This window comes from Peromyscus leucopus, chromosome 20 (assembly GCF_004664715.2).
Source record: "Peromyscus leucopus breed LL Stock chromosome 20, UCI_PerLeu_2.1, whole genome shotgun sequence".
NCBI classification, from domain to species: Eukaryota; Metazoa; Chordata; class Mammalia; order Rodentia; family Cricetidae; genus Peromyscus; species Peromyscus leucopus.
The window spans coordinates 39,828,275-39,968,449 of record NC_051080.1 but is presented as its reverse complement, the minus strand read 5'-3'; the positions used below and the strand labels follow the sequence as shown (position 1 = coordinate 39,968,449).

The 140,175-nt window shown below is 50.1% G+C and overlaps 4 protein-coding genes and 1 non-coding gene across 7 annotated transcripts; 3 read left to right on the top strand and 2 right to left on the bottom strand.

Annotated features, from left to right (window-relative positions):
• The first annotated feature begins 30,630 nt into the window (after positions 1 to 30,630).
• Positions 30,631 to 48,578, top strand: LOC114686391 (NADH-cytochrome b5 reductase 3). Of its 3 annotated transcripts, none has more exons than XM_028861068.2 (9): positions 30,631 to 30,738; positions 36,609 to 36,740; positions 40,149 to 40,221; positions 40,464 to 40,570; positions 41,643 to 41,772; positions 42,160 to 42,243; positions 42,384 to 42,469; positions 43,682 to 43,781; positions 47,452 to 47,624. In XM_028861068.2, exons 1-9 carry the CDS (start codon positions 30,718 to 30,720, stop codon positions 47,622 to 47,624), a joined length of 906 nt encoding a protein of 301 aa, XP_028716901.1. In that variant the 5' UTR covers positions 30,631 to 30,717. The 3 variants fall into 3 exon arrangements, with proteins under 3 accessions (XP_028716901.1, XP_037053607.1, XP_028716900.1); XM_037197712.1 differs by lacking the exon at positions 30,631 to 30,738 and adding an exon at positions 32,257 to 32,347; XM_028861067.2 differs by lacking the exon at positions 30,631 to 30,738 and adding an exon at positions 32,578 to 32,641 and having other exon boundaries at positions 47,452 to 48,578.
• A 2,714-nt stretch (positions 48,579 to 51,292) lies between these two features.
• On the bottom strand, positions 51,293 to 51,443 carry LOC114686398. Its single transcript, XR_003733575.1, has one exon. It is a non-coding gene; the product is annotated as a U12 minor spliceosomal RNA (small nuclear RNA).
• A 290-nt stretch (positions 51,444 to 51,733) lies between these two features.
• Poldip3 (DNA polymerase delta interacting protein 3) lies at positions 51,734 to 78,123 on the top strand. Its single transcript, XM_028861066.2, has 9 exons — positions 51,734 to 51,891; positions 66,097 to 66,490; positions 67,007 to 67,093; positions 68,452 to 68,547; positions 70,529 to 70,708; positions 71,248 to 71,325; positions 71,647 to 71,776; positions 74,977 to 75,043; positions 76,122 to 78,123. The coding sequence occupies exons 1-9, from the start codon at positions 51,833 to 51,835 to the stop codon at positions 76,297 to 76,299; spliced, it is 1,269 nt and encodes a 422-aa protein (XP_028716899.1). The 5' UTR covers positions 51,734 to 51,832; the 3' UTR covers positions 76,300 to 78,123.
• A 4,984-nt stretch (positions 78,124 to 83,107) lies between these two features.
• Positions 83,108 to 89,938, top strand: Rrp7a (ribosomal RNA processing 7 homolog A). The gene is made up of 7 exons (XM_028861076.2): positions 83,108 to 83,247; positions 83,916 to 84,058; positions 85,436 to 85,561; positions 86,119 to 86,236; positions 87,226 to 87,323; positions 87,664 to 87,862; positions 88,732 to 89,938. Exons 1-7 carry the CDS (start codon positions 83,175 to 83,177, stop codon positions 88,815 to 88,817), a joined length of 843 nt encoding a protein of 280 aa, XP_028716909.2. The 5' UTR covers positions 83,108 to 83,174; the 3' UTR covers positions 88,818 to 89,938.
• Serhl2 (serine hydrolase like 2) lies at positions 89,085 to 105,684 on the bottom strand. The gene is made up of 12 exons (XM_028861077.1): positions 105,541 to 105,684; positions 103,790 to 103,939; positions 103,596 to 103,709; positions 103,148 to 103,189; positions 102,760 to 102,779; positions 102,314 to 102,388; positions 100,617 to 100,726; positions 99,761 to 99,840; positions 94,945 to 94,979; positions 91,293 to 91,375; positions 90,081 to 90,177; positions 89,085 to 89,506 (listed from the first exon to the last, which is right to left on the bottom strand). The coding sequence occupies exons 1-12, from the start codon at positions 105,542 to 105,544 to the stop codon at positions 89,387 to 89,389; spliced, it is 930 nt and encodes a 309-aa protein (XP_028716910.1). The 5' UTR covers positions 105,545 to 105,684; the 3' UTR covers positions 89,085 to 89,386.
• Between the last annotated feature and the right edge of the window lie 34,491 nt (positions 105,685 to 140,175).

Here is a 140,175-nt window from a genome sequence, read left to right as displayed (position 1 = left end):
AATAAAACTGAGAGTTGTGAGAGCCCCAGACCACGGAAGGATTAGGGATGATGGATGGCTGAGGCTGCTCTTGCGGTTATTGTCACACCAGCGTCTTCCTCTTTTTCAATTATCCACATGGGGGCGCTGTTGTCCTCAGGATGTTCTTACAGTTTAGGCTGCGATAAAGATGCTTTGCCGAGAAGTCTCTGACCCAGCCAATCTAAATGTCTTCCCTCAGGGTCTCACAAGCCCTTCAGCTTTCCAGAACGAAACGTGCACATAACCCACCTGGCACCCGGCATCTCCCCTCCACTCCCAGGCAGTAGCGGTGCGGATTCCAAGTACCTCTGAAGGTTAGTGTCAGCACCCCGCCCCAGCCATCCCCTCCCCCGCCCCAGCCCTGTGTAATCCAGAGCAGGCTTGAGAGCAGAAACGTAGCCAGGCTTGGGTTAATGGAGGTGAGGCTGCACACCTCTGTGACCCGGAGCAGGGCTGAGCAGTCTGTACCCCAAACTTGCTGGCCTTCAGAGACAGCCAGGCTCTCAGTCCTGTCCCCCTTTGATATCTTGTGTTTTGCCTGCAGTCTGAACTCGGCTTGCGACCTCACAGGGCTGCTCACAGGCTCACCCGGTCCTCAGGCCATCCCTACCCCTAGATGCACCCACAACCCTTGACTTCTCTAACTGCCTCTGTCTGGGCTTGAGTCCAGAAGAACTTCATACTTCTGCAACCTCCCCGCCCCGTGACATCCAGAACAAACGCCAGGAGGGAAGGAGCTATGGTGGGAAGGGGGTGTGGGTGTTTCCGGATAGGACAGGGACTTGGGGCAGGAAGGGAACAGTACCTCATGAGGACAGGGCTGGAGTTGCCACAGAACTGGCTTTCTTCTAACCGGATTGCAAGAAATCAGTCAAAAGCAGAGGATAACAAGGTCCCAGCTTACAGCGCAGATGAACTTGTGAGCTATAGAGATCGGTGGAAACCCAAGGCCGCAACTGGATCACAGAGCAAGCACTTTCCCACACATACGATGTGGGAGTGGCCTCCTGGGGACCATCCTTGGGTGCTTTGGTAATACCGGGGATATGATATTATGTGGAATCCCCCCACAAGAGAGAGTCACAGGTACCCCCCCATTCTAGTCTCTTTCTACCTTCTCATTATTCCAGGGGAAAGACTGAGTTGAGTACCAGGACCCAGGAAGCCTCTGCATGATCCACTGTACACATTTTATAATCTCTAGAGGCATCAGACATTTAGTATATAATCCCACAATTTTCATTTTTTTTAAAGATTCATTTTATTTTGGGCTGAGCACACCTTTAATCCCAGCTCTCAAGAGCCAGAGGCAGGTGGATCTCTGTGAGTTTGAGGCCAGCCTGGCCTACAGAGCAAGTTCCAGGCCAGCCAAGGCTACATAGTGAGACCCTCTCACTGTGTAACTCTGGCTGTCCTAGAATTCACTCTGTAGCCCAGGCTGGCCTCCAACTCACAAAGATCCACCTGCCTCTGCCTCACAAGTGCTGGGACTAAAAGCATGCGTCACTGCCACCACCACCCAGCTCAAGACCCTGTCTCAAAGAAAGAAAAAAAGAGATTTTTTTTTATCCTATGAACATTTACCTATGTGCATATATGTGCATCACATGCATGCCTGGTGCCTTTGGAGGTCAGTAGACAGTCGAGGGTAGCAGATCCCCTGGAAGAGGAGCTTTAGACTTCCTGCCCTGACTTTCTTCAGTGATGGACTGTGGTGTGGAAGTGTAAGCCAAATAAACCCCTTCTCCTGAAGTTGCTTTGGTCATGGAGTTTCATCACAATAATATGGGAACACACATACACAGTTTGTTGTGTGGGTGCTGTGATCCAAACTCCGGCCCCCAGGTTGGCACACTTGTACCCTTAACCACTAAACCATCTCTCCAGCCTCCTTTCTTTTGGGCATATATTCTCACCGCGCTTCTTGTTGGGAGATACAGCCAGCACCATCGAGAGAGCCCACGCTACAAAGTGTCAGCCAGCTGTGGTGGGAACCATGCCCTGATGTGAGGCTCAATTACAGCATGTGGGAAACAAGAGTATTAGCTCTGCCCAGTCAGCCCTGAGCCTGGTCCTGCCCCTTGCTGCCCCTTCCCCTCGCTGACCCTGGCTCTTCTGCAGTATTGGGTACCAGTAGCACCGTGGCCTGTCAGGAAGCAGAGCTCTACCCCGATGGGACCTGCTGGTGTCAGATACTGCAAAAGCTGAATGACAGCTGGAGATATCAATGTGCTATTTTGAGATCGTTTGTCTGGATTGGCCTTGAACTTGAGATACTCCTGCCTCGGCCTCCTTCACAGCTTGGGTTACAACCCTGTACCACCAGGCCTTAACACAGCTTGTTTTAACTTGTGGAAATGAACGACTGCTCTCATGCCTGTTGGGGAGGACCCAGGGTATGATGGATGCGTCTCCCCCTTGGTTACTACATCATGTTGTTGGAAAAGGCAGTCTTCCATGCTGAACTAAGAACACATGAACGAAGTGAAAGTAACTCAACAAAGCGGTTTCTTTTTGTAAAAAGGGTGCGCCACACCCCCAACCAGGACAGTGGAGTAGTAGCACACATGGCCTGGATAACCTCTGTCTTTGGGGTTGTATTGTGTGGTGGTTTGAAAGAAAATGGCCCCCCAAAGAGAGTGTCACTGTTAGGAGGTGTGGCCTTGTTGGAGGACATGTGTCACTGAGGAGGAGGGCTTTGAGGTCTCATACATGCTCAAGTTACGCCCAATGTGATAGATCACTTCCTGTTGCCTGTGGGTCAAGGTGTATGGGCTCAGCTCCTTCTCCGGCACCATGTCTGCCTGCACGCTACCATGTCGCACCATGATGATAATGGACTGAACCTCTGAAAATGTAAGCCACCACCCCAACGAAATATTTTTCCTTTGTAAGAGTTGCCGTGGTCATGGTGTCTCTTCACAGCAATAGAAACCCTAAGACATATTATTTTGTTTTGTTTGAAATATTGTCTCCCTGTGTAGTCCTGACTGGAATGGGACTCATAGAAATCCTCCTGCCTCTGCCTCTGAAGTGCTGGAATTAAAGGTGTGTGCTGCTGTGCCAGTGACCTTTGTTTTTTTTATTCCTAACTCAAGGGGGAGCTTGGCTGTTCCTTAATGAGGCTCAACTTTACAGTCTATTCCCAACTGGCCAATTAGAAATCCAGGAAAGAGAGCAGAGAGGGACACAGGCTTAGCAATCTGGAGTGTTTAAACATTTCAGGAATTCCAGGAGAGTGACCACACCTGGTCAGACAAGCTTCTCGAACAAAGGACTCTGAGGAAAAGGCTCAAGGGAGCCAGACACCCAGACATGAAACCTGTTTATAAGAAGAGAAGTGGAGATGGAAGGCAGGTGGATCTCTGTGAGTTTGAGGCCAGCCTGGTCTACAGAGGGAGTTCCAGGACAGCCAGGGCTACACAGAGAAACCCTGTCTCGGATTAAAAAAAATAATAATAATAAAATAAAAATAAAAAAGAAAAGAAAGAGAAAGAAAGAAAGTGGACCTGGAGGGGCCCCTGGAGATATATCTCAGTGGTTAAGAGCACTTGCTGCTCTTTCAGAGGACCCAGGTTCTAACAATCATTTGTAACTCCAATTCCAGAGGATCCTATGTTCTCTTCTGGCATCCTCAGGTACCAGGCATGCACATCCTGTGTATACATATATACATACATGCAAAACTCTCATACATATATCATACATATAAAATCTCAAATTTTTTTTTTTACATCCAGGTATGGTGGTGCATGCTTTAATCCCAGCATTTGGGAGGCAGAGGCATGCAGCTCTCTGTGAGTTCGAGGCCAGTGTGGTCTACAGAGTGAGTTCCAGGATAGCCAGGGCCACACAAACTACACAGAAAACTTTGTCTCAGAAAAAAAAAGTTAAATAAATAAAAATTTAAAAAAGACTAAATCAGCCGGGCGGTGGTGGCGCACGCCTTTAATCCCAGCGCTCGGGAGGCAGAGCCAGGCGGATCTCTGTGAGTTCAAGGTCAGCCTGGCTACAAGTGACTCCAGGAAAGCGCAAAGCTACACAGAGAAACCTGTCTCAAAAAAAAAAAAAAAAAAAAAAAAAAAAAAGACTAAATCATCTACAGTGTAGGATACAATCTGTAGCTACCAGACTTGGCTCTAAATAGGACCTCGAATCTTTCAGGTCTCCAGTGGTGGCGCATGCCTTTAATCTCAGCACTCAGCAGACAGAGGCAGGAGGATCTCTGTGAGTTGGAGGCCAGCCTGGTCTATAGAGCAAGTTCCAAGACAGCCAGAGCAATAACACAGAAAACCCTCCTGTCTCAAGAAACAAACAAGCAGGCGGATCTCTGTGAGTTCGAGGCCAGCCTGGGCTACCAAGTGAGTTCCAGGAAAGTCGCAAAGCTACACAGAGAAACCCTGTCTCAAAAAAAAAAACAAAAAAAAAAAGAAACAAACAAACAAACAAAAAACCCTCCAAGCACAGAGACTTCTGGGTAGTAACTAATTAACCAGTCATCCTCATCATCTGACCTACAAAATTTTGTTTTGAGATTTATTTTATGTGCGTGAATATTTTGCCTGCATGTGTCTAAGCACCGTGAGCATGCCTGTGCCTGCTGGAGGCCAGAAGATGGTTCTGAGACACATGTAGGTGCTGGGAATTGAACCCAGGCCCTCTTCAAGAGCAGTGTTTTTAAAGCCCCCATCTTGTGGGTGGCTTTTGTTGTTGTTTTGAGACAACATCTCACTATGTAGCCCTGGCAGTCCTGGAACTCACTATGTAGACCAGGATGGCCTCATAAAACCATCTGCCTCTGCCTTCCGAGTGCTGGGATTAAAGGTCTGCACCAACACACCGGCCTTGTGAATGGGTTTTAAACGTATTTACCTCTATCTATGGGCTTGTGTCTGTGGAGACCAGAAGAGGCCAGGTCCCCTAGAGCTGGAGTCATGGTCAGTTGAGAGACATCTGACATGGGAGTTTGGAGCAGGACTCAGGTCCTCTAGAAGAGCAGCAAGTACTCGTAACTGCACAGGCTCGCTCTCTCTAGCCCAACCTTGCCTCCATCAAGGTTCCCACAGGATTCAGAGTGATCCATTCAGCAGCCACACTCTTTCCTTGTGTTCTTCTGTTTCCCCAGCTTATGGATGACAGTTTGAGAGATTTAGGCAGGCACAAACCTGTTTGGGGAGAGAAAAAAACAACTTTGCTACTGTGAAGCAAATTACTCAGGAGAGAAGGGGTGGCCTGGAGAGGACTAGTAAGGTGACAGACCCGAACAGAACTGGTCCAGTGTTGCTCTCTTACAGGGGTGCTGAGAGCACCTTCCCAGCTTCTCCCAGAGCTTACATAAAACCAGGAGTCCCCGGTGACTCCACTCCGAGCAAGCGCCTTGTATGACAGCATGCCCTCTGCCCCCTCTCTTCACACCGGGGGGTACTTCTACCCCAGAATGTTGTAGAATACAGCCCTCTGAGCAGGACAGCTGTCATGTTTACCAGATCACCTGTGCCTGTTTGTAAGAGTCCATCACGATAGGCCTTGTTGACCGCGGGCGTTCTCTCGTAAAGGAGTGGCCGGGGAGGGTCACTGGACCTTCACCTGTGATTTCCAGTCACCTCCACCCAGCCACCTGTGTATAGTTGTGTCCTAATTGCACATGGCTTCAGAGGATTGGGGACTGGGAGTTGGTAGGAATATATACATATAATTATATGTAATTATATATGTGTATTTAATATATATATATATTATATATTTAATTGAAGCAGAACTCCAGCCATCTATGGGGAAGCCATCATCAATGCTTTGGGGTCACCCATGAGCTATAAGTAAGCCTAGTAAATTTGTTTCCACTGGGTGAACCCTAGTAGCATTAAACTTTGGTTTGTCAGTGGGAAGTTCTGAGGAGAGAGTAGGTGAGGTAAGTATGAGGATAACAAGGAGAACGGGGTTGAGTAAGGGGAGGAGCCAGGAGGGGAGGGAGCCAAAAGTTCATACTGAAGAGAGGACTTCCTCTTCAATTTTAGAAGCAGCATTGTTCCTGGAGGAAGGTGTAGACATCTCCAGGAGCCAAAGTCAGAAGGTCCAGACCTCTTGGATTTTGGAGTCCCGCAGCAGCTGAAGAGTCAAGCTGATCTTGAATTGTGTTGATCTGAAATTTCTTTGAGGCTTTCTGATAAATGACTTGATAGGGAAGTAAACTGGTGTCTTAGTTACCGTTTCTATTGCTGTGATGAAACACCATGATCAAAAGCAAGCTGGGGAGGAAAGGGTTTTATTTGGCTTACACTTTCACATCATAGTCCCTCATCAAAGAAAGCCAGGACAGGAACTCAAGCAGGGCAGGGACCCGGAGGCAGGAGCTGATGCAGAAGCCGTGGAGCGATGCAGCTTACTGGCTTGCTCCCCAAGCTTTGAACGCTCAGCAGCTTTTCTCATCCAAAGATCCAAAGTCCTTCCATAATCCTCCCCAAAACATATCATCAGGTCTACCACAGCAATACCCCACTCCTGGTTCAGTTTCTGCCCTAGTTAGAGTCACTATTGCTGTGATAAAACATCATGACCAAAGCAACTTTGTGAGGGAAGGGCTTATTTGGCTTATACTTCCACTTTGCCGTTTATCATGGAAGGAAGACAGGACAGGAACTCAAACAGGCCGGGAACCTAGAGGCAAGAACATTGTGGGGTACTCACCAGAGAAGACTGCTCAGACATGGGTTTAAGCCACTAGAAAGTCTTTATTAGCCAGCAACTGCACCAGGTGTTCGGATCCCAGTTTAGCACTTTCTCAGGGTGAACTTTTAAGCACAAAAACCATATTCTAAGTTAACATACTTCAGTTAACAAGAATAGGTAGCCAGAAGCAGAACTACCAAAGCCAAAAGGCAAGTTTAGTATATTTAGAGACCTCCCCAGAACTATGGAATTTGATGAATTAGGCCTTTGTTTTAGTTTTAGCGGGTGGTGCTGTCTGCTGAGTTTTACAGCCTGAATGCTACTTGCATCATGGAGTCAGTTGTGCTAAGGTCTGGGGACCTCTTACAGAAGCTGATGCAGAGGCCACAGAGGAGTTGCTTACTACCTTGCTCCCCATAGCTTGTTCAGCCTGCTTTCTTTATAGAACCCGGGATCACTTGCCCAGGGGTGGCCCCACCCACAATGGGCTGTGCCTTCCCATATCAATCACTAATTAAGAAAATACCCTACAGGCTTGCCTACAACCTGGTCTTACGCCTCATTTTCTCAGTTCCTCCTCTCCAGTTGACTCTACTTCGGGTCAAGTTGGCATAAAACTAGCCATCACAACTGGTGTAAGAGATGGTTAGCCCTGCAGCCCCTGTTCCAAGTCCAGAGAGAATACATAGGGTTGCTAGGAAGGGATGCCTCGGGTGGTTCTTTCTGAGGTAGAGTCCAGTGTAAGAAGCGGACATCTGAATGGATGAGAGAAATGGGAGGTGAGAATAAGACCAGGGTACAAGTCGCCATCCAGCTGAAGGAGTAGGTTAAGCACACCCCCCCCCCCCCCCCCCCCCCCCCCCGCAAAGCCATGAGAATCTATTCCAAATAGATTTGGATTCCAAATAGATTCTATTCTCAGGAGAAAAGGAAAACATTCTTTAATAGTCCATGTCTGGTTCTGGCTGACACCCAAAGGGAACCCCACCTTGAAAAGAAATCCTTTGCAGCTTGTGTTGACCGTGAGCTCTAACATTCCACACGGACTGTTGTCTGTAACATTCCACACGGACTGTCATCCGTAAACCTCCTTTAGGTCCCAGCCCCAAATTCCACAGTCAACAGTTAAACATGCTCTACAGGGGGCATTTGGAGACAGAGATTACAATGCCCCTTCCTGCCCTTGGACTGATAGTGACGTTAGCCATAGTACTTACTACAGGGCTAGCCAGGACAGCTCGCCAGCACTGGAAAGCTCTGCTGTATGGGATAGGTTTGCTAAGAGGGCTTATCTCATTTCCTTAATGAATTACGCCTGGTTGTGCATATTGTAGATGTCATAAATATGAAATGAAATATTGTCTGCCGGGTGGTGGTGGCACACGCCTTTAATCCCAGCACTCGGGAGGCAGAGGCAGGCGGATCTCTGTGAGGATCTCTGTGAGTTCGAGGCCAGCCTGGGCTACCAAGTGAGTTCCAGGAAAGGCGCAAAGCTACACAGAGAAACCCTGTCTCGAAAAAAAAAAAAAAAAAAAAAAAAAAGAAATGAAATATTGTCTGTAAGAGGTCAAAATCTGCTAACGACTAAAAGGGAGGGTTATGTGCCTTCACGAATAAAGAATCCTGTTATTATGCTAGCAAATCAGAAGTCAGAGAGGAGCTGAAACAGCTCAAAGAGCCGTCAAAAGCGAGGCCCTAGAGAACCCCGGTGTTCTTAGCAGCTGCTGGAAGTGGTCAGCTGGGCTGGTGTCTCCGACGGGGCCTTTTCGTCTGATCATTCCAACACCGTTCTCCGGACCGTGCATTCTGAACCGCTTGACCCGTTTTGTTCCTCTCAGGTAGAGACTGAAATGACAAATGGCTCTGACCTTGGAGCCAGCTTACCAAGCAGCTCAGCTGAGGACTCTGAGTGTTCGGTCCTCTATGACCCAGTTTTAAGTTGGAACCTTATAAAAGATTGTTAATGGTTCCAACAGCAGGGATTGATTTAGGAGGGAATTTGAGTAATAAAGTTACAAAGTATTTACCAGAATGGGATGCGTGCTATTTCTCCTTAGTTCCTCAGAGTTTGAAGTAAATTCTCATTAACCCGATGCTTCCCGATAACTAGATAGATATATGTGGTCATTAGACCCATGGACGTGACAGCCCTTTCCTGTAGAAGAAGGCATGGCGTGAGGTCAAAGCAGGCTATCTGGTGTAGTTCCGGGGTGTCTTGAGCCTTGTTGGCTATTCCATAGAGAGTGTGTTCCAGGGGCATGGTGGTACAAGGTTGCAAGCCGACTAGGAGAGATTGGTTTATTTGGGGGGTTCCCAGGGAAGTTGGGTTTAAATTGGGAGGGACAACTAAATCTTTGAAAGGAAGGTTCCATTTCAATCACTCTGCTGGCCTTGCTGCTTGCAGAGACCCAACACCACATCACCTGAGCATAGTGGTGTAGGCCTGTGACCCCAGCACCCAGAAGGTCACAACAGGAGAGTTAAGTTCAGCATCATCCTCAGCCATATGTTTGAGGCCAACCTGGGCTACCTGAGCTTATCTTCATTAAAAAAAAAAATCAAAATAAAGTTAGAGGCAGAAAATTCTAATAATTATTTCTCCAGAGAAAGTGTAAAAATAGACAATAAGCACATGAAATATATACCGATCACTGGCCACCAAGGAAGGACTGGTTGAAGATCACATCAAGATGCTATGTCTCACCCTGGATAGCAGAGTCTGTCAGTTCAAGGCTGGCCTTGAACTTTGAGAACTGCCTGCCTCCGCCTCCAACTGAGTGCTGGGATTAAAGGCGTGTGTCACTGTTGCCCTTGCCTGATGAAATCAAGTTTTGGATGGGGCATGTGGTTCCAAGAGGACACTTAAACATTACTTCGGACTAAGGAGCTTATTAGAGTAATTAATGCCATAGACATACATACATACATACAGACATACAGACAGACAGACAGACAGACAGAGGATCAACAGCATGGTGGGGTCTCTGAAGAGAATCAGAGCTCAGAGACCAGAGGAGGGGGTCTCCTCTATACCTTTTTTTGTTAGGGGTTCGAGACAGGGTTTCTCTGTGCAGCTCTGGCTGTCCTGGAACTCACTCTGTAGACCAGGCTGGCCTCGAACTCAAAGACCTACCTGCCTCTGCCTCCCAAGTGCTGGGATTAAAGGTGTGCGCCACCGCCAACTGGTAAAATAATATTTAAAAGACCCTGCAGTCAGGCTCTTGGATTCCCAGGCAGGAAGCAGGAAAGCGGGTGGGAAGAAGTGGGTCACTTGCCTCTGCCTCTGGAGTGCACACAGCACCATGTTTGGTTGACCAGGGCTAATATGGAGACAATCATGGCCATTGTAATTTGAGATGGCTGCAGTCATGACAAGCCAAATCCATAAGTGAATATTTGAACAAAGCATGTATGTACAGCATGGAATACTGTCCAGCAGGTCTTGTTTCTAAAATCACTCAGGAAAGATAATCAAGACTTTTAGGACCAGGACTGGAATAACATTAGCCAGGAGCACCTTGCTGGGCCCGGGACTAAGGAAGTGCTTAAACATGCGGAGTATTAAAGGCCACCGGAAGAGCAGCCCTGGCCAAGGCTGGCCCCATCCAAGCAGGAAGCAAACTAAGCCGGTGTTAGATTAAAATCAGAAGGAAAGCACAACTTTAAAGTTACAGCCAAGAATCCGCACAGACAGACAGAAGGAAATGCTGTCAATAAGTCAGTGGGAGAGGAGAGACAAACTTCCCAAGTGGACAAATTCAGAAGAACTGCTGTAATTCCAACGGAAGAGAATTGGACCTCAAGGTCATCCTGAGCCAAGTGTGGAGGTCAAGGCCAAGCTGGGCTACACCAGAAGGTCGCAACCCGGCCCCATGTGTGGGCTGGAGGCGCGGCAGTCGACAGAGTCTGCAATGCACAAAGCCCTAGGTTGGGTTCCCAGCCTGTGATTAAAGCGAGCAGGGTGGTGCACAGCAGCAGAAATCCAGCACTGGGCAGATGGAGGCAGGGGCTCAGAAATCCAAGGTCATCCTCTAACGCATGGCAAGTTTGAGGTCAGCCTGGCCTCAATGAGACCCTGTCTCAGGCCAGTTGGGCGGCTTAGCAGGGGAAGTGCTTGCCTTACAGGTATTATAATCCATGTTTGATCCACGGCGCTGACACCAAGGTGAAAGGAGAGGACCAGACTCACAGTTCCCCTCTGACCTCTGTGGGTGCAGCCTCCACGTGCAAAATAATAGTTATTACTATCATTATTACTATTACTATTATTAGTTGGTTTTTCAAGACAAGGTTTCTCTGTGTAGCCTTGGCTATTCTGGAATTGGCTTTGTAGACCAGGCTGGCCTCGAACTCATAGAGATCCATCAACCTCTGCCTGCTGAGTGCTGGGATTAAAGCCATGAGCCACCACTGCCCATTTCTTGTTCATAGGCGTGGCTGCACAATCTAGCTACTTCCAAAGCACACCAGACTGGAGCCTGTCAAGAACTCATCATAATTATCCCCATTTTACAGATGGGGAAACTGAACCATAGAGAGGCCAGGTACTAGGTCAGATGCTGTAGGTCACACAGTCAGCCCAGGGCACTTTTCAGGGCAGTCCCATTCTGTCGTGTCTGGCCAGCTCCGTGCTGTGTGTTTTAGAATTGTACCAGGCTGGGAGGGGTGTGCCCGGCACTGCTGTAACATGATAGAAATGGTGAAAGAGGCTGGAAAGATGGCCCAGGGGGAAGAGCGCTGCTGCTCTTCCAGAGGACCCGGGTTCAATTCCCAGCACCTACGGGCTCACAATCTTCTATAACTCCAGTTTCAGGGGCCCAATGGCCTCTTCTGGCCCTTGGTGGGCATCAGGCATGCATTCAGGCAGAGCATCCATACGTGTTAAATTAGATTTTAAAAAAGAGTGAATGTCGGCGTTGTGCACGCTTTAATCCAGCATCGGAGGCAGAGCAGCGATCTCTGTGAGTTGAAGCAGCCTGGCTACAAGTAGTCCAGAAAGCACAAACAACAGAGAAACTGTTCGAAAAACCAAAAAAAAAAAAAAAAAAAGTGGAAGCAAAAGATGACAGTGCAACATTGATTAAGAAATGGGGGGGGGGGTGTCAGCTGGTGCCCCTCCACCCCCATGTGACTTGAGCAGACTCCGACATCTCTCTGAGTCCTTTCATCTATGACACAGGGATAAGCTTTCCCACCTCCTAGGGCTGATGTGAGAGTTGCGAGAGGTTTCATGGCTCATGTGTGTGCTGGGTGTGGATTTTACACCAAGAAACAGCTCCTGTTTTCTAAGAGGCAGCTCACGGGTGTCTCGGCCTCAAGTGTCAGGCTGATCCCAACCAGGTTCAGTTCTGTCTGAGGAGTCTCCAGTGGAGGGGCCGGTAGCTCTGGTGACGGTCACTGGTCCTCCAGTTTCTGCTGGGCCACTCATCTTCAAAAACAGTCTCTTCATAGGGCTGGAGAGATGGCTCAGTGCTCAAGAGCACTGACTGCTCTTCCAGAGGACCAGGGTTCACTTCCCAGCACCCACATGGCAGCTCACAACCGTCTGTAACTCCAGTTCCAGGGGACCCGACATCCATGGCAAAACACCAATGCACTTCAAATAAAGATAAATAAATTAGCTGGCAAGCCTCTCTCTGGCAATGTGTCCCAAGCCAAAACCACCTCACCCTGTCACCGAGCCCCTATGCAGTCATCCAGTCCAGGTTAGTGTCCATTCTTGTGGCCTGTTCTCTAGCTATGTTGTACCCAGAGTCCCCCAAAGACCAAATCCGATGTAAAAGCAAAGAGTCTTTACTACAAGTTAACCCGGGACTCTCCATCTGTCTGACGCAGAAGCGAAGCAGGAGAGACCCCGGAGTAGCCATGGGGCAGGGTTTTTAAAGCAAAGGGGGCATGGGGGTCTACAGACCACATAGGAACAGACTCAGGATTGGTTTATGCAAGTGGCAATCATGTTTGTGATTTTTAATTGGCTAGGGTTAGTTGGGGGTTACAGTTATCATTTTGGGGCAGGCCTGGACAGATCCCAGGCTCTGTCCTTGAGCTGCCATGGAGGCTGGCTGGCCTAGCATGTACTGACTATGGGGACTGACTCAGTGGTCCAGGTTCTGTTCTTGACCCATGCACGTACCTCTAAGTTGGTGAGGGTCCCAGACAGTAAACAACTGGCTGAACCTTGAGCAGTCAGAGTACATGCAGAAAGGGAGCTTCTGCAAGGACCATGCCTTTTGTTCATGGCCCTCCCAGAGACTGCTTGCTCAAGTCTCAGGAAACTGAAATTGAGGCCTGATCTCTGAGAGAAGACTGAGCAGCTTGCTATGGCATCTGCTTGGTCCTTTCAGCTGCCCAAAGGCAATTCCATGTGAGAAGAGAGGTCTCCCGGACCTGCAAGCCTTCCAGGGTGGTGATGGTACTGAGAACTAAGAGCCCTTCCGAGGATGCACAAGGAGTCTATCCCCACTCTGCTCTTCCAGATTTTGCCAGTGTGGGCAGAGAGGAAGAGGGAAGGAGGAAACAAGGGAAGCAACAGACCGCAGACCGAAGATTAGCATCTAAGTTCACGCCTGTGCACCTGGGCCAAAGCTGGCCACTGCAGTTCTGGGTCTCCTCTATTCTCAGAAAATCAAAGCTTGTTTTTTGTTTTTCATTTTTTTAAAAAAGCCTCACGGCGTTGTGCGCACGCTTATCAGCACTCGGAGGCAGAGGCGCGGATCTCTGTGGTTCAAGGCAGCCTGGCTACAGAGTGAGTTCAGAAAGCGCAAACACACAGAAAACTGTTCAAAAATAAAAAAATAAAAAAGCCTCCTGAGACCCTGCTCATCTCTCCGTGGCTCCAAGTCACACTGAAAGCCAGGGGCGGACCCTTTTCCAGCTCCAGAACCCAATAGCGATTACCACCCACAGAGGCCAGCACGTACATTTCCCTCCCCGGGTGGCCCTGGGTGTGCGGGCCTTCCGAGGACATTCCAGACCCACAGGCCCAGCTACTTTGGTCCCAGGGAGAGTTTCTAGATCCCCACTTAACTCCACCCCCTACTAGTGTAACTGGACAGAGTTACCACGTGACCCAAGCTGAGCCAGTTAAGGGCTCAGGTCTTCTTGGCACCATTGATGGACACGTGACAGAACAAGCCAATCAGAGATTTTCCTGTGGGTTTTTTTTTTTTTTTCCCCCTTATCAAAAATTTGCTTTCCTGGACCAAGTTATGACAGGGCCCAGGTGGAAAGATGCCCATGTTGGCAGGAGAGCTGGGGCTCCCTACTCAGAGAGGAACCCTGGCCCTCTCCCAAGGATCCTCCTTGGTGAGCCACCCGGGGACCTTCCTATTGCAGCTAGTTTGAATTAGGGTTCTGTCTAGCAGTGAGTGACACACCCTGTTAAGGATGTGGCTAGGAGGTCAGTGTGGTGGCGCCCGCCTTTAGTCCCAGCGCTTGGGAGGCAGAGGCAGGGGATCTCTGTGAATTCCAGGACAGCCTGGCTATATAGGGAGACTCTGTTTGGGGGGCCAGGGGAGAATAAGAGGAGGAGGAGAGTGGTTGGGGTTTTAGTGTCAGCTCTAACAAGCTAGGCTCAGCCATATGTCCCCTGTCCTCAGTGGGCCAGTTAAAGTGGCAAGAAATAGTGTTGTAGAATATTATTGTAAGATGTGTTACATTTGCTTATGCCATGGAACATTTGTTTAATGATGAAAAGATGCATTTGTTTAACCCTGTGTTGCTGATGATCTAATAAAGAGCTGAACAGCCAATAGCTAGGCAGGAGGAAGGATAGGCAGAGATGGCAGGCAGAGAGAATACATAGGACAAATATGGGAAGAGAAGATTGAAGAACAAAAAAAGGAGGAAAGAGGACACTGGGGCCCAGCCACCCAGCCAGATATGGAGTAAGAAGTAAAGAAAAAATATATAGAAATAGAAAAAGATAAAACTAAAGCAAAAGTAACAGGCTAGTTTAAGCTAAGAAAAGCTGGCTAAGCCGGGCGTTGGTGGCGCACGCCTTTAATCCCAGCACTCGGGAGGCAGAGCCAGGCGGATCTTTGTGAGTTCGAGGCCAGCCTGGGCTACCAAGTGAGTTCCAGGAAAGGCGCAAAGCTACACAGAGAAACCCTGTCTCGAAAAACCAAAAAAAAAAAAAAAAAAAAAAAAAAAAATAGAAATAAAAAAGATAAAAAAAAAAGAAAGAGAAAGAAAAGCTGGCTAGAAACAGGCCAAGCTAAGGCTGGGCATTCACAAGTAAGAAAAGGCCTCTTGAGTGTTTATTTGAGAGCTGGGTGGTGGGCCCCCAAAGAGCAAAGAGTGAAATAACCAACTACAGAATAATGGAAAGCAGAGAAAGGCGACTATTTCAGTGTGGTCACTTAAGAAGAGGGACCGATAAAGAGATCCAGCTGCTACAGTAGCTCCCAAAGCTTTGGATCCCACCTCCTGTTCCCCTGGCAACACTAGAAGTGTAAACATCTACTTTACCTTCCCTTGACATTTAGATCGCCTTATATAAAGGTGGAGGTATCTGGGGTTTGTTCTAAGTTCCATCTGGTGGAGACCTGCATTCTAAGCTACCCAAGAGGAGCTGGGAGGAATCAGGAGATAATGCACTCTTCCTGCCCAGAAGCCCCTTCTCCAGGCAGGTGCTTCCAGCTTCCAGGGGGCTGGTGGGATTTCTGCGTTGTGGTGTTCCCACTTTCTAAGTTACTCAGAAAAGCAGACCTTTCCTTTCTTCTTCTTTTCACATACTTCTCTTTTTCCTAGATGGATACTGGCCAGAGCATGTTTTCCAAGGTGCCCTGGGCTTTTCCACTCTTCTCTGAAGCCCCCTTCCCCTTTTGTTATGTGACTACCTGTCAATCTCCATCAAAACTGGCATGGTGTTTTTCTTCATTTCCCTTCTGGTAATCCTGATGAGATTTATGGCTTGCCTGCTCTATTGTTTTTCTCTTAAGATCTAATAAAATTGTCCTTGCACTTCCTTTGGAGTCTGTTGCTAAATTCTTTTCTTGATTAGACTAAGAACCCCTAAAAAGAACCTCGAGGAACTGGAGAGATGGCTCAGCAGTTAAGAGCACTGTCTTCTCTTCCAGAGGACCCAGGTTCAATTCCTAGCACCTGAATGGCAGCTCACAACTGTCTGTCACTCCAGTTCCAAGGATCCACATCTTTACACAGATAAACATGCAGGCAAAACACCAATGCATTTAGACAAAAGCCCCATTTCCTCAGGGGCTTGAAGAAAGTTCCTGCTTGCTAAAAAGGGAGTCATTTTCCTTACCTCTGGCAAGAGGAACTTATGGCCTTTCCATTAACATTTGACTCTAATGCTAACCTCTAGGCTCCCTCAGTCCATGCTCAGAAGCCCTACCCCTGCAAGTCTTAATCTTATGAAAGCTAATAAGTTATTGTAAACTGTTAAGGATAATTAAGAAATAAAGGTTAATGGTCAATCACCTTATACATGATAAAATTCTTTAATATGTTCAGAACTGTACTTATAGTCATGCTAAATATTAATGTGATTTATTATAGAAAAGAGCTTTATTTAGCCTATATGTGTTTTCAAAGTTAAACCTAGGTTTGTTTAGCTCAGATATGCTTAATAGATAATGGTCCTCAAGTTTGTCAGAGAGCTGATGAATATGGCATTTAAAAGGTTTAGTGAAAAAAAGCTTCCGATGTCAGAGACCCTCCCAGCTCCTAGCAGTGACCCCAAGGTCTCCAAAGAAGATGATGGGGCACCATGATGACTCCACTTGGATTGTGGAAACACTAACCACTAGGCAAGAATGCCCCAATGCTGCACCTGCCACCAGGACCTTGCCCAAACTGTGGACAAGGAGGACACTGGAGAGTTGATTGCCCCACTTTACCTAGAGAAAGTAAGGTCGGTCTCCCCCATGCTCCTTCCCCACAGAAAACCTCTTACCTTCTGGGCCTGGTGGCTGAAGACTGAAGCTGTCCTGGCATCTCTGCCCCCAACACCACAGAGAACACAGGAGCCTGGGATGAATGTCTAGGCAATGGATTAGTCGCTGCCATTTTAATTGGTACTTAGGCCACTTGGACTATACTTCATGTTATAATTTATCCTTCTCAGATCTCTGATGGTATTGACAACTAGGCTAACTTTGTCAGCCTAGCAGCAGCAGGCAACCAGGTTCTTCCCCAAGGCTACAGCCACCTTGTTAGCTCATTTTGTATGTAAAAATTGAGGCTTTTCTTTTTTAGGGCTACTAGGTATCCTATTAAGAAAAGATAGACAGGTTTGACTTGCTAGCAGCCTTCATATTAAAAGATAAACAGGTTTCAGATGTAACTTACCACTAAAGGAACAAACATGACTTGCAATTACTGTCCTCAATAATAAATGCTTATGCTTCTAGTAAATGGTGAATGGAAAGATAGAGTGTTAAAGTCTATGCAAGTCTTGAGGATCTAAGAAAATGTTCTAAGGTAATAAAGGTCGGAGGATGTAAAAGCTTAAGTAAGTTCTGAGGGTTTCAGAAAGTGATTTAAGATGTAAATGCAAATTGGAAAGGTATAAATAAGTGATTTAAGGTATATGAAAAATGGGATATGTTTCAGATTTCTTTCTCCTTCTCTGCTGTTGTTACACTAAGATTTCAAAGGTTCAGGAATTGATCAATGGAGTTCTGATAAGCTGGTAGAGTAGTGACCACTTACTGTTTAGTCACAAACTCAAGATTCAAATTTCTATTGGTTGCCTTCTCAATATAGACTTAAAGGTGCTTCTCATCAGGCCAAAGACATCTCTGTTCAATCTATCTCTAGCTCTCTGGACAGAGAAAAAAAATGTTCATGATTTTTAAAACAAATCTATAGCTTCTGTTAGGACTCAAAGATGTGAGTCTATTTTAGCTGTTTTACAGACACCTGTTACCTGAAATTTCTACAGTGTGGATTTCAGGACAGATTACTTTTATGTCTTTTTGTAAAATAAAAAAAAAATCATGTAAGCTTCAGAGAATTGAAGGAGGCATAAGACTTGGATTCATCTCTCACAGATCAAAAGGACTCCAGATAAGTACAGCCTACATTTTCACATTTCCCTACCTATCTATTCCTGAGGATGGGATCTCTCTCTCTCTCTCTCTCTCTCTCTCTCTCTCTCTCTCTCTCTCTCTCTCTCTCTCTCTCTCCTGGCCTTGGGATTCTTCCCTTCCATCAATTACTAGAACTGGGCCTGAAAGTTCCAAATGTAAGATTTTACTTTAAGTTCCTAAATTTTAACTTCTGTCTCTAGTCTATATCTGCTTCAGCAGTTTTCACATGGCTGACAGACACATCCAAGCATCAACTGCTGACTACAACCTGCTCCATACAACTGCAAGCCCTGAACTTGCTGAAAGCTGATGTGGACCAGTCCAGCTGATGTGATTGCTCCCTATCTCTTTAGCTGGGTCAGATAACCAGATGCTTCTGATGAATGCCCTGCTGCCTAAATCCCCTCCTTGCCTTTGACTAGCATTCCAGGCCTCCTGGGCCCTGACAACAACATCCTATTTTCAGCAGGAAGTAGTCACAGAAGACAGTCACCCCCTGTCCCCCAACAGGCTGGAATGTTAGATCAAAAGGAAACTCCCTGGCACAGTTGACAGTGCCTATTGGCATTAACAGAAAAGGTATCTGTTAAAACCAAGTAGACCCAGATCAATCAACAGGAAGATTCATTAGCTGAAATAGTTCTATAGTATAATAGGATACTCAACCTGCTCTATGCAAAACAGAGAGGTTATTGTATAGCTTTAAGAGAAAGTTGTTTTTATGTAAACCATTCAGAAATCATTAGAAATAATCTGGCTATACTTGGAAAAAATTATTGTAATAAAGGGGACCTGAGATAAAGTAAATAATTGGTCCCCATTCTCATATCCAGGTTCCTTCTAGATAGTAACTCTGATGTCATCCATCACAGGGCTTTTAGCCTTTCTACTTCTGCTAATTGCTTTTGGCTCTTGTATCATTGGTGCCTTAACTAAATGATAATGCCTGTCTGGGTACCATTAAGTTGATGGTTATTACATCCCAATATAAATTGGTACCCATCACAGAGTCAAAGATTTGACTCAGAAAACAACTCAAAGGGAGAATGTAAGAGCCAAAGTTACATTTTAAGTTTTAATTACTATGCCTTAGAGATCCATGAAACAAAAATGCCTCTGATCTGCAAGTCCAAAAACAGACAGTTCCTGAAATGCCAGAGCCTATTGTTTATAGGAGGTAACAAGTCACATGCTTTCACTCCCCTAAATAAGTTTGTTTGACCCATCTGCACTGGATGTGCTTGATCACATGTGGGTGGGAGGTTCACAGGCAGAAAATATATCAGAATGTACACTACCCCTGATTGGATGTAGGCTGGAGTAAGTCAGGATGTATGCTTCTCCCTGATTGGACCTGATGGAAATACTTAAGCCACTGTAAACTTATTTGAGGACATCTTCTGGAAACCCAGGGGTGGACCCAGCTAGAGTCCATTCATCTGTCCAGTGTTTGACTAAAGCTTACTTCAAGTTTGACTTTAAACTGTGGTAGTGGTCTCATTCTTGATCGGTGGGATTAACAGAAGCCAGCTTGTCTACATAGTTTCAGGTCAGCAAGGGCTACACAGTAGGACCCTATCTCCAAACAAACAAAACCAAAGGGAAGGAAGAAAAGAAGAAAGAGGAGGCACAGGAGACAGTGGCCAGGTGGAAATGGTATAGGAACAAGTTTTTTGTTTGTTTGTTTTTGTTTTTGAGACAGAGTCTCTCTATGTAGCCCTTGGCTGGTCTGGAACTCACTGTGTAGACCAGGCTGGCCTCAAACTCATAGAGATCCACCTGCCTCTGCCTCCCAAGTGATGGGACTAAAAACTGGCCATCACTGCTTAAGAGAGAGGTGTGGATAATTCTCCAGAGGGAAGCAACCTGGATTTTGGACTTTGGGTCCCTTGTTCTGTCGACCTCAGCCAATTCATGGCTGTTTTTAGGGTGTCTCCTAGCTACTCATGCCAGTACACAAAAATATCCATTGGCAGCTTTCTGTTTGTTTTTTTGTTTTTTGAGACAGGGTTTCTCTGAGTAGCTTTGAGCCTTTCCTGGAACTCACTCTGTAGCCCAGGCTGGCCTCAAACTCACAGAGATCTGCCTGGCACTGCCTCCCAAGTGTTGGGATTAAAGGTGTGCACCACCACCACCTGGCTGGCAGCTTTCTGAAAGATTAGGAAGTTTCATTTTTTCTTTTTTTTTAAGATTTATTACATGTACAGTGTTCTGCATGCATGTATGCCTGCACACCAGAAGAGGGCACCAAATCTCATTATCAATGTTTGTGAGCCACCATGTGGTTGCTGGGAGTTGAACTCAGGACCTTTTGAAGAGCAGCCGGTGCTCTTAACCTCTAAGCCATCTCTCCAGCCTGGAAGTTTAATTTGTTTTTTCAGGAGCTGGTGTGATGTCTAGCAGTGAAGAGTGCTGGCCACTCCAGCAAAGGACTCATTTGGTTTCCAGCTTCCATTCAGGGTGGCTCACAGCCGCTACCTGTAACTCCAGTTCCAGAGGATCCATCTGATGCCTGTTGACTTTAGCAGACCTATGCAGATCTGTCTGCAAGACCTGGGATTTGAAAACCTGAAGGAATAGGGTGGACTACAGTCTAATGCTGTAGACCACTTTCCTTCCGTTTTAGTGAATTTTACACATGAATGTAACAAAGAAAGCAATGATCCCAGGAAGGCTGTTTGAGTTCAGAAAAACATGTAAATAAATGACAGTAGCACATATTAAATATTAATAGAGCGGCCCTTTCCCAGAACTTTCTCAGAACAGACCAATGTAAACACAATTGCTTGGCACATATTATAGATTATATCAGAGAAATTATGAATGTAAGACAGAGGCCATATCCAGATTCAGGGTACACCTTCACCAGATTGGGTTCTATGGCTATGTTCCGACATCCAACAAGAATAAACATGTCTTGTAAGTTGAATGTAATGTTTAACGCAAGAGACACGAAATCACATCCAAGAACAATCCAGGGGACAAAATGCACCTGAGGTAAGAGGCCCTCTGCCTTTTTTCCTGGAGCTTCTCACAGTTCCCCAAGGCATTGTCCACCATGCGTCATTCTTTTGACAGTGTCCCGACAGACACCCTCTTCTGGTCTCGTCAGGTACCCATAATCATGTGCACATACCCACACACAGACATACAGGTATATAACTAAAAAAATGCCATTCTTAAAATTCAAACAGGGGTTGGAGAGATGGCTCAGCACTCGCTGCTCTTTCAAACCTACATTTAGTTCACAACATCCATCTGGCAGCTCATCACTGTGATTCCAGTTCGAGAGGATCCGACTCCCTCTCTGACATCTGTGGGCCGTGGGCACATGCATGGTAAACAGACATACACACAAGCAAAACACTCATACACAGAAAATAAAAGTTAAAACAAAACTCAAACAAACCCAAACATGGGTTCTCTCTTTGCCCAAGCATTTTCATGCCTGACTATCACCTTTGAGGAAGTCAGTCAAACAGCACAGATTTGTTCATCTCAGGGTGTTCCCTGAGTTCTGTTCAAAATGAAAAATCAGGAAAGAGCTTGCTCACATGTGTGGCAGCGTCTCTGCATGCTGGAGCACCAGGTCCCATTATGTGGGCTCCCAAAGAGGTTAAATGCTCACAGAGAGAAAAAGACTAGGTTTTAACCGAGCAGAGGGGTGCACACTGGTAGTTCCAGAGCTTAGACCATGGAGCAGGCAGATCAGGGGACAAGGAGGACAGTCTGGGTAACTTAATGAGACCCCATCATAAAATTAAAAGACGGCTGTGTATGTAGCTCAGTGGTACAGTGGTTGCCTAGCATGCATGAGGCCCTGGGTTCAATACCCAGCAGTACACACACACACACACACACACACACACACACACACACACACACACATTAATTTTCAAATGCAACTGAAATTTAGGCAAGCCTTAATGAAACAAAGGGAGCCTCATCTCTGCTCCAAGGGTACTGGCTAGGGTGGCCCATCAGGCCAAGAGATCTGCTTCCAAGATGGTCTACTGACATTTGGGCAGGCTGGGGCTGCTGGATGGGAGCTCGACAAGATAAGGATCAGAGACCCCAGCCCCTCCCTCTTCCTAGGCTCCTTTACTGGCTGATCACAGGGCATGGTGTCTGGGTTTCCAGGGTAGGTAACCCGAGAGATGGGAAGCCGAAGTTGGGTTCATTCTATTGGCTGAGCAATGATGGAGCTCGGGGGGAGGAAACAGTGCCCGCCTCTCTATGGTAGAACACCAAAGAGTGTACAGACATGTTTTGGGTTTTTTGAGACAAAGTCTCTCTATGTAGGCTTAGCAGTCCTAGGACTTGCTATGTAGACCAGGCTGCCCTTGGATTTACAGAGATCTTCCTGCTTCTGCCTCAGGAGAGCTGGGACTAAAGGCGTGTGCCACCAAGCCTGGCTATAGACAGTTTTTAAAGGGGTGCTGTGGGAATTAGCTCATGTTATGTATGAAGTCTCAAAGGGAACCTTTACTAAAAGACATGGTGGAGCCAAGTGACCACAGTGGCAATCCAGTGACAAACAGACAACTGTCATTGTTGCTGCCTCGGGGACTTTGCATGTGCTCTTCCCACACCTCCCTCAGGCCTCTGTTTCAAATGTCCGCACCTTAGAGAGCCTTCCTGCTTACCCTAGCCCCTAGTCCTGCTCTTCAGTCCCTCCTCCCTCTGACATTATGTGAATACTTCCCCTTCCTTCGTTCCTCTTCTTTCTTTTTTTAAAAGCCGTTTATAAAGATTGAGTGTCAGAGAGCTCAGGGCTAGGCTCAAATTGCTTTTTTTTTGAGATATGTTTTTATCTTATATTGCATGCATGTCTGTGCCCCATGTGTAGGTCATGCTCTCAGAGGTCAGAAGAGGTTGTTTGATCCTCTGGAACTGGAGTTAAAGATGGTTATGAGCATCCATGTGGGTGCTGGGAATTGAACTCAGGACCTCTGGAAGAGCAACCAGTGCTCTTAACCACTGAGCCATCTCTCCAGCCCTCAATCTTGCTATTTGGAACTGCTACACTTGCCTCCACTTCCCAAGTGCATACACCACCAGATCCAGCTAATCCTTGATCTTTCTAGGTTCAAGGTAATCCCTGACTTTATGGCTGAAGAAACTGAGCCTGAGAGAGGAATAACTCATCCAAGGTCACAGAAACAGCCCAGATTTGAAGTTTTCTGGCATTATGGGTGGAATTACAGAATCTGCCCTACCCAGCTCCAGCCACATGTCAGTCCCTGGCCACTCACCCTGAGACATCCCATGTAGACAGTGAAGAGGAAAAACAGGTGCCTCATTCCAGGGGCAGGAGGTGGCACAGAGAACCAGCTCAGAAGCAAGCAGATTGCAGTGGGAATTCTAGCTTCGGCCCTTGTCTGTCTGGGTGACCTTGGGCAAAATTCTGCATCTCTGAGCCTTGGCCTTGCGGCAGACAGATGCTCTAGGTGAAGGGTTACCTGCTGTCCAGGGGACCCGGCCAGGTTCTTCTTGCCCTGTAGGTAATGAATCCTCCTGGCTGGGAGGTATTCTGTAGACTTGGATGACTGGCTGAGAGGATTACCACACCATGCAGGGGCGCCAATGCCTGTTTCAACAGGACCAGCCCTGCTTGCTTAGAGATTGCTCAAGGATGGATCTAGGTCATGTGACTTCAAAAGAGGCTTCAGGGGCAGCTTTGGTGAGATGAGAGCCAAGCTCATCAACCCAGCACCCCTCCCTTCTAAGGGTCCTTCCCATACCCAACAGGAAGTTACCTGTGGTTCCTACTGGCCTATGTTAACCTCTCCTTTCACTGGATCACCCCCAGCCCCTCTTTTCTTTTTTAAAAACTTTAAAACATAATCTCCTTCACACTTTAAGAGCCAGGGATTATGTCCTTAGCGCACAATGGAATATTTCACAGGCCCTTCAGGGATCTAGCTGGAGGAGTTACATGTCGATGTGTCTAGTTCTTTTTTTTTTTCTTTTTTTCCTCTGTGTAGTTTTGCGCCTTTCCTGGAACTCACTTTGTAGACCAGGCTGGCCTCAAACTCACAGAGATCTGCCTAGCTCTGCCTCCCAAGTGCTGGGATTAAAGGCGTGAGCCACCACCCGCCCGGCTTGTATCTAGTTCTTGCTCTCCCTCCCAGGGAGTGGAGACCCTAACCTCTCTCCCCACCTCGATCCCCGGTGTCCCCTGGGGGCTTCCAGAAGCAGAAATGACATTGATGGGCTCCTCTGAGCTGAAGCATCTCTCCTTCCAGAGAGTTCCTTGCAGCTCAGCACCCTAACCCCCTCCAGTGTCTCTCCGGGGCTGGACTTACTGTTCGTCTCCTTGGGCCCACACGGCCCCTTCATTCCACAGCTGGACTCAAGTGTTTCCTGGGCTTTCCATATCATCTCCTACAGGCCCTCTGACCCTGCTTGTCTCCCATGCCAGGCCACTGACTAACACGTTGCTCAATCTAGTGGCCCTCTGCCTGGTCTTCCTAGCCAGTGAATCCCAAGCCTGAGTTTGGAAATGTCTTCATTCTCTGACCGAGGGCCTGAGCCTTGGTACATTACTAGTCACTGCCATTACTCCCTCACTGGTCTCTGGCCCTTTCCCTAGAGCCACATGGGAGCTTATGCTTTGTTGTAGCATGGGTTTTAGAGTATGTGTGTGTGTGTGTGTGTGTGTGTGTGTGTGTGTGTGTGTGTGTGTTGTGCTTGAGACAGGGTCTTATGTATCTCAGGCTGGTCTTGAACTCATTATGTAGCCAAAGATGATCTGGAACTCCTGATCTACTACACTTCCATCTTTTGGGTTCTGAGAGCCCAGATGTGCACCCCAGGCCTGGTTCACAGAGCACTTTTAGAATGGTCTGTCTGTGGCCCTCCAAGTTCAAGTCCCTGCCCAAGACTACAGCTACTTCCAGAACACCTTGGTGTTTAAGCACCCCCTAGCTTCCAGCTTTACTTGTCTGTCTCATTGCCCTGGCAACTGCAGCCCAACTTCCTACATCCAATAGTACCTGCCCCACGTATTTTGTTCAGCACATTTGAGCAGAAAGTTATTCCCTGTTTGCCTGAAATTTGAATTTAATTTTACCTGGTGCCAGGCCAACAATCGAGACATCTGAAATCCTATGGCTTCACTGTAAATATACCCCAGACAGTATTTGGGACATACTTATACCAAAATGTTCATTTTTTATATATATGTGAGCTACACACACACACACACACACACACACACAAAATCTGGCAGCACAACTCCTGGACCTCTCTAAGTAGTATCCAGGGTACCTCCAGGAGCAGGGTAACTCCAACCCAGGCCTCCAAATCTGCCCTTAAAGTCTGCCTGGAAGCCTTTATCCAAACCCTTCCCAATCCACGGAAGGACTGGAGTCCAGAGCCCCTCAGGAAGAGGCTCCTCAGTGCAGACTCAGTCCTCTGATCTTGGCTACCCGGGTGACTCAGCAGGGAAAGTCTTGTCTCCAAGACTGATGACTGAGTTTGCTCCCTGGGTCCTACACAGTGAAAGGAGAGAACCGTTTCCTTTTTTTTCGAGACAGGGTTTCTCTGTGTAGCCCTGACTGTCCTGGAACTCACTTTGTAGACCAGGCTGGCCTCGAACTCACAGAGATTCAAAAAACTGGTTCTTAGTGGGTTGCCCTCTGACCTCCACACGCATTGTAGTACGTAAGCACTCAAATCCATGTAAATAAATAAATAAACAAACAAATAAATAAAATCAATTCTCTCTTCTCTCTGGGCCATGACTCACTCTTATACCAAGTGGAATGAACTTCAACCTTTTTTTGGATCAGGGGTCTGGGCTGGGTTGGGGATTCTCTGCCAATGCCTGAAGGAAACCGAGTGACAGGGAAATTCTGGTCTTAGGTCATAGGAGGGCCTTGAGGGATGGATGAGGTCATGGGTCTTTTCTTTCCCCTAAGTGACAATTGTTCCAGGCAAGGGACACTGAGGACATTGAAACCTGGGATGAAGTTGCTGGGGATTGAGACAGTCACACGAGATTCAAAGTAAAGGATCACCTTACCCTAGGAAGATCTGGTGAGTGCCAGGTGCCACGAACAGTGGTGAAAGCTGACACTGCACATCTCCCGATTTTATCTGTCACCAGGTAAAAGGAGGCGGGAGGACCTGCCCAGTAAGCGCAGGGTGCAGTTCGCAATCCTTGCCATCTGTCAGGAGGCTGAGCCTGGAGGAGGGCTGCACAGGCCAGGCCTACTGGGGCTCTCTAGTGAGACCCTGTCTCAAGAAAAAAAGTAAAAATAGTAAGAAATAAACCAAACCACTAAAGAACTGTAACAGGGATGCTGGTGGCCAGGGGACGAATTGAAAGTCTGGGAAAGACAGAAGACCGATCTGCGGAGAAGATGGGGGGAGGGGCGTATTAGTCCCAGCACTTGGGAAGCGGAAGCAGGGGGATCTCTGAGTAAGAGGCTCCGGGATGGCCTCTTGTCGCTGTCAGCTCCTTGCAGAAGCCTGGGAAGAAATCTATCCCCCTCTCTAAAAAGAAACTGGACCACAGCCTCCCTCAGCTTGTTCTACCTACCATCCCTGGAACAACATCCCTACCTGAGCTGAAGCCTGGATCAGACTGAATGGGGAGAGGTCGGGGCTCAGAGGAAAGGTCACAGGAATAGGAACTTCGTCCCCATGGAAAGCAACAACTTCTGGGCAGAGCTCAACCACTTCACATAGACCTGGGCCCCAGGAAGAGGATTTGTTGAGAGTTGAGACCCAGCTCAATCATCAAACAGAACAAGCCAGGCATGGTGGGACAAGCTTGTGATCCAGGACTCAGGAGACAGAGGCAGGAGGATCACTGGGAGTTGGAAGCCAGCTTGGCCTACATAGTGAGAGAGATGCTGTCTTCAAACAGACACCGAATCGAACAACTTTGACAATGCACTATGCGGGAACTCAGTTCTTACCAGGGCTGGAGGTAGTCAAGTACTGGATTAGTAGGCCTGGGAACCTGGAGAGAGGAGGGGCTTTTTTCTTCCTGGTTTTTGAGACAGATTTCGCTGTGTAGCCCTGGCTGCCCTGGAACTCACTCAGTAATCCAGGCTGGCCTTGAACTCAGAGATTCACTTGCCTCTGCCTCCTGAGTGCTTGAATTAAAGGTGTGTGTCACAACAACCATTTTTTTTTTTTTTTTTTTTTTTTTTCGAGACAGGGTTTCTTTGTGTAGCTTTGCGCCTTTCCTGGAACTCGCTTTGGAGACAGCTGGCTCGAACTCACAGAGATCTGCTGCTTTGCTCCGAGTGCTGGGATTAAAGGCGTGCGCCACCACGCCGCTGTTTTTTTTTTTTTTTTTTTTTTTTTTTATTTATTTATTTTATTTTTCGAGACAGGGTTTCTCTGTGTAGCTTTGCGCTTTCTGAACTCACTTGGTAGCCAGGCTGCCTCGAACTCACAGAGATCCGCCTGCTCTGCTCCGAGTGCTGGATTAAAGCGTGCGCACACGCCGGCTTTTTTTTTTTAATGTCTGTGTTATGTGCACATGTGTGCAAGGTTCTCAAGGTTTTCATGGAGGCCATTTGGTTCCTTTAGAACAATGGTTCTCAACTTCCTAACACTACAACCCTTTAATACGTTCCTCCTGTTGTGGTGACCCCCATCATAAAATTACTGTCATTGCTACTTCCTGACTGCAATTTTGCTCCTGTTATGAATCACAATGTAAATATCTGTATTTTCTTTGGGGTTGAGACGCACAGGTTGAGAAACACCGCCCTAGAGCTAGAGTTAAGGTGGTTGTAGGCGCTGGGAACTGAACTCCAGTCCTCTGGAAGAGTAGCATGTTCTCTTAACCTCTGAGTCGGTTCTTCAACCTGTGACTCTTCCTCACTACCGTCCCGTGGTCACAGTGACTTTCCTGACCACATGCCTCTTCCCTCCCCTAAGCTGACAAGATCCATCCAGATCTTGTCATCAGCTTCCACTATTCTCCACTTTGTTATCAGCTCTGTCACCTCAGGTCATGAGTCAACACAGCCTGGAGGTCACACAGTTAGTCAGGGCACCAAGCTAGTATGACATCTGCTGTGATACCCAGTTCCCTTTCCAGTTCCTGAAATATCAGGAGTGAAGCCGAGTGGTGGTGGCGCAAGCCTTTGATCCCAGCACTTGGGAAGCAGAGGCAGGTGGATCTCTGAGTTCAAGGCCAGCCTGGATTACAGAGTGAGTTCCAGGACAGTCAGGGCTACACAGCAAAAACAGTTCTCGAGGCTAGCCTGGTTTACAAAGTGAATTCCAGAGCTGTTACACAGAGAAATTCTATCTTGAAAAACCAAAAACCAAAACAAACAAACAAACAAAACACTGAAAGAGAGAGAGAGAGAGAGAGAGAGAGAGAGAGAGAGAGAGAGAGAGAAATATTGCCAGAGGGTTGAAGTATATGTGCAGACAGGTTCTGAAACAGCAGAGAGATGCCTCAGTAAGGAAAGGTGACTGTGACCTATGACCCCTGTTACTTTCAGGAAGAGAAACAACTGTGAAGAGGTCCAGCCAGATGGAAGAGACGGACAGTCAATCATGATCCCAAGGGAGGCGATGGTGAGGGCTGGAGAGGAGGCTCGGAGGATTAAAGGGAAGGGCGCCTGCCGTGCAAGCGTGGAGACCTGGAGACCAGGGTTCTAGTCTCCAGGACGCGTTTCCTAGGCTACTTACTTTTAGGGATCAGAAGAGCCTCCACACCCACCCTCGCCCCTTTTGAGACAAGGTCTTACTCTGTAGAACAGACCGGCTTGAGTTTGAGATCCTCCTGCCTCAGCCTCAGAAGTGCTGAAATTCAAACGAGACCATACTTAACTGATGTCAGATCTACCCTCCTATTCCAGGGTAGTAGGGGCCCCTCCTACGGTTGTTTCTTTGAGGCAGGGTCTCATGTAGCATAGGCTAACCTCGAGTCAGTAGGTAGCCAAGGATAGCCTTGAATCCCTTATCCTCCTGCCTCCACGATCCAAGTTCTGGAATTACAGATGTGTCGGCCATTATTCCTTATTAATTTATTCATTTCATTACTTGAGACAGGGTTTCTGTGGTGGTTTGAATAAGAAATGTCCCCCATGGGCTCAGGTATTTGAACATTTGGTTTTAGCTGGAGTTTTCTCCAGTCCTGCCTGGCCCACGGTCAGGACAAATCTCTCTCACCCACCAGTCCTGCAGCTGCTCAGACCCAACCGAGTAAACACACAGAGACTTATATTGCTTAGAAACTGTATGGCCGCAGCAGGCTTCTTGTTATCTAGTTCTTATATCTTAAATTAACCCATATCTATTAGTCTATAAGTTGCCACGTGGCTTGCAGCTTACCGGTACCTTACACCTCGCTTTTCAAGGTGGCAGCTGGCAGCGTCTCTCTGCCTCAGCCTTCCACTTCCCAGAATTCTCCTCTCTCCTTGTCCCGCCTATACTTCCTGCCTGGCTACTGGCCTATCAGTGTTTATTTTTTAACGAATCAGAGCAACACATTTAACATACAGAACCTCCCACAGCTTTTGGTTCCCAGCTTGTGTTGCTGTTTGGGGAGGTTTAGGAGGTGTGGCCTCTCAGGAGGGAGTACTGTCATTGGGGGTGGACTTTGAGAGCTTATAGACGGGCCTTTCTTCCAGTTCTCTCTCTCCGTTCAAGTTTAAGATCCAGATGTTATCTCTCAGCATCTTACTCTTCCACCATGCTTGCCTGCTGCTTGTGGCCATGTCTCCTCGTCATAATGGGCTCTTACCCCTCAGGAACTGTAAGCTAAAATAAACTCCTCCTAAAATTTCCTTTGGTCATGGTGTTTTATCACGGCAACAAAAAAAAAAGTAACTAATACAGCCTCACTGTGTAGCCTGGAACTGCACACACATCCGCCTGTCTCTTCAGTATTGCATCCAGGGGTTGTCGACACAGGCCCTAGTTCCCTATTTTCATGCATCAAGTCCCTTGCTCACTCCCTCACTCAGCCCGCCAAGTTCCCATGCTCGTCGGGTCTCACATCACTGAGGGCAGCAGCCCCATCTGTCTCAGCTTCTCGAGCCTCTCCCATCTCCTGCATCTACCCACTTTGTCCAACCTCCAGCCTCTGCGGGTTCTGCGTGCTCTCAAAGCGCTCTTCTCTTCCCTATCTGGCCAGTACCACGCTGAGGAATATTCCGGAACACCAGGGACGCATTCACTTCCCCAGTAGGCCACACATTCAGCAAGTGTTTAATTGAGTATCTACATGCTCGGCTCTGTTCTGGGTTCCAGGCACACAGGAGGCTGACTGCAGAGCCCTGGCCGGGGGAAGCCCACAGTCCAGCAGGGTGGGTATGAGGACGTAGAGCATCGTGAATGAACAGGTGGGATAACTTAAGCGGTACAAAGACCGCTCTGCACCAGCTGGGTCCCTCCAGGGAGGGGTCAGAGCCGGCATGATTGAAGAGGCAGCATCTGAACTTTAATACGGAGCTGGCCTCAGCACATTTGGGAGATTTGTTCAGGAGGGAACGACCGGTTCAAAGGCTGGAAGGGCAGGGCAGGGCTGTGGCCTGAACTCGGTGGTCAATGGTGTTGGCAACACGCCCTGGGATGCGAGCTGAGCCCTGGCCAGCACAGCCAGTTCCTGCAGGCTTCCAGGACCGAAGGTTCGGGATTTAAGAGCCTATCATGGGGACGCCATCTTGCTCTCTTCACCGGGACAAAACAGGCCCAGGGGCGACAAGCTACCGCCCGAGGCCACACAGCGGCGCCACAGCAGCTGATCCCGCCGAGCCTCTTCCGTGCAGCGCCGTCAGCCACTCAGAACGCGCCCCTACCTTCCCAGGACGGAAGTGGTGGGCGGGGACACTAGGAGCCCCGCCCTCGACCCGCCCACCACAGCGCTCCTGATTGGCTCCGCGGAGCGGCCCCGCCTCCGAGGTGTTGCGGCTGGGGTGGGTCGTTGGGGGAGCGGCGGGCGGAGTAGCGGGTGCAGCAGCACGCAGCTACTGTCTTCTCTGCCACCATGGGGTCCCAGCTGAGCACGGTAGGTGGCAGGGGTCTGGGGTCGCCAGCGCGCACCGTGGGGACACGGTACGATCCGGGACACCCAGCATCCGTTCACGCGCACCGCGCCCCGCGCCCCACCCGGCCCCTTGCAGACCGTGACTCACGCCCTGGCTAGTGGCCGCGCCACGCCGGCCCTGCCGCAGGCCAGAGGGGCCCGGGCGCGGGGCGGACATTGGGCGACCCTTCCTGGGTGTGCACGAACGTGACAGGGGATGAGTGACGTGTGCGCCCGCGTGAGTGGGCGTGACCTGTGAGAGTGAGAAAGTTGGAGCGGCTGAGCCGGTGAGAATGTGGAACGCACGCATCGGTACCGAGTGCACACGTGAGGGTTTTGTAAATGTGAACGTGAAGGTGTGACAGTAGGTGCACAGGTGTGTGTGTGTGTGCGTGTGTGTGAGAATGAGGGCGTGGGCGTGAAGACACGCCTGTGTGAATCGTGGACACGTGTGAGCTGGCATGGCCAGAGTGAGTACTTTGGGGTGCATGTGTGCATGGGCAAAGTGTGTAGTGTATCTCTAGATCAGTGATTTGGTGCATCCTCTTGTCATAATCAAGGCTGGTAGCTGGCCAGGATCTTTTGTGCTGTCTGCCCCTTGGCTGCTGGCACACGCAGGCCCTGGCCATTTCAGTTACACAGCTGTGCCGTCACTGAAGTGTCACTTAGACTTGGCCACCAGCCCAGGACACTGAGGATGCTGGGACCTTCTAATATCTATAAATCTACCCTCTTGCTGTCACTCTGGGTTGACCGAGGCCCCCCTCCGCAACCCTGGAGACCACCTCCTCTCCCTGATTTCTGGAGAGCATCCATGTGAAGTGTGCCCACCCCCAACCACATAAGCACACCCTGGCCTTGAGGTGTCCAGCTCTTTTGGATGTGGGAAAATTAGGCCAGCACCTGTCTTGGAGGGTGCTCTCCTCTCTGCAAGATCCAAGACTTCTGGTGACGACAGGCAACTGGCTTCGTGGCCTGGCATTTGCTATCTGCTCTTGACAAAGTGACCAGTCCAGAATGGTCCATTCAAGGAGCAGCCTGGCCCAAGGCAAACATGTGCCATCACCCCAGAGTGACATCATCCTACAATGACATTCTGACCAGTTTCCCCAGAGACTGCCCTTGGGCCTCCTGCCCTCCCCTGCTTTCCAGGTTCTCCTCACCTTCTGGACCATGTTGGTGGGTTCATCACGGCACCCCAGCACCTGGCTGTTACATCCATTCATGTTACATCAACAGTAGTTCCTTGCAGGCAGCAGAGCTCTATCAGGAGACCCCGCCCCCCACCCTGGCCTCAATTGTCCAAGAGTTGCTTGGTATTGTCCTTGACCTATGGGACTGACTGGGGTCCCACTTGTCCCCAATGCCCACAGTGTACACCATCCAGCCTCCTGTCCGGGAGGCCATGTGCTCTGTGAGTGGCTGCTGGGCATTGGGTGTACCAGATGTCTTATCTGGGCCATGCAGGCCTTGTGGGAGGCCTCCTGCATATATTGGGGTTCCAGCCCAGAGGATGGTACTCGAGTCAGCTGTCCATCTGGGAAACGTTGCGGGCTTGGCCTGCTGTTCTGGACTGCTTCTCTGCCTGTCCGTGAGTTCCAGCAAGCCCTGACAGACCCACTCCTCTTGTAGAGCAGATAAGGTCTTCCCACTGACTCCTGCCAACCCTGGGCTTGGTTGGTAGCTTAGAATCCACAGAGGGTGGCTCAACTATCCACCTGTTCCTCCTCCTGGGCTCCCTTCCCCCATGGTCTGGAGCCCAGCCCAGAGCCCCCCTGCTTCAGGACTTCCTCCATTTCCTCCTGCTTCCTCCCACTTAGAACAAGACCGGGAGGGCTGTGGTCACTTGATCTGGCAGGACAGCAGGCGAGTGGGTGGTGGGCAGGTAAGCAAGTCGATGACTGGTTTGTTTAAGCCCTAGGTCAGGGAGCTGGCACCTAGGGGGAGGCCGGGGCCGGGCTCTCTGCCCAACCTCCCTATCCAGCCTGGGCAGAGTAGATTCCAGGGCCCTAGAGGGAAAAATGCCAGCGTGAGCAGCCAGGCAGGGTGTCCTGCAGGTGGGGAGCAGGCCATGCATCCCTTAGCTATGATGGTAAGTGAGGTCAAGACTCCCTCCTGGGATCCTGGCATCCAGTTTCTTTACCTCTCTTTGCTGTCGGGAGCAAGAAGAAGAAGGGGTGGGTTTCTTGGTACATGGTGCGGCCTGAGGGTCAAGGTCTGGGAGCAGCTGCCCTCAAGGACTTGAAACTGGTTGGGGTAAGATGGTGTGTGTGTGTGTGTGTGTGTGTGTGTGTGTGTGTGTGTGTGTGTGAAACTGAGGCAGTGACTTCTCAGCCGTCTGCCTCCTGTTTACTTGGCCGCTGCTGCTGGGACTAGGGTGGTGCCATGGAGGCATGAGGGACAACTTGTTTACTGTATGCCCGTGAAGACAGAATACACCCAGCCCCGTGGTGAGTGAGTCTGCTTGGGCCTCTAACTGTTGGGGATCAGGCCTTCGCTCTACTGCCCCTGGCCTTGGTGCGGCTCCTCTGTGACTACTCTGTCTCCCCATCCAGTTTGAGCTCCTTGGGCCTGGGCTTTACCTGGACCACACACGTACACACCTACCTTAGGCCCCCGGAGTGCCTGCCGAGGTTGTTGACTGAACGAGTGACAGTTAGGACGGCTTGTCACAGCTGTCATTCCAGATAGGAATTTTTATATTAGGAAAGGTTCCCCTCTCCCTTCTCAGTGTCCAGAAGTGGCCCTGGGCTCAGGCTTGTCACCGGAGCGACTGCTTTCTTACCTGAATTGGGAGTGACATTAGCACCTCCCAGATGCAGCCTGAGGGTTGAGGTAAGAGGGCAGTGCCTATTGGTAGCAACCAGGAGGAAGGTCCTGGCTCATGGAACCTTCTGAGCATGCCCCAGGGCCAGGGGCAGGTGGCATGGCATCCTCCACAGCCCGTGCTAAGCCTAAGGTTTGTAAGGCAAATCGGATACGCTGAATCCTTTTCTCATTAGGGAGCAGTCTTGGCTTTTGCCCTGATTTCTGGAACAAAGAGACATGCTGGGTCAGGAGAGAGGGATGATGTTGTTGTCCTTTTGGTAATTGCACAAATATTTGCTGAGTGCCTCCTGCACCAAATGTTGGGATAGTGGTGACCAGGCAACCCTGTTACCTGGAGACAGGAGAGGTGGGCCATTCTGAACCCAGGGCTTGTTGGGCCAGGGGTGCTGTGTAGGGACCCTAGCTTATATTCTGGGACCCACCCAGAGTCCTGACACAGGGGTGTCTTTGTAGACACGGCCCTCAAAACTGACCAGCACTGGTGGGTTTAGGGTGAGTGAGGATTGTGGGCTGGTCCACACACGGTACGAAATCTGAAGTCCATGTTGGGCCTCTCTGAGCCTCCTTTGTTACATGGGGATGTGTCGAGAGCTGCATTTCTGTATTAGTCACTTCTGCTGCTGCGATCAAGCACCGTGACCAAAGGCTACTTAAGGGAGAGTGGGTTTTGGCTCAGGGTTTCAGAGGGACAGTCCATCACATCTCAGCCACACACAGGAAGCAGAGACAGCTTGTCTGTCCCCTGTGATGTTCTTCCTCTAGCAAGGCTGTACCTCCTAAAGGTTTGAGGACCTCACTAAACAGCACCATGAACTGGGGGCCAAGGGTTCAAATCCATGAGCCTATGGGGGATGTTCCCCATTCAAACCACAACAGGAGGGTCAGGAACGATCCAGATGTGTGGCAGGCCCTGGGAGGCCAGCTGCAGGCAGGCCAAGGGGACTCCAGCTAGTGAACCTGTGTACTCACAACAGCCCTGCTGAGGGAGATAAAACAGGGCACACCAAGCATAGGCCCAGGTGGACAGTCATTGGTGCTCATTCCCAAGGCTCCCAACAGTGGTGGTTTCTGGATGTGGATTTGCTATGTGCCATCGAACCATCCAGCAGGATGGAGAACAATTCTCCAGGATGGTCCCCAACCCCAGAGAGCTTACAGAGAAGTTAAGGCTGTGGAAAGTCACCAAGGGCCTGGTTAGCTACGCATGGCTCCTCAGGAAAGATCGAACATTTGAGTTGGGTTCTGAAAGATTCATAGGAGAAGCTGGTTGGATGTATTTAGGGCGGAAAGAGGCTGTGATGTGGGCACAGTAGGACCTATCCCCAGAGGTGGCTCAGGAACAGCAAGATGGGACTGAAAAGTCTTGAAGTCAAATTGCAGTCTCATTTTTATTTGGTTTTGTCCCCATGGCCAGCCACTTGCTTACCCTGAGAAGGCTGGCAGATGGTGGCGTGAATATGACCCTGAGACTTCGGGGCAGGGCTGGGGCAGGGTGATTCCCTCCAGCCTGTTTCTCAGTAGCTTAGAGTAGCCACTAGACTTGGGAGGCAAGGGCTGAAGTGGGGGGGTCCCAGGGACACATGGCTCATGTTTGCTCTGTGCATGGCCTTTGGAAGTCTCATTCACTTCCAGAGCCCCATACCTTAGGGGACCCTTTCTGAGTTCTGGCTGGGCCTCAAAACTGGGTCTCTTGGAGCTTACACTCCATGGTGCCAACTTGGTCCTTCAGTGAGCCTTGGGACAGGTAAGGTGCTTGCATGATACCGGGCACGGTAGTGCTGTTAAATGGGTGTGGTCCAACAATTGGCCCTTTTTAGACCCTATGGGTCACATACCAGGGGCCCGTGGGGTGCAGCCTTGCCTAGGAGAGAGGCAGTTTGTTCTGGGCCCAACAAAGGGCCCTTGGCTGCTGGGGCTGCTGGAACCTGCAGGGCCGGTTTGTGGGGTGAGGAGTGTATCAGGTTTACTGCCCCTCCATCTCTCAAGTTGCACACCCCTCTGGGAATCAGGGCCCCCCCCCCCAGCTTAGCTCCCTGCTCCTTTGGAGGAACGCCTCGTGGTGAGCCTTACATTCTTTCCGCAGATGGGACAAGAGGCGGAGTGCCCTTCTGAGCTGCTGGAGGGTGGGGCGTCCTGGCAGGGCTTTGACAGAGGGGGACAGTGAGCGAGACTATCCTCCCTTAGGGGGTGCCCACCAAATGGCTCGGTGGGTGGGTGAGGGCACTTTTCCTGTGATCAAGACACCTGGCAGAAATAACCAGAGAGGAAGGACCTTTGGGCTTGGCGGCGAGACCATGGCAGTAGAACTAGGAGCCTGTGGCTGAGACTCTTCACATCCTGCTAACCAGGAAGCCACGGGCCAGGGCCAGATCCAGTGACTCACTTCTTTCAGCTAAGCCCAACTTCCCAAAACAGCTGCCCAGGGCTACTCAACCGGTGAGGAGCGGTGCCCTGCCCATCGCTGAGGGCCGAGCCCAGCACCCAGGGAGAGACTCAGGCTCTTTATTTGTGGGGAGTGACTCAACTCCTCCAACCTCACTGGCTGGTTTCCTTGGCTCTGAGGGGGAAGCGGGGAGGGGAAAGTGAGGAGCCAGTGACCCTTAGGAAACTGGTTCATGGATGCTTGGAGGCCTGTGGGCAGCGTAGGGCTCTAGGGGGCTTCTGAGTGGGGCTGAGAACTGGAACTTGGGCCTGGGATTTGACTCAGTCGGGAGAGTACTTGCCCAGCATGCAGGATACATATGCTTGTAATCTCCACCCTCGGGAGGTAGAAGCAGGTGGAAGGGTCACAACTTCTCTCGTGGCACTGGGCACAGACGACTGAGTGATGTGGCTTGCGTTGTGAGTCTGGTTTTGATGGGTTCTTCTAGTGGTCTGCCAAATGGAGCTCCCTGGACGAGGCTGGCGGAGAAAGGTCACAGGAGGAAAGGCATGGGGATGCTGGTGAAGTTGTCACCTGTAAGGGAGTGGCGGGGCTTCTTCCCGCCCCTGTGTTGACCTTGGGGCCCACTCTGTCCTTACAGTTGAGCCGCGTGGCGCTCTCTCCCGTCTGGTTCCTCTACAGCCTCTTCATGAAGCTGTTTGCGCGCTCTACACCGGCCATCACCCTCGAGAACCCTGACGTCAAGTACCCGCTGCGGCTCATCGACAAGGAGGTGACTGCCCCACCCCGCGCCCCAGCATCCCTGTGGCTTCCCCCTCTCATCTGCCCGTTTTCCAAACGGAGAGAACATGGGGATGTCCCTTCTGAAGGCCCTGGAGAAGTGGCAGAGGGATTCAGACCCTGCTCTCTGTTGTGTGAAGAGGAGGTAGACACAAACACCCGTTCTCTCCAGATAGGGCACAGTGACAAACCAAAGCACCGGCCCACCAAAAGCCACACCGGGGGACCAGTGAATTTATTGGGCTTCCTTCCAAAGCATGGGTGACTGTGGGTGACCCCAAAGCAGCCACACCACTGAAAAACCTCACCCGACATGAATGGTGGATTTTCCCACGTGGCTTAGGTGGAGGGCCCCTTGAGTTAACCCTGTGGACTCCAGCACCTTCGGGAGGCCCCTCGGCCGGGTCAGTTAGGCAGAACCACATAGCTGACTGGGAGGTGCCGAGGGCGGTGGCTGGAATCCCAGGTGAGGGAGCACTGACCCTCCCCAGCCCAGCCTATGAGGGAGAGTCGACCACAGGCCCGGTCTAGGGCTGGGGTGTCTCTTGCACGTAGTCAGAGCTGCACTGATGAAGATGGAAACTGTTATCTTGGGGGGTCACATAACACCCCATGACTGTGGCCCACCATGTTCACCGTCCATGGAGTGTCAGGGTGGGGGGGCCCTTTGGAACTTTGGGTACACATCCCTACTTAGCCTGGGGAGCAGGGTGAGAGGCTGAGCACTCTGCCCCTTGGAGATAAGAGCTCACCCTTCCCCTGCCCGGGTGGTAGATAGAGTCTGGTCTTCGTCAGCCCGGATGGCTTCCTCTCGCTGCCTCTGGAACTGTGTGTCTGGACAGGACCCAGGCTGCGCTTCTCCCCTCCCGCTCAGCCGCCCTCCCCATTTCCTCGGGGCCCTCCCTGCTCTATTCCTGGCTTCCCTAGACGCTTCCAGAGGGGTGTGGCAGGAAAACTGAGTCAGGGAGTACAGAGGCAAAGCCTAGAGGAGTGGAGGAGCCCTGGGCCCAGGTCTCCACTCAGAACGCGTGGCCGTGGGATTGGCCATCTCAGTGGGGACCTGATGGGACTCACGTGTGTAAATCTGCAGTGTGTTCTCAGAGGTGGAGAGGAGGCAGAAGGCAGAAAAATTCAGAATGAAAGCCAAGTCCTCTCCTGCGGAGACCTCTGTGGCCTCTCACAGAGTCTTGCACAAGTGTGGACACACGCATACTTTGCTTCTTACCAAAATGGAGTTCCCATGGTTTTTTTTTGTTTTGTTTGTTTTTGAGACAGGGTCTCACTACAGTGAGTGAGGCTGGCCTGGAACTCGCAGAAATGCCCCTGCCTCTGCCTCCTGAGTGCTAGGACTAAAGACGAGCACTGCTTGAGTACCACCAGACCCCGCATCATGGTGTTTTGTTTTGTTTTGATTCCCTGGTTTTTCAAGACAGGATTTCTCTCTGTATAGCCCCGGCTGTCCTGGAACTCACTGGCTCTCTTTCAACTCAGAGATCTGCCTGCCTCTGCCTCCCAAGTGCCACCACACCTTGTCGGCATCATGTTTTTAATAATGCATTTATTTTATTTTTATTTTATGTGTTTTGCCTACATCTACATCTGTGAGAGTGTTGGATACCCTGGAACTGAAATTACAGACAAGTATGAACTGCCATGTGGGTGCTGGGAATTGAACCCGGGTCCTCTGGAAGAGCAGCCAGTGCTCCCAACCGCTGAGCCATCTCTGCAGCCCCCAGCATCATGTTTTTAAACCTTGTCTGTCAGGTTTTTGGCTTGTCCTGTTACTGAGCATGGAACCCAGGGCCTTAAGCAAGGTGCTCAGGGCTCTGCCCTTTACTTCAGCCCTCTTAACCTGTTTTTGTTTGGGATTTTCGTCTCCCCTCTCTGTGCTGCGTGTTTATTCTTAATGTGTGTGTGTGTGTGTGTGTGTGTGTGTGTGTGTGTGTGTGACATGATTAGCGTGTCCCTGTAAAGTTCTGCTTGTGCGGCGAACTTTCCCTTCCCACCCATGGCTGGCCCGGCAGGCTGTGCGGAAACCTGCAGGTGGCTTCCATTTTTACCCCGTACAGTGCAGATGGCGTTTCAGGAACTCAGGGCCGCCTTGTTTGGTTTGGTTTGTGTGCATCTTTTCTGAGACTGTCTGGTGTCTTTTATGAGGACACGAGGCCACACCGTGGGGACCCTCCTGTCCCCATTGAACGGGCAGGGCACATGGCATTTCTGGAGTTCAGCTGTTCCCCCTCCCCCTCCCCAGCCTGGTGCTGCCTTTCCTGTCAGCAGGTGGACCTGCTTTGTGGTCCTGCCAAGCTGTCTTGTAGTTATCAGTACTTCCTCCCAAAAAAACCCCCAAGGGTAGTGTCTGTCCTTGGCCCTTAGGCCCAGTCGATAGCGTTGAACTCTGCTCCTAGTCAGCTCGAGGCCGCATCTGGCCCAGTCCAAAGGTTCCGGGAGGCAGGGTGGCCCGCAGCTTTGCCCCGAGTGGTGCCTGGTTGGGCTTCATCAGTGTTGCCTCTGCTCAAATGTACAGGGTGGGGTCCCCCCCACACCGGACAGACTCCTTCTGCTGACTTCCTCCTGCGGGCCAAGGCCTTCTTTCTCAATCCGACCTAACGTGGGGAAGCCTGCATGTCACCCCCAGGTGTTAATGCTGTGGCCATCTGTGGACAGTTGCCCATGTGGGTGTGGCCCTGCAGCTGCTGGCCCTTCCTCCAGCCAGCTGGGGTGCCAGGTGAGGGTCCAGAGTCGGCTCTGGCCAGAACTCACCGGCAGACTTCTTGATCCTCCTATGGGGGTCTCAGGGTTGCTTCTCGGTCCTTTCCTTAGGCTCTTCAGCGGCCCCTGGCCATCCCTGCAGGGGAAGTGGCCACCACAGTCCCCTGTTGACTATACCCTAGTGCCCAGCCTGTGGACGGTGGAGGCCTGACTTTGGGCTCTCGACTGTGGCCAACCCCAGGACCTCCCAGGCAGTGGAGGCTGCTGTGGCCCCTGGCCCTACATAGCTCAGCCTCAGCCATGGCCATTCACTCACTTCTTGTGGGCTCTTGGCTGCGGTGGCTTCTAGAACCTTCTACTGCCAAGCTTGACATATGTGACTCTATCACAGCTCTGCTCCTTCTCTAGTCCAGGTGTAAGTGTCTCCCGTTACCTGAGAGTAGAGGTGGCTCCTCCCACCACCACCACGTGGAATTTTCTGGATTGTCTGATGTCCTCCCTTTGGGGCCACATGTTCAATCTTGCTTTGACCACCCTGCTGTGTGGCCCTCTGTGCAAGAGCGGAGACCCCCATGCACATGCGCCTGACCCCCCATATGTGTGTGCTGGTGACGTCACTGTCACTGCTGAGGGATGCGGAGGGTGTGAGTGTGTGCTCTGAGGTCCCAGCAGCTCTGCCTCTTTGCAGATTATCAGTCACGACACTCGGCGTTTCCGCTTCGCCCTGCCTTCGCCCCAGCACATCCTGGGCCTTCCCATTGGTGAGTCTGTCCAGCTCAGCCCATCTCCTCCCTGGAGTCCAGTGGGAGGAGGGGGCAGCGCCTGGCCTTGCAGATAGACGTAGAGACCAGTGCTGAGGGGTCTGGGAATCCCTTGTGAGGGGGGAGGGCACAGTGGGAGCCGAGGCCGGGGTATGAATGTGACACAGGTGTAAGGGCCATGGGAAAACAAGCTCCTGGGGGAGATAGCGCCCGACCCCAAGTGACCCCTCCTTGTCTCACAGGCCAGCACATCTACCTCTCGAGTAGGATCGATGGGAACTTGGTCATTCGGCCCTACACCCCCGTCTCCAGCGATGATGACAAGGGCTTCGTGGACTTGGTGGTCAAGGTGGGGTCCCCAGGGCGTGGCTGCGGGTGGCGGGGTGGCAGAGAAAGGGAGACCCATAGCGGAGTGGGTGATGGCCAGGTGAGGAGAGAAGAGGGAGCCTTTCAGGTGTAAAGGCTCTCTTGAGAGTGGCCAGTCAAAAGTGCAGAGCAGATCTGGGCGGTGGTGGCGCACACCTTTAATCCCAGCTCTCGGGGAGGCAGAGGCAGGTTCATCTCTGTGAGTTCGAGGGCAGCCTGGTCTACAGAGCGAAATCCAGGACAGCAAGGGCTACATAGAGAAATCCTGCTTCTAAAAAAAAACAAAACAAAACCAACCAACCAAACAGTGCGGAGCAGGCCTTGAGGGGTGGTTAGGGGTGGAGACATCGCCGGGCTAGACAGGGTCCTGTATGTCCCAGTCTGGCTTGGGACTTTGTCCAGAAACAAAGGAAATGGTCATGGACCCAGCGCCTGTTTGGGTTGGAATCTCTCTCTGGTCAGATAGGAAGAGCGCAGGGAGGTGAGGAGTCTAGGAGAGGGAGAGAGAGACAGATAGACAGACAGACACGCGGGCCCTAGACAGGCTCCTCCCAGTCTCCGTGGCTCCTGCTGGCCCTGGATGCATCAGAGTCTGTGACAGTGTTCTGCCTACCTCTCCCCTTCCCGGTCAGGCTCCTGCTTACCTTCAAGGTCTCGGCCCCTGGGAAGATGGCCGGGCCCAGACATGGGCACTGCTGTTCCTCTGTGTCCGTCATATTCTTAGGCCCTTTGTACCATAGGCCTCGCCTTTCCCAAGACAGTAATCCCCCAGGGTCCCGGAAGGAAGTCACTTCAAGGGGGATGTTTGTGTGACTGCTGAAGCGTGTCCCAGGAGTGGGGGCTGAGCTGAGCCTCACTGTGCCGGCAGAGGCGGACACAGAACCTCGGCTAGCGCAGCACGGTCCCTCCAGATAGTAACCCTGTGTAGCAGGCGGAAGCCTTGCTTTTGTGAGGTGTGGGGTGGAAGGCTTAAATCTGGGGTGAATGGGGCCTTAGGAGAGGCTGGGGTGCCCCAAGGCTGGCTGGGGACTGAGAGATACCTGTGTGGCTTGCAGGTTTACTTCAAGGACACCCATCCCAAGTTTCCCGCCGGAGGGAAGATGTCTCAGTACCTGGAAAACATGAATATTGGCGACACCATTGAATTCCGGGGCCCCAACGGGCTGCTGGTCTACCAGGGCAAAGGTGATGAGAGCAGACATCCCCGGGAACTGGAGAGCTGGGGGTGCTGTGTCTGGGAAGACTGGGGGGTGGGGACAGGTGGTGTTGCCCCCTACCTTGGTCGGTGGCTGTTTAGAGGGTAAGTGGCCGGCGCAGGGGCTGCCCCTGGCTGTGCTTGGGGGGGGACCAGGTTCATTTACAGACTCAGTGCCCCCCCCCCCAAACTAGCCAGCCAGTGTCTGAGTGGGAATCCTCCGCTCTGCCCACCTTTGCCCTCTCTTTTCCATGGAGATCTCATTTGAGCAGGGGCCTGGCTTCCAATCGTCACTCCCAACTGCCCGGGAGTGTGTGGTGTCCTCCCTGCCCGGACCCCGCAGGGCTTCACTGCCTCAATCACCGTTCTCTTCCTAGGGAAGTTTGCCATCCGTGCAGACAAGAAGTCCAACCCTGTTGTCAGGACGGTGAAGTCTGTAGGCATGATTGCAGGAGGCACAGGTGAGGGGCGGAGCCCTGGCTGAGCTGGGGTGGGTCAGGACGCGGATGGGAAGTGGCAGGTTTGAGGCCAGGCCTGGGTGCCCCATACCTCCCCTTGCTTGGGTGCCTGGTGTCAGTGTGTGAGGACCCTGTTTTTATAGGCATCACCCCAATGCTGCAAGTGATCCGCGCCGTCATGAAGGACCCAAACGACCACACCGTGTGCTACCTGCTCTTTGCCAACCAGGTCAGTGAACAGTCTCTAGAACAGGCGGACTCAGGCCTTGGCCCAGGTCCTGGGCAAGAGTCTGACGGTTCCGCAGAGGTGCCGAGGATGTCTGGAATGAGGGGCAGGGCGAACATTCTGGCGGCAGCAGGTGTGGGTGGCTGCTGCAGGGGGAGCCCTGGGGCATCTCCCCACTCCTTCCTCCACACTTGGTGCTGCCCCAGGCAGAGTGTGGAGCTCTGGTAGAGGGGGAGGACATGGGCCTGGGCAGAGACGGAGGTGAAGGGCCGGGGGCTTGGTGAAGCCTGGCTTTTTTTTTTTTTTTTTTGAGACAGGGTTTCACTGTGTAGCTTTGTGCCTTTCCCTGGAACTCACTTGGTAGCCCAGGCTGGCCTCGAACTCACAGAGATCCGCCTGCCTCTGCCTCCCGAGTGCTGGGATTAAAGGCGTGCACCACCACCGCCTGGCTGAAGCCTGGCTTTTGTGACCTGTGTAGCCTGGCATGAGGAGTTTTCCCTTTCTGCCCTTCTCTCTGGTAGACTAGGCTGGTGAAGCAAGACTGTCGTGCCAGCCTTCTCGGGTCCTGTGTTTGGTGGCTGAATATGAAATTATGTGAGGTCTCTAGGGGGACCAAGCTGAGTCCACCTGTCCCAGCAGTATAGAGGCCAGACCCTGGCACCTTGTTCTTCTCAGATATGATTCAGGTCATCTTGTCCCCAGAGCCTGTCAGGCCCAGCTCTGCACTGCCCATGTATCGGGCACAGTAGCCCAGGGGAAGCATGTTCTGCCCCTGATCTAGTCTCCACCATCCTGAGACTTGGTCCCTGCACAGCTGTAGGAAACACCTTGATGCCCGCACTGGGGCCTTGGCTAGGCCAAGGAGAGAGAGAGCGTAAGCTGGCCATAAACCCACAAAGTGGAGACTGGACCTGAACTCATGATCTTCCTGCCTCTGCCTCTGGCTGCTGGGATTATAAACATGTGCCACCATGCCCAGCTCACAGGCTCCATTTATAAGGACCCGTTGGTCAGCTGCTTTGAGAGGCCCTGCGGGCGAGGTGGCTGGAGAGGGCCACTGGGTCACTAGGACTCTTCGTGAGCTTCAGCATCTGCCTCTGAGCCACTGAGTGTGGCCTACAGGAATCAGACGGTCCACCCCTGGGTCTGTTTGTTGAGGTCCCCAAGGGCAGTCCCTGAGTCACCTTTCCTGACTGGGTGGCCTGTTCCCTGCAGTCTGAGAAAGACATCCTGCTGCGGCCTGAGCTGGAGGAACTAAGGAACGAACATTCCGCTCGCTTCAAGCTCTGGTATACAGTGGACAAAGCCCCGGACGGTGAGCATGGGGAACCCCAGGTGGAGTGGGAGGCTGAACCCTCAGCCCTGGGCCTTCACCAGGCTCATTCAGCACTCATGGCCCGTTCATGGCTGTGGGAGAACCGAATCTCGGAGACGGGAAATACGTGCCCACATCCCACAGCTGGGAAGCGGCAGAGACAGGGCAGGAATCCTGGTCCTTCACAATCTCCACGCTGCCCTACTGCACAGTGGAGCCCACACTATCTCCTTGGGCCTGGCTCACTTTGGGGTTGGGGGTTGGGGCGGTAGCTTCTGTGTGATTTGTAATCTGTAACAGCCTTTGTATGTGTTTTTTCTGGTCACTCACTCTGGAGAGGGGCTGGGGCGTTACGGTTGCCCTGACACTACCACGTGTCTGCATAAGCTGTGGGTCAAGTTCATGGTGCTGTGGAGGAGCCAGGTCCATGCTGGAAGGAGGGAACGAGGCCCCCAAACTCCTGTGAGACTGCTCTCTGGGAACTGAGCTGTCCTTCATATCCTGCTTTGAGTAAAAGGCGAGAGTATACGAGGTCACATCGGTATTGGGCCGGGCTCGCTCTGCAGGCGTGAAGCCCTGGGTCTGACCTATGGCGTACGTAACACAAACTGGACATGACGGTGGCACATGCTTGCAATCTCAGCGCTCAGGAGAAGGTGCAAGGCAAAGAGTGTCAGAAGTTCGTCATTCTCAACCACATAGCAAGTTCCAGGCCAGCCTGGGCCACATGGGACCCTTTCCCCTTAAAACAACAACAGCAGTAACTAACACTGCTTCCTCCATGACTGTTTCTAGTTCCCCCGGCAGAGAGGGCAAAGGTAGACTGTTTCTAGTCCCCCCACCCCTCCACCCCACCACCCCACCCACCCACCCACTCCCCAGGTAGGAGGGCAAAGATAGACTGTTTCTATTATTAACCCCAGGTAGGGAGGGCAAAGATAGACTGTTTCTATTATTAACCCCAGGTAGAGAGGGCAAAAAGATAGACCGTTTCTATTTATCTTGGGTTGAGAGGATTCCACCCAAGTTCACCCTGGTGCCCACTGAGTTTATTGGGGTCTTGCCAGGAGCACAGCTGCAGGGTCCCCTACAGGAACACGGTGACTCTGAAGCAGCTGCGTCACCTAGAAGCCCACCACAGCGTGGGTGCCCACTCATGACCGAGGAGGCTTCCCAGGAGCTCCCTGGGCACATTGCAGGCAGCTCCGCCCAGAGTCTCCTCCTCTTCTTCCTGCAGCCTTTATAATCCCGGGGAGGCCCTGGTGAGTCTCCCACACTTGTGGAGTTTTATGAGCCTTGGCCTCCCTCCTCCCCCGGCAGGAAGGCGTTTCAGTGGGAAGTAACAGCTACCCAGCTCCATGCCGGCCAAGCCCTCTGTGTGTGAGTCAGCGAGGCACTGGGTGTGGGTGTCTGAATGGCTTCTGTTCTTCTAGTAAAGAAATGGGGGGGAGTGGGAGATGGGCTGGCCCGGGAGCGGCTTGCTGGAGACCACCCTCCCGGGATCAGGGCCAGGGCTGCCCCCTCGTGGTGATCTGTGGAAATGCAGGCCATCTAGCAGGGCTGGTTTCCCTAACAAGGCTCGGGCAAGAGTTGGGTCATCAGCTGGCATTTCCCTTTTATTCGATACCACCCTGACCCACAAGGAAGCAGCAACAGGCCCTGAGGGCCCAGACACAGGGACAGCAGCCCATACATGTGGCAAATGCTAGCTTTCCCCAGGGCCACCACCTTTGGGACCCGCATAAGGAAACGCCGTGCGGAGATGCCTGGTGAACCTGTCCTCTGTACCCGTCCGCGCTGTCAGTCGGCTCGTTCCCAGGCAGCTGTCTGGCCGCGCCACGCCTTGTTGCAGAGGAATCCTAGGAAGCCTGCCGTGATTCACACGCTGAGTCAGAGGGGGTACAAATGGAATTTAGAAATGGAAGAAAAACAAGGGCTGGCCTGAAGTCAGGGATGGGGCTCACACAAACATTGGCTGTGATGCACGCCTTCCACAAATGGGCCCTGTATGTCACCCCGACATTCCCAGCAGCCGGGGTGCAAAGGGAAATGTGTTCAGTTACTTAGCTCATGGGATCCCTGCTCGGAGGACATGATGGATCAAACAGTGGATTCTTCCCAGTCCTGGCCCCTCCTGCACCTGGGAACCCATAGAGGAGACATCATAAAGGCAATACTTCCTTGTCAGTGCCTTTAAAGAAATGATTAACGTTTGTGTGTGTGTGTGTGTGTGTGTGTGTGTGTGTGTGTGTGTGTGTGTGTTGCGGGTGCATTCCACGGCGTATGTGTGGTGGTTAGAGGACAAGCTTGGGATTCGAACTCGGGTCACCAGGCTTGCCTGGCACAGCAGGTGCCTTGACCCACGGCACCAGCTCTGTGGCCCCAGCGCCCTTTTTACCCCGAGCTTCGTGGTGTTTCTGTTGCGGTTGCGGCTTTGAGGAAGCCTGTCTGGGTTTCAGAGGGCAGAGACTAGCAGGAGATGACCCCGAGTGATGGGGACTGGCAGGGGGCGGGTGGGGGGTGGGTTGAGGGGTCTCTGCCAGGCCTGTGGAGCCCTGAGTCTCAGAAGCAGCCTCAGTGGCAGGGGTCAGTGGCCGGCCTCCCCCTGCTCGGCCGCCGCCTCCACCTGCCTACCTCTGAAAGCAATCCAGGGATGTGCCCACAGCTCAGGGACTGGCCTGGAGCAGGTACCCTCAGATGGAGCAAGAGGTGTCAGAATTGTTCTGGGCATCTCGAACCAGCCAGCAGGTCCTTAAACGTCAATATTGGACCAGAACCCTCCCCAGCCACCGTGCGCTGGCTTCTCTCTGATGTATTTTCTGTTATGAGGGATGGGAACGGTGGAAATACTGTGCACACAGGCCCAGGAAAGGAGGAGGAGGTGGCAGGACCTGGAGGGAGCAGCTGCCACCCAGGGCCCAGGCCTAGGGTTTGAGTCTGTCCTGGCCTCATTGGTGTCGGATCCCGGACTGCTCTTACATGCTGCCCCTTCGGGGAATTTTTGTTTCATTTATTTATTTTGAGACAGTCTCACTTTATAGTCCCTGAGCTGGCCTCGAACTCACATCCTCATTTCCCTTGTCTCTCTGAGGTGCTGGGATTTCAGTCCTGAGCCTGTCATTTCTCCTGGCCTGCTCATTGTTTACTGAGTGACAGTTTCAGGCCAGGGACCAGAAGCCAGCTGTGAACAAGACCCTACGTCTTGGGGGCCGGCTCTAGGGGGGCAGAAGAGCCAGGCAGTGAGCTTGCCGCTGGGGTTCAGGGTGAAGAGAGTGTCACTCTGACTAGCCTGGGCTGGACACCGCCTCAGGGAGACTCAGGGTGCGACCTTCAACGATTCTGGGTCCTCTGGCATCTGTTTCTATAAAATGAAATCCATGTGCCATACCCTGGGCGGGACACTTGTTTAGCATGCATGGGCCGAACTGCATCCTATCACACTGCAAGACTCAATAATGCTGTGGTAGTTGTGGGGGCCCATGGGGCAGGTTTTCAAACTGTAAGGTGGGTGAGGGGAAACAGGAAGGCCTTGTTTTTCCGGTTGCAGGCTGTCAGGAGGTATTGGGTTTAGGGATGTGTAACATCTGGGAGGGGTCAGGACAGACCGGGGCACTGTGGGTCAGGTGGGCAGTGGACCCCATTCTGACCAAACTGGTCTCTTGTTTTACAGACTGGAACTACAGCCAGGGCTTCGTGAATGAGGAGATGATCAGGGACCACCTTCCACCGCCTGGGGAGGAGCCGCTGATACTGATGTGTGGACCTCCACCCATGATCCAGTTTGCCTGTTTGCCAAACCTGGAGCGAGTGGGCCACCCCAAGGAGCGATGCTTCACCTTCTGATGGCCGGACGCCGGCCACTCCCGTGCCTGCTGCTCATGTATTCACCACAGCCACCTGTCCGCCCTTTCCTTCCCCACTGTCCCTCACCCTAACATCAGCTCACATCCATACTGGGGCCTGGGTTCAGCCTGGCCTGCCCGGCCCTGGTCATCCAGCTGTACTGGCCCCTGAGGGGCCTCTTTGGGATCAGGACTTTGTATCAGGTGACCCCTGTTGACCACTTTCTGCATAAGCTCCTGTTTGGCAGTAACTAGCCATTATCAGAGATGTCCCATGAGCACCCCCTTACACACACACACACACACACACACACACACACAGAGAGAGAGAGAGAGGGGGGGGGGAGAGGAAAGAAGAGAGAGAGAGAGAGCGAGAGAGAGAGAGAAAGGAGAGAGAGAGAGAGAGAAGAGAGCGCGCTAGCTGTCAGTACCACGTCTACCCATTGCCGTGGACCACAGTCTATAGAAAGGAAGATGGAAGGGTAACAGCCCCAGCCCCAGAACCCATGCCTACCATCCAACCACCTGCCTTAGGCCATGACCTGGCCTGTGCCCCTCACACTACATTAGACGGTGATGCCCAGAGGTTCTCTCAGGAGGGTGTCTGGCAGTGACAGGCTACCCCCCACTGCTGGCCAAGCGTTCCTGGGGCAGCACATGGACACTTCCAGAACCTCACGGCCTCCCCTCTGCAGCCTTGGGTGCCCTGAGTCGTCAGCCCAACAGAGTGGGGTGGACCTTGGGATCCACCAGAGCTCTGGCTTGTCTCTCCACCCTAAACCTCCCTCCCGCCTGGTCCCCAGCCTGGGGGAGGGTGTCTGAGCAGTGCCTCTTGCCTCGGGGACACACCCGTTGCCTGGTGCGGCCTCCAGCAGGTGGTATCAGCTCCTGCACACCGGCTTTTTTAGTCATTTATGGGCAAAAAAGAGTTGAAGTAAAACTTTGCTAATACTGACCCTTCTGGAGTCTTCATGGGGATCGCCAGGGAGGGCAGAAGAGACAGACGTGTTTTATTTCAGATATGCATTTGTGTTGCCTGTTCAGAGTTTGGAAAGTGGGGAAAAGTAGATGGGAAGTTCACCCTTGTCCTGTCACCTTACTGATGACTGTCACATCCAGGTCAGGACAGCCCTGAGGAAGATATAGAGTGGGGGGGGGGCGCTCATCGGGCCTCTTTCCTGGTCCACTGTCCATGTTGAGACTTCCCTGTGATGTCTCTGCCATTGCCTTCTCTTTCCTGATTCCTAGCTCTGGGTTCTTCTGGGAAAGATGCTAGGCTGATAACATGTGTAAGGTGGTCACTTGAAGACAGACCAGGAGGGAGTGAGGGCTGTTCTTAAAACCGGCTGGCAGGAAAGCCACTGCTGATGCCATAGCCGGGATGTAGAGACCTGATCCCTCTGGAGCAGATGTTCAGGCAGTGAGAATGAGGTCGAGGGTGTATAGTTGGAACAAGCAGCTTCCCGAAACATCAAGAAAAGCAGGAGGCTGGAGGGGCTGGGAGCTGGCAAGGCAGCGTATGCCTGATTTCCAGCCCTGGGAAGTGGTCAGGATGGTGAGCAGGTTGGCCAGCCGACCTAGCCTATTGATGAACTCCAGGCTCAGTGAAGGACCCTGTCAAAAAAAATAAGGTGGATGAGGAGCAGCTGGAGAGATGGCTTAGAGGTTAAAAGCACTCTTCCAGAGGTCCTGAGTTCAATTTCCAGCAACTACATGGTGGCTCACAACCATCCATAATGAGATCTGGTGCATGAAGGCGTATATGCAGGCAGAACACTATATACATAATAAATAAATCGTTTCATTTATTTATTATGTACATTGGGGTTTTGCCTGCATTTAGGTCTGCGTGAGGATGCCATATCCTCTGGAATTGGAATTACAGTTGTGAGCTACCATGTGGTTTCTGGAAATTGAACCTGGGTCCTTTAGAAGAGCAGCCAGTGCTCTTAACCTCTGAGCCATCTCTCCAGCCCCCATAAATAAATCTTAAAAAGAAATAATAAGGTGTGGAGAGAGGGAAAGACACCTGATATTGATCTCTGGCCTCCACATGTGCACAGCTGGTGGATGCACACACACGTACATAAAAGAATATAGGTGGGCTAGAAGGGACAGGAAATGGTAAAGAAGTGGGTGGGGCTGGACACAAGAAGAAACCACATAAACACAAACACCCGGACCTGCCTTCAGCTAGTAAGGCTGGAGTGGAGCCAGGAAGAGTGGGAGGGGTCACAGGAAAGCCCGTGGACGCTTCAGCAATGGGGCACCCCTCTCTCCTACCCCATCATGTCCCTGGAACTCTGCACACAGGACTCTTGTGTGCTCCATTTAGAATCCCAAGCCCCACAGGCCTTTCATCAGTGTGAGCCATTGGCACAGGTTAGGTCTGTGTTGCCCGAGGATGCAAAATTAGCGTGCGAGGGGTGGGATTTGAAAGGGATCTGGTCTTATTCTCCGAGGAGATGTGCTGGACCTGGCCCACACCCTTTCTGCTTCAGTTTTCCAGTCCACCATTTGGGCTAGTGATTCTCTGCTCTTCCAAGACCTGAGGCTCATTTAGAAAGCCACAGTAGCCCCTTTATTCTCAGAAGTTGATCTTGGGGTGAGAAATCACTCCCTAATACATGTAATTGGGGGAAAGAATCAACACACTCCAAGCACATCAGAACTAGTAACAAGAAAAGGAATTCACAATAGGGTGTCACTTGCTTATGTAGTATGTCCGTGTACAGTTGAAGTCCTCCAGGAGAGGTGCAGTCGTTGGGGAGGCTTGTCCAGAGCAGGACCCTGGGCACGTCCCCACTCCAGTGCGGCTGGACTCTGGGTTTCACAGTCAGGTGTGGTTTCTACAGTTGCCAAGCAAAGTGAATTTCTTTGGCTACCACAAGGCAGTTTCATCGCTGGAAGATGCATTTGTTTGCCCTGGGAGAAAGACCTGATCACAGAGCTCCATTCCATGGGGAAGTCCAGTGGGGCTGCCCCCACCCAAAGCCTCATCCCCAGTCCCCAAACCAAAATTAGATGACTTCCTTATAGTCTCGTGTACTGGAGGGAAACACGGATTTTTTTTTTTTTTTTTTAAACAACTTCACTGTCAAGAGGGCTTTGTTGACAAGACCCCTGTGGCCGGTTCTGTTCCCTGCACGGCTCAAATAGCCCCAGCACTGAGGCTAAACCTGCAGCTATCTGTCCCTTTGTCCACCCTGGGGTCCTGCTCCTCTTGAACAACTAGAGACAGGTGTGCAGCTGGTGGTCTCTATTTGAAGACAAGAGTAGAGAACAAGCCAATCTTAGCTCTACTCCTGGGATCAGGGTGCTTCTCCAGTGTCAGATACAGTCCTGAACCCCAAGGCTTTTTGGCTTCTGCCTAGCTCTTCTTTGAGTCCTGATGCACTTTTTTTAAATAACTGACTGGTAGTGGACGTGGAGTCCAGCCAGCGGAGAAGATGGGTTCCCGAAACCGAGCTTGAATCTTTCACCCTACAGCAGGTGGCTAACATTAGCTCAGAGGCAGTTGCAGGGGGAACTGAGACTGTCTTCGGAATGTATCTACACTCATACCTGGGTAAGACGCCCGGGATAAACTCGGCTTACTGGGAATGCAGTCGCGGGATAACTACACAGACAGCTTGTTCTTTTTCTGACTTTCTTTAGCATAGAGGGGGTCGGGCAGACTACCTCACCCAGGCATCCCGCAAAGTAGGCGGGTCACCTTAGGGGGTAACCTTTACCCGCTCAAAAATTCTTCTCACATTAGCAGTGAGGACTCGGGCGTCACCCCGAATCGTTATTTTCCTTACTCATAAGTTTAAGGCATGAAGAGCAAGCGCCCAGATCATCAGAGGTGAGGAGTTATAGTCTCATCTCAGCTGTGGTGACTTTCCGATCGGTCGTTCAATCGGCAAAATCGTCGACGTGAAAGTTTTCTAGTGGTTTCCAATCATATCCCTTTAACTCTTCTTCTGTACAAGGAGAGGGGGGAAAGGAAAAAAATCCACTACGTTCCGGCCTTCTATATGCAGATTGAGGGCGGGCACCGCAGAGGCTCACGGGGGGCGGCCCCGCCCCTTCCGCTCCGAGCCCCTTTGGAGTTGTCGCGAGAGTTGGTGGTCGGGGCGTCGGGAGCTGCTGGGCGCTCCGTCCGCGGCCGAGGGGCGGGCTCGTTGGTGACGCTCGCTGCGCTCTCCGCTAGCCTAGCGGCGCAAGATGGCCGACATCTCGCTCGACGAGCTCATCCGGAAGCGCGGGACGGCGACCAAGGGACGGTGAGCGGCCTTTGCTCTCTATTCGGGGGCTCGTGGGGCTCGCGGCTTCGTAGGGTTCGGGGCGGGGGGGGGCAGAGAAGGGAGCCGCCCGCGCGGAGCCGCCTGCTCCCGCCCCCCTGCGTCCGCCGCGCTCCTTATTGGCCGGGCCGCGCGGGCCCATCCGCCCGCCAGCCCACTACTTATTACCGGGCCCCGGGAGGCCCAGCTCAGGCGGGCCGAGGGCTGGGCAGCGCCGGCCCTTCCTGCCTGGGTTCTGGGTCCGGGGGGCCCACGGTGGCGCCGTCTCGGCTCGCGCGTTGCGGCCCTCGGAATTAAGAGGGCGGAAGTTGAGCGGACGGGACCGCAGCCCAGACCCAGTCCTGCAGGTTTCTGAGCCACTGTGGTTACCTCTGACCAGCTGAGAGGCCTCGTTCCTATCACTATAGTGTCTGTAATGTGGTGGTGGTGGTCGCCAGTTTTCTCGAGACGGCGTCTCACATAGCGGGAGCAGGCCTCGAACTCGCGGTGTTGCTGAGACTGGCCTTAAAAGCCTAGATCCTCCCGCTTTCGTTTCCCCAAGTGCTGGGATGACAGGCGAGTTTGTTTCTGTTCTGAGAAGCTGGCGCCTTCCATGTTGCCCAGGCTGGTTTCGAACTCCTGAACTCGATCGGTCCCCCTGCCCCTCAGCCTCCTGAGTAGCGGGGACTCCAGGAACTCCCGCGCTGTTTGTTTACCTTATGCCGGTTTCACAAATGGGAAGCTGGAGCCTGAGAGAGGGTAGGGTGGCTTTTCTCAAGGCCACGGAGTGCTCTGAGTTTTAACTGCTGAAAAAGACAGGGTGCATTGGTGTTCGCTGATGGATGTCCTGGACTCTGTGAGACACTCACGACTCAATAGACTCTTCAACATTGGTAGCCATCTCGAGCTTTTATGGCTGTCGGGTGTGGAAATGACCAACCTTAGATGAGCAGAAGCAACTTTATTCCATCACCTTGGGGTACCAGAACTTCTAACTAGTTAGGGCCACGGGCAGGTCGGGATCTGGCTCAGTGACCCTGAGAAGAGGCCATAAGCTGCTGCTGCTTTTTTTTTTTGGTTTGTGGAGACAGGGTTTTTCTGTGTAGCTTTGGTGCCTGTCCTGGAACTCACTCTGTAGTCCACGCTGGCCTCGAACTCACAGAGATCTGCCTGCCTCTGCCTGGAGTGCTGGGACTAAAGCTAGACTAAAGCTGTGCGCCACCACACTTGGTGGTGCTAGAAGGGACTAACTACATCACGAGAGACTAACCTTACCAGTGGATTACTCCACTGACGAGTTCATAGCTGGGATTAAAGGCGTGCACGAAAATCCCCAGGCACGGTGGGGAATCAAAGGAGGGAGTGCGTCCCGGAATTCACAACCTGTGATAATGTAGTGTGCAAGCTTAACGGGGTCTGCTTACACAAGTGTGCGGTTATCTCAGCACAGCTCTCGACACAGATGTCTGCCCCCGGAGCCTGATGCTGTGCGGTCTACAAAACCTAGGTGGGTGGTCTTGGAATGTCAAACAGTGAGGCAGCTTCGGGAGAGGAAGATGTGTGCACTACGGGAGAGCAGGCCGTGAGCCAGGCATGCTGTCCCTGAGCAGCCCTTCTCCGCTGTCCTTGGGATGGTCTTCCTGGCCGCTTGTTCAGAGGACTGCGCTGTGTGACGTTGCTGTGACGTACTTGACATGGCAGTTGACTCTCAGTTTCAGTCCGTGTTTGCCTGGCTCTCGACTTGACTGAACTTTAAAGAAGCAGGGCTGTTCACCTCAGGGCCACTCGGGCAGCCACGGAAGCAGGAGAGGTGAGTGGAGGAGAGGGAAAGGACAGAAGTACACCCTTCGAAGGAGGTGACCTGCTTCCTGCTTCTAGGCCCCACCCCGTAGTAGCCCATTTAGCTATGAACTGAAGGTTGGTCAGTGGAGTAATCCACTGGTAGGTTAGTCTCTCATGATGTAGTTAGTCCCTTCTTAGCACCACCAAGTGTGGTGGCGCACATCTTTAGTCCCAGCACTTCAGGCAGAGGCAGGCAGATCTCTGTGAGTTCGAGGCCAGCCTGATCTACAAAAAGTTCCAGGACAGCCAGGGCTACATAGATGAACCTATCCACCCCACCCCAACCCCAGTAGCTCCTCTAGCTGGAAACCAACCCTTCCACAGTGAGTTCTCTGGAGAACATTCTTGATCCGAACCATACTTTTTTTTCTTTTTTAAGTTCCTACCACGTTAGAGCTGAGGTGATGCAGCAAGCCTGTCATCCCAGCACTAGGAAGGCTGAGGAGGAATGGTACCCAGCCTGCCTCAGAAAACAAAGCATGTACTTTGTAGTGAGTGTTGAAAGGGATGGGAGGTGCCATGGAGCCTCCCTTTACGGAAGAGAAGCAGGGAACCGCATAGGTAGAAAGGCTCTGCACTCAGAGCACCATGGTTCGCTTCTGCTTTCCTTCCACGTCTGGAACAGAGCAGCCTGTCCCCCAGGCCAAGTGCTCACTAGGTGGTGGCTTTCTTTGATGTCACTGTTGAAGGTTTAAAGAGAAAAAAAAGATCTGATTTTCAGTGTGAGGATTTTGCTTTTATGTGAGATTGTATTGGAACAGGAGTATTCTGGAGGACTAGAAGGCAGTGCAAGGGTTAAAACTTCTTGACATTCCATTTCACTTGCATAGTCAACAAACTGATCTGGGGCTCCATATCAAGTTCTGTGATGTCATACAGTAAATACATTGTTTAGTACTTTCTAGAAGGAATCACTGTTCTGGCAACTTTGGTTTTAAGTGTTGTCAAAGTGATCCTGAGAAGAGCCTTGGGTTAAGTAACTGGGAGAGTGTGTGGGCTGCTCCTGGGGCAGCCACTCTCCTGCTAGCTGATGGGCAAAAGCCAGGGTCTGCCTGGGAAAACAGTCTCCTCAACCCACCTGCCTAGTGGCCCTCCTCACTGCTTACCATAAGACTGCAGCCCAAGCGCACCGAGTGCAGCGGGACCTGGGGGAGCAGTCTGAGCAGAGCTCCGGTGAATGGGTGTGTGTAGAGTGGCGAGCGTGGTTTGAATGACCCTTGATCCATCTCTGATGAGACTCTGCTGTCTGTCCCACCTACACTTGGCTCTAGTGTTTTAGCGCCCGAGTGCAGACTGTGCCCTGTTGACTTCTGCCTTAGACTCGAGAGTCTCAGATTAAGTTAGTGAGCTCAGCATCTCTCTGTAGGTTCTTAGTCTGGTTCTTGGGATCACTGCTGGTCCAGTTAGAGTGTGCTGGAGTTGATTGGCTGAGAGCTGCACAGCAGTCTGAGGAGTCCTTGGAGCCACTGTGGGTGGCAGGACAGTGAAGCTGGGCTCAGATCTAGGCTCTGGACCTGCTCCTCACTTGACTCCGTGTGAGATAAGCTGAAGGAAGTGTAGCTCCAAACACAAAAACCAAGGTGGAGGAGTGCTGTTTTCAATAAATGTCTGAAAATACTTCAGTAAGGGAACGTGTCCTGGTATCTTGTTACTAATTTAGGTTAAACTGTTTGTTTTCTCTGTATAAAAATGATCTCGGGGCTGGCTCAGCAGTTAAGAGCACTGGCTGCTCTTCCAGAGGACCTGGGTTCAATTCCCAGCACCCACACAGCAGTGCACAACTCTTTGTAACTCTAGCACCCAGGGATCTGTCACCCTCTTTTGGCCTCCCTGTGTACATGGTACACAGACAAACACATTCAGACAGACAATTATATAAACAAAAAATAAAATCTTCAAAAAACAACAAAAATACCAGCACCCTCCTCCCCCAAATGACCTCAGGGCCAGCAAGATTGCTCAGGAGGTAAAAAAGCCTGCCACCAAGCCTGACAACTGAGTTCCATCTCAAGACCCATTTGGTAGAGGGAGAGAACAGACTCCTGAAAGTTGTCCTCTGATCTCTACATTTGTGCTGTATGCGGGGTCTCTCTCTGTCTCTGTCTCTCTGTCTCTCTCTCTCTGCTCTCTCTGCGGTCTCTCTCTCTCTCACACACACACACACACATACACAAATGTCTTGTTTTTGTTTTTTTTTTTTTTTTTTAATGGTGTCAACACGAATACACTCTTAGCATAACTTCCTTTCCTACATTTAAATCCACTTTCTGTAACCCATGGCTACCTTCATGAGCCTCTTTTGTGTCAGGCATCTGGAGCTGGCCTTGGCTCTGTCTTCTACAGAACGAGGAAGGCCAGGCCTTCCTAGTCCCTGCACACCCTCGTGTCTGCCAGGTTCTAGGTGGAGACAGGAGAGAGAAGTCCTGCGGTGTTCTCCCAGGGTCTCAGGAGTGCCCGGGCCACTTGGAACATTGCAGAGTTGCAGTTATTGCTGTCCACAGACAAATGTGCAGCATGTGTTTAGGAAACTCAGTAGCTCCTACAATGGGATGTGGGGCTGCAGGCTCAAAGATGGGGTGAGACTGGAGACCCCCCATAGGGCAGGGCTTTGTTAGTGAGCCTTCAGCAGTTCTGGGGCAGGTACCATAATTGACTGGTTTAGAGGTCTGCCCCTGGCAGTTGTGTTTATTTGAAGAATCCCTGATGACTAATGCCTTCCTTATAACCAGGGCTGCTGCCTGCTGGGATGAATAGCTGTCTTTTCATGCAGCAGAGGAGATGTGATTATAAAAAGCTGGAACACAGAAGCCTCCAAAGCTGTGAAAGGAGTTGAAAGAATGCCTGTAACCAGGGAATGAATGCATCAAATTGCAAAGTAGCTACTCCCCGCAGGAGCATCGCCTGTATCCCTGACTGCCAGAGCCTCTCTTCCACAAATGCACCTTTGTGTACAGACGAAAGTGGCATATGTGGAGGTGGCCCTAGGGTTATGTGACAGGGCAGTGCTGTGCTGTTTTCATGACTGTCCCTGTCACCAAGTGAGGCCTTGCTGTAGGTGAAAATGCCAGTCCAGATTGTCTTGGTGACTTGTATGTGAGCAGCTGAGCACTTGGTCAGGTGTCATTCATGGGCATCCTCACCCTGATCAGCAGTAGAGTGGGCTCTGTCCCTGAGCAAGACTAGAGCCCTGCGATGGTGCTCCTCCTGAAGACAGCAGTCACCCTTCCTTTTTCCTTTGGAGGTGTTAATGTGGTAGATGAGAACTAAAACACCAACATCAGTAACGGGAAAGACTGTTTAAATTTGATTCCTCAAGTTAATGTCTGTTGACCCATGCTTAATTTGTTGGTGGGCCGTTGATTTTTGTTTTCCAAGACAGGGTTTCTCTGTGTCACAGCCCTGGCTGTCCTGGAACTCGCTAGCCTTGAACTCAGAAATTCACCTGCCTCTGCCTCCTGAGTGCTGGGATGAAAGGCCTGCATCACCACACCAGGCTGTGGGTGGGTTGTTTTGATACTGGGGCATGTTGTTTCTTTGGGTGGAATGGACTGGTCAGGCTGGGGCTAGACCATTCTTTATGGCGAGAGGCTAGTGCCCCATATAGCCTGGCTCACTTCCTCATGACCTGAGGCTATTACCCAACTGTCTTAGAGTTTTTATTACTGTGAAGAGACACCATGACCATGGCAACTCTTACAAAGAAAACATTTAATTGGGGTGACTCGCTTACAGTTTCAGAGGCAGTCCATTATCATCATGGCAGGGAGTATGGCGGCATGCAGGCAGACGTGCTGTTGGAGTATGTGGTAGCTGAGAGTCCACATCTTGCAGGCAGCAGGAAGTCAACTGAGACACTGGGTGGTGTCCTGAGCATAGGAAACCTCAAAGCCCGCCCCCCCCATCCTCCAACAAAGCCACAGCTCTTACTCATGCCACTCCCTGTGAGATTATGGGGGCCAGTTACATTCAAACTACCACACCAACGTATCCCAATTCTGGAAGAGTAAAAGAAGGGGCAGAGGTTGTAGTTTCAGGCAGGCTTCTTCCAGTTGGAGTGGGATGACTGTCAGACTGGTGGAGGGGGGCATGTAGAAGTCCCTTCCGGGTGGGATAGGGGCATGAAGAATTCGGTGACCCTCTGGGCACAGAAAGCTTGTAGTCTTTGCTGGAGGACTTTGGAGAGACAGCTGAAAGGGCAGGGACCAAAGAGGAAAGTTAGCAGGAACATAATGATTGGGCCTGCCAAGGGGCGATCTGTGGTCCCCAAGCAGTCAGGTGGGCTTCCAGAAAGTATTGTGTGCCCTTTGTCTGTGTTGATTCCTTCAATAATTGTTAGCCTTTTCCCGTACTAGGCCAGGTTGATTCCCAGGAAAACAGCATTCTTCCCCTAGGAAGGCGCAGATGCCTCCCTGTTGGCAGTCATTAAGTCTAGTCCTCTGCGGTTTTGAGGACCACCACAGTCAGGGAACCTATTTAATTTTGTAAGGTGCCTGTGCTGTGTTGTTCCAAGGTCAGGTCTTCCTTAATCTGATTGGTCAGTTGGCGATGTTGTAACTGTTGGCACCCCATCACTTGTAGGGTGAGAGCCATTGGGAGGGCTTATGGGGGAAGTTCAGAGGGTAAAACACTTAAAAGACAGGGTAAAAAATGTGACTGTGAGGATAATAAGGATGAAAGAAGTGATCAGGGGAGGAGCCAGAGAGGGAGGGAACTAAAAGCCCATACATACACAGAAGCTTGTGGTTGAATTTTTGTTTGGTCCCTATGTCTTTGGGCCACATCTCAAACCAGTTAGGATCTGTTGGTGTGGAAGCAACATCGTTTTCAGAGGAGGACACAAATCCCATCCCAAGCTGGAGTCAGATCTAGTCACGGACGGAGTACTGCAGCAGCAAAGAATCAGGTTGGGTGTTAGGCTAATCTGAAATTTTTCTTGGGCTGTTGAGAGCTGATAAAACAGGTTAATTGGTGTAGAAAGGCTTCCATCTGGTTGTTCTAGTTCTGAGTGCCTGCCAAGAACTGATCAGAGTGGCAAAAAGAGGGATGGGATTGGATACCCCGTCATAGGTCACCCAAACTGCTTTAGGGGTGTAGGGTGCAGATTTCTCTTTGCGCTGATAAAAGGGATAGTGTAGAAGGGCGTTAGTCAAAGTGCCTCAGGAGGATCCATCCAAGGGGCCACAGTGAAACTCCACAGATGGCAAGGATCCAGAAAACTTCAGGAGGTAGTAACTGTACAACCTCCTGGGGAACATTAAGAGACAAAGCTAACATAAATTTTATTTAGTAAGGTTTAATACAATTGTACAACTGGCCAGACCGTGTACCAGAGTTCTGTAGAAGGATAAGGTAATTGTAACTAGCAGTTAGTTACACCAAACTCCCACATAAGGAACAAGCACCTGGAAGCTTTGTAAAAGAAGCTTTAAATTCAGTTAAATTCAGCATCTAATTGGCAATTTAAAGGAGAACTAGAACCCTATTGAGTCATTTTTATAGGATTGTCTAGCAAGGTTTTCAAAGACACCACTCGGCTATTCTGAATAAATATCCACAACTGTGAGTATGATGACAGAATATCTGGCAGCCTCCTTTAATCAGGGCACATGGTGGTTAGGGTGTGGACCCTGGAATCAGCTTTTGTTAAGAGGAAGAATTGAAAGCCAGGGTAAAGGGCACAGCCACTTGAAATGGCGTATAGGTCCTATGCCAGTCAGGTGGTAGGTAGGCTTAGGTACAGGTTTCCCCTGCTCACAGCATCCTCTTATGTCTGTTTGGGAGATGTTGAAGACAGGGCAGTTGCTCTGCCCTTCTTCCCAGCATCCTCTGTGCCTGGAAATCCTGCCTACCTATTGGCTGTTCAGCTTTTTATTAAACCAATCAGAGTGACACTTCTTCACAGTGTACAAAAATAGTATTCCTCAACAGTTTACCTCTCTGAGGCATTTGGGATGTGGATGTAGACTTTCAGACCCTTCACAGGCAAGAGAATTTATTCCCTGTCATGTGAGAGTGAGGAGAAATTCATCCTCTCCACAGATAAGGTTTTTTTCTAGTTTGGCCTACACAGCCAGAGACAGGAGCAGCAGACCTCTGGCAGGTCTTATTTTCTCATGTATCCTTGTCTTGTAATGAGGCCGGCTTGCAGCTTACCCTGGTGGGGTTGTGCTCCATCCAAGGGGACTGCTTGGACCTGCAGACATCCTGCCATGCAGGTGTGTTGTAAATCCAGCCCACTTTACTCCATTTTTTTAGTATACCTGGTTTTGAATATGATTTTGTGTTAAACAGTTTTGAATATTATTTTACATTAAACTTGTTTTGAGTTACTTTCTTCAGGCTTATCTTTGACAACATATACAGAAAGACTAAATAATGGGAGGTATAAATTGGTCTCTCCCTCCAAGCTTGTTTCTGCAAATGACTCATTTGTACTTAGCATGACTACAAACATAGTTCTTTGCACATTAAAGAATTTGATCATTTATCAGGTAACTGACCATTAACTTGTATGCTTTAATTATCTTTAACTGTTTACAATAAGTAACTTTTATAAAACTAGGATTTTTTAAAAATTTTTTCTCAAAATTGCAATTTTGAATTGAAGCTCTTTTAGTACCAAAATAAGCTTTAAACCATAGATACAGGGGGCTGGAGAGATGGCTCAGTGGTTAAGAGCACTGAATGCTCTTCCAGAGGATCCGTGTTCAATTCCCAGCACCCACATGGCAGCTCACAACTGTCTGTAACTCCAGTTCCAGGGTAACCAACACCCTCACATAGACATACATACACTAATGCACATAAAATAAAAATAAATAAATTCTAAACCATAGATACAGTCCATGGGAAAACTAAACGTTAACAAAACCATACATCTTTAAGTCAGATTTTTGTTAACATGAATAGACCATTATAACCCTAGGAATTTATACATGGCATGCTGTAGCAAATTAAGATATGACCTATTTATGAATTTCTAACAACCTTTTTTTTGTGGATTTTAAGTTAATCAAGTGGTGGCGCACGCCTTTGATCCCAGCACTCAGGAGGCAGAGGCAGGCAGATCTCTGAGTTGGAGGCCAGCCTGGTCTACAGAGTGATTTCCAGGACAGCCAGGACTGTGACACAGAGAAACCCTGTCTTGGAAAACAAAAACCAACGGCCCACCAACAAATTAAGCATGGGTCAACAGACATTAACTTGAGGAATCAAATTTAAACAGTCTTTCCCGTTACTGATGTTAGTGTTTTAGTTCTCATCTACCACATTAACACTTCCAAAGTAAAAAGGAAGGGTGACTGCTGTCTTCAGGAGGAGCACCATCTCAGGGCTCTAGTCTTGCTCAGGGACAGAGCCCACTCACTGCTGATCAGGGTGAGGATGCCCATGAATGACACCTGACCAAGTGCTCAGCTGCTCACATACAAGTCACCAAGACAATCTGGACTGGCATTTTCACCTACAGCAAGGTCTCACTTGGTGACAGGGACAGTCATGAAAACAGTCTCGAAAAACCAAAAAAAAAAAAAAAAAAAGACAGCAGGGGGAGTATTCAGAGCCAGAACCCCCAATTTAATCATTTTAACTTAGATAGATAGATAGATAGATAGATAGATAGGTAGGTAGTAGATAGATAGATAGATAGATAGATAGATAGATAGATATATCGATTAAAAAAATTTAATACCATGAGATATAACAGTAACACTCATCATTTGTTGTAAGAAGACTTTCTAGGGGGCAATAATTGGGCCTTTATTCAGTACATTTAACATTTTTTTTCATTGCTGCATAGATGAACCTCCTTCCTATTTTTAGTTTTTAGCCTGATCATCCAAGAAACCTTGAGTTCTCCTATTAGGACCTTATTTCATACAACCAGCTGTGAGGAGTGACTGGTTACTCAGGTGACAGTCCAATGACCTTGTCTGTCTCTTCCCTTTCTGCAGGAATATTAACATTTAACAAGTCCAGCTGTAATTGTTTTAAGTGGGCACAGTTGGAGTTCTGAAAATGGCAGTTATTTAGTTAGAAGGAATTGTGCCGCACTACCTTAATAAGAGAAGCAATCACACAGGGAGTAACACAATGAATCATTATCACATGTGTCCCTTTGTTAACCCATTGGGCCTTGTAAGTTCCCAGGTAAAACAGAAAACATAAGCAGCCTTTATAACTTAGGCAGCATGTAAAGTTTTTTTTTGTTTGATTGTTTGGTTGGTTTGTTTTTTGAGACAGAGTTTCTTTGTGTAGCACTGGCTGTCCAGAAACTCACTCTGTAGGTCAGGGTGGTCTCAAACTCAGAGATCCAACTGCCTCTGCCTCAGCCTCTGCTGAGCTTAAAGGTGTTCGTCACCACTGCCTAGTTGTGCCTTTTTTGGTTCTGTCTCGAACTCACAGCGATCCGCCTGGCTCTGCCTCCCGAGTGCTGGGATTAAAGGCGTGCACCACCACCGCCCGGCTCTGGCTGAGGTTTTTTTGGGTTTTTGTTTTGTTTTTTAATCATAATCATCATTAAATTCATGTTTACATCATCTGACAGAATTTAGCTGAGGGAGTCCTGTTAAAACTGTGATGTTGGAGTTCTTATTGAGAGATTCTGGACAGGTCCTTTTTTATCCTTTCCATGTGTGGGCTTCGTGTTAGCTAATTTTATTATAAACACTTTTATAGCATGAAATAATCAATAATACCCCCTATTGGAAATGGCTTACCTCTTACCTGTTTTGTTCTCTCTGTCACGGAGTCGGGGCCAGCCTGACCTGGGACAGAGGCTTTGGAGGAAATGCTAAGATACGTAAGCTTGCAGCTGAAGCAAGCATGCCAGATGTCATCTTCAGAGCCAACTTTTCAAGTGAATTAAAACAGCCTGTGACAGTTTATCAATCTATCCATACCCAGAAGACATCTGAATCTCTGTGAGACGAACCCAGTGGTCTCCATCTCCATAACCAGTTTGTGTCTATAGATGGGGAAAGACAACCTGAAAAGCCTAATGGGTAACTGAAAAGTAGAAATAAAAGCAAGAGCATCCAGGCTTGGTAGAGGAGAAACAAAGACGACCCGGGAACAAAAAGACCATCCTATCTCAGGGGAAGCCGGCTTGGAGACCCAGTAGAAGCAGCAGGCATTAGGACCCAGTGTAGAGTCTCTCTGCCTGGGCCAGGTTGTAAGTCTCAAAAAGAAAAAAAAAAGAAAGAAGGAAAAAAGAAATGGCAGGCAGGACTGGCGGAGTGTCTTATCCTGCTGCCTGAGGCATCCCCCAGGTTTTGGGAAAGATGAAAACAAGCCTAAGTATTAGGAGGAGGCATCCCCGTGCTTGGAAGACTCAGGGGAGCCAGAAAGTCAGTCAGCATGAAATGTGGGAGGGAGGTTGCTGGAGTCTCAGACATTGTGATCCAGAGAAGGAGTAAAAGTTCCCAGACCTTCTGGGGCCTGGTCAGGGTGCCTCCGAGTCAGACCGGACAGACAGTCTTGCAGAATTTTGGTGTGTAGACGGCAGTGATCATCTCTCTTTGAGCCTTTCCTTCCTAGATGCAGGGTTGGCACAGATAAGGAGGTTCAGGGTGTGCGCCTGAGAACATCCAGGCTGTGGGAGACATAGGCTTATAATGGGGTGTTGTGCTTATAAGCATTGTAGGGTGCTTTGAGAGATGCAAGAGGACCTTCCGTCTAGGAACCAGGGTGCAGAGAGGCATTGGTGTGGGGGTTACAGGCAGTAAAGAACCTTTTTCTTCTTCAACTGCGCGAGCAGAGAACTTAGGAGCTGTGAGCTGTAGCTAGCTTTGCTACATGCTGCTTTCCCCAGGCTTCCTGGGTCATGTCTAAGTGTCCCCACAGCCTTCCAGGTGTCCACTTGTTTGTGACGACCCTGCAGACCATGCGCCTTGCTCTCGGTAGGACTGTGGCCATTGTTTGATTGGCTGAAAGCCACACTCTTGGATTGGAAGCACCTGGAAGCTTCCTCTCTCCCGCTCCCTTTGGTAACCTGATTGCCTGTGGCTTTGGAGGAGCTCAGTAAGTGGGTGTTTTAATCTGGGGTGCTTTCTGCTAGCCTTGCTTTCGTTTAGAGCTAGATGGTAACTGTTGACTAAAATCTTCCATTTATGAGTAGGACTTTAGTAGCAACTGTCTGAACCCATAGCCAGTTGTTTTTATTTTTAATGGACATCACGAACAAGTGTGGGAGACTATGAGAAAGCTTGTGGGGCACCTGGGGAGGGTCTCACTTTCACAGGGCTCCTTCTGTATGGCATCAAGTTTTTCTGTAACTCCACTTTGCCAATGGCTTCCAAGCAAGGGACAGCTAAGTCAAGGGTAGCCCAGTGGAAGTGAGGTATATGTTGTCTGCTTCCCAGCTTATTTTCTCCTCCCTAATTGTGGGTGCTGGCCACCCTCCATGCCCCATTCCTTTTGACTGGTTTCTCTAGTGCCTCCATTTCCTTCAATCCTTTTTTACCCATGCAATGCTGGGAATTCAGCCGGGGTCTAGCACCAGCTAGACAAGTGTTCTACCACTGAACTATACTATCAGCCTGATCTCCCAGAGTCTTTACATAAGAAAACCACACCAAACGAGCACCACCTTCCACTTTAAACTTACTCTGGTTGATTTTGTAAATGACTCTTCCATGCAGTCCTTGTATGAACTAATGGAGTGTAACTCTTCCCCCATGTGTTGGGGGGGGGGCTGGGGCATGGGGGGTGGATTTTGTTTGTTTGATGTTCGATTTTTTTTTTTTCCAATTTTCCTCCCTCTCCTCTCAGTTCCTACAGTACTACATAGTACTACTTTTTAGATACCGAGCCCTGGAAAAGAAATGAACCCCTTTCTGCCCGTCCTTCTAGCTTAGGTTGGGGAGAAATCAAGGAACCCAGCAGCTGTAACAGGCACAAAGGAAAGATGTCTTGGAGAATCAAAGAGGGTTTCCAAAGGAGATGTTGGCATACACAGCTGGAGACAGGACACCGCCTTAGGAGTGGTTGCTTTTATTGGCTGGAGTGGAGAGAGGCCTGTGGGTAGAGTAGGTAGGTGGGTCAGGCAGGAGAAAGCAGGCCCAGCTGGTGACTCTCCACAGGAACCACAGGAACAGGGCCTGCTTAAGGGAGTTTAATTCATTGCTAACTTTTTTAAAGATTTATTTATTTAATGTACACTGGTGCTTTGCCTGTATATATTCTGTGTGAGGATGTTGGATCCCCTGGAACTGGAGTTATAGACAGTTGTGAGATACCATGTGGGTGCTGGGAATTGAACCCAGATCCTCTGGAAGAGCATCCAGTGCTCTTAACCACTGAATCATCTCTCCAGCCCCCTCATTTCTAATATTTAAAAACAACTTAATTTTAATTTTTACTATGTGTATGCATGTGTTTGTGTACAGTGTCTAAAAAAAGCTAGAAAGGGCATCAGATTTTCTGTAGCTGGAGTTACAGGCAGTTGGTTGTGAGCTGCCTGGCCTGGGTGTTGGGAACCAAACTCGGGTCTGGAAGAACAGCAAGTGCTTTTAACCACTGCACCATTGTTTTAGCCTTCATTTCTAATTTTAGGAGTTGTAAAGTTGTTTTTGTTATTGTAGAACTACTTTTTTTTTTTTTTAGTTTTACTTATTTTATGTGTATGAGCATTTTGCAAGCATGTATGTAATGTATGTGTGTACCGCGTATGGGCCTGGTGCCCTTCAGAAGTCAAAATAGGGCATTGGATCACCTAGAATTGGAGTTACAGATGGTGTGAGCCACCATCCCAGAGCTGGGAACAACCAGGTCCTCTGCTAGAGAAACACACTCTTAACCACTGAGCTCTGTCTCCAGCCCCTGTGTCTTCCTTTTATCTTGAGAGGTCTTACAGTGTAGCTCAGACCACCCTTGAATTCAGCATCAGTCTTCTTGCCTCAGCCTCCTGAATACTATGATTATGAGCATTGCCATGCCTGGCTATTAAATCTTTATATCTTCATTTTATTAGTTCTTAGAGTGCTAAGACCTACATGTTAGCTCCCTTTGTCCTAGTAAGAGGTGTCTACTTGCATAGAGGCACCATTTGTTTTAAGAGGCAGCTTCACCAGGTCTGCCTTCCACAAGGAAAGCAGGCATAACAAATACCTCAAGGTATGTAAAGTGTTGATTGAAGGCATGATCGGGGACGGAAACAGTCTTAATTTGTGATAGACTGTCCATAGTTTTGTTTATCACGCAACGTTAAAAGGCAGAGGCGAGAAAGAAATTGGTATGTTTTTGGGTGTGTGGGTGCCAGCAGGGTTTTGGAAATTGTGGGGCAAGCTCTGCTCAGTGGTCTTAGCTCTCCTCCATAGGCTGCTGTTGTTCTTCAGGTCTATTTACTGTTGCAGTTTGTACTTGCAGGCTCAGTGCCAGACCAGGAGTTGGAGGAGGCATCCGATCTCGAGTTGGGATCCAGCAGAGTCTTCTTAGCCAGCCAGCTCGCACAGCCACCTTCCAGCAGAGATTTGATGCCCGGCAAAAGATTGGCATCTCAGATGCTCGACTCAAGCTGGGAGTCAAAGATGCCCGTGAGAAGCTTTTGCAGAAAGATGCTCGGTTTCGGATCAAAGGAAAAGTACAGGATGCCAGAGAGATGCTGAACTCCCGAAAGCAGCAGAGCGCTGTGCCCCAGAAGCCCCGGCAGGTGGCTGATGCCCGGGAGAAGATCAGCTTGAAGAGGAGATCGCCTGTTACCTTCACAAGCCCACCCATTGGGACAGTGACCCCTGCTCTGAAACTCACCAAAACCATCCAGGTAGGCTGTGGCTCCTGCCTGCATTTCCAGAAACCTGAGAAGAAAGCTAGAAATATGCAGGGAACATAGAGTACATTAGAGACAGTCTTGTGGAACAGAGTATTGTCTTTTAAGGAGAGGTCCACCAGAGTGAACTGACTGTCCAGAGTGAGACGAGACAGAAGTGGAGAAAAACAGGGGGGGGGGGGACGGACGACGACACACGACGGACACACACAAAGCATGTTGTACACATGCTACAGCAGGTACTTAACAAGTTCTAGCTTATTTGTTCCTCACTCAGACTTGAGAGTTATTACCTCAGTTTTATTTAAAAAAAAAAAAAAAATCTGAAAGAAATGTGAACTAGTGTATCTGACATTATTCACTCATCCAGCCAGTGGGAGGACCAGAGTAGGAGCCCAAGAGATCTGACTGCTTGTGATACTTGCACATGCCAACACATTTCAAGTTCATTGACTACTTAGAATGCACATGAACCTTCTGGGATGGATTATGACCACTGGATGTTTCTAGGTTCCACAGCAAAAGGCCATGGTGCCTCTTCATGCTCATCCTGCTGGAATGAGGATCAATGTTGTCAATAACCACCAGGCCAAACAGGTAGAATGAGTGTGTGTGTATGTGGTACCCACACCTGAGTGTATATGCATGCATGTATTTTGATGAGGTCTGCTTGGGTAAATCAACTGAGGACTGGCCTACGACTTCTATTTCAAAGTGTTAAAAGAAGGTTTTTACTTTGGAGTTTGTGAGTTTGAAGAAGAAACTTGTACTAGGTATGATGGTACACACCTTTAATCCTAGAGCGCAGGAAGCGTAGGCAAGCGAATCTCTGTGAGTGTGAGGCTAGCCTGGTCTACATAATGAGATGCTATTGCAGAAAAAGAAGCTGCAACCTCTTTGGAGACATGATGGTTCATACCTATAATCTCAACACTTGGAGGCTGGGCCCATGAATTTGAGCCCTGGGCCATATAGTGAATTCAGGATAGCCTGGACTATAGAATGGAACCCTGTTTTTAAAGAAAGAAACAGCCAGGCAGTGATGGCACACAAATTTAATCCCAGCACTTTTGTGGCAGGGGTAGGCAGATCTCTGTGAGTTTGAGGCTAGCCTGGTCTACAGAGCAAGTTCCGGGACAGGCTCCAAAGCTACACAGAGAAACCCTATCTCAAAAAAACAAAACATAAAGAAAATAAATAAAGAAATGTCTTAATCCAGGCATGGTATATATGTAATCAGGGAGGTAGAGTCGGGAGGGTCACAAGGGCTAGGACAGCCTCAGCTATGTAGGGAGACCTTGAGACAGGTTCTCATGTAGACAGGCTGACCTCCAGTTCCCTGTGAACATGTGTTCCTTCTGCCTTCTCCTTCCTGGTATATTGTGCTTCAGATGAAACCCAAGGCTTTGCATTGGACCATCTCAGCAGCTATACCGGAGCCTCTGAGAAGAAACTTCTTACTGAGAAAGGAGAGGCATAAAGGGCAGGAGAAGACAGCGAAACCAAACTGTTCTTATAAACATTACATATGTCTAATGTAGAGAAACACCTTCGTGTACCTGTCCACCAAGCCAGCATGCTGCTATAGCTCCTTTCCAGGTGGTGGGTTTTTAGAATGTCTGGTGCTTCGGAGGTCAGAAAAAGGTCCCTGGAACTGGAGTTTGACTGACCCATAAGTCACAGTACTTTTTAGCAGTTTTTATTGGGTTCTGTGGGTAGGAATCACCTTGTAAGGACTTGAGTCCTAAGTCTCTCCAGGCCCCTGTACTCATGTGTCCACCTCCTTCTTAGTTCCTTGTGCATTTCAGCAGCCATTTCTCTGCTCTTGGTTCAGATGTTTGCTGAGGGCCTGCATGCCATAGTAGCATTTATCTATCTGATTGATTGGTTTATTCTGGGGTGCTAGTGATCACTGAGTGACATCCCTAGCCCAGCTACTATTTCTTTCTTCTCAGAACTTATACGACCTAGATGAAGAGGATGATATTGCGGCACCTGTTCCTACCAAACAGATGAAGTTTGCAGCCACGGGCAGCTTTGTCCACCACGTGGTATGGCACCCTGCGTCAGATCTAGTGTATGGATGAGGTTGTGGAGAAAAGGGCCTCTCATTGATGTGGGCTATGAGCTTTTTTAGAGCCATGACTAGCCAGCTCCTTGGTTTTATTGTTGCTGAGACTGGGGTGTCCAGGACTTTGCTCAGGGTCCCACAGCAGTGAGATGAACAGCTGCAGTTCCCAGGGGCTGGGTTTGAGACACGTGAAGGGAATTGGGTCTTAGTCCATTTTCTCCTACTCTAACAGTACATCAGGCTGGTAAACTGTAAGCATTAGGGGTTACCTGCAAGTCACGAAAATTGGGCTTCTCCCCCAACCCGCCACCACCAAGGGTACTAGTTAGACATCATGCAGAGAGGTGAGAAAGCAGTGTCTGGGAGCTTGAGGAGGGTCCTGCTGCAAAGACTCAGCTTTGGCCAGGATCCCGAGTGTGAAGCAATCTCTTGGTTGCTAACTAAGTTCTTACAGTGGTTGTGAAGTTGAGTGTTGCCAGTTCATTTAGCTGTAAAGGGAAGAGGCCTTTCCAGTAATTAGACTGGTTGGGTGTGCCTGCCTGTCTGCTGGCTTAGTCCATGGCTAATTCCAGTTGGAAAAACAATGCTCATAGTAATTTCATTTAAGATTTCTCTTTCTCAGTGCCATGGGTTTGTTTTTATGATAAGGAGGCAGCACAAAGTAGATGGACCTATTCACCATAACCCAGCTTATAAGACATAGATGGAGTTGTTGAACCACATCAGTATGGCTCCCAGGGCACCGTTCTGGCTCTTGAGACACAGAACATGGCTTGAGCAGTGTGGAGTCTGGTATGGAGAGGATGCTTCACCAGGACTTGGAGAACCTGGTGGGCTGACCCCGCCCCATACTCTCATCTACTTCCTTGGCTGTAGCATCCCTTCTTTCTTCCTGTTTGGTGCCAGCAAAACCACCTGGCTTTAGTGTCATGAATCTTTCTAGACATGTTAAACTGAGGAACTTCTGTTTTCAAGGGACCACATCCTCAGTTCAGGAGGGACTGAGTCTGATGCTCTGTGCATGCTAACTCTGCCAGGCTGTCCTCACAGTCTTAGAGCTACAGAGGCTATGGCTAGGCATGGTGCCTCTGCATTGCCAGGTTAGAGATGGAAAGCTAGGAGTTCCATGCCTTCTTAAGAGAGTTCCTAGGGGCTGGAGAGATGGCTCAGTGGTTAAGAGCACTGGCTGTTCTTCAGAGGACCCAGAATCATCAATTCCCAGCACCTACATGGCAGCTCACAACTGTCTGTAATTGTAGCTCCAGGGGACCTGACAAATACACATACAGGCAAAACACCAATGTACAGAAAATAAGTTAATCATTAGAAAAGAAAATGAGAGTTCCTCTGTCCAGCCATTCTGCAAGCTGATGATCATTCCATTGTAGTAGAAGCTTATCTAGGGATGAGATTGACCTCATGCTTTTGACCTTCTGACCAGCTGTAAATTGCAGGGTTTCCAGAAAATGTGAACAGTGTGTGTGAGCCTGTGACTCCTGGATGAGTTTCTTGGTCAAAGCTGTATGGAATCCTCTTGCCAAGCAAGAGCTAACCCTGTGGAAAGTGGCTTCTCTGTGCCTCCCTCCCATCAAGGGTTCAGTCAGTGCCTGGGCAGTGTACTCTTCTCAATCTTGCCCCTCCTCAGTGTATATCACTAGTACCAATAACCTCCCCCCTTGGGCTTGGACTGGGAAACTTTGGGGGTCTTGCTCTAGCTAGTTGTTAGCCCTTCAGACAGTAGTCTTGTGTCTCGGCCAGACAGTGGTGGTGGACATCTTTAATCCCAGCACTCAGAAGGCAGAGGCAGGTGGTTCTCTGTGAGTTTGAAGCCAGCCTGGTCTACAGAATGAGTTCCAGAACAACCAGGGTGTTTACACAGAGAAACTCTATCTCGAAAAACAAACAAACAAACAAAATCTCTGTGTCTGGCTTCTCAGACTCCTTTCTGCCTGTTTGTGTAGACTGGACTGAGCAGTTCCAAGCTGTCCATGTCCAAGGCTCTCCCTCTCACAAAAGTGGTTCAGAATGATGCCTATACAGCTCCTGTTCTCCCCTCCTCTGTTCGAACCAAAGCCTTGACCAACATGTCCCGGACACTGGTGAACAAGGAGGAGCCTCCCAAAGAGCTGCCACCTGCTGAGGTAAGGTAAAAGTTACCACTCCAGCTAGTTTCAGCCTGTGTGGGTGGTCACTGTGCTCTGTGTACCCACGGTCCTCAGAACAGCCATGTGAAATGGATGTTAACCATCCCTTTCTGCAAATGAATAAACCAGTACTTGGGGACCCTTGTCCTCAGAGAGCTTGCTGGCCAGTGAGGACCTTTGGAGAGAGGTCCCACTATATAGTGACATGACATGAGGGTCCCAGAAGAAAGCTACTGAGAACTTTGAGGAGCCATCTTGTGCCCCTCTGGAATTTAGGGCCTATGCCATGACTAGGCCTTAGCTGGCTGAGACTGGAAGCATGGATAGATTCCAAATGTTCAGAGGCTTGGGTCTGAAGCGCCTGCACACCTAGGAAGGAGCAGGAGTCTGATGGCCTCTAGTCCAGGAGGCCCAGTGTGATAGATGGCCTCTGAATGGGGTTTCTGCTGTGCCTTCCTGGTCAGTTGGCTGGGGTGAGTTTTGTGTTAATACATGCTGCCTTTTGACTTCTTGTCATGTTCTTGTCTCTATGGCAGCCTGTGCTCAGTCCCTTGGAAGGCACCAAGATGACTGTGAATAATCTGCACCCTCGAGTCACGGAGGAGGACATTGTTGTAAGTACCTTCATAGCTGCCCGACCTTGAAGTCACAGGCTGCTTCTGTGGTACCAATCTGTAGGACCACGTCGGTTATGATTTGCTGCAACTCAAAGGATGGTCATGCTCAGGGCAGCTTTTTCACTACCTGAGGATACAGGGCCAAATCACCAAAGGTGGAGTTAGGAAACAGGTAGTGTCTCCTAGTGGGGTGACAGGATGGACTTATTCCCCCAACAAGTTAGGATAACACTTGAAACCAACAACCTACTAGAGACTCCGTGTCTGGGGCTTTTTTGGGAGTCTGGGGTTCCCTCCTAACCTCACTTTCCTTTGCAGGAGCTTTTCTGTGTGTGTGGAGCCCTCAAGCGGGCTCGACTGGTCCATCCTGGGGTAGCAGAGGTTGTGTTCGTGAAGAAGGATGATGCCATCACTGCTTATAAGAAGTACAACAACCGATGTCTGGACGGTAAGTTAGAGAGGAGCTGCCACCGTGCTCCCTGTGCACTCTGTGAATAGTGCCTCTCTGTAGATGAGTCTCTTAAGGGATCTTGCTGGGAAAGCCAAGCTTCACATTCGGGCTTGCTAGGGCATGGGTTTCTCAGAGGCCTGCAGTCTTGGCTATATGTTGTCTTCTGGGTGAGAGCTACCAGTGAGGAAACTGCTTTCTTTTTGTATCTCAAGCTAAATAGTTGAGAGGAGCTCTGTGCCGTTCCATGTTCATTGTGTATGTGGTGAGAACCTGCCGAGGACCAGGGCCCTGGACTAGAATCAGAGAGGCAGAGAATAATAGACAGCATTGGTGCTCTGGTTTGTGTGTGCTTATCTGACATGTGTGTATCTTCTAGAGAAATGTCTGTTCAGTCTTTGCCAGGTCTAGAGTTGGATTCTTTTTTGGTTTTTAAAACAGGGTTTCTCTGTGTAGCCTTGACTGTCCTGGATCTCACTCTGTAGCCCAGGGCTGGCCTGGCATTCACAGAGATCCACCTGCCTCCGCCTCTGCCTCCCAAGTGTTGGGACTAAAGGTGTGCTGGCTGGATTTTCTTTTCTGGCTCCTGAGTGGTAAAGGTTCTTCCTAGAGTCACAAGGCTAGGGAGACTGCCCAGTGGGTTAAGTGTGAGCATAAGGGCCTATGTTAGGTTCCCTGCACCATAGAGAAGGTCATGGGCTTCTGCAAGACCACCGTGTTGGTGCAGGGACAGCTGGGTCCTTAGCTTTGCTAGCCGGTCAGTGAGAGACGCTGTCTCAGACAATAAATAAATGAGAATAAGCAGGTGAAGCGTGATAGAGGAAGACCCTGATGTTGACCTCTGACCTCCACATGTGCACATGCCCAACCTTACACCATGCACAAGAGTTCTTCATCTGATTTTTAGGTTGGGTCTTTGAATAGATAAATGGTGTATAGTTAATTTCTCTCATCCTGTAGGGTATTGTGTCTGTCTGTCCATTCCCCAACACTCTATTCCTTTTTTGTTTGTTTGTTTGTTTGTTTGTTGAGACAGGGTTTCTCTGTGTAACAGTCCTGGTTGTCCTGGATCTCACTTTGTAGACCATGTTGGTCTCAAACTCACAGAGATCCGCCTGACCCTGCCTCCCAAGTGCTGGGATTAAAGGCGTGCACCACCACTGCCCAGCTATTCCTTTATCTTGGGAGTGGTAGTATTTATTTGCAAACAACAGAGTCTCACACCGTAGCTCATTCTGGCCTCAAACTCAAAGCAGTGCTCTTGCCTCTGCCTCCCAAGGACTGGGATTACAAGCATGCACCCTTAGGTGCAACTTCATTTTATTTCATTTTGTGATACTTTTTCCCCCCCAATGCTAGGGATGAAACCAAAGGCCTCAGGGCTGGAGAGATGGCTCTGAGGTTAAGCGCACTGCCTGCTCTTCCAAAGGTCATAAGTTCAATTCCCATCAACCACATGGTGGCTCACAACCATCTGTAATGAGATCTGGCGCCCTCTTCTGGCTTGCAGGCATATGTGCAAGCAGAATACTGTATACATAATTAATAAATAAATAAATCTTTAAAACAACAACAAAGGCCTCATACATGCTAGGCAAACACTCTCCTTGTGAGCTACAGCTCTGGTCCGGTGCCTTTAACTAGCAGTGACTAGACATGCAGCTCTTCCCTTCATGTGACCATTTATAAATCATAATTGAGACTAGTCTGGGCTGTGTAGTTACAGGACAGCCAAATCTACACAATTAGACCTTGCTCAGACAAAACAGACTCATTGTAGGGTTACTCGGTAGTCTGATTTCAGTGTTATGGCTAGTCAGTGGGGCAGCCAGAGCGCACACTTCAGATGCATCATACTGTATCACACAACAGATGTGATAACATGGAGACAGCTCCAGGAAGTGCAGAATCACCAAAACATGACAGAGGCCGAACTCTGTAAGTTCAAGGCCAGTCTGATCTACATAGCGAGTTCCAGGACAGTCTCCAAAGCTACACAGAGAAACCGTCTCGAAAAACCAAAAACCCAAACCAAACAAAACACGTGACAGAGACTTAGAGTGCGCACTGCTCCTGCAAAAGTGGCCCTGATAACCTCATTCATTCTGGGTGCTAGGACCTTCAGTCTGGAGAAAGGAGGTGGGACCACCCCTCAGGGCAGTGTAGTGCAGAGCATGGCAGAGTGGGTTCTGCCTGAGGTCAGCAGTGTGGGTTCAGTCCCGTTCACCTTTGCTTCCTTGAAGTGGAGCTGTGATCCACCCACATGCACTACTAATAATCCGATTTTTGGCTCCTTGAGTGAGTTCAGTGTGTATTTTGAATCTTTTTTATGGTTGCTCAAAGGTTTGTGGTGCACATTGTAATTTATCGGGACCTGTTTCGTGTTAGTAGTGACTTGACCTGGGTGCTGAAGTGCTTGCATACAGCTCTGTTCCCTTTGCACATCAGGACTCCCACAGTGGGAGGGCAGCCTCACAGCACTTGGTCCTTCGTGGACGGGGAAGGCCTCACACAATCCTTAAGTCTTCTCTTATGCAGGATCATAGCATAAATGGTTTCCTTTCTGTGTGCCTCACAGACTTGTTGGGGTGGCTCCTCACTGGTAGTTCCTTCCCACCCTCCAGCTACCGACTGACTCCAGTGTGAAGCAGAGTCCTGGCCTTTTTGTCTCATTACCGAGGCTCCCTTACGCTTCAGGTTTCCTAGTGTCTGCATGTGTTAGTGCGCTGTCTGTTGCTGGGATGCAGTACTTGAAGCTATGTTCTTCATACAGGAAAGAGGTTCATTTGGGTTTTCAGAGGCAGCACCAGCATTGGTTTGGCTTCGGCAAGGACTCACTGAACCAGGCCTGTTCTTATCATGCAGTACACCATACTCAGGGATCACACGTTTGACAAAAGATGAAGAGTTTGTTAGCAAGAGTAAGCATGGAGATGGGGAAACATGTCTCACATCACTTTCTGAGGATAGAGTTTAGGGGTCGAGTGGGTGAAAGAGTCAGTGTGGTCTAAGGTGGTCAGACTTCAGGCTGCCTGTAAACTTGAAATCCTCCTGTCTGAGTCTCTCAATACTTAGATTTCAGAGCTGTTCACCATGTCTGGCCTCAGTGATAGGATTTGACCCTTGGTCATGGTGTTGGTGACCTTTGTCCTCTTAGGAACAGGTTTCTTGATGGAGCCTTTGCCTTTTTTGGTTTCCAGGGCAGCCCATGAAGTGCAACCTTCACATGAATGGGAATGTCATCACCTCAGACCAACCCATCCTGCTGTAAGTGCCAAGGGGAACAGGCGGGAAAGGCTTTCTGCTCGTTTAGTCCGTATAGTCACCTCTTCTGTTCGGAGGGGTAAAGCGCCTGCCTCATCACGGCTTCCTTTGTCCTCCATTCCATTTCCTCTGTTCTGATGCTCAGTGGTCAGTCAGGGTGCTTCAGTTAGAACCAAGTGGTTTGTCTCAGACTGTCCCCAAGGTTTTCGTACAGTGGACTAATATGACAGCGTCCAGCACCTCTGAGGGGAGTGGAAAGCAAACCAGTCCCCTCCCCTTTGTGTGACTGACTGCTGAGCTGGTGCTGGAGACTCTGGGCACATGTGCCTGGTTACTGTTGAGGACTTTTTGGAGCCTGGGTGCATAGTGTTGAGGCTGGCAGGGTAGAATTTTCTTGAAAGGGACAGTATACCCAAGGAGAAGGTGAGACTTGCCAAAGTAGGTGGAATCCTGCCAGGCAGGCCTAGAATAGACTTGGACATGCAAAGGCAGGATTTGAACCTGGGTAATAGACAGTGATTAGACAAGTCTGTAAAACTGTCTCAGGAGTAAGTTTGCTTTAGAAATGTTTGGGAAGGGGCTGGAGAGACAGCTCAGTAATAAGAGGACCTTGCAGAGGACCCAGGGTTGGTTCCCCATGTTGGGCATCTCTGAACCATCTGTGAGCACCTGCAGTCACATGCACAGACACACATATAAACATAATTTAAAATAATAATTAAAAAATTGAAGGTTTTTATGACCTGACAAATTAGTCATTGGACTAACCAGATTTAATGTGGTTGGTTTAGGTTAGGCTTTATAAGATTTGTGTAATATGTGACCGTGTGTGACTATCTAGAAAGAAGAACATGCAGTATTTCTAGACTTGGAACTCGAGCACTCAGCAGGCTGCAGCTAGGTTATGTTGTTGTTGTTTGTTTAGTAGTAAATAAGAATAGAGGTCTCCTATAAGATGAAGTCAGATCGAAGGGTGTGGAGAGCATTACACCCCATGCCTACCTCCCAACAGATGCTCAGTGCTGAGACCCAGCCCCACCTAAGGAGAAACTAACAGGGATTTGGTTCTCTGCTCTCACAGGCGCCTGAGTGACAGCCCCTCAGTGAAGAAGGAGAGTGAGCTGCCCCGGCGGGGGACTCCTGCCTCCTCTTCCAACCCTCCTGCCGAAGTGGACCCTGACACCATTCTCAAAGCTCTCTTCAAGTCCTCGGGGGCCTCTGTGACCACACAGCCCACAGAATTCAAAATCAAACTTTGAGGAGGGAGTGAGGCAGCCAGAAACAGGGCAGAGGAGGGTGGCTCTGTTTCCCAAGGCAAAGCTTGTGACCAATGGGCCGTCGGACTGAAGCCCCCTGAGCGAGGGACAAGGCACCAGGGCGAGCTTCCTCACTGGACGGGACCCACCTTTCTGTATTGTTCCACACCTTGCCCTTCTGTGCATTACATTTCTATAGTATGCTTCCTCTCTCCTCCACTCATCACCAAGGTAGGCTGTGTTTGTCTGTGTGCCTCCCGACCCTCGGCCCCATGCTGATTTCTTCCCTAGGAATGGTGCGCTGTTTCCCTGGGTAGCCTTCTTGTGGCCCCGTGGGACACAGGTCTGGGGGCTGTTGGAGAGACCGCTTTTTTTGTTGTGTTTTCAGGAGTTTTCTTGTTCTGTTGAAGTTTTACAAATAAAATGGAATGAATGGGACCTCCTGCCATTAGGAGGGCACTAGGTGAGCTGGGGAGCTGCATTAGGTCACTGGCCTCTTGTCTTCCACCTGACTGCTCATGTGCAGAGCTCTGTGACGGGCAGGCAGAGGTAGGGTGGCCAGCTCCTGGCTGCCCGTGCTGTCGTGGATAGCCCAAAAGGATTCCCCAGAGTTCGTGCTCCCTTGTTAGAGTTGTGCCAAAGGCCCTGGCCCAGATCTCTCTGCTTCCAGATAGGAACACAGGAAGGGACCTGTGCCATTAGCCCTTTTGGTTCTCCTTGACAGGGCAACACCACAGCCTGGTTTTGGTGCAGGCGCCAGCTCGAAGTTAGCTGGGTCTTTTTCCAGGCTGTACCCCAGGCTGCGGCACAGTGGGCTTGGGAGGGGTGGATTGCACGGGAGCTGTTGGCTGGCTCTGGCTCTGCCATCCTGGCTTTGGTATCTACAGAACAGCAGTCAGGATTGCCCACAGTGCAGCTGCCACCATGGCATTGTCTGTTGGCGTGAGGGACCCTCACTGCCATGAGCAGTCTCAGAGTAGAGCTGGCCTACCAGGCAAGCTGGTGGGCGATTTTCTACAGCATGCTCCTGGGCTGCTAGTGCAGAATTATGGCAGTTGGGCAGGTGCTGAGTGTTGGGCAGCACCATTCCAGAGCTGGCCAGTAGTCCTCTGACGATGGGAACAGGAGAGTCTAAGCTGTCATCGCTGGAGCAGGATTCTAAGGCCACACATATCAGTAGTGTGTGCTGTAAAGGCACAAGCCAAGGAAGTAAAGGAAGCTGAGACACCCAGTAAAGAGAATTTCAATTAATTCCTGTTCTCTTGGAGTTAGATCTGCCCAGCTAGAAAGGTCTAGTTTGAGCCAAAATCAGTCCAGCTCTGAGGTTGCCCAGCCAAGGAATCCAAGAATGGCATCTGGGGTGCTCCACTCTACTGTTGAAAGAAGTCTGCTTCCCTTAAACCCTCTAAATGGGGACAAACTTAATTCTTCTCAGCAGCCAGAAGACATTCCTCATGCTTCACCCTTCCTGGCCCAAGAGAACCCCGAGACACTAGGGCCTGACTTGTCTGCCACTGGAAACAGTTGGCATGCTTTCTACCTTGTATAGAGTAGGGATGGCCCTGCTCTTGTTGAACCAGGCATGCTCTGGGCAGCACAGTTGAACAGAGTCAGCCTCGGCCTCCTGGCTATGTGGTACTTTTCAGGGAGTGTGTGGCCTCCCCTGCATTTTCAGGGTGTCATCTTGGGAATCGGAAAAGAAGGCGGCCAACCCTCATGTCCCCACTCCCTTGCATTACTTGTTTGTGTCTTGTTCAGAGAGAAAGACATTGCAGGATGGAGGGGCTTGTTACTTTCCATTTCTCAATAAATGTTCGTTATTCCTAACTTTGAGCTGTAATGTCTTTTTAAAATTGCTTTTACTATATTTAGTTTGGGTATGTGCATTTCATGATCCATGTGTGGTGGTCAAGGGCCCACTGGGAGTCCATTCTCTCAGTTTATTAGGCTTAAGGGTAAACACCTTTTCCTACCAAACTATCTTGTTGGTCCTGGGCTATAATCTCTTTGCATCTATCTGTCTGTCTGTCTGTCTGTCTGTCTGTCTGTGTGCATGCGCGCCTGATGCCTGCAGAGACCAGAAGAGAGAATCAGATCCTCTGGAGAATTGGAGTTACAGTTGTGAGCTGCCTTGTAGGTGCTGGGAATCAAACCCTGGTCCTCTGGAAGAGCAGCCAGTGGTCTTAACCACTGAGTCATCTCTTTAGCCTCAAGGCAAATTCTTAACTGACCCTTCAAAATCAAAAAAGATTATATACTTCCAACATATGTCAAAGAATGCACATTCCTATTCCAAAAGAGAGGAGTGGGGCATAGCCAGGAAAGATTGTACCAAAGCAAGACCAAAACCTACATTACAAACACCAAATCCTTCAGCTCCCTGTCCATGATGAAAACTTCAGTTTCAAAGGTTTCAGTAGCTCCAGTTTGGCCGTCTGCAACAGCTCTCCGGCCTGCTCCACTTCCTGTATGCAGCTTTTTGTCTGATGTCCATCGCTTTGGCATTTCCACCATCTTGGGGTCTCCAGTGCAACCCAGGCTTCACTAACAGTTGTGCTGTGTAATAAATAGCCTTGCCACACTTAAACTCTGCCACACACACCAGTACCACATGAATGATACTGCCAGGTGTGCCCAACTCAGGTTGGCCTCTGGCCCCTTGGAGCACAGCTGTGGCAGCTTCTGTGTGGAAGCTGGGAAACTCGAGGCAGTTGTTTTCTAGGAGCAGAAAACCACGTTGTTCCTCCTCTGACACTTGGAGGCTGAGCAGGGAGTGGTCTTGTGGGTGCAGAGCAGGAGGTGGCACAGCCTCTCAGCACGTGACAGGACTGCAGCATAAAGTTGCTCAGGCTGTTCCTCTCTAAGTGGCACAGCCTTTATTTTTTTCTGCCCTAGTAGGTCTGTAGACCTGCATGAGAGTAACCATTGATAACCATACCATAGACTCGGTGTTACACTGTCTTAAAGTCTTCTCTGCTGCCAGGCAGTGGTGGCACACACCTTTAATCCCAGCACTTGCGAGGCAGAGGCAGGTGGAGCTTGTGAGTTTGAGGCCAGCCTGGGCTACAGAGCGAGTTCCAGGACAGTAGGGCTGTTGCATAGAAAAACCCTGTCTTGGGGAAGGAAAAAAAAAATTTTTTTTTCTCTGCCAAAGAAATGTGTTATTTTTGAAAATTCAGCCTCAGGTAAATTCTCAGGACACGGATAGAATGCAGGCAGATTCTTTGCCAAACTATCACATGAATGGCCCCAGGCCTGTTTCTGGTTAGAGTCCTCATCCCCCCCAGAACGCTCACAAGCCAGGCCTCTGCTGTCTACATTTCTCTTGAGTATTATCCTCCAAGTTCCCACCAGAATGGGTTCCCACCAGAATGGCCCATTAAGCTCTGCTTCTAGCTTTAAGCAGTTTTTTCCTGCCCAGAGTCCAGACTCTCACAAAACAGTCTCAAAGGCATAAACGGCATGTGGTCAGATTGATTAGAGCAACGCTCCTGCTGGATTACACAGTTTTCTGTTGTTGAGGAAAAAGCAAGGAAGAAAGGGTTGGTTTTGGCTTCCAGATTTAGGGATGGTCTGTCCTGGCAAGAAAGGGAAGAGCGGGCAGCTGACCAATGACGTTTAGCCACACAGGAAACACAAGAGGCCATTGCAAGACCACGCTCTCAAAGCCTGCACTCAGTGTGTACTTCCTCTAGCAAATGTCTGTCCCCTAAAGGTCCCTGAGCTTTCCCAGACAGCACCACATGCGTGAACCTAGGGGGACATTTCTCATTTAAACCACAGTGACTTGTGGAACTTAACCAGAAAGTAAGCCTGCCTGCCTTCCTCCCTCCCTCCCTCTTTTTTTCTCTCTTTCTCTTTCTTCCTTCTCCCTTTCTCTTCCTCCCCCTTCCTTCCTCCCCTCCTTCCCTCCCTCCCTTCCTTTCTTCCTTCCCCTTCCTCCCTCCATCTGCAAACTTATTTATTGGTTTTTAGAGACAGGGTTTCTCTGTAGCCCTGGCTGTCCTAGAACTCTGTAGATCAGGCTGGCCTCAAACTCAGATCCACTTGCGCCCCCCCCCCCTCAGTGCTGGGATTCAGTTGAATTTTTTGGAGACATTTTCCAAGATGAGGTTCCCTCCTTTTAGATAGCTAGTTTGTGGCAGGTTGACAAACTAGCCCACACACTAGCTGTGAGGCCAGTTCGTTCCAGTATAGACAGACCTAGGCATTGTCCACAAGCAACAAAGGAGCTGCTGTCTTGCTCTGAAGAAATTAAACTTGAAGGAATGCTTCACTGCTTGGGTGAGCTATGGCATCAGGAAAGTAGTTATTCGTTGATAGGGGTAGAATAGAATAGTACTTAGCCCTACCCTCTTCCTACTAAACAGCCCTGAATATTTTGTAGAGGAAAATGGGACTCAAGGCTTTCAACTTGAATGTAAATGAACCAAGGTTTGGGGGGGAAAAAAAGTCAAGGAAATGTAGCTGGAGTTTTCCTGCCTTGCCCAGTCAGGACAAATCTTGGTCACCCGCCAGTTCCACAGCCGCTCAGACCCAACCAAGTAAACACAGAGACTTATATTGCTTACAAACTGTATGACCGTGGCAGGCTTCTTGCTAACTGTTCTTATAGCTTAAATCAATCCATTCCATAAATCTATACCTTGCCACGTGGCTCGTGGCTTACTGGCATCTTCACATTCTGCTTGTCCTGGCGGCGGCTGGCAGTAACTCCTGCCTTCCTGTTCTTTCTTTTCTCCTCTCTGTTAGTCCTGCCTATACTTCCTGCCTAGCCACTGGCCAATCAGTGTTTTATTTATTGACCAATCAGAGCAACACATTTGCCATACAGACCATCCCACAGCAGGAAAGGCAGCAGACTGGCTGTAAAGAAACGCAGGGTTAAATAAATCCAGAGTCTGTCCAATACCCAAAATGTCCGGGTCTCAGTTAACAAATAAATCACGAGAACCAGCAAATCTCCCAGAGATCAACCCCAGGATGGCAGGTGTGGTGGAATTGACAAGGGTTTTTAATTTTCTTACTGTTTATATACCTTGGGATAACACTAACTAAACAAGTGAAGGACCTTTTTGATAAGAACTTTAAATCTCTAAAGAAAGAAATTGAAGAAGATATCAGAAAATGGAAGGATCTCTCATGTTCATGCATAGGTAGGATTAACATAGTAAAAAATGGCAATCTTACCAAAAGCAATCTACAGATTCAATGCATTCCCATCAAAATCCCAACACAATTCTTCACAGACTTGGAAAGAAAAATACTCAACTTCATTTGAAAAAAACAGAAGACCCAGGATAGCTAAAAGAATCCTGAATAATAAAGCAACCTCTGGAGGCATCACCATCCCTGATCTTAAGCTCTACTATAGAGCTATAGTAATAAAAATGGCTTGGTACTGGCATAATTTTCTTACTGTTTATTTTTTGACAGGGCTTTACAATGTCACTATCTAGCCAAGACTGGCCTTGGACATATAATCTGATCCTCCATTCCCAACCTGAGAATGGGGATTTAAGATGTAGTACAGCTTCCAATTTTATTAAAGATTTTAAAGTAGCTATCATAAAAATACTATAATGGATAATTATGAATACACACTTGAATGAAATTTTGAAAGTCTTAGCCAAGAAAAACCCTTTAGAATTAAGATAAGCAATGGGGGTGGGGGTGGGAACAGCGGTGAATTTGGCGATTAAACAGTAGAAACTGGGCTCAGATGAAGCTCAGCTGGTAGGGTGCTTGTGTAGCAGCATGAAGCAATTACGTAAATCACCCTGGGGATGCATACATTGATCGCAGCACTTGGGGAAATGGAGGCAGGAGGATCAGTGTTCAGGCCCACCTAGGCTAAGTGAGACCTCTGCCTCAAAAAGGTGGGACATGGTCTCACTGTATCCTCAGATGCTCTGGAACACACAGGTATCCTCTGCTTCAGCTGGGATTACAGCCATGCCCAGCTGGGAAAAGGTTATTTGAACTCACTTCGATTTGTAAACATTTAAATTCTATAGAGTCAGGTGTGGTGGTGCACACCTTTAATCCCAGCACTCGGGAGGCAGACACAGACAGATCTCTGTGAGTTTGAAGCCAGCCTGGTCTGCTAGCTTCAGGACAGCCAGGGTCACACGCACACATTTTTTTTTAAACTTTTATCTTGTGGGAGAGGACATATGCCATGGAGTGCATGTGCAGGTCCGAGGATAACTGCCGGAGTCAGTTCTCTCCTTCCGTGGATTTATCAGGATGTCAAGCTTGGTGGCAAGTGCCTTTACCCGCTGCCAAGGCTCTTTCCTTACAGTCTCAGCCCCAGGCTGCTTACCCCCCTTGTCCTCTTTCAGTCGAATTAACTACCAAGGAGAGACGGTTTATGCATCTCTCTACTCAAAATCCCACAGTGGCTCCTCAGTTGCACCGCGATTCAAACTGCCTACCATTTATTTTTAAAGATTTATTTGCCTTTTGTGCTATGAGTGTTTTATCTCTGTTTTTCTGCATCACGTGTATACTGTGCCCACAGAGGCCAGAAGAGGGCGTCAGATCTCCGGGGAACTGGGATTACAGACAATTGAGAGTGATCGGAAACGAACCCGGATCCTCTAGTAGAGCAGCCGGCGCTCTTAACCTCCGAGCCTTCGTTCCAGCCTCCCCCACGCCCCCTCTCCATCCCCATCTTTCACCACCCCATCTCACCCCGCCCCCCTCCACCCCCATTTTGACAAGGAAGGGGAAAATCTTAGGGCTGAACAAGATCCGGGAGGCGGGCCTAGAGTTGAGAAGGCGGGGCCCCACGTGGTCCTGTCGTCATGGGAACTCAGCCGCGCCGGAAAGGAGAACTACAACTCCCGTCCATCCCTGCGCTCCCGCTCCTCAAGATGGTGGCCCGCAAGAAGAAACCTGGTGCGTGCGGCCACGAGGGGAGCATACCGAGCCCACCGGGTTATTCAGGTGAGCAGCGGAGGGCCGGGAACTGACCTCTTCTCAGGGAGGTGGCCTGCGCGTGGCGGAGACCACGGCGGCTCGTCGGGTCTCGGGGCGCAGGAGCCCGCCGCGCCGGCTCTGGCTGCCGACTTCCGCGGGCATTGCTCAGAGAGGCCTCGGGAGCGCTTCCTCCAGGCCGCGCCGAGCGTGCAGCGTCGACCACTGGAGTTTGTCACCCGCCGGCCTGCGCTTGTCTGGTTCTTCAGCAAGCGCTTCCTGGGGGGGTGGCCGCAGCTGTATCCCCACCCCAAGGGACAGCTTCCCTGGCTTTATGGAGATTCGCATCTCACCCGTGTAGACTTCCTGGGAAGGTGGGGCTAGCTGGGCATGAGGGGTCCGGACGCGACAGCCCCAACCTGAAGAGTGGGTGGAGGGGAGAGGGTTGGTGTGCTGAGCGGAACAGCCAGTGCGATGGGGGCTGATGGTGAGAGGCAGCGAGTACCCCGAGAGCGCGGCAGCGAGCCGCTGTGTCCCCACCGGCCGTGATGCCCCGACTGCGTGCTCCCCAGCTCTGCGTGGGCGGGTGGGTGACCAACACGCGGGCAGATGGAGTTAGAGAGGGACACAGAAAGGAACTCGGGTGACACAGGCATTGGCCTCAACTCGGGGTACCCCGAACTCTCTCCTGCTCGTAGCTATTCCAGTGAAGTTCTCAGAAAAGCAGCGGGCTTCTCATTACCTCTACGTGAGACAGCACAGAGTTCGCCAAGACACCCAATCCACGTGGCCTCCCAATAGGACCCTTTTTATCCTCAATGTGCCCCCGTACTGCACAGAGGTAAGCTGCTGGCAGAGGACGCGGGGGGGGGGGTGCTGGAAGGGGGGGGACTTGCCATGGCCCTACAAAATTCTGGCGGTCAGGTGGAAATACCAGTAAAGCCACAGTGGAGGATGTTGAAACGACCGGGGCTCTCAGAATAGGAATATGGGCTATAGGGTCTCACTCCCCCGGAGGCGGTTCTGGACCTCACTAGGCAGCCCGGGCTGGCCTCAGATGTGCTGTGCCCCTGCACCACCCCACCACCCCGACTCATTACAGTTAACGAGTGGGCACAGCTGGCTTCGAAATAATTATCCTTCCGACCACTTTTTTTGTTTACTGGTTAGTTTTTTCTTTTTTGTTTTAAAGAAAGTCTAACAAAAATCAGGTGCAGTTCTGTCTAGACATACGTACTGATTTTTCGCAGACACTATTACATGTACTTTTCATTGTTTTGTTTCAGACAGGGTTTTCTTGTAGCCTGAGCTGGCCTCATACTTATTACGTAGGTGAGGCTGGCCTTGAACTCCTGATTCTCCTCTCAAGTTCTGGGGTTACAGGGATGTGCCACCACGCTTAGTCTAAAAAAGAGGTTGAGGACTGGCAGGATGGTTCAGTGGGTAAAGGCACTTGCCACCATGTCCCATAGCCTGAGTTTGATCTCTGGGACCCACATGGTGGAAGGGAAAACTGACTCCTGTAGATTGTCCTCTGACCCCGACACATGTAACATGGACTCCACATACACACATATGCTTGTGCACAAATGCAATTTTAAAAACTTTTCAATCGATCCACCTGCCCCGAGTGCTGGATTTTCGGGGGTGTGTCACCATGCCTGGTGGGAGGAATTACTTTTTTGAGAAGAGACATGCTAGAGCTAGGGATATAGCTCAGTGACAGGGTGCTGGCCTGGAGATCCTGAAACCCTGGGTTCAATCCCCAGCACCACATAAATCAGATTTGGAGGTTGGAGGATCAGAAGTTCAAGGCCAACCCGGACAGCAGGTTGGAGGGAAGGGCTGGGCTGGACAGAGGCTGCATGTCAGAAGCTGACCACACTGTGTGTAAGCAGCACAGACCTAAGAAGTCCCCTCATACTCTTCCTGCCAAAGCTTCCCACCATCCTGAGCCCAACCGGAGCTGATTCCCTCAGACGTAGGTGGTAAAGCTTAATTAGTTGTCATCCGAAGTCAGTGACATTGAAAGTCCTTATCGTCCATCACAGCTAGACACATCTGCCTCTGCGTTGTCTTGGGAGCTGGTCAGGCTTGGGCACTTAGGCCCCCTGGGTTGTGTAGACCCGGGCTCGAGTCCTTCCTGGCCATTGTGGGTGTCCGGAGACTCTGAGGAGCCCGTGGGTGTTGACGCTCTGCTTCCCTCTGACCTCGGCAGGAGAGCCTGTCCCGACTCCTCTCTTCCTGTGGCACCATCAAGACAGTGGAGTTGCAGGAGAAGCCTGACCTTGCCGAGAGCCCCAAGGAGCCAAAGTCCAAGTATTTTCACCAGAAGCCCGCTCAGGTAGGCTGCCCGGTACCACCAGGTTCCACTGGGTGGGGGCAGGGTGGTGGGGCGTGGCTGGGCTCGGCAGTGGACTTCAGACTGGCGCCCTGTGGCCCTGGGGTGCCCTCTGCCACGTGTGACGTAGATTGGCGGGGATGGCCTCCGATTCTCTCAGGTGTGCCGCCACGTTCTCTGACTTCCTGCCTCCCTCTCTGCCCTGCAGTCTCCCGGAGCCCATTTCCTACTTCAGTGGCTTTCTCCTCAGGACTGGTGCCCTGGCTCCGGGAGCCCTGCTCCTCTCCCCAGGTCCCTCATGTGTCCTTGCGGTACAAGGGGGTCTCACCCTGACTTTGTGCCTTGTCTGTTTATGACCCACCCTAGCCTGGGTGAGCCTGCTTTTCACTGAGTCCCAGGTGTCCCAGCGGCAGTTGGCTAGCTAGGAGCATGGCTGTCCCTCACCCAGACTGTGGGATGATACATGAAAGATCCGAGCACCATCTCCCCTGGTCCAGGGCAGGTACGGGGACCTTGTGCCACAGGTGGGAAGGCTCACACAGACATCTCTCTCCCCCCAGGGCTTTCAGGTAGCTTATGTGGTGTTCCAGAAGCCAAGTGGAGTGTCAGCTGCTTTGAATCTGAAGGGCCCATTGCTGCTTTCTACAGAGAGCCACCCTGTGAAGAGCGGAATCCATAGTCAGTACCGCTGGCGGTGGCCAGTGCTTCCTCCTCAGGCCTTGGGTTGGGGAGGGACACTTGATGGGGGCAGCATCTGTGAATGCCACAAGCTGTGTCCCCTCTCCCAAGGGGCTGTGTCTGAGACACATCAGGAAATAGCCTGAGCCTTTGGCACCAGGTAAGGGCCCTGCCTGTTGCCTCTAGAACCTTCCTATCACCTAAACCTGGATCCCAAGTGCCTGGACTGTGCTAGAGGATCCAGCTTGCGGGCCATGTCTGGTGAAGCCTGACTCTCCACTCTGAGCCGGTCGTCTCTATTCTGTACGGCCTGGAGAACATTCTGTGAGAGCTGAAGTGATGGTTTGTAATGACTGTCGATTAAGTATATGGCCGGCAAAAACCTAAGTCAGTGCTCACAGCACCCAGCAGCAGAGGCTGGAGTAGCCTGGCTGAGAGCAGGCCAAGGGAAGGGCATCAGATGGGGGAGTGCCCCAGAGTGACTGGGGAGGTTGATTCCTCCCCAGGAGGGTTCCTGCCCTCCCTGTCCCCTCTGGGGCTTTTATGCCTTGGCATAAAAAAACAAAAACAGTGCCATCTGCTGGCAGCAGTTTGCCAACTGTTTCCAGCGGTGCAGCTTGCCGGTTTCCCTCTCCCGGCTACAGAGCCAGGGAGCCAGGCTGACCCAGGAGAGGTTGGGAGGGGACAAAGGAAGGCCTCCTAGCATCTGCTCTCTTTGTAATTGTTAAAGATTTTGTTTTTGTGTGTTTGCACACCACACGTGTGTTTCATATACAAGGAAGTCAGAAGAGAGTGCATCTCTGGAACTGGAGTTATGGGTGGTTGTAGCCACCATGTTGTAGCTTGGAACCGAACCTGGGTCCTCTGCAAGAGCAACAGTACTCTTAACCACTGAGCCAGCTCTCTGGTCTCGAGTCTACTCTCTACAAGTGCAGACAGCACATGCTTTCCCAGTGTGGTTATGGTACACCATGTTCCTTCCCCCTCAGAGTGGATCAGTGATTATGAAGATTCAGTGCTCGACCCTGAGGCCCTGAGAATCGAAGTAGACACATTCATGGAGGCCTACGACAAGAAGATAGCTGAGGTAGGCCTCCAGTAGGGTCCCTGGGGATCACGTGTGTAGCCGTGGGAAGGTGGGCACCACAGGTAGTGAATGGTGTGGTGTGGTGCCTGTGAGGGATTGGCGGTGGCAGCCTGTCCTTGGGGAGTGCAGGCTGGCATTTTTGCTTGCTGAAACCTAGGCCACCTGGCTGGGTGACATGGACTCTCAGTGGTCTGCAGGTGAAGGAAGTGTCATTGACATGTCTGTTCTTCAACACTCATTGTGGGGACCATTCAGGCCAGCAGACACTGTGTGGGCCTCGGGCCAATCGGGGCATCCTGCTGCCGCGGAGCCCTGCCCATCCACAGCCTCTTCCATGCAGGAGGAGACTAAGGCCAAGGAGGAGGAAGGAGTCCCGGATGAGGAGGGCTGGGTGAAGGTGACGCGCCGGGGCCGCAGGCCTGTGCTCCCTCGGACAGAAGCGGCCAGCCTGCGCGTCCTTGAGAAGGAGAAAAGGAAGCGGGCCCGCAAGGAGCTGCTCAACTTCTATGCCTGGCAGCACCGAGAGTCCAAGATGGAGCGTAAGGGACACCGGGGCCACCCCACGGGCCGGGGCGGGAGCAGGAAGTCCTCAGGCACATCCTCTACAGGCTGGTGCCCCCACTGCTCCCCAGAGACAGCACCTGGGATGTGGCCTCACCACCAGGTCCCCAGAGCACCTGGGGCAGGGACCTGTCAGCCCCCAGCCAGGAGGCGTCCGAGTGCTGAGGGACCTGAGGGGTGGGGGTGCGTGGGGGGGGGCTCCTGAGTGTTCCGTATGGGAGTGCACGCTCTCGCTGCTCACAGGACACTTCTGTGGAGCTGAGAAGGCCCGGTCCTCTCCTGAACATGGGCTGGGCTCCACAGCCACCTTCAGATCCCACCTTTGTTGGCACTGGCCCCTGCCTCATAGTCTCTCCCCCACCTCACATGCTCCGGCCCTGTTCCTAGACCCCAAGCTGTATCTTCACCTGAGCAGCCTGTCAACCCCCCTCCTTAGAGCTCCGGGTGCCACCTCTGACTTGGGTCACTTGGTGACCATTTACTGCTGAATTCTGGAGCCCCCTACTCCAAGGCCTCATCTAGGGAAAGGGACCCCTGGACCTGCTGCTTCTTAGGGAGCAGAAGGGTTAGGAGTCCTGCTTTCTCTGGGCCTCTTCTCCGTGCCACCCCCTCCCACCTCAGCCTAGCCCTCCTGAGTGGCTGTAGTTAGTGTCCGGGTCTGTTTTCTTGCAGGATCCTGACCTTGACCCAGAGCACAGCAGGAATAGAGGGGGCATGGGGGGGTGGGGGGGGAGAAGGAGGGTGTACTGAGCCTCCCTGGGACATGAGGAGTCTCTTTAGTAGGGTAGCTGGCAGTTCCTGTACAGGTACTCCGTGTGACCCGTCCTGTGTCCCTTCACACCCCCAGACCTAGCACAGCTGCGCAAGAAGTTCGAGGAGGACAAGCAGAGGATTGAACTGATGCGCGCCCAACGCAAGTTCCGGCCCTACTGAGCTGTTGTGGCCGCTGGCGAGCAGGCCTGCGTCCTCGGGGACTGTGCTTTTGAAGCAGATCCCAGGCCCAGAAGCCGCTGCTGTGTCCCACAGCTCCATCTCTACACCCACACAGGCTGGAAGTGCAGGGCAGCGGCGGCATTTGGCCTCCAGAGAGCTGCCCCTGCCTCCTCAACCTGTAAAGATATTCCTGGGAAACCTGACTGACCGTCTGCTCTGACTCTCTTGCCCTCCATGAAGTCCCTGCAGGCAACAGAGCCATTGGAATGCAGTGAAGACAGATTTATTTCCACACAGGCTGGCAGCCAGGACAGGCTCCAGAGACCCAGCCCAGGCCCTGCTTCCTCAGCGCACCAGCTCACTGCACCAGCTCACTGCAGCTTACCAGACACAAGCCCCAGGGCACCTGTCCCCTTCTCAAAGGCCAGAATCTTGTTTTCCCTTGCCTGCCACAGCTCTACCATGGGATTCTCCGCTGCCTCCCTCGGTCTTCGAGCCCGGTGAGCCCCACCCCACCTATTTTGTGGGATGGGGGTGTTAGGAAGTGCGAACAGGATCCAAGACCAGAGCTACAGCAACGATGAGGTCCTGGGTTGGCTCTCTAGGAAGGAGCTGATGGTTCCCGCCACAAGGTGGGGCTTGTTCATGTGGACGTAGTGATTGCCTGGGACTTTCACAAGCTGGAACCGCTGGAGAAAGGGGCAGCTGGTGAGATGCTGCCCACTCGGGAGACCTTCTCATAGCTGACTGCTTCCAAGTGGGTGAGAGGCGACCTCTCTCCACAGCAGCCTGGGGACTTGGAGGCTGTCCCGGGGATGTAGGCCTCTGAGCTGTGTGGCTACCGGGCTGAACGGGGCAGTCACAGGCAGGGTCGCTGCCAGTTCTGGTGGAGCGGGCTGTGTGCAGAGGTTCCAGGCCTCGGTGGGTCTAAGTGGATGACTGGCGAGAGAGAGCCAGGACCTCCACAGGCCTCCCCCTGCCCTGGAGCATCACACTTGCCAATGTGCTGGTTCCGGGAGCAGTGAGGCCAGTGAGAGGCCGCTTTTAAGAGGTGTGCCCCACAAGTAGGCCCGGCCAGGGGTCAGGTGAGAACAATAAAGTGGAAGATCCTGCCAACCAAAGCTGTCTCCTTCCCGAATCTGACTGTGTGTCCTAGGTTTCTGGGGACTGGCCATGGAGGGGATCCAAAGCAATTGACTGTGATGTGGGGTTCAGAGCAGAAGACGTGCCCAACCTGTCAGCCTTCCGGGCCACACACGTTACCTCTTTTAGGATGGTGTTTAGTGTGTCCACCATGAAGAACAGGGGCTCCTTCTTCTCATCATTGGCTCTTCTCACATCGTAGTACCCCTCTGTTGCTCTGGGCAGCAAGAAGTTGGGGTGAATCTTAACAGAGAGCCCTCTGCCCTGTCTGGGTTTCAGGACCTGAAGAGCCCAAGCCTGGCTGACCCCCATTTTCCTTTTTCCTAGGTCCCTCTGAGCCTCTGCTGATCCTGAGGGTCGGTCATTCAGTACCAGCTTTCTCTTAGAGTGGGTAGCAGGCTAACAGAAGCTGAATGCCTGCCGTGGAAAGTGGGGGCCACTGAAAGCTGGGCTGAGATCTGAACCGGCTCTCAAGGCCAGGCTTTTCTTTAAAATAAAATCTACTGATGTCTAACGTGCATATCACACAACCATTCCGCACCCCCCAGCCCAGCCCACCCCCGCCTTTGAAGCCCACTGTAGCCTAGGCTGGCCTCAGGCTTGTCACAGCCCTGCCGAGCTCTCCCTGGTCGTGAACTGCAGGTGTGAGCCACCGTGCCCAGCCAGTCCCTTGTTCTTAAGTTCAGCTTTGCCTTAATTTATAACGGTGTTAACATTCCCCCAACTCCATAATGAGTTGAAAATTTAACTCAAAAAAAAAAAAAAAAGCATTAATTAAGCCTCCAAACCTCCTAGCAACAGCCCACGCCACGACATCAAACTTCCCTCTGATTTCCCTGCTGTTGCCGCCACCACCAAGCATCAAGGAAAGGATCAGGCTAGACCAACTGCATGTGGCTAGCCCAGGAAAAGTTCCTAATTCAAAATTCCTGCATGTGAAGACAATCCTGTGATGTCTGTCACCCCATTGGTCATCAGGGCTAATTTGGCTGATCTGATGAGGGGTGTGCCCCTTGAGAATCACCCCAAGTGCATCCTTCCTGAAGCCGTGCACTCAAGTAGGACAATCTTTCCCAACAGAGTAGGACTTAACAAGCTCCCAAGATTGCCTGTGCCATTTCTCTGATGTGGAAGTAGAATCTTAAGTCCAGCCACGTCCGGCTTCCCGGAGACCTGCCAGTCTGTGCTGCAGTCCTCACCCCTGCCCCCGCTTCCCGAGAAAGGCTAGGTGGAAGTAGTGTGGTGTCATACTGGAGAACTGGACGCCTGTGCCAGGCTCCCTCAGAGGGTCCTGCTGCCCGGGTCTGTCAAGGGCACTCAGTCCAGACTCACTTGATCAGCAACACATTGGCCTGAAGGTTCCTGGTAAGGTGCATGAACATCTCCTTGCTCACGAAGTCAAAGCTATTCTCTGGCTGCAGAAACAAGACCAGGGTGAATCCTTGCCATGAAGTCCCATGCACACCTGCAGAGTCCTTAATTCAGGGCAGCTGGGTTCCAGCGAGGTCAGCTGGGCCACCCACCCACCCCAGGAGGTCAGTGTCCACCAAGTCACTTACTCATCAAGACTTCTTAGCTCCCGTCAACCAAAGTTGTGTCTCCCACTCCCATCCCTACCCCCCAGATTTATTCTTCCCTCTTGTTGGGATCAGAGCTGCCCAGCCAGACTCCATTCACAGAACTCTTTACAGTTGGGTGTGGCTGTTGACTGGACCTGTTTAGGACGGGAGCCCCCTGCAGACCTTTCCCAGGACAGAGCCCAGATGTGGGCCCCAGACTCTGCCAGGCAGAGCTCATTCCCTTCATGAGACTGCTTCTACTTGGAAGAAATGTGTTGTGACCACAACACAGAGTCCCCGAGTCCCCCATACCTGTCTCCACCCAGCCCTCACTGCTCTGTCCTTGTTTTTTTAAATGTGTCTTTTTTTAAAGATTTATTTATTTATTATGTATACAGTGTTCTGTTTGTATGTATGTCTGCACACCAGAAGAGGGCACCAGATCTCATTAGAGATGGTTGTGAGCCACCATATGGTTGCTGGGAATTGAACTCGGAACCTCTGGAAGAGCAGCCAGTGCTCTTCTCTCCAGCCCTGTCCTTGCTTTTTAATGTGCCTGCGCTGCAGGGCCCAAAACGGAGGCCACCAGCCCCATGCAGCTACTGATGGACACTGTAGGTCACGTGCACAGCAGGTGTGATATGCATGCTAGGATCAGGGGACTTCGTGGGAGAAATGATAGTAAAGTTAAATAGAAGACATCAGTACATCTGGGCTGAGGCTGTAGGTCAGTGGCAGAGAGCTTGCCTGTTATATACTGGGCCCTGGTGAGTATTGGATACCCAGTTGAAAAAATTCACTCCTTGCCAGCGGTGGTGGCGCACGCCTTTAATCCCAGCACTCGGGAGGCAGAGCCAGGCGGATCTCTGTGAGTTCGAGGTCAGCCTGGTTTCCAAAGTGAGTTCCAGGAAAGGCACCAAAGCTACACAAAGAAACCCTGTCTCCAAAAAACAAAAAACAAAACAAACAATTCACTCCTGGGCTGGAGCCATGGCTCAGTCAGTAGAGTACTTTGTAACAAGACCTGAACCTGATCCTCAGATTCCACTTTTAAGCAACTGGACATGGTGTGACGATCTTACAATCTCAGCCCTCAAGAGGCAGGGGCAGGTGGATCCTCAGAGTGAGGGGGCCAGCCAGCTTAGCCTGCTTGAAAAGTTTGAGACCATCTCAAAAAGTCAATAGATAATACATAAATGTGAGAATATGGCTGGGGAACACCAAAGGTCCCCTGACCTCCACATGCACACGTACACCATACACATACTCTCGCACAGACAGACACAACAAAGTCGCTTCTCATCCTGCTCCTCAGACTGAAATCACCATGGGTACGTTCTCAAAGCAGAGATTCCCACATCGCCCACGAGGCCCCGCAGTCTCTCAGCCAGGTTCTCACATCAGAGCAACTGCTGGAGACCTGTGACAAGGGCAGGCTCCCTGGCTCCACCTTCTCCAACAGGCCTGGGGGGCACTGGAGGAGGGGGCGGGGCAGGGAGGACGCCTCTGAACACTGGTCACAGCCGACAGCTAACAGGAGGTGGCGCCAGACGCAGTCAGGTGGAGGTTTGGGCCTTGGCCTCCAAACTCCCTCCTTTCCCTCACGACCTGGGGTTGGTCTGGCTCAAGGGTACAGTCAGGCCTCAAACTTCATTTTAAGTTGGTCCCGAGGCAAGGATTAGGGGACATTACCTCACTCGTGCCTGCAGACGTGAGGATCTTCTTCTGAGTTTCTATTTCTCCTTTGTAGACTGACCACATTGGGGGCCCCTGCCTGTCCCCTTTTATCAGCTGCCTCTCCCCCCAACGTCTCTTAACTCTTCCAATTTCATCACCACCACCACCACCCTTTTTAAGTAATAAGGTTAAGCCAACAGCAAAGTCAAATGAACTGCCAGCTCTGAGGCACTTTGCATACAGGACACAGGGTATGAGACCTGGATCCAGGTCAGTGTGCCTGGCTGTGCTCCAGATTCACCAGGGTCCAAGAGGAGAACACCTCTGTTCTCTAGCCCCACAAATGTCTGTGAGAGACGGGGTTTTTTGTTTTTGGTTTTGGTTTTTTTGTTTTTATTTATTATATAGTGTCCTGCTTGAATGTACAACTGCAGGCCAGAAGAGGGCACCAGATCTCATTACAGATGGGTGTGAGCCACATGACTGTCGTTGCTGGGAATTGAACTCGGGTCTTCTGGAAGAGCAGCCAGTGCTCTTAACCTCTGAGCTCTCTCTCCAGCCCTGTGAGAGACTTCTTTAGGAAGTGAGTGTGGAAATGATGCAAAGTCCTGAGACAAGGGTCTGTGTCCGTGTACATGCACATGTATGAAAAGACACTTGGGGACGTTTGGAGAGTCTGTCATGTATGTCCACGTGTATGAAGAGACAAATGGGAGAAAGGGATTTGGGGACGAAGCTCAGTGGTAGGACACTTGCCTAGAGTGTACAAGGCCTTGGGTTCAAATCCCAGCACCCCTCCTCCCGTATGTGTGAGAGAGAGAGACAGAGATTGGGGATGAGATCAGAACCCTTGTGTATTGGTGGGAACATAAACTAGCGCAGCCTCTGTGGACAGCAGTTCAGCAGTTTCTCAAAAGATCAGTCACAATTCCAGCAATTCTCTTCAGGCATAGCCTCATGGTCCAGCAGCACTGTTCTCAGCTGCCAGAATGTGAAAGCCCGGTGTCTGTCAGCAGAGGACTGCACAGAGAACGTGCGCTGTGGGGCCAGCAGGACGCTCAGAGGATAAACACACTTGCTGCCAAGCTGACCGACTTTGATCCATGACACTCGTGGAGGAAGGAGAGACTCCCACGAGTTGTCCTCACTTCCACACACGCTCCCCCTGCCCTTACACACACACACACACACACACACACACACACACACACACACACACACAATTAAATTTAAAAACTAGATGTAAAAAAGATGTTTAAGGAAAAAAATAATCTGACAGATTGGCCTGCCTCTGCCTCCACATGCTGGGATTAAAGTCACCACGTTGGAACAGTTTTCAGTCCTCACAAAGGTGTGAACTCGGGTGTGTGTTTCATGTTTCACATGAAAGGATCTGGAAAGCACGATGCTGAGGAGAGGAAGCCAGGCACGGAGGGACAAACACTGATTCTGCTTTTGTGAGGTATCATGCAAGCAACTTCACAGGGACAGAAAAGTCAATTAGAGGTTGCTGGAGAGACAGGTGAGGACTTGGGATTTTAATTGGTTCAGTGTTTACTGAGCGGGACAAAGTCTGGCGTCACAAAGTTGGTGACGGTTACATAAAACAGTGTGTCTAATACTACCCAGCAGTGTACTTAGAGCCACCTAAAATGGGTCTATCCTATGCTATGCATAGAAATTTAACACTACCTTCAAAAAGAGATCACAGGCCATCTGTGACGAAGCCGGCAGACAGCGGTACTTACCAAAGACAGTCTCCGGTCCCTGTTCAGCACCAGCCCTGAAGAAAGCACAAAGCATGGCGTTTTCAGTGTCAGCTCTTACAGGAAGGGATAACCTGGCTTCCTGGGGAAATCTCCATCTCCTCACACAGGGCTCATGCCTTCTATCTGGGCTGGTGAAAGCCAGCCCTGGACTTCCGTCCTGGGCTTCTTCTAGAACAGAGCTTGGTCAAGACTGACCACAGCACATGGGCATCTCCTCAGACCCCAAGGGACAGCAAAGGATGATGATGATGATGGAAACAATAAGGTTCTCTCTTTCCTTCTTCCCTTTCTTGTTTTTGTTTGTTTGTTTGTTTTTCACAGGATCTCACTAGGTGGCCCCTGACGACCCGGAACCCACTCTGTAGACCAGGCTAGCCTCAACTCACAGAGATTTGCCTGCCTCTGCCTTCAAGTGCTGGGACTAAAGACATGTGCCACCCCTCTAGGGTCCAACCCCCATCTCAGAGAAAACTGTTAGTTTCTTTAGGAAATAGAGAATAATCGAGACCCATGGCATTCCTTGTCAGACTTGGTCGCTGCCATAGAGGATGGACAACTCTACCCAGCTAGAAAGGTTTAGCTACGCCCTCCTGGGCCACATCTATGATTCCTAGAGAACTGTGTGCAGGAGTATGGGGGTGGGGCAGAGCAGCCTCTGCTGCCATGTAGGAACTCACAAGCCGTGGGAGTTTCCAACTCTGGGGACATGCTCCAACAAGAGGAACGGGGTCGGCTGCAGGTGTCAGCCTAGGGAGAGGTCTACCTACAAGTCCTCTCAACTCCCCTGTGCCCAACCATCAGACCGGAACACCTGCAAACGGGCTGTCCCCAGTGTGTTAAACATTTAATGCAAATATAAGTCTTAGGATCAAACACGTAGATGATTCAAATTCCAGAATCCATTGAAAAAAAAAAAAAAGACACACATATTGCAGTTGGATATCAACTGCAATACCACAGTTCTGCACTCCAGAAAAGAAACTCCAGGTCTAGAGAGAAGTGACAACCAGGGACCAGGCAGCTACAGTTCCATGTCTGCAACATGGGAAAGTTGGTAAAACTGAGATGAAGCCAAGGACTGACCCAAGATGGGGCAGATGCTCACACTGCACCCCCGGGCTCCCAACCTCCAGAGCCTTCCAGTAAATCCCCTTCTCCTGCAGTGCTGCGGTTGGAAGCCAGGACCTGGGGCATGCAGAGCAGGCGCCCTGCCACCCAGCAGTGCGCCCAGCCTTGCACCGGTTTTTACGTTTTGTTTGTTTGTAACAACCCTGGCTGTCCTGCAACTTGCTTTGTAGCCCAGGCTGGCCTCAAACTCACAGAGATTCACCTGCTCTGCCTCCCGAGTGCTGAGATTAATGGCGTGTGCCACCACCTTTGCCCGGCCCCACTGGTGTTTTTATTAAGAAATATTTATTGGGGCTGGAGAGATGGCTCAGCAGTTAAGAGCACTGACTGCTCTTCCAGAGGTCCTGAGTTCAATTCCCAGCAACCACATGGTGGCTCACAACCATCTGTAATGAGATCTGGTGCCCTCTTCTGGCCTGTAGAGACACATGCAGGCAGAACACTGTATACATAATAAAATAAATTTTTTTTTTTTAAAGAACTATTTATTTTTGAGACAGGTTTCACTATGTAGTCTTGGCCTGGAATTTGCTGTGTAGATCAGGCTAGCCTCAAACTCACAGAGGGTAAGCAGAGGCTTCTGCCTCTTTGAGAATGAAAGGTGTGCACCATCATGCTTGGACTCAGGTTTTTTTTTTTTGTTGTTGTTGTTGTTGTTTCAAGACAGGGTTTTTCTGTGTAGCCCCAACTGTCCTGGAACTCACTTTGTAGACCAGGCTGGCCTCGAACTCACAGAGATTGACCTACCTCTGCCTCCTAAGTGCTGGGATTAAAGGTGTGTGCCACCACCACCCGACTCAGGTTTTGTTTGTTTTGTTTTTTAAATAGCAACAGATTAGACAAAGTTGATAAAAAGTTCAATGTGAGGGCTGGAGAGATGGCTCGGTGGTTAAGATCACTGGCTGCTCTTCCAGAGAGTCCTGGGTTCAATTCCCAGCAGCCACATGGCAGTTCACAACTGTCTATAACTCCAGTTATAAGGAATCCAACAGATATGCATGCAGGCAAAACACCAATGCACACAAAATAAAAAAATAACTTGTTAAAAAACGAAAGAAAGAGAAGCCAATGATGACTGAGCTTGTTGTATGTCTGGGAAGGGTTAAGGCAGGATACCCTCGCCCACCACCCTCACCCCACCCCTCCTCGCCCCCATAGGAAAAGCAAGCATGAATCTAGATGCTACTCTGAGGGGAAAAAAAAAAAAGCAATTATGGGAACATTAAGGAATGCTATTTTCTGTAATTATTAGGTTTTGGCCTCTAATTAGAGATTATGGAACTCTGAGATAATAAATGGAATGTTTAATTGTTGATAGAGCTCTAGCCAGGCACTTGTGACTCGGATGCATAGAGGACCTCGTGGGTTTGGATGCTGAGACGGACCCAGGCAGAAGAACAGCGTTGGACTGCACCTTGGACTTCCAGGACCCTACGATAAATCTCCCATGCTGTAGTGAATCTTCCTCCCTAATAAACCCCTTTACCCTTTAAGCAGGACAGGGAAATGGCCTGGGCTGAGTTGAACCCACACGAAGTCATGGGCGTCCCAGTGCAGACTTAACTTGGTCCTACTTGGTCCAGCCTCCAGCCCTGTGCTCAGAAGCACCCCGCTGTCCTCTCCACAGCTTCCTGGCAGGTCCTTGGCACAGTGTGGCTTCTGTATCTGCTGGCCCTTCTCTGTCTCTGCCTTAGCAGTGTCCCGCAGTGTCAGAGGGACACCTACATGGTGACTGTCTCCCAGTCCTCAGGTTACACAGTTGGAGTACTGGGGATATTCCCTAGCCATTCCTCTGTCCCAAAGCATGGGGGCATGAGGGATAGAAAGTAGGCCCTAGGTCCATTTTCTGTGGACTTTATGGGAAAATAAAAACCAAAACCAAAACCAAACAAACAAAAAAAACAGCCAAGAGTCCTCTGGGGCCATTAAGATGGTTCAGTGGGTAAAGGCACTTGCCACCAAGCCTGAAGATCTGAATTCAATCCTTGGCATCCATCTACATATGCACACACCCATTCACACCCACACCCACAAAATAAACAAGTATAATTGAAAACAAAACAAAAACCAAACAGGCCCTGATCCTTGAACACTAATAGCTGCCGCTCTGCCCGTGGGTGGCTCCTTCCTGTTTTCTTCCCACCTAGGAGGCCTGCCCGGCCATCCGAGGAACAGCAGTGAACTCAACAGTCTTCCCACTGCTGGCTCCGCCTCTCTGCTGGGACTCGTCAAAGTCACAGACAGATCCAGCAGAGACCGGCAGAGAGGGCACTGTGCCCATGGACAAGGCCCTCAGAGCTTCTGGTGGTTGCCGGTGGGGGGGATGACTGTGGTTAGGTCTCTCCATTTCTCACCGGCAGCTAGAAAGCTCTGCTTTTCTACAAAGCCTTTCCCTTTCAAACATGGGCAGCTGTCCCGGCTCCCCTGCCAAGTGTTTCTGTGAAACTGCTCAAGCCAGACGGATCTGCTTTTGACTGAATGCAGCTGAGTTTATGACAGAAATTTCAGCATCCTGGAGGGGAAGGCAGGGCTTCCCTGGCCAGAGACGGATAGAGCCTGTCCCTTCAGCCTCAGTGATCCTGGACAGAGCTGGGTTCTCCCTCTTGGCAGAATACCTTCAGCCAGGAGTATGTGTTGCTTCTGTTGTTTGCTTGGCTTAGGGTCTTACTATGTGGCCCAGGCTGGCCGCAACAGCACGATCTTCCTGCCTCGACCTCCCAAGTGCTAGGGTTTCAGCCTGGCATGGCACCACACCTGGCTTGGAGCAAGCCCCGGGCTATGGGCTGGAACACTTGTGTTTAGACAAGAATGTGCCTAAAGCTGTGTTTCATGGCTCTCGCTCTTTTTTTTCTTTTTTAAATATTTGTTTATTTTATGTATATGAGTGCTTTGTTTTCATCCATACCAGAAGAGGGAATCAGATCCCATTACAGAGAGTTGTGAGCCACCATGTGGTTGCTGGGAATTGAACTCAGGACCTCTGGAAGAGCAGTCACTGCTCTTAACCTCTGAGCCATCTCTCCAGCCCCTCATGGTTCTCTCTTGATCCTGGTATATCTGCCTGGTTAAATCATTAGCTTCATGACCTGGCTTCATGAACTCCCTTTGGCCGGGAAGTGGATGCCTGAGACCACTTCCTCACCTGCATTATTCAGATCAGGAGGGAGAGGTGGGGGGAGGGAGAGAGAGAGACAGAGAGAGAAGGAGGCGGCTCTGTGTGTGTGTGTGTGTGTGTGTGTGTGTGTGTGTGTGTGTGTGTGTGTGTGTTGGGGAGGGGTGTAGAGGCCCAGAACAATGGTTTCCTAACACTGTATCCAGAGAGCCAGCAGATCTGGATTTTCCTTCTCCCAAGCTAATTCTGCTCCTGCCACAGGCTCCTACCGCTGGCCTGCTCCCTAGCACGGAGGCTCACGTCAGCAGTGCCCAGTGTCTCCTGAGTGACAGCGTCTGTGCCTACTTTTCCGCCGGTGACCAGCGCCACCACCAGCACCTTTATCATAACCATCATCCTGCTCTCACAGTGCCGTGTATGAGGCAATGGAAGAATCAGTGAAACACTTGAGGGCACCAAGTATCAGCTTGACCCATGCAGGCCCCCCATGGCATCCCGCAGTAATGACGATGACGGACGGATGGACAGACGGACAGACGGAGGGTGAGTCCTTACCTGTGGCCACCTTCGTGGTTCCTCTCTGCAGCAGGAGTTCCCCACACTCTTTACTTAAGTGGCTGTTGTTATTCAGGGTCCTGGGGGAGACAGGAAGACACAAAAGGAATCAGGCCTCCATCCAGCCCAGGGGTTAGACAGAAAGGAGAGCAGGCAGCTAGAGAGAGTGTGCCCATCTTTAATTCCAGCGCTTAAGGAAGCTGAGGCAGGAGGACTTTGAATTCAAGGCCAGTCCCGGCTACATAGTGAGTTCAAGGTCAGCCTGAATCATAGCTAAATCTCTCTCAAATGAACAAACAAACAAAACAACAACAAAAAGGACTAAGGGTGTGGCTTGGGGTAAAGTGCTTGAGTGCTTGGGGTCACCCTCCAGGAGGAAGAGGAGGAGGAAGGAAGGGGCGATGGAGGGAAAAGGGAGGCTACCCAGAACGATCTGCATGTCTTTCAGAATCAGTGTGTGTGTGTGTGTGTGTGTGTGTGTGTGTGTGTGTGTGTGTGTGTGTGTGTCTCCACTCCTCTAGACAACAACAACAAAGCGGAGCCCTGTCTTACTGTGCACACTGCCCAATGAGTGCAAACACAGCCAGGGCATTCCCAGTTGGGCCGTGGGTGCCAATGAAGAGGCCAACAAGGACACAAGGCTGTGTGGTTGTTCTGGGGTAGAGGCTGCCGGACAGCTCTAACAGGAGCAAACTGGGGTGGAGGGGTGGGGGGAATGGCGTTGTGAGGAGGGGGAGGAAACAGCAGCAGGAGGAGGAGGAGCATGCTGTATCCTCTCCCTGACTTGGAAGGTTTCCACCCTGGGCACAGCAGTGCCAGCCTCCCTCTGCCCCACCCCTGCCGCCAGCACCCACACCTCTGCAGCACTTCCTCGGGGCTGGACACCTTCGGGGGCTTCTGGGAAGCTTCCACCTGCAGCATGTGTTCTATGTTCCTCCGTCTGTAGAGTGGGATGTTCTCCATTTCCTAAGGAGTCAGCCAGCCAGAGCTGGTGAACAGGGAAGCCTCAGACGAGAGGTCCCAGTCCCTTCCCTGGTTCCCCGCTGCCCTCGGTGCCCCTCTGAGGGGGATCTGCCCCTGCTAGCTACCCTTTCTCATTGGGCACAGGCTAGCCTGGGACAGCTAGAGGGTCGGATGATGGGGGAGGGGGCATCTCTGTTAACTGCTGAGGGCTTTGTAGAGTTGTGAACACTAGCATTCCATCGAGGGCAGGCAACTCTAACAGCAAGTAGTGGAACCAGGTAGGCAAAGTGGATCGGTTCTGAGACTCCATCTGCCATGCCCCATGTCCCCAGTGCAGAAGACCAGCAGGTTCAGCCTTTTGGGGGCTCACTGCCACCCAGCACCACCCAGGAGGAAGCCCCAAGGCTCTTTATACTTGTTTCATCAGTGGGACATCACAGAGACCAAAGGGCAAAGTTCACCGTAGTCTGGGTATTGGGTTCCACACTAATGCTTAATGGTTAATGGTCCATGCAATGGAAAATTACTGAGTGCTTACAATGTGCAGGGCCTGGAGACACAGGAATAAAAACTAATCCCAGCTGGGCAGTGATGGCACACACCTTTAATCCTAGCACTTGGGAGGCAGAGGCAGGAGGAGCTCTATGAGTTCTAGGCCAGCCTGGTCTACAGAGCTAGTTCTAGGACAACCAGGGCTACACAAAGAAACCTTATCTCACAAAACAAAACAAACTGAAAAAAGTAATTTCAACTGTTAGGAGGTTGGGGCAGGAGGATTACCAGAAGTTCATGGCCAGCCTTGATTACAGAATGAGCTCCTATCTCAAAAAAAAAAAAAAAAAAAAAAGAAGAGCCGGCGGGTGGCGCACGCCTTTAATCCCAGCACTCGGGAGGCAGAGCAGGCGGATCTCTGTGAGTTCGAGGCAGCCTGGCTACCATTGAGTTCCAGGAAAGGCACAAAGCTACACAGAGAAACCCTGTCTCGAAAAACAAAAAAAAAAAAAAAAGAAGAAGAAGAAGAATGAGTTATCTCAGGGAAGGTGTGGCCATTTTATAAATGGAAAGATGGAAATTGTCATACTGGAGTGCTCTGGAGCAAACTAACTTCCTTAGGGTCACACAGTTTGTAAAGGACAGGGCCGAGTCTCAGATACAGGGACAGTACTGGCTGTTGTGACTGCTGGGGGTAGTATTGGTCTCTCAGCCACACTCATGGTTGATGTTTATGGTTGTGTTCCAGGTGCACAGCACAAAGGAACTGGTTAAGTTTTCGGGCAGGAAGCTTGCTGTGGCCCCAGACTTCCTCCACCCATGGCCACTGTTTTCCGGTCTATGCTGGCTCCCCCGGCTTTCTGCAGAATCCAGGCCCCACACTGGGCTTCCAAAGAGTTCCCATGCCCTGCTCCCTGACGTTCTTAGGGTCACAAGCTTCAGGATGCTAGCCTCTCTGGGGGAGATCCCTGGCTAACTTGTCCATCTCCTGTCACTTTCTGCTGCCTCCTTAATGTCCACCACAGGAGACAGAGCTGAAGGCACGCCCCCACTAAAGCCTAGGGTCCCCGTGACAGCCTCCAAGAAGCCTCTTCCTACATTAGAGTCCAGGAGAAAGGGTGTTGAGTCCAGCAAGATAAGTTTGTCCACCATCTCTGGGAAGATGCAGGCGTACTGGAGAGGAACAAGAGAGGAGCCAAGTGAGCGGCTGGAGAAGGCGCAGGCTTCACCAGATCGAGTCTTCCATCCCTTCAGTGTGCTCCCAGACCTAGCTTCAGACCCCAGTAACCCTAGATGGGACGCGTAGAAACTACGAGGAACCGTCACCGGGACACAGCGTGTGTGTGTGTGTGTGTGTGTGTGTGTGTGTTTTTTTTTTTTTTTTTTTTTGTGTGTGTGTGTGTGTGTGTGTGTGTGTGTGTGTGTGTGTGTGAGATCTGCCTCTGGCTAAGGAGGTGCTGGCTACTACATCCATCGTTCTCCCCAGCCCACCTTTCGCCTGCCCCTCAAGGTCCCAGGTGACCACAGAGCAGCCAGCTACTCACCATGCCGCCCACAGTGCCACCTGCCGGACAAGAGAGCAGCGCTGTCACACTGCCTTGTGACGCCCCCTCCCCAGCCCCAATGTCCTCCCCTGAGCTCTTTTCTAAGGGCTGTCCCATCCCCAGCTCCTCTCCACCACGGTGTGGGGACTCCGCATCTTCAACTTGGAGCCTCTTCCTGGGCCGCCACGGTCCCTTCGTGTGAAAACACTCACAGGGGCATCCCCCTCCCTCATCTGAGACCAGAGGCACAGTCCCCAAGATAAGCATATGAGGATTCTCTTCCTCCTCCTCAGAGGGGCAGGGAAAGGTACCAGGCACCACCGTATCAACTTTTCTCCCTCTCCGATAGCCCTCCATAGAACTCGGGGCCTGGCCAAAACTGACTCACCAAAACTGTGGCCCAGGAGGGAGAATCGCGTCCATTTAAAGGCTGAAAACACAAAGCCGGAAAAAAAAAAAAAGGTTAGCATGGTCCAGCCTTACTCCGAACTTTTTCCTGTGTCCTAGCTTGGGACTCCCTCCAAATACCTATAGCACCCCCCACCCGGGAGGTGAGCTGAGGGGGCTCACCTCCACTGTGGGAAGCTCCTAGTGGAGGAGGCAAGTTCATCTCAGTTGCTGGGAGAACTGGAGCCAGACCCCAGGCATCCATCCCCACGCCAGTACTGCCTCCTAGACACTGCACCCTACTCCTAGGATAAGAGGGGATGTCATAGAGGACCCCGACCCCCCCCCCGCACGCTTCCCGAAACACACACACACACACACACACACACACACACACACACACACACACACGCAACTCCTTCCTGGTATTCATTTTGGCTCTTGCTCACCTGTTACCACCCTCTGGACCTCACTCACAAAATTTTGGTGGCAATACGGGAAGCCTGGGTTGTAATGGGATGAAAGCCCATGACCTCCGAAATCCATGGCCACATAATGAAAATCTGCGGCAGAGAGGAGAAAGAGAAGGGGGTCTGTGTGGCGGCTTCCACCCCTCCACCGCCCCCTTAGCCCACAGCCCTACCTTGTGGAAGAAGAGGAATAAGCCTGTCAAAGGAATTGGCATTGTCCAGCCAGCCATGCAGGCAGAGCACTGGAGGGTTCTTCTGGGAGCCCCAGAGTTTGACAGCAATGTGGCCCCAGGGCACAGCCAGCTTCAACTCGGACAGCAGACCTGTAAGGTAGAACCAGTCATTTTCCCGCTGCATCCATGAACCCAGCATGCACCAAGACCCTCATCTATATTTTTGGTTGTGAGCCTAGCCTTTAACGGCTGAGCCATCTCTCCAGCCCTAAGCCCCTCATCTATGTATGTTCCAGCATGCATGGCCATGGGTGCTATTGGCCTATGTCCTGGCTCTGGACAGACAGACTACCAGATATCCTGAGAAGGGAAAGACAACCGGGTCCCCTGGGTGAGAGAGATCTGAACAGGCTTGAGTAGGAAGTAACCCATTGGTGTTGGGACAGAATGGGAAGGAGTGGGTTGGAGGCTGCTAGCTTGAATCCTGCCACTTGTGGGCTGTACGACCTTGGACTGGCTACTTAAAACCTCTCTATCATATCCTCAGTTTCCTTCTCTGTTAAGCAGATTACAGTGCCTCTGACTGTACAACCCATTCCAAGAACCCCCATGGATGCCTGAAACTTCAAGCATTAATGAACCCCATACAATGAATGTTATCTATGCTTCTACACACACACACACACACACACACACACACACACACACACACACGATAAAGTTTAACTTATAAATTGGCACAGTAGGAGATAAACAACAATACTTAATAAAACACAATGCTGATAACAGACTATAATATACAAATTGTGGTGGCACGTGCCAGTCATCCCACTACTCACAAGGTAGAAACAGGGAGACTAGAAATTTGAGGTCAGCCTTGACTACGTGAGACCTTGTCTCATAAAACCTAAATCACCAAAACAAACACTGTAATGAAAATGTGTGCAGCGGTCTCTGTCTCCAGAACTATTGTACGAGAACCAAGTATAGCTACACACACATCTGTAATCCTAGCCCTAAGGAGGCAGAGGCAGGAGAATTGCATCCAGGTCAGGACAGGCTGATATGGGGAGTTCCAGGCCCGCCAAAGCTACATTCAAAGAAATATTTGAGAGATCCTGGAGGACAGGCGTTAAGATGGCTGAGGGTTTTAGGACACTACTCAGAGTAGCATGCAACTCAAAACTGGACTTTGCACTAAATATTTTGGACGCTGGGGAACTGAACCCTTGGAAATAGAAACTGGGGAGGCTACTGTGGCCCGCATTTTCTAAGCCTTCAGAGCCGGTGCCGGGCACTTCACACAAGCCAACTGCCCATAACGTGAGTTGGACCACTGCCATTCTCAGTACACAGACCGCTACACAGGGGCACAGAAGATGGCCAAGCTCCTTCGGAAAGATCGAGAGAGGATTTACGGCAGACAGCATGATTCCAGGACTCCAGCTGGGCCTACTCAGGTCAGGTGTGTCCCAGAGCTGACCTTCTCATGCTGCTGGCCCCAAAGTCTAACCCCAAATAGCTATGCGCACACTCCTCTAATCTAAGAGCTATCGGGACTCAGCGGCCTTGTGGCTCGTTCGGAGCCCACAGTCTGGCTCTGCTGCATCTCGGCGCTGCTGACTGGGTCTGGACACCCAGTGGGGAGGGCAGTGAGTACACACACACACTCCACTGGCTAGAGTGACTGAGTTGGTGCATGGGCCTCCCCTTCCCACTCCGATCTAAGGGGCCCTGAGGGGCATTTTCACCCATTGCTCGGTCAGTGCGGCTGTCACTCCTCGCCCGGGAGGTCGCAGGGACGGAAAGACTCAGAAGCTCCAGCCCCGCCCAATTGACTTTTCTTTTCCTCTAGGCCCGCCAGACTCCTGAAGGACGCCTCTCCGACAGGCCGGGCCCCGCCCACCACAAAGGCCCCGCCCCACCCAGGCCCCTCCTTCCCGCGCTCTCTGGCTGGGGACATCCACATGGATTCCGGTGCTGCCCAGCTCCTGGCCCAGGCTAGTGGGGCGGTGTTGGAGAGAGTACAGAAGGCTCTGAAAGACACAAAGACACGCAGGTGGCAGGACCGATCCCTGGGCATGCCCGCATGGCACCAGGAGCTGGACAAGGTCCCAGTGGCTCCAGGGTGAGCAAAGCGCCCTGAGGATCCCCTCTGGCTCTCACACTGTGTTTCACAGTGTTTCATGTCCACGGCCCCTCTACGGAGCCTGGAACTATCCAGCTTTGATAATTGATTGCGCAGCCTAAATGAATAAATGAACGTATTGCAATTGAGGGCTCTGGTGGAAACCACCCCCAGGCAAGGAAGGATTCTAAACAGTTTCAGTCCAGAAAAGATGAAGAACCCGGAGTCGGGCTGTGGACATGGTATACTCAGGATGCTGGGAAAGGCAGATGGGGACTGGAGGCCAGCCTGGGCTACACTGCAGAGACTCAACCCTTAACCTCCTCCTCCCCCAAACAAAACCCTAGGAACCCAAACCACAAAACGCTCTCCACATGCAAGCATTGAATTTTACAGTAAAAGACAAAATCTGAACCTCTGGAGCTGTTGAAATTTGCCAGGCAGACCTCTGGAGGGAACAGGGGGTGGTCTCCGGACCTGAGCGGCTCACTGTCCTAACCCGTGAACCACAGACTTGGAGGCTGAGGGAAATCGGTGTGGTGAGTTTCCCAAAGGGGTGCCAGGACAGACTCTGAGGAAAGAAGACCACCGGCTGCGGTACGCACGTGGAGGATGGCAGAGCCACCGCGTATGGAAAGTTGAGGCTGGGAAGTGGGCCAGGATAGATGAGGGGCCAGAATGGGGCCACCAGGTCGTGACAGGATTTGAGCTTGGACTTTTTCTGAGTGGGTTGACTCCGGGAAGGTTAGGAGCTGGGGACAAAGCAAACTTTTCTGTTCTCTTTGTTCTTTGAGACAGGATCGGAACTCACGATATGGCGGAGGATGACCTTGAACTGAGACCTCCAGAATACTGGGGTTATAAGCTTGCTTGATTTATGCAATGCTGGGGATCAAACCCATAGTGCATGCCAGGCAAACACTACCAATTGAGCTACAACATTACACCCCAGTCCCCTGTGAGAGCTTTTTTTTTTTTTTTTTTTGGTTTTTTTCGAGACAGGGTTTCTCTGTGTAGTTTTGGTGCCTGTCCTGGAACTCACTCTGCAGACCAGGCTGACCTTGAACTCACAGAGATCCGCCTGCCTCTGCCTCCTGAGTGCTGGGATTGGAGGCGTGTGCCACCACCACCCAGCACGAGTGTAGCTCAAGAATTTCTCTCCAGCTCCCGCCGCCAAGTCCCGCCAGTCCCAGAACTCACTTATAAAATAAACACACAGACTCTTACATTATTTAAACTGCTTGGCCATTAGCTCAGGCCTATCATTGTCTAGCTCTCGCTCTCATGCAGGAGGAAGGGTAAGGTTTTAGCTCTGAGCTCTGACCTCTTGGCTTTCTCTTTTACATTTGTTCTGTGTTTCTTATTTAATAAGATGGTTCCTTACATCTACACACGAGAGCTTTTCTATACGGGATAAGCAGTGGTATCTATCATTTGAGGAAATGGTTTCTGTCATTCCTTGTGGACATGGATCTTTACCAACTTGTATAAGAGCACAGATACTCAGTAGCAGAGGCACTGGAACGTGGTGCCTGCCAGGCAAGCTGGTGTCTTTCCCATTCTTCCCTGAAGACACATTGCCACAGACACTTACACTTGGGCAGCAGTCTCCAGCCTGCCTGACTTCTGGGTTGACCTCTCCTGTACCTTTGACCTCAAAACTCCCTTGGTTTAATCAGCTCCTTCAACAGACATGGCCTCAGCTGGCTCCTGTCTGTCCTGCAGGCTGGACCTCAGTCACCCTCCCTCCATCCAGTCTCATCCTCATATTCATATTCCATTATTACCCCATCTCTTTCTTGCCTGCCTCTCTCTCCCCTTTCCATTCCTGTGATCCTCTTGGATTTAGTACTTACGACCCTCTAAGAGAAATCACTGCCTGACATACCCTCCATTTCACTCCACTGTTACCAGAAGCCTCCACCAGTCCTCTGCCCCAGCTGATCTTACCTCTGGGTGAGAATCCGGGCGCTTCTCCCTGCCGGCTGGGGAGAGGTGGAACTATTAGATGATGTTAGAATCCCTTATTTACTCCTTTACGTGGAATTCTGTGCTGTCCACTGTGCCAGGCTTTTTCCTTTGGGACACCAGCCAGCTCCCAAATCATGACATGGAGATTTCTTATTAGTTATAAATGCTCAGTCTAGCTTAGGCTCATTTCTGGCTAATTCTTTTAACTTAAATTAACCTATTCCTCTTTACCTTTTGCCTTGGGGCTTTTTACCTTTTCTTACTTTCTTTCTGTATGTCTTACTCTGTGTCTGCTGGCTAGTGGCTGCCTGGCTTCTGGCCCCAGGCATCTCCCTCATTCTCCCCTCTCTTTCCTCTCTCTCTCTCATTTATCCTCTCTGCCCTCCAGCCCTGCCTAGCCTTTCTCCTGCCCAACTTTTGGCCAGTCAGCTTTTATTAGACCAATCAGGTGCCTTAGGCAGGCAAGGTGAGACAAATACAACTTACCTTTACGTAATTAAACAAATGCAGCATAAACAAATGTAACACACCTCTACACAGTTAAAGTAGTATTCCGCAGCAGAATGCATCTTTGCCTAGTTAAAATAATATTCCACAACAGCCTGTTCTCTGTACCTGACTCCTGTTTTCTTTGCCTCAGAGCCTTTGTCCCTTCCCTCAGAATGCTGTCCTGTGGTAGTGTTGTGTTCCCCGAAATATTGTGCACCCTAATAAACTTATCTGGGGTCAAAGAACAGAACAGCCACTAGATACAGACGCTAGAAAATGGTGGCATACACGCCTTTAATCCTAGCATTCCAGAGGCAGAAATTCCTCTGGATCTCTGTGAGTTCAAGGCCACATTGGGAACAGCCAGGCTTGGTGACACACGCCTTTAATCCTAGGGAGTGAGTCTTTAATCCCAGGAAGTGATGGCAGACCACAAACTAAAAGCATTTGGCTGGTTAAACTTTTAGGCTTTTGAGTAACAGTTCAGCTGAGACCCATTCTGGATGAGGACTCAGAGGCTTCCAGTCTGAGGAAACAGGATCAACTGAGGAACTGGCAAGGTGAGGTAGCTGTGGCTTGTTCTGCTTCTCTGATCTTCCAGCATTCACCCCAATACCTGGCCTCGGTTTGATAAGAACTTTTAAGATTCCTGCTACAATGTCCCCTTCTCCTTTAACCCAGAAATTCTACTTCTTTTCAAGGCTTGGTTTCAAAAGCCAGCTTCCTCAGAAACCCTCTCCAGCCCTCCCAGCCTTGCCTCTGCTCACACTGCCTCTGCTCACGCTGCCTCTGCTCACGCTGCCTCTGCTCACGCTGCCTCTGCTCACACTGCCTCTGCTCACACTGTTGCTACAAGCCTCTCACTTGGGTCTAGCTGTGTCTCTCGGGATGCATGTTAGCTTCTTCTTCTCCTTCTCCTTCTCCTCCTCCTCCTCCTCCTCCTCCTCCTCCTTTTTAGTTTTTTGAAACAACGTTTCTCTGTGCAGTCCTGGCTGTCTTGGAACTCACTCTGTAGACCAGGCTGGGACTAAAGGCGTGTGCCACCACTGCATGTCAGCTTCTTTTTTTTTTTTTTTTTTTTTTTTTTTGGTTTTTCGAGACAGGGTTTCTCTGTGTAGCTTTGCGCCTTTCCTGGATCTCGCTTTGGAGACCAGGCTGGCCTCGAACTCACAGAGATCCGCCTGCCTCTGCCTCCCGAGTGCTGGGATTAAAGGCGTGCGCCACCACCGCCCGGCCGCATGTCAGCTTCTTAAAAGTAGGATAAGGTCGTTTTAAAACTATTTCCCCCTAACATCTACCGGAGGGCCTTGCATTCAGGAGGGATTCAATCAATGACCGCCGATTGGATTGGCTGAGAACTGCTAAGGGCAGGCCGCCCCAGGCTCTCTCTATGGGGCTCACACAAGCGCAGCAGCAGGGCCGAGAAGGTGGGGAGAGTTTGTGAGCGGTTTTTAAGGTCTTATGTTCTTACCCAGTGCTTACGCTTCCTGAGACTGGAGCTGTAGGCACATCTGGGGAGAGGTGGCAGGGATTTCAGAAATGCTCACATCCCCAGCTGAGAAAGACAAGAATTCCCCAGGAGTTCCCTCCTTCATCAGCACGAGGAAGCCCCCAGCTAAGTCTGTGAAATGGAAACCACCCCTGACATTAAACACAGCGTGGGATCCTGGATTGGATCCTGGAACAGAAAAAGAACACGGGAGAAGAGCCGGGGGAGTCTACTTAAAGCCTAGATTGTAGTTAACAGCAGCAGACCAATGTTTATTTCAGGCTGTCCATGGCTTGTAAGAGGCTGCTGGTGCAGGAAGAGGGGGAGGGGTATATAAAGGAAGTTCTGGACTCTCGGGGCAGTTTTTTGGTTTGTTTGTTTTTTGGTTTTTTTTTTTTTTTTTTTGGTTTGTTTTCTGAGACAGGGTTTCTCTGTGTAGTTTTGGTGCCTGTCCTGGAACTCACTCTGTAGCCCAGGCTGGCCTTGAACTCACAGAGATCCAGCTGGCTCTGTCTTCCAAGTGCTGGGATTAAAGGCGTGCGTCACCACCGCCCGGCTCAGTTTTTTTGTTTTTTTTGTTTTGTTTTTTTTCTGTAAATCTATAATTATACCAACATTTAAGTTTACTTTTGCAAAAAGAAATTCAGACCAGAGCCTTGCATGGTGGTTCAAGTCTCTAATCTCAGAAGTTGAGGGGCCCAGCTAGGAAGATCTCAAATTCAAGGGCAGCCTGGGCTACAAAGCAAGACTCTGTTTCAAAACAACAAACTTAACCAGGCATGGTGGCACAAGTCTGTAATCCCAGTACTGGGCAAGCAGAGGCAGGAGGATCACTGTGAGTTCCAGGACAGCCAGGGCTAAATAGTGAGGCCCTATCTCAAGAAACAAGATAACTCAAAAAAAATTCAAATGAGAATATTTGTTTTTTTAAAGATTGATTGATCGATTGATTGATGTATATAGTGTTCTGACTGCATGTATACCTGCTCACCAGAAGAGGGCACCAGAATTCACTATAGATGGTTGAGAGCCACCCTGTGGTTGCTGGGACTTGAACTCAGGTCCTCTGGAAGAGCAGACAGTGCTCTTAACCGCTGAGCCATCTCTCTAGCTCTGAGAACACGTTTTAAAAATTTATTCTTTTTTTTCAAGACAGGGTTTCTCTGTGTAGCTTTGGCGCCTTTCCTGGAACTCACTCTGTAGCCCAGGTTGGCCTTGAACTCACAGAGATCTGTGTGCCTCTGCCTCCCGAGTGCTGGGATTAAAGGTGTGCGCCATCACTGCCCAGCTAAAAATTTATTCTTATTTATTTATTTATTCTTATTTACTTATTTATTTATTTATTTGTTTATTTGAGACTGCGTTTAGCCAGAAAGGGCTTGTTATATTATGGGGGATTGTGTGTCTCATTCACCTTGGGCGTCTCAGATGGTTAATCTTTACTATCAACTTGACTGAATTTAGAATCTTTGTGGAAATATACATTTGAGCATGTCTGTGAAGGATTTTTTTTTTAAAATTAGATTATTTTAGGTGGGAAGACCCACCTTACCTATTGCAGCACCATTCTATGGGCTGAAGTTCCAGACAGGATAAAAAGGAGACAGCCAGCTGGGCGCCAGCCTTCATCTCTCTCTGCTTCCTGCTGTAATGGACTGTATGCGCTAACTGTGAGCCAAAATAATCTCTTCTGTATTAGTGACTGTTCCACTGCTGTGATGAAGCATCCCGACCAAAGCAGTTGAGGGAGAAGGGTCTATTGTGGCTCATGGTTTCAGAGGGACAAAGTCCATCGTCATGGTGGGTAATGCATGGTTGGCAGAACATGAAGCTGGCTGGTCACGTTTTCATCCACAGATCAAGCAAAAAGCAGTGTGTGGCCGGGCAGTGGTGGCGCACGCCTTTAATCCTACCACTTGGGAGGCAGAGCCAGGCAGATCTCTGTGAGTTCGAGGCCAGCCTGGTCTACAGAGCGAGAGAGACTCAAGACAGGCTCCAAAGCTACATAGAAAAACCCTGTCTCAAAAAAACCTAAAAGAAGAAGAAGAAGAAGAAGAAGAAGAAGAAGAAGAAGAAGAAGAAGAAGAAGAAGCAGTGGTTTTTGTGTGTGTGTGTGTGTGTGTGAGAGAGAGAGAGAGAGAGAGAGAGAGAGAGAGAGAGAGAGAGAGAGAGAGAGAATCAGGGCAAGTCTATAAACCCTCAAAGCCCACCCCAGTGACATGCTTCTTCCAGTAAGGCTCCATACTCTAAAGCTTCCATAACCTCCCCTCACTCAGTGCCACCAACCTGAGCCTGTGGGGAACATTTCTCACTCAAAATACCACTGTTCCAGCCTAGTGGTGGCACACACCTTTAATCCCAGCACTTGGGAAGCTGAGGCCCTGTCTCAAAAAACAAACAAAAAACAAAACAAAACAAAAAAAGAAACGAACAATAAAAAAACAAGCAAACAAAAAACCCACGGTTGCAAAGTCTCACCCGAACACGGTCAGATCAGTCTGGAGTTTGTTTATCTGCTGCTGATAGGCATGAAGGCAGGAACTCAGGGGATCACTTCAGATACTGAGCAGCGAGGATGGCTCCCAGGTAGTAATATGTTTTCTTTCTTTCTTTCTTCCTTTCTTTCTTTCTTTCTTTCTTTCTTTCTTTCTTTCTTTCTTTCTTTCTTTCTTTTTTGGTTTTTGGTTTTTCAAGACAGGGTTTCTCTGTGTAGCTTTGCGCCTTTTCCTGGAAGTCACTTGGTAGCCCAGGCTGGCCTCGAACTCACAGAGATCCACCTGGCTCTGCCTCCCAAGTGGTAGGATTAAAGGCGTGCACCACCACCACCCAGCAATAATATATTTTCTGTACCCTGATAATAGGTTTCTGTGCCAAGGCAGTAAGCCAGATCAAGCCAAATTAAAAAGTAAAAGACCAGGTTTATTTGGGCAAAGCTCTCCTGGGTGACCCTCCAGCCCCCAGAGATCAAGGAAGGCAGAAAGGGGCAGGAGAAAAATCACATGGCCGATCCAAAGCGGGGCGTTGATGTACCCTGTAGTCGAGGGGCCATGACCTGTCAGCCACAAGCTGGGTCTGTGCCCACGTGTGGTACGCTTTCAGGCAGGGTCTTGGTCAGCTAGCAGCTTCAGGGGAGGAGCAACTGGGAATGCAGAACTGGACTTTTTGGCGGTTTTTCTGAGAGGGCCAGGTTCGGAGAGAGAAATGAGGCCGAGCTGGAGATTCCAGCTGAACTGGTGTTGTGCCCAGATCATGACCTCAGAGAGGGTCACCACCAAAGACGAGCATGCCGGAATGCAAAAGCAAGGTTGAATTCTGGATATCCAAAAGCAATACAAGCCTAGGCAGGGACTTCGTCCAATACATCCAACGCAGTGGAGGCTGGAAGAAGTGCCCACCTGTCTGCAAGCTCAGTTTTTAAAGGGAAAAATCACAAGGTTACATCATTTAGGGGTGCTAGTATGGGTACAATTCTGATTGGCTTGCTTCTAGGGGCTTTCTAGAAATCATGGCTTAATCTTACTTCTAAGGGAGTGGTTACCCACCACCATTTCTCATTGGCTGCCCTCAGGTGGGGACACTTCAGTTACCCTGGAAACCAGGGAGAGGACATTCCATAGTCTGGCAGTCATTACCTCATGACTACCTTGTGACTCTGTACTTTTACACTTCCTGGTTTCTAGAATCTGGACTGACTTGTTTCAGTAACTATTGACCTATTCCTAGAAGAAGAAATCTTAAGCCTTAGTTTTTGGGTGAAAGCATTTTGGTCTCACACTGGTAGGATCATTTTTTATGACTTTGTCTTCAAGTATTGATTCCATTCAATGAATTTGAATGTATGTCTCAGATATGGCACTGTTGGGTCCCAGGGGCACAGAAATAATGGGGAACAGACCACCAAAGCCTATCAACCAGAAGCAACCTTGATTCCAGACACTGTGGGGCAAAGAAACTTCTAACTCACTGGGGCCTCGGTCAGAGTTCGGGCTTCTGACATGGGGACATTGGGAGCTGGTTGCGAGTCTCTTCTTACAGAGAAAGCCAAGCATCAGGTGTGGGCCAAAGAGATTTTACAGTCTCGGGATTAGGCTTTGGGGAGAATTAAAGGGATTTTTACAACCTCGAGTTTAGGTCCAGAGTCACGTTACCTTTTAATATTTACAATTTTTGATTACAGGGTGTTATGTTAGTTTGAGATATTTGCAGAAATCTGTAGCCGTCTTGACCCAGCTGCTTTCCCTGTGGCTGGAAAGAAGACAAGACAATGCAAGGCAGAGGGGCACACAGAGGCAACCGTTAAAGGTTAGAGGAGGGAAGGGCAGGAACCACTGTTAAAGTTTAACCTTTGTCTGCAGAGGTTGTTGGCTTAAGACAGGGGGCTATTGTTAAAAGTTAACCTTTGTCAGCTAGGTGGTGGTGCACGCCTTTAATCCCAGCATTCCAGAGGCAGAGGCAGGTGGATCTCTGTGAGTCTAGCATGGGTCTACAGAACAAGTTCCAGGACAGCCAAGGCTACACAGAGAAAAACTAAAAAAAAAAAAAAAAAAAGGTTAACCTTTGTCCACAGTGGCTGTCAGCTCCAATCTGCCTAAAATACCTGCAGGCTTACAGTGTTTATATTTCTGGTCTCTTCAGTATCAGTTCTAGAATTTGCATTTGGGACAGGACTGTACTCCCTGCACTCAGGAAGAAGATTGTGAGTTCTAGGCCGGTCTAGGCCTATACAGCAAGAACCTGTCTCAAAACAAACCTTATCAGGAGTTTGAGTGCTAAATTATTTTGGGGGACACTTTACAATCTCGAGTGTAGGTCCAGAGTCATGTTACAAGACAGCCAAAGGGGGAGCACCAGGCACCGCCTGCTTGGATTTACCTGTTATCTTATAGCTGCTGTGACCTTCCAGGACATGAGAAAAACCACAATTTACCTGTTACGTTATAGCTGCTGTGCCCATGCCAGGACATGAGAAAAACCACATGAACAATGAAGGAAACGATAGAAAATCTTACCAAAGAAACAGAAGCAAATGTGTCCTAGGGTTTCTATTGCTATGAAGAGACACCAACTCTTTTTTTTTTTTTTTTGTATATTTTTTTTTATTAAGAAATTTTCTATTCATTTTATATACCAACTGAAGATCCCCTCCTCTCCCTCTCCCGCCCTCCAGCCTTCGCCCCATTCCCACCTCCTCCAAGGAAGGCCTCCTGTGGGGAGTCAGCAGAGCCTGAGACACTCAGTTGAGGCAGGTCCAAGCACTAAGGCTGTGTAAGGTGTCCCACCATAGGCAGTGGGCTCCAGAAAGCTCATGCCCTAGGGATGGATCCTGATCCCACTGCCAGGGGGCCCCTTAAGCAGATCAATCTACACAACTGTCTTGCTTATGCAGGTAGCCTAGTCCAGTCCTGTGGAGGCTCCACAGCTGTTGGTCCACAGTTCATGAGTTCCCACTAGTTTGGTTTGGTTGTCTCTGAAGGTTTCCCCATCACGATCTTTTTTTTTTTTTTTTTTTTTTTTAAGATTTATTTGTTTATTATGTATACAGTGTTCTGTCTACAAGTATCCCTGCAGGCCAGAAGAGGGCACCAGGTCTCATTACAGGTGGTTGAGAGCCACCACATGGGTGCTGGGAATTGAACTCGGGACCTCTGGAAGAGCAGCCAGTACTCTTAACCACTGAGCCATCTCATCAGCCCTCCCCATCATGATCTTGATGCCCCTTGCTCCTAGAATCCCTCTTTTCTCTCTTCAACTGCACTCCTGGAGCCCGGCCTGGTGCTTGGCTGTGGCTCTCTGCATCTGCTTCCATCAGTTAGTGAATGAAGGCTCTGGGATGATAGGGTATTTACTAATCTAATTGCCTGGGTAGGCTAGTTCAGGCACCCTCTCCACTACTGCTAGTGCTGAGCCCCTGTCGCAAGACCCCCAACACTCGATGAGGCAGCAGGTGGAGGAAGACGGCCCCCTGAGCACTCACTTTAAGGTGTGTTCGTATAGGAAAGGTTTACGTGTAGAGGTTTACATATCTCAGGGAGAAGCTGTGGTCTCAGGGAGAAGCTGAGGGTGGATGTGTTTGGGGGGTGGGGTGGGAGATGGTGGTAGTCTGGCCTGCCTGCAGAAGACATGCCTGCTAGCCTGAGACTAGGTCTGCAATCACGAGACAGTGTTTCTCTATGTAGTTTTGGTGCCTGTCCTGGAACTCACTCTGTAGAGACCAGGCTGGCCTCGAACTCAGAGAGATCCGCCTGCCTCTGCCTCCCGAGTGCTGGGATTGAAGGCGTGTGCCACCACTGCCCGGCCAAGTGTAGACTCTTCCAAACATCTGGTAACCACTCCTGTGGTCAAATCAACCCATTATGCAGCCCTGTTAGGTAAAGCAAGCTCAGATTCTCTGGCCATGAGTAAGTTCTCATTGGGAAGCTATAACTAGAGTTTTCCTGTCTTGCCCACAGTCAGGACAAATCTTTGTCACCCACTAGTCTCACAGCCGCTCAGACCCAACCAAGTAAACACAGAGACTTATGTTGCTTACAAACTGTATGGCCATGGCAGGCTTCTTACTAACTGTTCTTACAGCTTAAATTAATCCAGTTCCATAAATCTATACCTTGCCACATGGCTCGTGGCTTACCCTGTATCTTCACATGCAGCTTGTCATGGCGGCAGCTGGCAGTGACTCCTTCCGCCTTCCTGTTCTTTCTTTTCTCCTCTCTGTTAGTCCCGCCTATACTTCCTGTCTAGCCACTGGCCAATCAGTCTTTTATTTATTGACCAATCAGAGTAATTTGACATACAGACCATCCCACAGCAGGAAGCCTCTGTGGGCTCCCACATTGGATTATTTGGATCTTCAGTGTTTTGTTTTTTAAGTTCTTTATATATTTTGGATATTAATCTTCAGGTGAATAGCCTGCAAAGATTTTTTTTCACCTTTGCTCCCTTTCTCAGCCTAGGAAATAAATAAATGTTAAAAAAAAAAGTTCATAAGATGAGTGGCCCCATTTCTTCCTAGACCCGATCTCATGGGAAGAAAAGTTGGGGGAGGTTAGCTGTTCTGGATAAAGAGTTAGTGGTGTTACCTAGTGGTGTTACCTAGTGGTGTTACCTAGTGGTGTTACCTGATGCTTGATGGATCACTGTTCAGAAACAAAAAAACAAGACAAAAACCAGAGAAAAGCTTTGTAAAAAGCAGGGGGAATCTGAATCCTAGATGTAGTCCAGTAGAGTGCTTGCCTAGCATTCTCGAAGCCTTGAGTTTTGGTCCTCAGCACCACATATCTCTAACCCCAGCATCTGGGAGGCAAAGGCAGGCACATCAGAAGTTCAAGGTCATCCTAGGCTACATAGGGAGTTTAAGGCTAGCCTGGCATACATGAGACCCCCACCTCAAAAACAAAGTCTTGCATTATAGTGGTGGCACAAGCCTTCATCCCCAGCACTGGGAGGCAGATGCAGGCAGATCTCTGTGAGTTTGAGGCCAGCCTGGTCTACAGTGAGTTCAAGGCCAGCCAGGGCTGCAAGGTAAGACCCTGTCTCAAGAAAACAAAAACAAACAACAACAAACCCTGATAAAGGCTGGGAGCTTACTGGTAGAGCCTGTTCAGCACTGCAAGGCCCTGGGTTCCCAGCACTGTTCTAAACACTGAAAAGAAGAAGGAATCTCAGGTACAGTGTTCCAGCCACTCAGGAAGCTGAGGCAGGAGGATTATTTAAGGCCAAGAGTTGGAGGCCATCCTGAACAACATAGTGAGGTAATGTCCCCTCCAAAAAAACCACAAACAAACAAACAAACAACCAGGCTGGAGGATGCTTGGATGGCCCAGCAGTTAAAAGCACTGGCTGTTCTTCCAGAGGACCTGGGTTCAATTCCCAGCACCCACATGGAGCAGTGGTTCTCAACTTCCTAATGCTGTAACCCCTTTATACAGTTCCTCATGCTGTGGGGACTCACAACCATAAAATTATTTCGTTGCTACTTCATAACTGTAATTTTGCTACTGTTATGAATCATAATGTAAATATCTGATATGCAGATGGTCCTAGGTGACCCCTGTGAAAGGGTCGTTTAACCCTCAGGGGGCAATCCACAGGTTGAGAGCCCTTGACATAAAGGCTCACAACCATCTGCAACTCCAGATCGAGGACATCCAAAGCCCTCTTCTGGCCTCCATGACACTGTAATCAATGTTTGCACAAATCCATGCAGAAACACAGGCGTATACACATAATTAAAAACAAAACCATTGAAGAGCCGGAGAGATGATTCAGTGGCTAAAAGCACTGGCTGTTCCTGTAGAGGACCTGGGTTCATTTCCCAGCACCAACATGTAGTTCACAGCCATTTGTAACTCCAGTCCCAGAGGATCCAGGGCCCTCTTCTGGCTTCTGAGAGCAGCAGGCACACTCGTAGTACACAGATACCCATGCAGGCCAAACATTAATAAATAAATCTAAAATCAATCAAACAATATAGACTCATTTCTGTAACTCTCTTTGCTCCTAGTTCCTGCACCAAAGAGAAATAATAGCACAAGCCTCACACAAATCATTGTGCGGATAGATGTGTTTCACGCTCCCTGCCCCTCCAGGCACATTCTCTGCAGGCATCCTGCATCCCGTGGGTTCGTCTCCTCAGTAACCGAGCGACCCTGCGAGGCTTGCATTTAGTACGGTTGACTAGGTAACATTGACTAGAATCCGCAACTCCCACCATCTAACGGGGGAGGTGGGCTTTTCTTTGCTTTCCAATCATGTTTGGAAAAAGGAGCCACCGAGGCCACGTCACTGCGTCCCTCCACGGAGCCCTCATCCAGGCGTGGCTGGCGGCGTTCACTTAGTGTTCCGGCCACGTCTTCTTGGGGATGTCTCAGTTTCCCACTTTCTACAATGGGTATGTGCTTGGGGGGATGACGGGTGTTTCTGGCCCCGACTCGCCAGTCTCCTCTCCGAGGAGGCCTCTAGCTGGACCCAGTGTCGCCTACCCTCCACGCCCACAGAAAGCCACCCCTGCTTTTCTGAGAGCCTGCGGAATCCTGCAAAGCCTCACTCAGCCTCCTGGCTCCAACTCAGGCCCCTCAGCAGGCCCCCACATCCCAGGGCTTTCCGGCAGGCCCTTGCTCAGATGCTCCTGTCTCAGACCCAATCCCCTGACCCTGTGGGATTGGCAGCACTGACCCTCCTCCCAGTCACACATAGTGCCCTCCCTTCCCAAGGCTTTCTGGGCATCTAAGGGGCTTATGGCCACCTGGCTCCCACCTGTTGGTGATTGCGTTCCTTCTGAATGTCAGCTCTCCCAGGGCAGGGCCTGTGTTTTCTTCACAGTTGTACATCCAGCCTGAGATCATGTCTGGAGCAAAGCAGGTGCTCAGTAAATATTTGTTGAATGAATAAATGTATGACTGCTCCGAACATGTCACACCTCTTCACGCTCCCGTGCCTGGGCAGATGGTATTTCTTCAGCCTGGAAGCTGAACTGTTTTTTTTTGGAATGCAGGACTTACCTTTGGTGTGTATGCCTAATTCACAGAACTTCTCTTTTTTTGGGGGGGGGGGGAGCTGTCTCCTTCCATCCACATAGTCAACAAGAATAAGCCCTGAAGAGCCATGTTGATATTTTGTGACTGCCACCAAGCCACACCAATCACCAGGATGGCTACTTGACGCTTGGACCAAAGTCCCCGTCCCAGGAATCAGGAGTTAGGGTTTATATTCCAATCTTAGCCTGTCTGGGGAAAAAAAAAGTCATCCACCCCCCACCCCCTTTAAAAAAAAAGTTGTGGTATGACCATTATTTATTTTTATAGGCTATATAGCAAAGGAGTAATTAAATCAACCATACGGAAGGGGGAGCATAGAAAAGCTGGGCTTGGAGCCCATAGGGAAACAACCCATGGGCCCTTCCTTCAGCTACTACAGAATGCTGCTTCCTTAGCTCCTCAGGGATTGCCCTTCACTGCCGGGAGTCCGGCTCCGGGTTAGGCATGTGAGAGCACCTCACAGCGACGACCAGTGGGTACAGCGGTACAAAAAACTCAGCCCTTGCCCGGGACTCAGGACAAGAAGGGTGACCCTGACTCCCAGGAGTTCCCTGCCGTCTGGGAAGCAGGCGAGCACCAGCTGGCTTCACACACACCAGCACCTTCCTCTGCCTCCAAGGAGCCCCACTTACAGACACAGACTCTCTGAGAGCTGATCCTCACGGAAGGCGAGAGTTGCTCCAAGGGGGCTGAGGAAATAAAAACTGGAGGCCTCATCTCACCAGTAATGGCCCCCAGGGCAGCCTCTGCCCTTGCTGGTCCTGGATAAATTAAACTTTACTTAAAAAAAAAGGGGGGGGGGCAGCTTGAGGGAGGACCGTCAGCTTAGACACACCGAGGTAGGTCAAACTCTCTCAGCTGCCCCCAGCTCTGCCATAGTCCACTCTGCCAGGACTGGCATGCAAGGACCCCTATTCCAGCTGCACCCCGGGAAGGCCTTCCTGCTTGCTCGGATCCGCAGTTAGCGATCCCTGCGCTGCTTTAACGCAGCAACTGCTCAAATGTTCCACCTGGCACCTGGCGCTGCCTCTTCGAGCCAGGGCACCGCCAGTTCCCGTGTGGAGCCTGGAAAAGCCTCAGGCTGAAGGCGTCACAGATGCTCAGAGGTCCTCAGATGCGCCCGAGAAACATATTTCATCTCGGGCTCCCTGCTGCGGTTTAGGAAGCAAGGTGAGTCCCGAGAACCAGCCACCACCGCAGCAGGGCCAGCCTTGAGCGCGGTCCCCTGCTGGCCATGACAAGTGCTCAGAGGCTGAGGCGTCTGCGGGGGTCCCTTCGTGGTATCCTCAAGTTTATCAGTCCAGAGAGCCGGCCAAGGGACCTCAGGGCCTGTTCCCCAGCCCCCACCCCCGGGGCCTGTCGCTTCTCGCTGCTAATTTGCCCACTCAGTGTCTTCCAGTCCAGTGGTTTCGCCTTCGTTTGGCGAGAAAGGCCAAAAAGGGCTTTGCTTTCTCTACATGAGTAAATAGCATCGCACATCTGCGCTGGTGAGGTTTTCCAGATGTGCACGGACCCCTTGGAGTGAGAGAATCCAAGGAACATGTTTTGTTTTTAAGCCCTGGCTCTGGCATCTGGTGTGGCTGCCGAATCAAACTGTGGAAGCCAGACAGGTGGTTAAGGCAGCTCTTAGGAACGGATTAGTGCTTTAAAAAATATTCTTAATTATGTGTGAGCGGGTGTGTGTGTGTGTGTGTGTGTGTGTGTGTGTGTGTGTGTGCTTGTGTGGGTCGGAGCCTGTGGAGGCCAGAAGCTTTGGATCCTCTGGATCTGGAGTCACAGGCATTGGTTCCTGATTGGCTGTGTGAGTGCCAGGAACTGAACCATGTGAGTGCCAGGAACCCACCTAGGTCCCCTGGAAAAGCAGAACTTGCTCTTAGCCATGGAGCCATCTCTCCAACCCCTTCCTTTCTTTCTTTTCTCTTCTCTCCTTTCCTCTCTCTTCTCTTCTCTCTCTCTTCTCTCTTCCTTCCTTCCTTCCTTCTTTTCTTTTTCTCTCTTTCCTTCCTTCCTTCCTCCCTCCCTCCCTTCCTTCCTTTTTTCTTTTCCATTTTTTGAAGACAGAGTCTGACCAGGTACCTCTGGAACCCTCTACATAGACCAGGCTGGCCATGAAGTCAGAGATCCACCTGCCTCTACTTTCCCAGCCCTGTGATCAAAGGTGTGTGTGCCACCAACCCCAGCTGGATTAGTCTTGTGGGAGTGGCTGGGGCTGGTTCTGGAGAAAGTGGGTCCTGATCAAAGATGTGGACACTGGGTACTTTTGCTCTGGGCCGCTCTGCAGCCTCAGCAAGAAGGCCCTCCCCAGGGGCTGCCCCTCCAGCTTGCTGTCCCAGCTCCTGGAACAGGGAACCAAATGAACTGCTCTTTATAAAGTACCCATCAATTGCATTTGGTCTTAGTCAAGGCAATCAGGGCCTCCAGGGATGGACATATGGTGGCCACACTGGGGACCAGTGAAGTCTTCCTGTAAAGTCATCTTCTTCACCCCAGAGTGGTCTTCTAGAGAAAATTTAAAAAATTCATCTCTCTCAGATGGTCTTCTGGGGAGAGGGGCTCTGGCTGGCAGTCTTAGAATACACACATGCCAACCACACAAAATGGGTGGAGTTCCTCAAAGGAAGTGGGACAAGGAGGAAGTGCCCAGCTCCTAGTCAGTTACCAGGACACGGAAAACCTCAGCCATGTCAACCACACAGTGAGCAAGCAAACGCCAAAAACAACCCCTCCCCCCGGAGCAATATTTTCATGTTATTACTACCTTCAGCGTCTTATTCATTGTTTGTTTAGTGTGTGTGTGTTTCCAGCTTGGGCTACATAAGACCCCGCCTTAGAGGAAAAAAAAATATGCTAGGCAGTGGCACACGACTTTAATCCCAGCACTGGGAGGCAGAGGCAGGCGGATTTTTGAGTTTGAGGCCAGCCTGGTCTACAGAGTGAGTTCTAGGACAGCCAGGGATACACAGAGAAACCCTGTCTCAGGGAAAAAAGAAAGAAAGAAAGAAAGAGGGCTGGAGAGATGGCTAGAGGTAGAGCCGATGTTTTCGAGGCTGAGTCAGTCCAGCCCATGGTGGTACAGGGTTTCTGTATAATATATAAGGAGAGAGAGGAAGAAGAAAAAAAAAGGAAGGAAGAAAAAAAAAGAAAAAAAAAAAAAAAAAAAAAGAAAAAAAAAAAAAAAAAAAAAAAAAAAGAACAAGTAGCTAGGACCAGGTGTGGTGGTGCACACCTTTGATACCAACAGCTTTTGGGAGCTAGAGACAGGAGGATCTCTGTGAATTCGAGGTCAGCCTGGTCTCCATAGTCACCTTGAGACTAGCCAGGGCTACACAGTGAGACCTTGTTTCAAAAAAGGCAGATGGATGCTAAGGTGACCTGGTACCACTTGTTTTCCGTGTAGTATCTGTCTTGCACATAGATGCACCTGTGAAAAAAGGCAGCTGAGCACGCACGCACGCACGCACGCACGCACGTGTGGATGCATTTTTGGATCTCTGCTCTCTGCGTGGATAAAAGGTGACCATACAGCCTCTTGCTCCTGTCCCCATGCTTTCCCTGCCGGCCACCACGTCTTCCCTTCCACGATGAACTGTATCCCTCTGGAACTGTGAGCTAAGTCAACTCTCTCCTTTAAGTCACTTTTATCGGGGTCCTTTATCACAGCAAAATAACTGAGCCACCAGGCTGTTCTCTTGATTCTTGGGGCTCAGGGAGCCTCCTTGCCTCTGGTCTCTCCGTAGCCTGGGCAGTTGGGACCCATCTGCCTCTGTCTTCACGCTTGTGAGACACCGATATGAACAGGTTCAAGGGCAAGAAACCGAACCAAGAGCGGAGAGTTGTCTCTTCATTACGGCGGCGTGTGTCACATTTTTTCAGAATAGCTGGGGCTGGGTTGGAGTGAGGGGTAGAGCATGGCCCAGCCAAGCAGACGAAAGGTCCCAGGTCCCACTCCCAGCCACACACAATGCAAAACAAACATAAGCTAGATTTTTTTTAAAAAAAACATAAAAAGGCTTTATTTACAGGAGAGCAGGAATTTATTTGTTTGTTTGTTTGTTATTTTTTAGGGTTTTTAGGACAGGGTTTCTCTATGTAACAGCTCTGGCTGTCCTGGAACTCACTCTGTAAACCAAGCTGGCCTCGAACTCAGAAATCCACCTGCCTCTGCCTCAGTGGTGCTGGGATTAAAAGGTGTGCACCACCACTGCCTGGCATAAGCGTAAGCCCCTGGAGCCACATGAGTGGCCAGGCCCCTCCCCCATGGACCTCTAACTGCCAGGTTCCACCCACAGAACACTCTAACCTACCCTAAGTGCTGGACCCCGCCCCCACCCTACAGAGCAAAAAGCCCAATCTCTGGACCTGAGATCCCACCAATCTCCACCCTGGAAAGTTCTACCCACTTCTACCTCCAGAAACTCTATATAAGCCCTGTATCCTGTTGGGTTTGCTGATGTCTCTCGCCCGAGCAGAGGCAGCCATCCTTCTGTTTTTTGTTTTGTTTTCCTTCACAATAAATCTCTCGAGTGAGGTTTGCTATGCGGTGTGACTTTGTGGTATTCCTTGGCTCCTGGCTGCCAGGATACCTTTCCATCGGAGCTATAATGCTTACAATGAGAGCAGGGATTTAATAAAACAAGCCAAATCCCATGCCATCTTCCAGCTCCTCGGACTCCTCCTTCTTGTCTTCTCCTCTGCTGCAATGGGGGCAGAACCAGCAGCAGCAAGAGCTGCAGAGCCAGGGGCAGCAGAAACAGCCACAGCCCCACCAGCAGGCACGCGTTCGAGCTTGCTAACAGCCTGGGCCATGACGTCCCCAGTGGTTTTTCCGTTCAGCTCACGGATGATCTTGTTGAGCCAATCATCATCCGCCTCATTGCCCACACTGTTGTATCTTCTTGATGTCTTGGACTCTAGGAGAGGAGTTGCCCACCCCCACCCCCACCCCGACCCCAACAGGGCAGCCAGCAGGTAAGAGGCTACATAATATGCACAGGCCTCACTCCTGTGACCTCAGCAGTGAAAAGAAGCTGGATTTTCTGAAAACTCTTTGCCACCGTGTCTTTGTGTGACATTAACATTTGTTTTCCTTTCTCTCTCTCTCTTTTTTTTAAAGATTTATTTATTTATTATGTATACAGTGTTCTGCCTGCATGTATACCCTGATCTCATTACAGATGGTTGTGAGCCACCATGTGGTAGCTCGGAATTGAACTCAGGATACCTCTGGTAATACATGCAGAGCCACAGTGCTCTTAACCTCTGAGCCATCTCTCCAGCCCTGACATTAACATTTCTTTGTTAACCAAAATTAACTTTAAAATGTTACTCTTTCTTTAGAAGTGATTCTCGGCCTTTAATCCCAGCACTCAGGAGGCAGAGGCAGGCAGATTTCTGTGAGTTCAAGGCCAGCCTGTCTACAAAGTGAGTCCCAGGACAGACAGAGCTGTTACACAGAGAAACCATGTCTTGAAAAACAACAGAAAAAAAAAATGCTTTCTTGCAGCTCTGATCACCACCAATGCCCAGCAATTCCCACAGTTCCATCTTTGGTTACCTCCTCCCCCCAACCTCCAACATGCCTGACAGCTTTACAGCACCCCCATTTGTACCCCCTTCTCAGGCTTGACACATCCAGTCCATAGCTCCCCCCAGGCCTGCCTATCTCTCAGGCTCCCTGTCTCACTCAGTAAAGGACATTCTGTCCCTTAAGCAATCAGAACCAAACTCTTTGAGTCCTTCTTTAAATGTTTATTTTTAAATTAGGGCCTGGAGAGATGGCTCAGTGCTTAAGAATATTTGCTGCTCTTGCAGAGGTCCTGGGTTTGGTTTCCAACACCACATGGTAGCTCACAACCATCTGTAGCTCCAGCTCCAGGAGACATGATGCCCTCCTCTGGCCTTCTCGGGTACCTGCATTCATGTGCGTATTCACCAACATAGATCCACACAACATGCGCATCTGTCTTAGTTAGGGTTTGTGTGGCTGTGAAAGATACCATGACCACGGCAACTCTTACAAGGAAAACATTTAACTGTGTGGCTCACTCACAGTTCAGAGTTTAAGTCCATCATCATGTCAGGATATGGTGGCATGCAGGCTGATATGGTGCTGGAGAAGTAACTGCTACATGTTGATATGCAGGAAACAGGAAGTAGACTAAAACACTGGACGGTATCTTGAGCATATATGAGACCTCAAAGCCCACCTCCACAGTGACATACATCTTCCAACAAGATCATACCTACTCTAACAAGGCCACAGCTCCTAATATGGCTCCTTCCTTTGGGAGCCATATTTTTTTTCAAACCACCATTACGTCATTACAAAATAATACTAATAAACCGTAAAGACTAGAGAGTAAAGGTACTAGAGAGATGGCTCAGCGATTAAGAGTGTCTATTACTCTTGAAGAGGTCTACAGTTCAGTTCCCAGCACCCACACTAGGGAGCTCCCAAATGCCTATAACTCCAGATGGAGGCTCCCCAGTGTGCTCTTCTGGCCTCTGCACACATGCACATAACCACATACAGGTGCCCATACATACTCATAATTTATTTTTATATAATTTATTTGGCTTTTTGAGACAGGGTATCTCTGCATAACAGCCCTGGCTGTCCTGGAACTCATTTTGTAGACCAGGCTGGCCTTCAACTCACAGAGGTTCTCCTGCCTCTGCCTCCCGAGCGCTGGGATTAAAGGCGTGTGCCACTATGCTTGCAATTTATTTTTTATTTTATGTGCATTGGTATTTTTCCTTCATGGCATCTGTATGAGGGTATCAGATCCCCTGGAACTGGAGTTGCAGACAGTTGTGAGCTGCCGTGTGGGTTCTGGGAATTGAACCCAACCACTGAGCCATCATTCCAGCCCACATAAACATAATTAAAAATATCTTTAAAAAATAGGTTGTAAGCCAGGTGGCAGAGGCGGTGGTGGCACCTTTAATCCCAGCACTGGGAGGCAAAAGTCAGTGGGTCTCTGTGAGTTTGACACCAGCCTGGTCTGCAGACCAAGTTCTACAACAGCCAGGGCTACAAAGAGAGGCCCTGTCTCAAAAAACCAAACCAAACGAAAACAAAAAATTAGGTTGTAAAAAGATATTTTTGTTTGTTTGTTAGTTATTTATTTATTTGTTTGTTTATTTGTTTATTTATTATACTATTATTATTTTTCTTTATGCCAAATGCCGGTTATTGAAGGAGGGAGGAGGTCTTAAATACAGGCTTACAGCACAATGGGAGAGCCCCGGAGGGCAGAAGTTCACTATGATGTTTTACAATCTTGCATCTAAGCTGTTAACGCCCATTATGCAGGATGCACAGACAAGGAACTTCCCTTAAGCATTCATGAGGGTGAAACCCGGGAGGATATCAAGGTCAAGGTCAGCAAGCAAGGCAACAATTACCCAAAACGGGGGCCAGGGCCCTACAGGTCCCCCTTTTTACTAAAAAATGAGCTTCTGACTTAGGTTGCTCGGGATGTCAGCAGGTCACCTTACCCATCATGGAGACACCTGCTTGTTTGTTTTTGAGACAGGATCTGTCTATGTAGTCTTGACTGTCCTGGAACTTGCTTTGTAGACCAAGCTGGTCTACAACTCACAGAGATCCACCTACTTCTGCTATGCCCTGCATAAAGAGATCATTTTAAGCAGTCAGTTTTAATTTCTGCTTCAGTGATTGAGACTGGCCTTTCCCCTTCAAAGGAGCTCCGTGGCCCTGAGTACTTCTCTCTGTTGTCACTGGGTTAGACTTCGAGTCCTGACACAAACTGTTTGCAGATCAGTAGGGTGACCCTGCCGGCCCGGCGGTAAACTCAAAGCAAAGAAAACAAGTCATTCAGTGCTGGAGTCACTGATGGCTGGATTTGTTAGTGTTTTTGTTTGTTTGTTTTTTAAATCAGGATTATCCTTGTTTACTTGTTCAGGGACCAATCTTCTGTAGCACAGGCTGGTTTTGAACTCATATATCCCTAAGGATAACCTTGAACTCCTGATCCCCTTGACTCCCCCTCCCAAATATATGTGCCACCATGCCTGGATCCTCATGAACTTTTTTTTTTTTAATTTATTATTTTTTTTTTTTTTGAAAAAAAAAAAAAAAAAAAAAAAAAAAAAAAAAAAAAAAAAAAAAAAAAAATAAAAAATATTTGACTTTTGGGAGCCAGTTTTCTCCTTCCACTGCAGGTTCTGGGGACTGAACTCCAACTGTCAGGTTTGCCTGTGTTATGCCTGAGTCATGAGCCCCCCAGAGACTACTAGGAGTCTGAGTTCATATGCAAAAGCAAAGAGTCTTTATTGCAAGCTCGAGCTTGAGCTCTCTGTCTGTTCCGACACAGCGGTTGGATCAGGGAGAGCCCTGAGCTCAGTTATGGCAGGGATTTTAAGGAGTAAAGAATGGGGGGTTGGGGAATCCCAGATTCAGATGGGGTTGCACTCCTGATTGGGCAGGAGTGAGGCACAGAAGTCTTGTCAAACAGGCATTGGCACTGGCATTGCTGCAAGGAAATTGCCGACCTATATACACGTGATGTAAGCTATCCTTAATGTTCTGGAGCATCTAGTACTTGTCTGTCTTGTTGTGCCCAGATTAGGACTCCCAAAGAAACCACTGTAGACCAAAGATGTCCAGACTGCAATAGCAAGGTTTACTTCTCGGCGCAATACAAGCTAGCAGGGAGCCCTTGTCCGCAGCACCCAGCTAATCGAGGCACGGAGGGGAGTTCCTCTTTATTGGGGGGGTTAGCTTTTAAAGGCAGAAACCACAAAATTCTTCAGAGAGGAGAGGGTTAGTACGGGTCCACCCTTGATTGGTCCAGTTTTCCTGAGCTTGGACTTTTATCTTATTTTTTGCTCTGTCAGGAGTTTTACAGCCCATCTCCAAAATCTGGTCCTGTTATCTCAGGGGAGGGGGGCATCTCATGGTTAGTTAGCACCAGACAGTCTGATTTTGTACTTTTAAAACTTCTGACTTCACCCTGTCTGGGAATGGGGAACTGACTCGGTTCTGGCTATTTTAAGATGTCCCTTTCCTCAGTCTCCGGGCCTTAGGGGGAACTGGGGTGGGGGTCTCTCAGTCTCAATTCTGATTGGTCCCCCACAGAGTACAGTTTGTGGCTTTTCCTGGTGATTGTAATGGTGAGGCCTAGTCCCAGTATTGTTAGTCTACAGCTGTCATGGCTGCACTAATGTTAAGTTAGGCCTCTTCACCTGGTGTCTTAGTCGGGGTTTCTATTGCTGTGAAGAGACACCATGACCACAGCAACTCTTATAAAGGAAAACATTTAATTTGAGGTGGTAGCTTACAGTTTCAGAGGTTTAGTCCGTTATCATCATGGCAGGGGGAAATGGTGGCTGGGAGTATGGCGGTGAGCAGGCAGACATGGTGCTGGCTACATCTTGATCAGAAGGCAAAAGGAAGCGAACCGTGTCACTGGGTATTTTGAGCTTATCTGAGACCTCAAGCCTGCCTCCACAGCGACACACTTCCTCCAACAAGACCACACCTATTCCACAAAGCCACACCTCTTAACAGTGTCACACCCTTTGGGGGCCATTTTCTTTCAAACCACCACACAAAGCAAATGCCTTTACCCTCTGAGCCATCTTGCTGGCCTTGGGTGTGCGTGGGGGGATTTTTAAAGCATAAGAAATGGATGCTCCCTCAGGAACACGGTGCAGCATCGGTCCCTCACACACTGGTGAAGATGTCTATGCCGTGTGACAAAGGTATAACAGAGCCGCGAGGCCACCCCGGAAGAGGGAGAATGAGGAGTACAGGCTTGTCACACTTGTATTCTCAATCATCCTCTTGCTGGTGTCTGCTTCAAGGGAAGCGGCAGAGACACCTTTAGTACAGATAGAGAACAAAGTCACTGCATGGAACCGTTCCACCCCCCCATCCTCACCGCCCTCCCCCAGAGCCACACCTACACAGTTCTGTGTCACCTACACCCGCCGCAGTCATGCCTCCCCAGGCGCAGGAGCCACAGAAACAGCACACACAATGGCGGTGCTGGCACAGGCCTCGTGTTCTTAGCTTGTCAAGTGAATTCCCCAAAGGTTCCCATGCTTTTGCTTGGCAGAGCGAAAGCAAACAAGACATGGCTAATGTATTCCATTGTCTTTCTGGAACAGAGAATGCCCCTAGCTAGTATGGTTCCAAGTAAGAGACAGTAGGCGCTCCTCTTTCTCCCCACACGGTTTCTCTGTGTAGCCCTGGCTGGCCTGGAACTCACTCTGTAGACCAGGCTGGCCTCCAACTCACAGAGACCTGCCTGCTTGCCTGCCTGGGATTGAAGGTGTAGAAGAGGCCAGTGCCTCCTGAGGTCCTGAGAACACCTGAATGGTAGGACAAGCGCTGAGTCCCTGGGGGCAGTCGCTAACACTCGGGGAGCAGGCTTCTCACAGTGCCAGTGGCTTCCCTCTGCCCCAAGCTTCCTTTGCGCTGGCTGCCCAGAGAGTCAAGCAGGGGCCGCCGGGACAAACAGAGCCATTTGGTAGAGAGACCCCGGTAGATGACTCCAATTATCCTCAAGATAAATGCAGATTCTGCTTAGATTTTTTAAGATAAGCGCTTTGCAGGGAGAAGCAGGCTGGAAGGGGGGATCTTTGGAACGGTAACTGCGTTTGACCCTCTCTGAAACTGGGCTGCAGGATGAATTGGTAAAAATAATGGGGTGTTATCAAAGGCTGGGGGGCGGGGCTGCCTATGTGCAGAGCCATGACTAAGAGAAGCAGTTCTCAACTAGTAGCTTTGTCTGCTAGGGAAGGGGTGAGTGAGGGGTTAGGGGTGGGTGAGGGGGGGGGGGGGGGGGGGGGGGGGGGGTGGGAGTGGATGAGGGGGTGGGGTGGGTGAGGGGGTGGGGGCAGGTGAGGATGTGGGTAAGGGGGTGGGAGTGGGTGAGGAGGTGGGGGTTGGTGAAGGAGTGGAGGTGGGTGAGGGGATAGGGGTAGGTTGAGGGGGTGGGGAGGAGGTGAGGGGATAGGGGTGGGTGAGAGATGGGGTGGGTAAGGAGGTGGGGTGGGTGAGGGAATGAGGGTTGGGGCTCAGTAGTCTGAGGAACCTTAGCCAAGAACAGGCATCTGAAAAAGAAGGTACCCGGCTGATCAGCACCCTTTGCCCAACTTCGCGTCTACCTGAGTCTCCAGAGTGTGTGACTGATTTAGAAACAGGATGAGGTGAGGCTCAGACAACGTCCCACTGGATTAGTGTGTGGCCTTTAAGCTGACTGGTGTCATGAGAAGAGGGAGATTTGCCACAGACACTGCCTCGGGGAGGAGGGGCCGTGGAGACATGAAAGCCAGGATCAGTGATGCCGCCACAAGCCAAGGAATGCCGGGCTCGCGGTCTGGTCTGCACAACTGTCATCAGGAACCACCACAGACGGGCATAAACTTTCTCATGGTCGTGGCGTTGGACAACATGAAGTGCTGGCAGATGTGTGTGCTGAGAGCCAGCCTCCTGGCTTTAGGAGGTGACTGCTTTCTTATTGGACCTTCATATGTGGAAGAGACAGCCTGGGACGGCTGGAAGGAGGGAGTCTCCTGTTTCTCTTCCTATAAGGGCACTAACGTCCTTGGTGCTCCAGCCTTAGGACCTCAGTAGATCTCCCCAAGTTTCCGATTCTTTTTTATTTTTATTTTTTGAGACAGGGTTTCTCTGTGTAGCTCTGGCTAGGCTATCCTGGAACTTGCTCTGTAGACCAGGCTGGCCTCAAACTCACAGAGATCCGCCTGTCTCTGCCTCCCCGGTGCTGGGATTAAAGGTGTGCGCCACCACCGCTCAACTTTGATTCTTATACCATTTTATGGGGTCATAAGATGAATTTTGGGGAGATGGCTCAGAGGTTAAGAACACTGACTGCTGCTCTTCCAGAGGTCCTGAGTTCAATTCCCAGCAACCACATGGTGGCTCACAACCATCTGAAATGAGATCTGGTGCCCTCTTCTGGCCTGCAGTCAAACATACTGTATACATAATAAATAAATAATAATAATAAAAAAGATGAATTTTGGAGGGGGCTAGGGATGTAGTTCAGTGGCAGAGTAATTGCCTAACATGTGAGAAGCCCTCGATGCCATCTCCAGCACAGAAAAATAAATATAAATAAGCACATTTTTGCTTTATTTTTTAAAACATTTATTTATTCTCTCTCTCTGTCTTTGTCTCTCTGTCTCTGTCTCTCTGTCTCTCTGTCTCTGTCTCTGTGTGTGTGTGTGTGTGTGTGTGTTAAGGTTTTTATTGCTGTGAAGAGGCACCATGACCATGGCAACTCTAATAAAGAAAACATTTAATTGGGGTGGCTTGCTTACAGTTTCAGAGGTTCAGTCCATTATCATCATGACAGGGAGCATGGCGATGTGCAGACAGACATGGTGCTGGAGAAGTAGCTGAGAATCCACATCTTGCAGGCAGCAGGAAGTTGACTGACTCACTCAGTAGTATCCTGAGCATAGGAAACCTCAAAGCCTGCTCCCACAGTGGCACACTTCCTCCAACCAAGCCACAGCTCCTAATAATGCCATTCCCTAAGAGATTATGGGGGACCAATTACATTCAAAACTACCACTGTGTGTGTGTGTGTGTGTGTGTGTGTGTGTGTGTGTGTGTGTGTGTGTAGGTCAGAGGAAATTTTTCAAGAGTTGCTTCTCTCCTCCTACCAGCTCAGGTTACTGAAGGTTATGGGGGTCCAGCCCCTCGATAGCCTTCTCCCAGAGTCCCAGAAGAGACACTACCGGTGGCGAATAATCTGAGGAATACTCAAATAAATCTACATGCACAAAATTCTTTATTTCATTCAGTTTATTTTTCTGAGTCAGTTCTCTCTCTACACAGCTTCTATTCTGCTCTCATGCCTACCTTCTTTCTTGCCTGATTTCTCTCTACATTTATCTGCTGTTCCCTCTAAGTTCTATCTTAATTCTCTCACCTTAGTTTTGCCCCATCTAGGTTTTCATCCATCTAGTTCTTTTCCATCTCAGCTCCTCTCTCATCTCCTTCTTCTTATTTTGTTCTTCCCCATCTGGCTCTTCCTCATCTTCCATCTCGTTCCTCTAGTCCTCTCTTCTAGCCCTTCAATCTAGTTCTCAGCTCGTTCCTCTCCAGTTCTTCCCCATCTAGTTCTTCCATTCTCTTTTCTCTTCTCTGTCTCATCCTCCCAAGTCTCTGAGGTTTGCAGTTATAAACCCATGCAATAGCAATGCTCTGGTGAAAGCAAGGTCACCCGGCTTGAATTCCCTCAGGGTCAAAAGGAGGGGCAATGAGATCCACACAAAAGAGAAGTGACTGCCAGGCATCATCTCCAACCCAAAAGGGAAGTGACTAATGGGGAATCAAATGAGGGGTAAATTCGGTTAACATCTGAGCAAGTGGGATTTTATGTGCTCAACTATATTCTTAGAAGTGGTTAGTTAAAGTGTTAGGAGTCGATCAGTGACCAGTGAAAATAAAAATGCCTCTTTTCCTTTGGCCCCTTATCTGTCCAAGGTATCTTGGCTACTGTGGTTTTCTGGCAGGGCGGGGGAGTGTACTCAGTGGCTGGGCAGCCTGAGTCAGCTGTAAGTTAATAGTTTAAGGTAGATCTAAAACTAGAGATAAGACTTTGGAAAGAAAAGTTAAGAGAGAAAGTTAAGCTTAATTAGCACATTCGCCAGGTCTTCTCAAACACATAGTCTGGATGCTAATAAGATACTTTCATCTGTCTGGGGATGGGCCTGTCCGGATGCTGCTAATGACAATAATTACAGAGAGGCTTGAACTGGGGTTCTGGCTGAGCACAGCTGTCAGCACATAAGGTTATCTAAATATTCCATTAGTAGAGGGGAAATGGTGCCCAATAAATGATGGAAAAGCTACAATAGCACACGAGAAATTCATAGCAGGAAATGGCTAATATTCAAAAGCCAAGTATCACCAAGACTCCTTAAGCCTTGGCTTTACCTCTGGAAGGCCCTTGGCTTTTTCCAGGTATTAGCTTTGTCATAGCCAGCTGAATTCCTACTTCGTATTATTGCGGCCTGCAGCATCAGGTCATTAGGCCACTGAGTCATCTCAGCAGCCCCTAGGTAAGTGAATTTTGGGGGAGACACAATCATTCATTCTCTAGTAGTGGAGAACCATCAGTGCTAGAAGCAGAAGGAAGGGATGCCTTCCTTGATCTGGTGCCTTCATCTTCGGCCCTGCTGAGCTTCAAGAGGAGAGCATCTCTTTGGGTTTCCCTCTTAGCCTTCTGGTGTGTGCTCACCTCTTACTGCAGGAGAGCTGAGGGAGCACACAGTGCCTGACTCCTGATCCCTGGCCACCCCTCCCCCACCCCCGCCTTCCCTTTTCTCTCTCCTTCCCTCTTCCACCTGGGATGGTGGCAACTGACTCCTTCCTTGGCACCTCCCCTGGCTCTCCTTCACAGTTTCCTCCTCAGTATTCTCAGTATAAAGTGTCACAGACTGAATTGCTCCCTGAGAAAGCTGGAGGACACAGCACATCAAACTACTCCCGGTAGTTTGAAAACAAATCCAGGTGAATTGGCTCATTGAGCGTAAAGGTGACCTTATTTATGAATAGCTGTTGTCTGTGTCCTACAGTCAGATTTCAAATAGTGCCGAAGGACAAATCTGCAAGACACATACACACACACACACACACACACACACACACACACACACACACACACAGTGTTAGAACCCTGCCTCGCACAGAGCTGAGCGTGGGGACCACACACCTGAAGAAGACAGGGAGAGAGGACCATGCTGCCCTATCTGATTCTCCAGCCTCTGTCCTTCCCTCCCAGCCTCAGGGGGACCACCCCTCTCTTTTGGTCAATGTACCCACTCTGGACTCCTCATTTCTCAAACCCACCAAGCTCCTTGTGTCGTATGAAGCCAGCTGGGGCTACCTACATGAGGCCTGTCTCAGAAAACAAAAACAAAAAGACCTCAGATCATCCAGTCAGCACGTCTCGGGTGGGCAGAGCCCCTCAGCAGCAGGTTCCTGAGTAGTGAAGTCCAGAAGCTGGATCACTAGTGCTGCGGGATGGAAGGGGACTGGTTTGGGACGACCTGGGAGGCCACACCAAGAGCGCTGGCTTTTACTCACTCACATATGTAACTGGGTTTATGTTTGCACGTCATCGCTTATTTTCTTTGGTGTATGTCCACCTGTGGTGTGTGTGTGTGCAGGTGTGTGGTGTATGTGCACACCCAGAGGTCAGAGGAAGACACCAGGTATTCTACTCTATTTCTGTCTTGTTCTTTTGAGACTTGGTCTCTCACTGAACCCGGAGCTAGGCTGGCAGCCCGCAAGCCTCTGCCATCCTCCTGTGTCCACCTCGACCTTACCCCTCGCTCTGGGGTTACAGGCATGTGCATAGCCACACCTGACTTTTTACATGGTTACTGGGGATTTGAACTCAGGTCCTTCTGCTTGTGGAATGAGCACTCCTATTCACGGAGCTATCAACCCAGCTTGTGTGTGTGTGTCTGTGTGTCTGTGTGTCTGTGTCACATGTGTGCCATACTTTCAGGGAGGCAGATTGCGATCTCTAGGGACAATTCAAGAAACTGACTAGTAACTTCTGTAAGCATCTATCCCAGTGGCCAGGACTTGGCTGATAGCTGACAGCTTTCCTATCGTCTCTGGCCAACCAAAGTGAGCTGAATACGCATCCCTAACCAAACTGATCATTCAGGACGCTGACTCCTCATTAGTCACCAAGCTGGACCTGGCTGCACCTGAAGCCTCCCCTCCTTCCGCTCCAAAGCTGAAGGAACTCAGACATCCTCTCTCTGTCTCTCTGTCTCTCTGTCTCTCTGTCTCTCTGTCTCTCTGTCTCTCTCTCTCTCTCTGCTTCCTGGCCTGTTCTGTTTTACCACACCCTCCAAGACAGATGGATGGAAACCTCTGAGTCAAAATAAATAAATCCATCCTCCCTTAAGAGAAAAACAAAAAAACCCAACAACAATAACAAAAGAGGGCTGGGAGCACAGTTCAGTATAGAATGCTTGCCCAGCATGTGTGAGGCCCTGAGTTCAAATCCTAGTACAAAAAAAAAAAAAAAAAGCCAGTGATAGTGACAATCTTTTTTTTTTTTGTTTTTTGTTTTTTGTTTTTTGTTTTTTGAGACAGGGTTTCTCTGTGTAACTTTGGAGCTCACTCTGTAGCCTAGACTGGCCTCAAACTCATAGAGATCTGCCTGGCTCTGCCTCCCGAGTGCTGGGATTAAAGTCATGCTCCACCACGTCCGGCAATAGTGACATTCTTGTTACAGCAAGAAATGAATAATTAGTAATAGCTAAAATGAAGAGTCTTACTTTCTCATTGACGAAGGACAGCACCCACACCCAGCCAGCCTTTGCCTTCAGTTGGAAAACTGAGCAGATTCCCGGCATGCTTCAGGCTGGAGGTGGGAGATAGACGCTGGACAGCAAAGAACTTTATCTCATCTTAGGAAGGGTCTGCCAATCAGAGACTGGAGCTGGCAGAAACACTTCAGGTTTCAGATGCCAGTAGGCAAGAGGGGATCTGGGGACAAATCAGGAAAGATACGGCTCTGTGGGCTGGAGTTGCCGTTAGTAAGGAAGAATGAAGCACTCTGGAAAAATCCAACTGGGCCCCGTGGACTAAAAGAAACTGAGGCACATCAGTCTGCTATGGCCAAGCATATAACATTTCCATTATAATTTAAATGGCTAGCTGGGCATGGTGGAGCAGGCCTTTAACCTCGCCCTCAGGAGGCAGAGGCAGGCAGATATGTGTGAGTTCGAAGCCAGCCTGATCTACAAAGTGAGTTCCGGGACAACCAGGGCTGTTACACAGAGAAACCCTATCTCAGAAAATAATAATAATAATAATAATAATAATAATAATAATAATAATAATAATTTAAACATCTAACTCTAGTTTCCAGGGGAATGAGATTGCTCACCGTGCTTCTCGCTTCTGGACTTGGTGTGTGGGAACTCTCTGCAGGGAGGTGTGGTTGAGAGTCACCCAAAGACTGTTATCCTCTGCCTGCTGTCACAGAAGACTAGGGCTCGGGTGGTGGACAGTGGACACAGGCTTATAAATGTATCTGCATGCTAGCTTACATCATCCAGCCATTCCAGCTTGTCACCTTGATCTGTGTGCCATTCTCTATTGTTGTCATTGTGGTTTACTGGAGAAAGTTGGCTGTTATAGCCCAAGCTAGCCCAGAAACCACTATGTAGCCCAGGCTGTACATAAACCTACAGTAATTTCTGTCTCGGCCTCCCAGTGAGAGATCACAGGCATGAGTCACCATGTCGGGGGCTATATGACATTCTTTTTAAGGTTTAGGTTTGTGGGGCTGGAAAGACGGCTCTGCAGTCAAGAGCACTGGCTGCTCTTTCAGAGGATCAGGGTTCTGTTCCAGTCCCCACATGGGCCCTCACAACTGGCTGTAACCCCAGTTCCAGGAGATCCACGCCCCCTTGTGGCCTCAGATGGCATTGCATGGATATGGTGCACAGGCACACATACAGGTATAACACTCATACACATAAAATAAAAATAAATATATCTAAAAATATTTTTTTAAAGATTTATTTTTGTTTCATCATTAAAGTAACCATTTTACAGCTGGGTGTAGTTTTACATTTGGCCCACGCCTTTAATCCCAGCACTTGGGAGGCAGAGGCAGGCAGATCTCTGTGAGTTCAAGGCCAGCCTGGTCTACAGGGGGAGTTCCAGGACAGGCTCTAAAGTTACAAAGAGAAACCCTGTCTTGAAAAACTAAAAAAAAAAAAAAAAAAAAAAAAAGAAAGAAATGAAAGAAAAGAAAGAAAGAAAGAAAAGGAAAGAAAAGCTGGCTAGAAACAAGCCAAGCTAAGGCCAGGCATTTATAAGAAGGAATAAGCCTCCATGTGATTTATTTGGGAGCTGGAACTGGGTGGAGGACCTGTAAAGAGTTAAAAACCACAACAACATTGGGGTGTGAGGATTAAACAAGTTAAGTCTTCAGAGGTCTACCTGGCACAGGGGGGCCCTCAAGGCTCCTTAGCCATTCCATTGACCAGTCCATCAGTAGAGACAGGAATGGAGGTGGCCAGTGCTGAGCAGTGGTGGGTGCAGTGTGGTAGAACTTAGGGGGCTGCAGACATCGCCAGGAGCTTCTCTGCCAGGAGGAGGGGCAGCAGCAAATGCGTTTAGGGGTAGCGGAGAAAACTGAACTTGAAAGTAAGTAAGATGAGCACACCTGTGACTCCAGCACTGGGGAGGTGGAGGCAGGAGGGTCAGGAGTTCAAACTCATCCTCAGCTACATGAATTCATGGTCAGCTTGGGCTACATGAGACATCAATTGAAAAACAAATAAACGAAAGCTAAAAAAATGGGGCTGGAGAGATGGCTCAGCAGTTAATAGCATATGTTCTTGCAGAGGACAAGGTTTGATTCCCAGTACTCACTAGGCAGCTCACAAAACCATCTGGAACCCCCGTGTCGGAGGATCTGACACCCTCTTCTGATCGCCATGGGCACCAGGCACATGCATGGTACACAGACATACATGTGGGTAAAACACTCATGCATGCAAAATAAAATAAATAAGTCTAAAAGAAAATAAAAGATTCAAGTGTTTAAAGAAGACAAAAAAAGAAAGGGAAAAAGAAAAGAAATAGGGAAATCATTGAGCTGCCCCTGGGTCCAGCCTGACCAGTGGGAAAGGCTTTGCAGATGAAAGCCGTGGTACAACGCCAGGTCTGCAAACCGAACCCCGCTTTGACCTTGAGCCCAGTAGCCTGGGCATCTTGGATGATGCCTTTTGGGTTGTGGCCATCAAGGAAGGTCTGACCTGAGGCCAAGCAGACCTCTCTCCTGGCAATGCTTCTCTGCTGCGTGAGGCCTGTGCAGAATGAGTGGCGGAAGCAGGAATGCCCACGGGCCGTCCAAGGTACTCATGTCATCCTCTCTCCCAGGCCACTTGTTATTTTGTTACCTAATGTTGTGTCTCTTAATGTGGACATGAGGATGCTCTCCCCTTCCCACCCTTCCCCACCCGGGTGCCCAGGATCCCTGCTGCCAGCTCCTGGACCACAAGTCATCCCTCTTCTTCTAACTCATGGAATACGGTGACCATCCAAAGACGTGCAGCACCTGTGCCCAGACACAATGGAGGCTGGATGTTGTATATGATAGTGGGGTAGACTTTTGTGTGTGTTGGGATGTGTGTTATATACGTGTACACATTTGTGTGTGTGCATGCATGAATGTGTGTACATGCCTATGGAGGTTAGAGCTTGACACTGGCTGTCTTCCTCAATTGCTCTCGTGTGTGGTGTGTGTGTGTGTGTGTGTGTGTGTATCTTTCATTAAAAATGGAGCTCATCAATTCAATTCAGCTAGGCTTGCTGGCCAATTAAACTCCAGAGACCTCTCCTTCCCCCTTCCCCCTTCCTAGCAGTGGAACTGCAGGCATGCACATCTGGCTTTTTTTAAATGAGTTCTAGGGATCCAAAGTTAGGTTCTCAAGCTCGTGTGGCATCAGCTGAGGCATCTCCCCAGCCCCACCCACTTGTGGACATTTGAAATGGAACGCGTTCCGATCCTGAGGCACATTGTGGTCCTCCTAGTGACAGAGAAGTCAGAATGGATGGAGGCGCACTGCTGTCGGGAACGGCCAGCCGACGGAGGCTGCAGTGAATCTTAGGAGGGAGAGGCGTTCTTGAGCTCAGGAAACAGCCTAACCACAGGCATGGAAGTAAGAGTGCCTAAGGGGCCAGGAGCAAGCTGCACAGACACTCCGGGAGGAGTCTGCAGAGAGGATGTGCGATTCGATCTCCCCTGTAAATAGATGTTGTGCTATCGAATGAGGCGTGAAGCCAGCTCGTAAATGTGAGCTATTGTTGGTTTTGAATCCGCTCTGGCTGCGTTGTGCGGTTTTTGTTCATTCCTCACATGCACAGGGTGCTCTTGCCAGAGATCTGTCGATATCATCGTCTTTGCTGAGACCCAACCACGACTCCTGGCTTCTCTCTTGGTTCTCGCTTTGACGAATCTGTTTTCTCTGTGATTCCCATCCTTCTGATCTCGTTTTTGTTATCAGGTATTAGTTGTCAGCCTTGGGTCTTCTGTTCTACCATGGGCGCTGAAGGTGTTATCTCCTCCTTTACTTTGTCCTTCCGGGTTCATCTTGTGATGACCTCTCTGGCTGAGTTCTAAATAGTTTCTTGCTCTCTCATGAAATCCTCCCTCCTTTTTTTTTTTTTTTTTTTTTTTTTTTTAAAGACAAGGTCTCATGTAGCCCCCAGCCAGCCTAAAACTCACCTTGAGCTCTTTTGTGCATGTGTGCATGCATGTGTGCGTGGGGTGTGTGTGTGTGTGTATACATTTTTGTGTGTGTATATTTGTGTGTGTATGTATATGTGTACATTCACTGTGTGTGTGCGTGTGTGTGTGTGTGTGTGTGTGTGTGTGTGTGTGTGTGTGTGTGCCACAGTGCACATGTGGAGGTCAGAGGACAGCCTCAGGTACCAGCCTTTGCCTTCCACTTTTGGGGTGGGATGCTGTTGTTGGTGTATATACACTCCAGGCTTAGCTAGCCCATGAGCTACCAGGGACTCTCCTGTCTCTGGCCCAGATCTCACATTAGGAGCACTGAGATACAGGTACACACAACTGTGCTTGTGTTTACAGGGTCCTGGGGGTTGGAACTCAGGTCCTTACACTTGTGTGACAGCTGTTTTTACTCATTGAACCATTTCCCAGCCCTGGCTTTGAACTCTGGATCCTCCTGCCTCCACCTCCCGTTACAGACGTGTGCT

What these genes read in the sequence shown, in the direction of transcription:
- LOC114686391 (XM_037197712.1), top strand. Translation starts at nt 32,270, where the DNA reads ATGGTACTCGAGTCAGCTGTCCATCTGGGAAACGTTGCGGGCTTGGCC. An exon ending in TGCGGCTCATCGACAAGGAG is followed by an intron (nt 36,741 to 40,148) that starts GTGACTGCCCCA and finishes GCCTCTTTGCAG; the next exon opens with ATTATCAGTCACGACACTCG. An exon ending in TCGTGGACTTGGTGGTCAAG is followed by an intron (nt 40,571 to 41,642) that starts GTGGGGTCCCCA and finishes TGTGGCTTGCAG; the next exon opens with GTTTACTTCAAGGACACCCA.
- Poldip3 (XM_028861066.2), top strand. Translation starts at nt 51,833, where the DNA reads ATGGCCGACATCTCGCTCGACGAGCTCATCCGGAAGCGCGGGACGGCG. An exon ending in GCAGCTTTGTCCACCACGTG is followed by an intron (nt 68,548 to 70,528) that starts GTATGGCACCCT and finishes CTGTTTGTGTAG; the next exon opens with ACTGGACTGAGCAGTTCCAA. An exon ending in AAGAGCTGCCACCTGCTGAG is followed by an intron (nt 70,709 to 71,247) that starts GTAAGGTAAAAG and finishes TCTCTATGGCAG; the next exon opens with CCTGTGCTCAGTCCCTTGGA.
- Rrp7a (XM_028861076.2), top strand. Translation starts at nt 83,175, where the DNA reads ATGGTGGCCCGCAAGAAGAAACCTGGTGCGTGCGGCCACGAGGGGAGC. An exon ending in TGCCCCCGTACTGCACAGAG is followed by an intron (nt 84,059 to 85,435) that starts GTAAGCTGCTGG and finishes TGACCTCGGCAG; the next exon opens with GAGAGCCTGTCCCGACTCCT. An exon ending in TGTGAAGAGCGGAATCCATA is followed by an intron (nt 86,237 to 87,225) that starts GTCAGTACCGCT and finishes CTTCCCCCTCAG; the next exon opens with AGTGGATCAGTGATTATGAA.
- Serhl2 (XM_028861077.1), bottom strand. An exon ending in CCTTTCTCCTGGACTCTAAT is followed by an intron (nt 100,727 to 102,313) that starts GTAGGAAGAGGC and finishes CTGACTCCTTAG; the next exon opens with GAAATGGAGAACATCCCACT. An exon ending in GCCAATGTGTTGCTGATCAA is followed by an intron (nt 90,178 to 91,292) that starts GTGAGTCTGGAC and finishes CTTGCTGCCCAG; the next exon opens with AGCAACAGAGGGGTACTACG.